The sequence below is a fragment of the Mytilus galloprovincialis genome, chromosome 12, assembly GCF_965363235.1.
Source record: "Mytilus galloprovincialis chromosome 12, xbMytGall1.hap1.1, whole genome shotgun sequence".
NCBI classification, from domain to species: domain Eukaryota; kingdom Metazoa; phylum Mollusca; class Bivalvia; order Mytilida; family Mytilidae; genus Mytilus; species Mytilus galloprovincialis.
The window spans coordinates 73,185,811-73,329,989 of NC_134849.1; the positions used below are offsets into that span (position 1 = coordinate 73,185,811).

The 144,179-nt window shown below is 31.9% G+C and overlaps 4 protein-coding genes across 4 annotated transcripts in view; 1 reads left to right on the forward strand and 3 right to left on the reverse strand.

Moving 5' to 3' along the window:
• Window positions 1–6,921, forward strand: part of LOC143053761 (fibrinogen-like protein A) — an 11,162-nt gene extending 4,241 nt beyond the window's left edge. Inside the window, exons 5-8 of the mRNA XM_076226539.1 lie at window positions 241–400; window positions 3,423–3,547; window positions 4,032–4,128; window positions 6,743–6,921. Coding sequence (XP_076082654.1) covers window positions 241–400; window positions 3,423–3,547; window positions 4,032–4,128; window positions 6,743–6,921 — 561 coding nt within the window. The remainder of the gene's footprint in view (window positions 1–240; window positions 401–3,422; window positions 3,548–4,031; window positions 4,129–6,742) is intronic.
• Window positions 6,922–17,205: 10,284 nt separating this feature from the next.
• LOC143053632 (toll-like receptor 4) lies at window positions 17,206–20,374 on the reverse strand. The gene has a single exon (XM_076226421.1). The coding sequence runs from the start codon at window positions 20,361–20,363 to the stop codon at window positions 17,814–17,816; it is 2,550 nt and encodes an 849-aa protein (XP_076082536.1). The 5' UTR covers window positions 20,364–20,374; the 3' UTR covers window positions 17,206–17,813.
• Window positions 20,375–28,891: 8,517 nt separating this feature from the next.
• On the reverse strand, window positions 28,892–59,426 carry LOC143053633 (angiopoietin-2-like). The gene is made up of 12 exons (XM_076226422.1): window positions 59,360–59,426; window positions 58,283–58,330; window positions 57,845–57,927; window positions 56,328–56,411; window positions 55,648–55,801; window positions 54,971–55,059; window positions 53,192–53,263; window positions 50,309–50,450; window positions 49,820–49,947; window positions 48,233–48,329; window positions 45,174–45,344; window positions 28,892–29,304 (listed from the first exon to the last, which is right to left on the reverse strand). Exons 1-12 carry the CDS (start codon window positions 59,364–59,366, stop codon window positions 29,039–29,041), a joined length of 1,341 nt encoding a protein of 446 aa, XP_076082537.1. The 5' UTR covers window positions 59,367–59,426; the 3' UTR covers window positions 28,892–29,038.
• Window positions 59,427–80,226: 20,800 nt separating this feature from the next.
• Window positions 80,227–86,780, reverse strand: LOC143054782 (uncharacterized). Its single transcript, XM_076227833.1, has 3 exons — window positions 86,665–86,780; window positions 82,913–83,239; window positions 80,227–82,343 (listed from the first exon to the last, which is right to left on the reverse strand). Exons 2-3 carry the CDS (start codon window positions 83,235–83,237, stop codon window positions 80,362–80,364), a joined length of 2,307 nt encoding a protein of 768 aa, XP_076083948.1. The 5' UTR covers window positions 83,238–83,239; window positions 86,665–86,780; the 3' UTR covers window positions 80,227–80,361.
• Window positions 86,781–144,179: the final 57,399 nt, after the last annotated feature.

Consider the following 144,179-nt stretch of genomic DNA (forward strand, 5'->3'; position numbering starts at 1 on the left):
ATCGACCTCTAGTCAAAATATTTGAATAATGAATCGTACAAAGAAATACAAAACAACCGTCATTTCTATTTACATGATTTATAGTAATTACAAATAGTTTTGAAAGCCACATTTATCTAAATAGCAAAGTATAATGGAATTATAGGAATTAATCGGAAACTTTTATCATTATATTAAAAAAACGAACAATACAATATTATCATATGTCATAACGTAATATAGCAGTATAACGTATTGTAGCTTTGCGTTCTTGGTAGTTCCGGGTCCATTTTCGGAAAACGACTATCAGAGGGCCATCACATTGTATGTCAGACGTGCTGTAATGACACAGACATATGTAATATGAAGAGTTCATGCGTAACTAACGTTGCAAATACCTCGTCCACAGGACACAGTACTGGTAATATATATGCATTCCCTTTTCACTTATGCTTTGATCAATCATTCAAAAACTGTACTCATTGTGAATGCCGATTGAACAGAAAACTGGCTGACAAATCTTTTATACCACAACATCTTGAAATGATGTGTTATGAAAAACATTAAGATAGTATCACCATCAACTGTAGCTTATTGCATCAAATATTGAAAATCTCTTCTATGTCTTTCATGTCTTTGTTATAGTGAATAATGGCTGAAAAAAAGTGTTTGACACCTGAAGCGTATAATTAATACGAATATATTTTATCAGCAAAAGGTCAATAATCGGCTTCATCAATGTGCCAAACCAAAAGTGTACAGCGATTGTTAAAGCCATGTATTACAAAAAAAAAGATTTTAAAGAAAAAATAACTAATAACGTGAATTGAATTACACAATAAAACAGACAAAGGCAGATTAACAAATGATTTATTGACTACATGTTTTGGTTTGAAAAAAAACAGTTCGAATAATTATTAAAAGAGGGACGAAAGATACCAAAGGGACAGTCAAACTCATAAATCTAAAACAAACTGACAACGCCATGGCCAAAAATAAAAAAGACAAACAGAAAAACAATAGTACACACGACACAACATAGAAAACTAAAGAATAGACAACACGAACCCCACCAAAAACTAGGGGTGATCTCAGGTGCTCCGGAAGGGTAAGCAGATCCTGCTCCACATGTGGCACCCGTCGTGTTGCTTAAGTGATTACAAATCCGGTAAATAGTCTAATTCGGTAGGTCATATTCATGAAAGGGAAGGGGATTGTAGTTACGACGTAAGGAACATATCCGATATCATTTGTGAAACGGTTATTCCATAACGGTCAACCAACTCGTGATGGCGTCCGTAAAATTTACGAAGGGATGATTTCAACTTTACCATTTGGAACTCTTGGTTTAATAGCTTCCTTGTGAGCAGCAAACCTCTATCAAGAAAATCATGATAGGAAATGCAAGCACGGGAATATCGTATCAATTGGGAGATATATACCCCGTATGCAGGTGCTGCTGGAATGTTGCTACTTAGAAATGGAAAGTTCACAATTGGAAAGCTGAAATCATCTCTTTTGTCGTAAAGTTTTGTTTTCAACCGACCCTCATTGTCAATTTCTAGATGTAAGTCAAGATATGAAGCCGACTTAACTGTATCTGTAGTATCCTTTATCTCTAGTTCGAATGGATAGATGCGTTCCACATAGTCACCAAATTTTGAATTGTTTAGTGAAAGAACATCATCTATATAGCGGAAAGTAGAGTTAAAGGATATTGCTAACTTCTTATCTTTCTTCTTAAGAAGTTCCTGCATGAAGTCAGCCTCATAATAATAAAGAAACAAGTCGGCGAGTAGAGGGGCACAGTTTGTTCCCATTGGAATGCCGACAGTCTGTTGAAAAACACGTCCTCCGAACGTAACAAATATGTTGTCAATCAAGAAATCAAGCATCTTGATAATATCAGTTTCAGAGAATTTTTTGTTTGAATCAGAGTGATTCTTTACAAAGTAGGATTTATCCCTCCCTAAGACAAGATACTTGTATCTACGTTGGCCATTCTTTTTTATGAAGCAAAGTAATATCAACTCTTTCAATTTGTCTTTTAGTTTGGAGTGTGGAATACTTGTGTACAGGGTAGAAAAGTCAAATGTTTTAATACTGTTACAAGATGAAAGAGAGTTAGATTGTATGTACTCTAAAAGATCTTTTGAATTTTTAAGTATCCACATCTGATTCACGCCACCTCTAGAATAGGCAGTTTCACAATAACTTTGAAGCCCGTCTTTGATTGCTGATAAAATAGATGTTAATAATTTAGAAAGAGGTTTCGTGGAGCACTTGGAAGACCCAGCAATATACCGTTGTTTGTAAGGACACTTATGTAGTTTAGGTATCCAATACAGTGATGGAAGATCCAGTTCTTCATCGTTGGTTGAAATTCCAAAGGAACATAGAACAGACCTATGATTATCCAGGATTTCCTCTTTGGTAAGTGTCGTGAGGGTATATGTTGAGTTACCAAGTGAATTGTCAATACCTAATTCGTTTATCAAGCAGTTGATGTAGTGACTTTTACACACAAAAACGATGTTATTTGGGGCTTTATCTGCAGGGACAACAACATATTTGTCATGGAGGTCGGATAGGTGTTTTGCAACATTTGGGTCTTTAAAGATTGACGTAGCATGGGCATTGATGGACCCATTCAGTTTCTTAATTCTGATTTGTATCAACGACCTCACTGCCTTAATCCATTCGGAAAGAGTGTCTACGTCTTCCTTCTCGCGCTTAGCCCATTGCCTGGCATAATCCTCGACTGAATCCATCAAAATTTTAAAGTTGTATTTCCAATTGATGGATTTAGGCTCACGATATTTGGGTATTAATTTGCGTGGAGACTTTTCCTTATCTAAAAATGTGGTGGAATGACTCAGTACTTACTGGGTAAACTATTTGACTAACCGCAACTCGTTTCATTAATAACAAAACGACAAAACCTGCTGATTGTATAGTATTCAAGCTATCTTAAAGCTTATTTAAAACTATAAATATTTCCACAACCCACAATATAAAATGAAGTACAAAAGTAACGACTTGATTCAACGAAACAGAAACATAGAAATATTTCATTCGGCTCTGTTGCAAATCTTATATATATTTTTGATATAGAATACGCATTAGAACGAGAAATATATGATAAACCTTTGAATTAGATTCAAGGAGGTTGACACATATTCCTGCATTAAATGTACGTGTATGTACGTGTATGTTTAATTATAATACTGGAGTGAAGGATCACAGAAGAAAATAAACATAAACATAAGCAAAAGAGAACCATTGATGGACTGTAATGAACAAATGTAAGTTTTATCATTAGGAGCTGTGCTGTCGTTGTCTTTGTTTTTTTAAATGTAATTGTGTATTACAATGCATTATTCTATAGACTGAAACGTCTCTTATCTTAATATACACATATGTATTATTTTAATATTTAAAAGACAGTAAATTACCAAGAGAGTGTGATGACTTGACCAACACAACAACAGGTGTGTATACCATTTACCCAGATGGTATCCGCCCAACTCAAGTATATTGTATAATGGCAAACAACGAGAAGTGGACGGTTTGTAATTTGGTTTAAGACAAAATTTATCTCAAAAATTATATCAATTATAAAGAAAAATACCAGATTTATAAGACTAATTATAAGTACTTACCTACCCGATCTATCAAAATATACGAAATATGGAGAAAGATACTAAAGTCTTAATCCAAGACCTTGCAGGGTAGCAGAAGCGTTCTATTTAAGCTATAAAATTATTTTTTAGTTCATCCAGATTGGCTTTTATTTATCTCGACCGACACTAGCATATTCATCGTGCTGTCACAATTAATAAACCATGAAAATGGAATGATGAATGGATCAAAGAGAAAACATCTCGATCAAAGAGCAGAAAAATCCGAAAACCACCAATGGAATTTCAACACAGCCAGAATATCCCGAACTTGCAATCAGATATCAATAGAAATACATGTATATTTGTATGTCATAGTTAAAGTTCGGGTCAATATTTACAAGTATATTGATATTTCGATTTTGTAAATAGGTAATACAACGCCGGTTTAATTGCTCCGTCGATTTTTACCAAGACTGGATGAACTACAAAAAAGGATTCGGACCAGCAGCTGGGGAATACTGGCTCGGTGAGACATTCATTTAAGACATATTATATACCTATACGGAGTTATTTTCTTTCAGAACAACAGGTCATTCTTTGTCAGAATCAACCCGGACGATACCATGTTTCAATGATATATGCTCCAAGGCATACAATAATGACCTGTGTGAAGTCATTATTTTCCTTGATAAACATGCAATCTAGCTATGATTTACTTCAAAACTTTATTCGTCTAATAGTTTTTTGCTGCCGATTTGGAAATTTATTTTTTAAGGTTCAATCGATGATAGATGTACAGGAAACCGTCATTGTAGTCCCGCATTTTAATTTTAGAAACAAATAACGTGAAGTTTTGTTAATTTATAGCTACAATAAACATACAAAAAACATTATCATATATGTCAGATGAATTTTAATGTAGACTTTCATAAAATAAATCCAGATTTAACATATTCGTGTGTAAGATTTTGAAAATCTTATTGAATCAAAGGTTGATTGATTTTTGGTTGCTTGCTTAACGTCCAGGGGCAAATATTTCATGCATGTTCAGAACGATACACACTGAATAGGAAATCATACTGTGACCTACATGTATTTATATTCGTCTTCGTGTCAATGTTAACTTTTTAAGATTTATGTATACCTTTTACTCTATCAAATGATCAACTAATAAGATAATCTTATATTCTATTGAATAACATTAACGTAACTCACGAAAGGATCGGGTGCGGAGGGTGTATGATTATATCCGGATTATCTTTTAATAAAATGTATTGCTATTCAAAAGACAATCTTTTTGAAATTTTCATTCGATTCAAGTAAAATTGTTAAAAAAATAACCACTTTTCCGCGATTGAAATAACATAACAAATAGAAAAAAACATACCCCTCCCCCTTTTCCATAAGCTAAGTGGTACAATAAATTACTTACAGTGTGTCTTGTATTTGTCATACACCGCTATCGGATGGTAACAATACATTTGTGTCTTACTTCATGCAGTTATAGTAATATTTTTATTGTGTATGGATAAAAAAAAATTAAAAGGTTTATATCTTAATTATTAAGTGAGTTTTATTTCACATTCTAAATGAGCCGAAGGGAGTATTAAAACATGAACGCATTAGAAAGGAATATCCCACTTTAGTGTTGTCGGTAAAATAGGATACTACATTTTACAAATCTTTATAAAATTAATATTTTGTTGACGGTATATAAGTCAGATAATGCATATTTTAAGGTTTTTCTTGTCGTAGAGCACACCTCGGGGTGTTCTACGACAATAAAAACCTTAAAATTTGCATTATCTATAACTCAATCCGATTGATTGTGCATGCTGTCTTTCGATAAGGATTGCAATAAATCAAATAGCAATACACACGCAATTCAATGATACAAATGCTTGCATAATATAAAGTAAGTACGATACTGACAAAAGGTACTATGAAAACGTGTTACGTTTAAGACATACCAATCAAAATCAAGTATAAGCCATGCAAATTACAGCAAATACAAAATTACAAGCTACATGAAAAGTGACAAGCTTAAAATTTTAAACGTGATCTTTTTTTGTCTAAATACACATGATCATGATTATAGACATATACTATTTTATTGCAGTATCTTATGAATTTGAAGATTTAATTAAAATGTCAGACTAGTTAGGTTGTGAATTGCTAAAAAAAAAGTCTTTTTCATAGTTCATAGAACACATGTATGATATACCTTTTTATGCTAAATTCTTTAAAGAGCAAGAACTTTGTATTTTATAATCAGATATAAAAAAAAACTGGTATGAATAGTTTTAGTTGTAAATGTTTTAATAACTCACAACAATAAACTTTTGCTGGTAGTTTCACGAAATAATTCATCTAGTAAACTCTTTAACCGTTTAGTTAGCCCATGCTAGCCATGACAAAGTGATTGTTATGCTTTATGCTTTTTCACTTGTGACAGAAATAAACAATGTGGCGGAGTTATAAAAGTTGATGGGCTCTCGAAATCTTCCCTTGAAATGGGAACGGGATGCCACATAAAAGATAAGAACAATTTGTAAAATTCAAATTCGGAAAAGGCGTGACCTTGTGAAATGACAAAATAAAAGTGAACAGTATTGACAGGCTCAATGTCATCATACTGACTTTGCATGTCAAAATTTTAAGTATAATCCTATTTGAAAATTATTCAGTCAGGACTAGAATTGTTAAAAGATGGTTTTGTTATAGCATTAAATATTTCATTTCAAGTCGTCAGCTAAGACACTCATTGTAACCAATTGCTTTGCCGTTTTTGTTTGTATACTCCATACTTTGTATAATCATTAGTAACAAAGCAATATCAATATGTTAAGTTTTATAAATCGTTTGAAATAATGTACTATGAAATTTTATAAAATTTAAAACTTTTTATTACAATGACATCAAATAGTTCATTTGTACCTTGAGGTTGTGAGTTTTTCTGCTCAAGGTCCGTGGCTACCTCTGAATTATCAGGATTCCGCCATCCCAAAAATATGACCGTTATGATATATTCACCAATTAGTTAATCAATATGTCTTTGAAAACATACAAATGGTTATTTCTGACACCGAATTGCAAAACTTACGGCAATATGTACAAAGATTTTTTTTTCTTCATTTCAGGTAACGACAATATTCACACTATTTCAACTACTACTGGACACAAGTTGTCCATTTACTTGGAAGATTTTAATAAGAATTTCAAGTATGCAAATTATTCATATTTTCACCTTGGTGATGAGCATAGAAAATATCAGTTAACTATTGGATATTTTTCTGCGACAGCTGGTTTAGGTTTGTAATCAATTGTCATTTTAATTTCCATTATTATAATAACTTTAAAGGAAAGGATCAATGAATAACCTCACCTGTCAATTTTAGCATTATTTACATCGACTAAGTGTTTGTATAAAATTATTTAACATACCAGGATTACACTTAAGCACACCAGTGACACCTGAATCACATCAGCTTGTTTGTCAATATAAATTTTAACATTAACAATTTTTGAACATGTCTGATAACATATGCATTAGGGTCGACAAACATTCGTCTATAGAACAATTTATGAATTTGAAGAGTATTGATACAAACGTTCTAAACAATTGGACCAAATTTAACCAAAGCAGATGTATATGAAGTAATTTTAACAATTTGTTGTCATCAGACCCTATTTTTTTATATCTTGAGTGACACAACAGTAATCGTGTTGCCTTTTTAGCTCACCTGGCCCACAGGGCCAAGTGAGCTTTTCTCATCACTTTGCATCCGTCGTCCGTCATCGTCCGTCGTCCGTCGTCCGTAAACTTTTACAAAAATCTTCTCCTCTGAAACTACTTGGCCAAATTTAACCAAACGTGGCCACAATCATCATTGGGGTATCTAGTTTAAAAATTGTGTCCGGTGACCAGCAAAAATAATCAAGATGGCCGCCTAGGCTAAAAATATAACATAGGGGTAAAATGTATATTTTGGCGTATAACTCTGAAACCAAAGCATTTAGAACAAATCTGGTAAAATTGTTTATTAGGTCAAGATCTATCTGCCCTTGAAATTTTCAGATGAATCAGACAATGGGTTGTTGGGTTGCTGCCCCTGGATTGGTAATTTTAAGGAAATTTTGTCCGTTTTCGGTTATTATCTAAAAAATTATTATAGATAGAGATAAACTGTAAACAGCAATTATGTTCAGCAAAGTAAGATCTACAAATAAGTCTACATGATCAAAATGGTCAGTTGATCCCTTAAGAAGTTATTGCCCTTAACAGTCATTTTTTACCAATTTTTCATAAATTTATGTTATCATTTACAAAAATCTTCTCCTCTGAAACTACTGGACCAAATTTAACGAAATTTAGTCAAAATCATAATTAGGGTATCTAGTTTTAAAATTGTGTGCGGTGACCCAGCCAACCAACCAAGATGGCCGCCATGGCTAAAAATAGAACATAGGGGTAAAATGTAAATTTTGGCTTATAACTCTGAAACCAAAGCAATTAAAGCAAATCTTACAAGGGGTTAACTTGTTTATCTAGTAAATATCTATCTGCACTGAAATTTTCAGATGAATTGGACAACTGGTTGTTGGGTTGCTGCCCCCCTCCCAATTGGTAATTTTTAAAGAAATTTAGCCGTTTTTAGTTATTATCATGAATATTATTATACATTTGTAGATAGAGATAAATTGTAAACAGCAATAATGTTCAGAAAATTAAGAGCAATTCTCTGTACCCACCAACCATTTTATATAGAGTTGCCGGCACGCATAGTTACCGATTTTCATGAAACTTAGCCAAAACATGTAATCATGTAAAAAAGTAAGAAAAATGCCCACCCAAATGTTGCTATGTCATGGTTGCCATGGCAACCAAGTGAATGAGATTTCCCGGAAATTTTGCAGTCATTCGTAATGAAAACTAGGTTTTATTTAATGATATTTGTAAATATTTTTTAGAAACATGAAACTTAAACAAAATAGCAATGTCATATATAAAAAATATTTTGGCTGAATATTGTCACAACCGCAGAAGCAGAGGTCATTTTTCAATATAGTTCAGAAGACGAATTTTACATATTTTGTATGAACAAAATAGACATTTTTGCATCCACCTCCATTTAACCTGTGGTTATGAATGAAAAGTATCAATGTTTCTAATAAAAAAAATATAACAAAATGTTTGGGAAATTAGTTTCTAGGATGGTTGCTATGGAAACAAAAATGTGTCATTTTTGCCTTTTTACCTCTAAAATGTAGCCATTTTATTAAAATAATCCACAAAAAGTAATTATTATTGAATGACTATGATGTGCAAACTATTGGCAATTAAATTACCATAAATTTGTCCTAAGGTCAAAGGTCATTGATGAAATTGACCTTTGACCTTGTGTTTATTGATTGCATTTTGAAAGGAAATATAATAGAAAGAGGCTACTATACATGGAGAAATTATATGGCTGTTTAAGCCACTTTTTATCAGTATATGAAAAGTAAAGAGTCAAGGTCATATCAAAAGTACTTAGCAACCACCCTTATTTGATAAAATATGTACCTAGCAACCATACATGATTTCATTCAGGACTATATAAACTACATGTATAACACAGACCTAACTTCAAAGGTCTAGAGGGTGTCATCACATTATTTGTAAACAATCATTCATTTAAAGTGTAAAACTGCCTAGCAACCATTTTTTTATATTAGGAAAATGCCTAGCAACCATCGATTTATATTGAAAAAGTGCATAGCAACCAATTAATTACTTAGAAAAACTGCACAGCAACAGTTTATTTTAGATTTCATTTGAACAAAAAATAATATTAAAAACACATTTCTATCCGGAAAAGTAAATAATATAGCAAATTTAATTTCATGAGACTGATTACACATATATACAAAAATTTAAAAGATGTCGTCTGATGAGACAACTCTCCAGAAGACAACCAAATGTTATTTAAAGACAAATTATTTATATCTACAAGAAGAAGAGAAAAGGAATATAACTGCTAAGAGATCGACCAGTTTATTTTGCTTGGAGTTGGCCTTTCAAGCAAAGAAGTTATGCATAGAAAATATATTCATTTTCACTCGTTATAACTTATAAGGCTTGATTATTTCATATTTTTCATCGAAATTGTTTTTCATTGCGTACACACTGTTTTTGTATTTTAAATAGTTTTAGATGTGCATCTAAATGTACAGAAGTTTGTGTTAGGATGTTTTGGGCAATATTATTTATCTTCAGATCAAGACACTATCACATTCATTTTGTTAAACTTCCATAATCCCCATCACAAAAGATAACATGCTCTTTCCTAACTTATATAACTACCTTGCATCTATCCATTGCTATTTTTGTATATCAACAGAAGAAGATTAAAAAAAAATATTAAAAAATATTTGTGTGTTGAGCAAAAGTTATTTTAACAGAGTCTCAGTGCCAATTGAGATTTAGTAATCGAACAGACTAGGCCAATCAGGACCCCTTTTGACCCCAAAATATAGAATTATTACATTTGCTTAAAAAGTAAACTCTAACGCTATCTATTAGAACGTAGAAAACGTGTGTTAGATAAATATGAATCGTCTTTGACAACACAGTGAAACAAGCGTTAATAAATTGAGCTCTTACTTATACAAATGATGAGACAAGACATGAATTCGACAACTTCCATTTAAGACTAAAAACATTCTAAAAATGAAATGTAATAGCAGATTTGATTTATTTCCATATTTTAACTTGAATTTAAGTATTTGTTATGATCAAATCAGTTCAAATCTTTAACACAAACTGATTGATTCAAGTGAAGTACACACTTTTTTAAAAAGTGTCTAAATGTAACATTTTTGGAAAAAATATCTTTGAACCGGACTTCTCCACAAACCAGATTTGGACACAATCATCATTAGAGTAATTATATACTTTAAAAATGTATCATATGATGACTTACATGGCTTAAATAGAATAAAGGAATAAAATGCAAGTTTAAATTGTCCATCATCATAAAAATTGTTATAAATAGAAAACCCTGAAAGGACCTTTAATATTCCGAGTGAAAGGGTCTACCTACTATCTATTTACAGGGGATTTCTGGCCTGAAAGGATGAATGTTAACCCTGTTATGCCCCGCTAAAGTAGACGTGGCATTAAGTGTTACCCTTTTCTTCTGTTTGTACGTTCGTCCGTCCGTATTTCCCAGAAGTTGGTATCCGTTCTCTTATTTGAGTTTGCCATAGCCAAATATTGTTTTAACCTTACCATGCTTATTGCCACATAAAACATGTCAATTTGAAAATTGGGTGGCGTCACCTTTATCGTTTTGGAGTTATATGCCTTTATAAACATAATAATAATTGCACTTTTACAATTCTTTGGTTATGTCCCTTCATAATTTTATAAATATGATATGCAAGCGAGGGGGAGGGGGCATTATCTGTGTTCCACGGACACATTCCCCATTTATGTTTGTTTTGCCTATTATCTTGAAAACAATAAAAGAGAAAGAGAAACCTTTAATTTAATAGATTATCATCAGCACTAGAGGTTGCACTTTGTAAATACAGCTGTTTCTCAAAACACGCCTCTTTTGGGGAGATTTAGAATATTCATAGAAAATTAATTTTGTTTACATACTGGTTCCCAGTTATGCTCTCTCTGTTCCATCTCACAGAGACATAACTTGGGAATGTTACCAGTACATGTATATGTGCATATTGTTTACATTGAGATCTGTGGTAACCTTTCATTCGAGGTAGGGGTAGTTAAGAAAATTAGTGTTAGTTTAAACTCTGAGAAGTTCCGGGCATATAAACGTTGAAAATATGCCGCACAGTCCTATACTTTGACCTTTGAAAAAATTGTGGTGCAAATGAACTTTCAATTCTAGGATAAGATTGTTTTCAAAACTTCATAGTAAAAGTGGTACAGTTTGAGCCGTAAAAGGAGTTCCTATGGGAAATTGCATTGTCAATATTTAAAGAAATGCAACCTAGATCTTTTTCGTCGAAATCGTCAGCTGATTTTTATTGCAGTTATTGCACTATAAAGACTGTGTGTGCTTTTTTGCCTAATATAAAAAAAGCCATATTATAGCAGAAGGAAACTAGAAATTCAAAAATTATCACGATTACAAATAATTTAACATGGTTAAGTTAGATCATAGAAATAGACTTTGTTGGACAGAATTGTTTTATTATTTGCTAAAATAAAGATTTTACTTTGCTTTTTTAGCTCAACTGGCCCAAAGGGCCAAGAGAGATTTTCTCATCACTTGGCGTCCGTCGTCGTTAACTTTTACAAAAATCTTCTCCTCTGAAACTAATAGGCCAAATTTAACCAAACTTAGCCACAATCATCATTGGGGTATATAGTTTTAAAAATGTGTCCGGTGACCCGGGCAACCAACCAAGATGGCCGCCATAGCTAAAAATGGAACATAGGGGTAAAATGCAGTTTTGGCTTATAACTCAAAAACCAAAGCATTTTCAGATAAATCGGACAACCCGTTATTAGGTTGCTGCCCCTGAATTAGTAATTTTAAGGAAATTTTGCTGTTTTTGGTAATTATTTTGAATATTATTATAGATAGAGATAAACTGTAAACAGCAATAATGTACAGCAAAGTAAGACCTAAAAATAAGTCAACATGACCAAAATGGTCAATTGACCCCCTAAAGAGTTATTGCCCTTTATAGTCAATTTTTAACAATTTTCATAAAATTTGTAAATTTTTACTAACAATTTCCACTGAAACTACTAGGCCAAGTTCATTATAGATAGAGCCAATTGTAAGCAGCAAGAATGTTTAGTAAAGTAAGATCTACAAACACATCACCATCACCAAAACACAATTTTGTCATGAATCCATCTGTGACCTTTGTTTAATATTCACATAGACCAAGGTGAGCGACACAGGCTCTTTAGAGCCTTTTGTTTAAAAATATAATAAAAAGGTTGGGTCACCGTGCTATTTTACAAGCTAAAAGTCATTGAAAATTGCCTAAATTTGCTTAGATTGTTCTTGAAAAAACACACTTGTGTGCATACACTTTTTTTTCTTTGAGATAGAATTTTGAATATTTGTGGGAAGATAGGTTTCATCATGTTTTTAGAAAATAGAAAGAAACAATGGTGTCACTGAAATCGTTTTTTCGCTACAAGTAATAATAAAAAAAATCCCAATTAGTCCAGTATATTTTTTTTACTGAAAGAGTAATCTACCCTTAAATGGCTCATTTGAAAAGAAAATTTTAGTAAAAAAAATAAGGACAATTGTTTTTTATGAAATTTATGTTGCTCGATTCATACTTCAGAGGACACAAATCACCCTATATTAACCGTTGCTCAGGAGTATTTCTGTTGCTAAGCAATTTGTGAACTCAAATTGAAGTGACTATTCATTTGTAACTTCAAGTTTTTCTCAAACCAACCATCTTATCTGGAAAATATGGTTATTTGTACAGACACATCAATTCGTATGTGCTAATTATATTATGTAGTAAAAATGGTTGCTAGACAACCTTCTTTTTACCGGAACAAAAAAAAATCATTTTTTTTAAAGTTTCTATACTGAGGCTAGCAATGGTATGAATTAAGACTTCTTTTGAGAGGAGGCCAAAACTCCCCATTTCGTAGGTACCTTCTCCTTTGCCGATTTAGGCAAATAAGTAGACTAATTTGTACTGTAATTGTGCAATCCAAGATGGTGGTATACCATGAATCTACCTTAAATTTATTTGACAACCCCTAATAAGAGTAAATACCCTTTAAATTCAATTTGGGGTAACTATCGTCATTTAGTATTAACATAAATATATTAATATAGAATAAGCTATGTATAGCTACAAGAGTAACTAAAGAAGAGTAAATAATTGGGATAAGGAAACAAAAGAAAATGCTCTTATTTGAATTTTTCTCCTTTAATACTAGTATTCATTAAAAGGCAAAACACCTATATGGAGTAAAATTAAATTTTCGAATATTTTGATTGACGTTTGTTGGTAATTTTTACTATTAAATTGTTCATTTATCCATATAAGTTTTGATAAATATAATGTTTTGTTACATTACTTTTTTACATGCGTTGAAGATTCAAGATTAAGAACATAAAAGTAAAACACCAATCCCCTAGTTAATGAAATAATGATTCAACTGGTATTTCTTCGTAAAATTGATAAAATACTTTGGAAAAAACAGCATTTGTAATTCAAGTAAGAACAGGAAACAAAGTTGCTTGCGATTAACTGAAATTTACTTGAGTAAACTCATGTATGTGAACTATTTAAGAAACACAATACCTGTTCTTTAAAGAAATTTGAGAGTCTAAATGAAAGAATGAATTACAACTTTAGTAAAGCACCAATACAAGGATGATTGCTATTTATTTTCTGATTATATGAGAATGGCTGGTAAAGTTTATGTTGAAAATATTGACCCCTCAACTTTTAATTAGGATGTATATCATTGTTCTGAACCCAACTATGTATGGTTGCTAGGTACTTGACAAACATCTATAATACTAAAATTACGTAGATTAGAGAGGTAAAAAATGTATGTTAATCAAGCATATCTTGTTGAGTTTGTTTAAAATCCGTGTTGTTTGTTTTGATTTTATTTAACGACATTGAAGTTGTTGTAATCTTCCTAATTGGAGTTACGATAAAGAACAAAAGTCTAAAGTTTAATTGGTTTGTAATCATCATACTCGGAATCTGGATGTAACACAGTTATATAGTCATATTCGTATGTGTGAAAATTTGCCAAATAATTGCCCAATTTAGACTTTGTTATAGTTAATGCCTCGGTCACACCTTAACGAATAGCTCGAACGGATGCCTAACGGATAACTTTTTTTTTCAATCCGTTCATGTCCGTTAGATATCCGTTCTTGTCCGTTAGACGTCCCTCCATATCCGTTGCATGTCCGTTTAGCGTACGTTTGATCCGTCGACGTCCGATCTGTCCGGTGGAAAATTTTTAGCATTTTCGAAACTTTGAACGGACGTCCAACGGATGAAATGTCCGTTGAACGTCCGGTAGGCGTCCGTTTTTTTACGGTACTCGTCCGTTTCGTTTCCGTGTTGAATCCGTTACGTGTCCGTTATACATCCGTTGTAGGTCTGGCAGATAAATTCATCAATGGACTTCTAACGGACGTCTAACGGGTTAAACGGACGCTAAACGAATATGAAACGGACTTCTACCGGACGTATAACGGATAAAACGGATGATGAACGGACCGTCAGAAATGGATTTCTAAAAGTTCATGAATTCTTACCATTCATAATCGATCTTAGAGTAAAGGCACGTCTTCACCTTCAAGCAGCTCGTATTCAGGCCAGACATTGCCCTTTTTTGGCATTTTGAAGAACAAACCAAAAGCAGTTACACAGAAATATTTTGAATATTTATGCGGTTAACATGTATTAATTTTGTCGCATTTAATTTTCCCGTATATCTTTTTCATCCGTTTTATCCGGTTCGCTTCCGTTAGGTGTCCTTTTTATGCGGTACTCGTCCGTTGGATGTTCGTTCGACATCCGTTCTGTCTGGTACGTTTCCGTTTCTCGTACGTTGCATATCCGGTGTGTGTTCGTTATGTATTCGTTATGTGTCCGTTTTATTTAGTCAGTACAATAAAGGACTCCAAACGGATAACAGTTTTGTCAACTGACAACTTTTATTTTCATCCGTTAGTGCTATCCGGTAAGGTGTGACCGAGGCTTTACAATCTAATTTAAAACGACGCAATCGACGTTAATCGACTGATACTATTTGTAACAAGCAATTACCTTCTTGTCTCTGTATTCAATACTGTCTTATCGTCCTAGTCGGTACTCCTTTTTTGTCATTCATTTATTAGTAAAATTGCAAAAAGATGATTTCCGAGGAAAATTCAAAACGGAAAGTTCTTGATCAAATTGCAAAACCAAAAGCTCAAACACATCAAACGAATAGATAACAACTGTCAGATTCCTAAATAGGTACAGAACTTTTATAATGTAGAAAATAATGAATTAAACCTGATGTTGTAGCTATCTAAACTTCTAACTTTTATTATTGTCGCATCACTAAATCTGTTTTCAATGTTACCCGTTTGTTGTTATTAACTGATAGTTATCTAATACATACATTGGCTAATCATAAACAAATACAGATTGTTACCGAAGCCAAAAACAATGAACATATGCAACATGCGGACTTGATAAGATCATTATTATTTTGTATGTTCTTACCTTTAACATACTTTATTATTGATTCACCACAATCAGATAACATAGGAAAAGCCGTCGTGACTAACATTACATTGTTTTATCGTACGAGAAAAAAAAAAAAAAAAAAAACTATGAAAAAACATTAAAAACTTTGATTTATTTCCGCAATCATAACATGCATAAATTATAATTGATTCCGTGTTTTGCATGTTAAATTTATAAACTACACCAATCAGATCATTCAGGTCAGCCTAAGTAAAGAAGAGTGAGAGATTAATAATGTGTATCATGTTTCAAAAATTCAAATAGGGAACATATATTACAATTTATTGTTTTATAACTATGGAAAGAACTACTGTATATAATTGGAATATTGAAATTTTCCAAATGTTCGTTATAACTCTTACCGTGATGGCTATATATCAAACACTAAAGATAAGTTGTCATTTCATATTAAAATATGTTTTTTTTCTTTCCGCTATCATGCTGCTAGAGAGATACAGATACTTGCACGCAATAATTGGGATCGCAATTAAGCAAAAATCACCAGGGCAAAAACATCCATGTATACATAAAAACAATAACTTTTATTTTTTTTTTAAATTAATCTTTGCGTACATTTAAGTTGTAATTTTAAAGAACATTGCTAAATTATATTCTTAATTATATTAATATATTTGCTGGATGACTTTAAACACATTAAATGGCCATACCATGACGGAGAAATTTCAACTATAACTTGTAGCAAAAACAGTTTTCTATTTACATAATTGTTTTAGACCGTCCAGTGACGTGTGATTGCCTGTTTCCATGTAATATAAACTCTGATGGGTAGTTGGCTCATTGGCATTCAAACCGTAACTCATGTTTGCATTGGATACGCATTCACAGCTGATTTGATGCGACGTCATCGACAGCGTCTTGTGAACACCTATTGTTGTATAACGTCAGAGATCGGTTATTTCACATGTGAAATTATCGGTTTTTATTCCACTGCGAAATAACGTTAATTCATTGCCAGCATCTCGTATGGGCTGACTTTGCATTGTATTTATTCATGCAATGTTTTAACTACTTAACGGACATTTCATCTATTACGATTCAGTTACATAAGTATAAAAATAGGTTTAATCCATTATTTATACTCAAGGAAATGCATGTACCAAGTTAGGAATAATTGTAGACAATTACTATTTATATATAGCTCAGTTATTTTTGTGTGGCGAAGATACTGCATATTGCATTTTAATGTCTGTGTTGACGGCAAACGTATGGCGGATTTTATTTACAAATATATTATAAACAATAGAAATTCAGTCAATAATGTAACGTACGAACAATAAGATTACCCATAGTATTCTAGACTATGAAAAAGCGAATTCTAAGCACCAATTTTTAGAGGGATCAAGATATTTCAGATGACTTAAGGTTTTGAAAGCCCCATTAAAAATGAGATTTATTCGGAATTTACCAATATCTAAATTTTCAACAAATTTACAAACGTCCGAGGTGTCAGTATTTTTATTGTACAACGGCCAGAGTACTACGACCAATCCAGTGTCGTAAGATTTCTCAAAGTGTTATACTCTGGGCCAAATTATGTCTTCCCTTTAACTTAATCCATTTTTAAAATTGAAGATTCGAAAGAGATAAAATGAATCCAAATTGGTGAATAGAGTTATTTTTTATATCAAGATACAGCAATGATACTAACGGTTTTATAACTGTATTTGATGTAAACACTGTTGAACTAATATTGCTATTGCTGATAATTAATGCCTCAAGTGTTTGAAGGCTTACAAACTATTCCGATTATTTGCTTCAGATTCTGCTTTCAAAATTACAGTTACTATGCAAATCAGAATGTCTTGTATTAGCTTTTTACAAATATGTATAGAAACCAATGTTAAGAAATAGGCGATATGTTATTAAACTAAAGCGCAAGTCGTGAAACAACCATTTCTTTACCAGTGAATTATCCATCTACATTGATAATGTGTCTTTTACCTTCTCCCAAAATACGACATCACCATATTCGTCGTTCGGGTATTCTATGTATGATTTCGACTGGACAATTTCTAAAATGTTCAAAGAAAGATCTTTAGATGGCAATTGTTCTATGAAGACAATAAAAATAATGTTCTCACTACTTCGGGAATAGATGCTTTCCATTTTTGCCATATTAAATTCAAACAGGCACCAGTCAGACGAGAGAAAGTTTTGCGACATTATCACGACTGTTTTGCGACTATTGTGAATAGCTGAAGTTATATTAGAAGCAATATCGTTTCCTGGTATGAAATCCCGTTTATGAACGCAACAACTAATATTTCCATCCTCTTCGACGCGTTTAAGAAATTTGCTGTGTACAAACGTGTCGTCCTCGTCTGCATAGGAAATAAACACGTCATACATAAAATCATTGTCCACTTGCAGAGGTTTTATATAACCTTGATGTTTACTTTTTACAATATAATATAAATAACGAATTTTCCATCTGTAGCGATAAAGAAGTCCTGCACTTAATATCATTACAAAGATGACCATCCAAGATAGCACTGCGACAACGGTTGTCATATAAGATGAACATTTCTTCCTCAGCATGTCGTAACCTGCCTTTGAGTTATTGAGATACATTTTCATTGAATAACATTCTTGTTGATGCATATTTAGATGAGCGTTTGTAGTTGACAGCCATTCAATAAATGCAATTGAGTCGCAGGTACATGTGATAGGGTTTCCTGACATATCAATTGTCAAATGAGGCATGTTTTTGGTCAAATGATCAATTTGGTTAGTAAATGAAACGTCTAAGTGAGAAATTCTATTGTCAGAAAAATTTATGAAAGAAAGATTTGCCATATGCTTTATTTCAAAGTTAACATTTTCAAGCATGTTCCCACTCAAATTTAACGTTCGTAAATATTTTTGAGATTTAAATAATGAAATCGGCAAATTGCTGATTCTATTATAAGCTAAATCGAGAGTTTGTAAAATTCTTAACGACGAAAAAGTATCTCCTGTGTGGTCATTGGGCAGTACAAATCCTAGCAAGTTATTGCCAACGAATAAAGAAGTCAAATTTGGCGCTCCATTGAAAAATGTTTTAGAAACATTAGAGCAAAAATTATTCGATAAATCTAGATATTTCAAATTATGAAGATTATGAAATGGTCCTTGCCAATCGTAAAGAGCATTAAAAGAGGCATCGATATATTCCAATGAATTATTTGATAAACCTATTTCTGGTAATTTATATCTCATATCGCATCGCCTGTAATGAAATATTCTCAACTTATACGGAATACGTAATGATATCAATACATCATCAGAAGGTGTCTGGAAATAGTCATTTTTGTTAATGTCATTGATATTGTGTCTAAAAAAGAATGAATCTTTGTCGCACAATGAATTATCCAAGGAAATGTTATCACAATCCTCGTCTTTATCCAAATAATTGTGCGAAATTCCCATATAGGATACATTTAGTTCTTGAACATTTGACAATACAGATAATTGTAGGATATATTTACCATATGTGAATTGATTGTCCCCAGCTGATATCTTTTCCAGTGTTTTCGGAAGCATATTTAATGTACCGTTTTCTAATAGTTGCAAGCGATTACTATCTATATATATTTCAGTTATCGTTGTGTTGCGAAGATGTTGCAAATGGCATTTTAATATTTCTGTATTTACGGCAAACGTTTGGCGTATTTTATTTATACGTAAAATCTTTATTGACGTTGAAAATAGGTCATATGTCATATTTACAAAAGATCTTAATCCCAAGCATCGGTTATCAGAGAGATCAAGATATGTAAGATTACTTAATGTTTTGAAAGTCCCATTAAAAATCAGATTTATTTGGCATTTACTTATATCTAAGTGATCAACATTCGGCAAATTTTCAAACGTCCGGGGTGTCAAAATTTTCATTTTACAATGGCCAGAATATCCAGACAAATCTAGTCTCGTTAGATTTCTCAAAGTGTTATACTCTGGGCCAAAATATGTCTCCCCTTCAGCATAATCCATTTTTAGAGTTTGAAGATTAGAAAGAGATAAAATGAATGCAATTTGATGAATAGGGTTATTTTTTATATCAAGATACCGCAATGATACTAACGGTTTAAAAACTGTCTTTGATGTAAACACTGTTGAACTAATATTGTTATTGCTGATTATTAATGCCTCAAGCTTTTGAAGGCCTACAAATGCCTCAGAATCCATTACGTTAATTTTGTTTGCAGACAAGTCTAAATAAAGAAGTATAGAATTGTACTGAAATGCATCTTTTCGAACGTTTTCAATTTCATTATTTGTGAAAGATATATTTTCTATATTATTTGGAATAACAGGAATAGTTGTTATATTTTTCCTAACACAAGTAGCATTCAAGAAATTTGTCTTTGTATTCATACATATGCAACGGCTATCAAATTTACAGGCATCACTACCGGTAGTCCTTTCATCAGCATCTGCTATACCAATTACAACTACCATGAAAAACAGAATGTCCAGTGTAGACATTTCTATTGAAATATATTGACTGTAATAAAAGAAAAAAATAATTTCTATATATTAAGTGAACTCATCATTTCTAAAATTTCAAATGAGTAAAATAACATGTTATAAAATACGTGTGTTCAAATGTAATGTCGCCTAAACAAGAATATTCATAACAACAAAAGTTGACAGAAGGGATAAATTCATTCTTAAATGGTTAAAAAACTTGAGTGGTAATCAAATGAGTAACCTGACCCGTCATACGTCTTTATGTACGAAGTCCAGGATCAGAATTAAAAATGACAACAACTTTGTTAAAAAGTACAAACTTTAAGCCAATGATTGATTCTTTATAAAGTTAATTTTGGGCATTAGTCTAACGATACAATACTATGTTATATATCTAACAAAAAATCTTAAAAAATTCACAAAAATCCCACTGCTACTCACCTTCGTATTTATATTACCTACATAATTTGAGGTGTTATCGATGATAAGTTATTTTGCAATTAGTATACAAGTACAGTTCATATTTGATAAAAAGTAAACAATCAAAATACAGAACACCGATTAATATTCAAAACGATAAGTTCCTAATCAAGTGATATAATCATAGCTCAAACACATCACATGACTATATATACAAACGTGTGTTAATCAAGCATATCGTGATTAGGTTGTTTAAAATCAGCTTGGTTAGTCTGTCTAAGTTTAGTTTCATGACTTCGAAGTTGTTAATTTTCTAATTTGACAATAGTTTATGTTTCATTAGTTTGGAATCAAAACACAAGAGATGGAGATGAAACACAATTCTGTAGTCATGTTGTACGCGCAGAGAATTTTACAAATAATTGCTTTTAGTATTTGTAATAGTTACCAATCTAATCATAAACGTTTCAATATAACCAGAGTTAAACTGTTCGATATGAATTTCCAGTTTTAAATGTAGATTCTATTTCGAAGCATCAATTTACATACTGTGTTCATTTTCTAGTCTACCCTCCCAATTGTCTTATAAAATGATTTAAAAGGTAATGAAACGAAATGCGTTTTTAATGTTACCAGTTAGTCTTTAATAACTTATCGTCTTGATATCATGCATTGGCTAAACATAAAAAGATATAGCCTTCTACTGAAGCATACACTACGGTACAATAAACATATGCAACATGCGGACTAAATATGTTAAAAATAATGTTGTGTATTATTACCTTGTACAATGTTGTAGATACAGCAATCAAATAGTAGATTAAAGGACTTTGTGAGTAAATTAACATTGTTTTATCGTACGGTAAAAGAAACCGAAAACAAATATGACACATTGGAAATTTTGTTTTATTTCCGCAGTTATAACATGTAAAACTATGATTGATGTCTTAATGTGTTTATAAGATAAAAAAAAGATTATACAGGTCAGGTAGTGAATAGTATTTCGATGTTTTAAAAGTGCAGAAAAGAAAACAGTATAATGCTAATATTGATATTTTTCCAATGTATTTATAAAGTTTTATACGTATCAATAACGTGTTCACATTGACATACATTTGATGTTGGTTAGTGTACTTCACACGTGAACTAAACACAATTAGGCCGTGTTCACACTAAACGCCATGTACTGTAAATGTGTTTACAATTAGTTTAATGTAATGTACACTGGTTTCACATTACATTTGTTTACATCTATACACCTGTTTTAACTAACTGTACATGCTATTTGTTTAACCTTGCAAACTGCATGTCATTTCAATGCGCATTACATAAAATCGAATTCAAATTTCTCAGATCATTTTTCTAGCAGTTATGCAAGCCTTACTTATGACTCGCAGTCCTTTAACCCAGATTAAAGTGGAAGTCAAACCATATGTCCCAATTCAAATGCATGGATCGTCCAAGAAATGGAGGGTTCCAACCCCCCTCTCAAGATACCGGATCCACTGATTATGCAATTGGGCGGGGGGTTTTTATAGTGTATTTTTGACAGTTGTAATATCTGTCCTGCCTTTTTATTTTTCACTCTATTCAGTCCTTCCTTTATTTAACTTGTCATCCTGCCTTTTTGTTTTGGCAAAGTGTTTCGTCCTGCCTTTTCTTACTCAAGACCCCTGTCCTGCCTATTTTTTTTAATAATTTAGTCTAACGAGTGAATCGTTAATTGAGTAACGACCATTGGCAAATATTTCGGCGTACGTCCATTCGATTCAAGAAGATTGATTCATATGTTTGGCAATGATGCTTTCAGTCTTAAAAATGGGTGAATAAAGCTACCTTATGTTGTGTTTAACAAATAATTATCAAAAGTACCAGGATTATAACTTAGTACGCCAGACGCGCTTTTCGTCTCATAAGACTCATCAGTGACGCTCATATAAAAATATTTATAAAGCCAAACAAGTACAAAGTTGAAGAGCATTGAGGATCCAAAATTCCAAAAAGTTGTGCGAAATACGGCTAAGGTAATCTATGCCTGGGATAAGAAAATCCTTATTTTTTTCGAAATGTTCAAGGTTTTGTAAACAGGAAATTTATAAAAATGACCACATTATTGATATTCATGTCAACACTTAATCGCTTAAGTGTTGACTACTGGGCAGGTGATACCAACAAAGCAATATATCGATTTTAGACAAATAAATTATATATATGCGGTAAAGAACTTTATGAATAATTGATATAAACCAAGTATTTAAGCAAGGTGAACACATGTGTATAGATGTGAACAAGTTAAATGTGAAACCTGTGTATATTACATTAAACTAACTGTTGAAAAAAAATTGAGAATGGAAATTGGGAAAGTGTCAAAGAGACAACAACCCCCCCCCTTTAAAATCAAATCATATCTCCATAATATACGAAGGAAAGAGATGTTTAGAATATTACAACAACGAAGAATTACTGAATTTCTCTCCTTTTTCGTTTATTTCTATGTGAATTTGACCGAATCTGAGATACTAACCAAACATTAAATTTACCACACACTCTTTTTAATAATGCAGTTTAACGAGTTAATCGTTATTTGAGTAACGACCATTGGCAAATATTTCTGCGTACGTCCATTCGATTCAAGAAGATTGATTCATATGTTTGGCAATGATGCTTTCAGTCTTAAAAATGGGTGAATAAAGCTACCTTATGTTGTGTTTAACAAATAATTATCAAAAGTACCAGGATTATAATTTAGTACGCCAGACGCGCTTTTCGTCTGATAAGACTCATCAGTGACGCTCATATATAAATATTTATAAAGCAAAACAAGTACAAAGTTGAAGAGCATTGAGGATCCAAAATTCCAAAAAGTTGTGCGAAATACGGCTAAGGTAATCTATGCCTGGGATAAAAAAATCCTTATTTCTTTTCGAAATGTTCAAGGTTTTGTAAACAGGAAATTTATAAAAATGACCACATTATTGATATTCATGTCAACATTTAATCGCTTAAGTGTTGACTACTGGGCTGGTGATACCAACAAAGCAATATATCGATTTTAGACAAATAAATTATATATATGCGGTAAAGAACTTTATGAATAATTGATATAAACCAAGTATTTAAGCAAGGTGAATACATGTGTATAGATGTGAACAATTTAAATGTGAAACCTGTGTATAGATGTGAACAATTTAAATGTGAAACCTGTGTATATTACATTAAACTAACTGTTGAAAAAAAAATTGAGAATGGAAATTGGGAATGTGTCAAAGAGACAACAACCCGACCATAGAACAAACACCAGCAGGAGGTCACCAATAGGTCTTCAACTAAGCGAGAAACTTCCGCATCCGAAGGCGTCATACACAAAAATAAACATGTTTACTGTACATGGCGTTTGGTTTGAAAACGACCTCTGACTCTTTTCTACTTTTTTATAGCAAATTGCCTTTATGTCTTTACACGCAATAACCGTGATCTCAAAAATAAGCGAGAGAAAAAAAAACCGACATCAGCGCAATTATCATGTTTACCTTTAAGGACAATAACTTCCTTTTTGATAAATCGATTCGTATTGTTAATATTACACGTAATTTTGAAGAACACTATGGCATTTTGATCTGGTTTCTATTAATTCCTTTAACTAATACAGAGAATTTGAGATGTTTGACGACCATTGACTTAGCTAAGGATGATTTATCTTGTATGGAGATTTTAATTTCGCATTAGTGATTAGTACAAATAATATACAAAATAATATTGAAGCACGTTAAAAGATTTTTTTAAAATATTTTCAACTAGAACCTGAATTCCAAATAGCTTTATATAATTGTTTGAGACGCCCAGTTATATGTATTTGTCTATATCCACGTCATCTCAACTCTGATGGATAGTTGCATCATTGGCAATCAAACCATACCTCCTTTTTACCTTTTTATTAAGAGTTAAAATAGTATTGGAAACCAAAAAATAATTTATCAGCAACTCGTATGAGCTAAGTATACATTTTAATTTTTTGCAATTGCTTTCCTACTAAATAGATCATTGATCTGTGTTAATTCATTTTAACATGAAGGTCTCTTGTATATCTGAGATAATCATGATATGAAAGGGTGGTTCAATATTTTCACGTTTGATAATGAACTCATAGATACCAGGATAAATAAATGTACGCACGACACCAAATCCAAATCAATCCAGGCATATTTAAATAAAAACAATAAACGTTTCATTATGCATGTAATGGGCTTGTCCAAAAGACAATAAATATCGACAAGACAAACAAAAGTACACAAAGTACAACATAGAAACCTTAAATCAGCAACAAAAACCAATTAAAAAATGAAGTGTAATCGTAGTTGATTCGGAAGCATGTTGAATGGATATATCGCATCCAATTTACAAAACAGGATACTACTTAAACATTTGAACGATGTATCAGCTTCATGTCTTGACTTATAACTGCAACAAGACAGTCCTGTGGTAAAGAACCAAAATAGCTGTTTCGAAACATATGAGTATTTAGACCATGGGTTAATTGCTGTGGATTATTAACGTCATCATAAATCATTGTGTCTATTTGCAATATCCATAATCACGAAATGTTTGTTTGTGTTGATTGTGGATTCACCCAGGTATACATACTACTCTTTCTTATAAGGCTGACTTCATGCAAAAACATCTTAGGAAGAAAGAAAAGAAGTTAGCATTATCATTTATCTTTGCATTCACTATATGATATTATCTCACTAAATAAATCAAAATTTGGTGACTATGTCGAACGAAACTATCGAATAGAACTAGAGATAAACGATACAAAAGATACAGCTAAGTCTCCCTCAAATCTTTAATAACATCTTATTATTGACAATCAGGGTCATATGAAACAAAACTTTACGATAAATGAGATGATTTCAGCTTCCTAATTGTGAATTTTCCATTTCTATGTAGCTATAATTCAGCATCACCTGAATACGAAATATTATAACCAAGTTGATACGAAATTCCCGGGCTTGCATTTCTTATAATGATTTTCTTGCTAGAGGGTTGCTGCTCACAAGGAAGCTATTGAACTATTCCTTCGCTAATTTTACGGACACCATTACGAGTTTGTTGACTGTTACGGAGTACCCGTTTCACAGATGATGTCAGATATGTCACGAATATGACCTACCAAATTATATTATTTTCCGGAATTGTTATAAAATTAGCTACACTGCGGACTCAAAATCATGATCTGAGTACCCTTCCGGAGCATCTGAGCCATCCAGTGTTTGGTCGGGCTCGTCTTACTAAGTCTTTACTTTTATATGTTGTGTCTTGTGTACTATTGTTTGTCTGTTTGTCTTTTTCTCGTTTTTAACCATGGCGTTAACAGTTTATTTTCGATGTTTGAGATTGACTGTCCCTGTTACCTTTCGTCTCTTTTTTTTCAAAATGGAATGCTTACCTATCTGATGAAGGTTAATCCAGAAAAGCGCTTTTGACGCATTAAATTTATCAAATGATGTTTTCATTTAACAATGTTCGGGAGTTTGATTTTCTTTTAAAAGAATTCGATGGCGGAAACTATAAAAGTCAAATGAGTCTTTTTTCATTACTGATTATTTTTTTAGTTTAATAACCTCATTGGTTGATACTGACTCATTTAAATTATATAAAATAAGTACTTAAACGATAATCCATCCTCCATGTTACCCGTTTGCATTAAAGAAATCAACCGCATGAGAGACATACATGAGCTAAACATTAAAAGAAATAACATTATAGTGAAAACATTGAAAGAGGGACGAAAGATACCAAAGGGACAGTTATGAAACATGGTATACATACAACATGCGGACTAAACTACGTGTTTCTCGTTTCTCATGTTTTTGTATATAGATTAGACACTTGCTTTTCTCGTTGGAATGGTTTACACTTGTCATTTTGAGGCCTTTTATTGCTTGTTGTTCGATGTGAGCCAAGGCTCCGTGTTGAAGGCCGTACCTTGATCTATAATGGTTTACTTTTATAAATTGTTATTTGGATGGAGAGTTGTCCCAATGGCTCTCTTACATATAACAAGTTCAAAATAATTTTGTATGTTCAATTATACATACCTTATTATTTAAGTACAACAATCAGATCTAGACAATATAGGAAAATACATGGTGTGTAATATTACATTGTTTAATCGTACAGAAATTGAAACCAATAACAACTATGAAACATTGGGTATTTTATTTAAGTTCCCCCACCATAACTTATCATTGATTTATGACGTTGCATGCATACTCTTTGAAGGAGAACGATAATATCATACTTGTCAGCTAATGTAAAGAAGCATGAGCTATTAATATTCTATTGTTTTATTGATAAGACTGTTGATACGGAAAAAGAAACCGTACAATGCAAAACATCGATTTCTTCGCAACCTAGGTAAAAACTTCTTGCTTTTGGGTTATAATTCACACAATTCAACGTATAACAGATATATACCATTGTCAAAAATCTTCCATAAACATAAATTTAATAACGAAACAAAGCAACCACTGCCGCGATTCCTATGAACAGATAAGTGAACATGTGGTAATTAAGTTATAGATATTTCATAAATCTTACCATAGCGTTTTGTTTTATTGAAATCTCCAGCAATTACCTCACGAGACGTAGTCGAGTGAGGTTGCTGAGGGGTTTCAAGAAAATCTATGGTATTATTTACGAAACACCGCAAAATTATTCAAAAAATATGAAATATCTGTTTAAACCTATTGCATCTTTCGCTGTTAAAAATTATGAATTTCAGATATTCTTGTTTGTGTACTTTTTGAAATTATTTTGATAAGAATCTGTAGATTACCCTAATCGGACTTTACACTTAAACCTTCACCTACATTTTACAAGCCTTTAGGGTAAATTTACATCGGACTCTACCATGAAAATTATATATGTGCTCCGGACATTATGAGTATTTTGACCATACACGTATGGTCATGCACATATAGGTATAAACTCATATGATCCGACCGTACCAATATGGTCGGGATAATTAGCACGTTTTCTTTAAATACTGTTAAACTGTTCATAAGGTGCGACCCTTCTAGAAACCATGTTAGTAAAAAAAAAAGCCATTTTATTATGTTTTGAAGTTAAAAAAGATTAACTAAATAAAAATTAAAAGTTTCCTACAGGTAATTTTACTCAATATTTGTAAGTGAGTGCAATAAGAAGATGTCAAAATCAAATGCACATATTGTTAACAAAAATTATGTATCTTTTCCAGTAGTTGACAGGGCGTCTGGTGATTTACCAAGTTTATTGTGTAAAGTAGAGGACATGACCGGCAAAGACCATGATTTATTTAATTTGTTTTGTGAATAAGTTGTACTGCAGTCATGTTACGACACTAGAGAGCTAGAGCTTTCCAAAAACATCGTAGACAACTCGGAATGGCCCGTGATTTCGATATCACTGCACGCAGCTGCATAAAAGGCTAGATAGTTTCCTTGCAAGCAAAAGGTTGCGTGCACAAAACAAGACATGCAATGCAGAAAAACTTTAGTACTGCGTGTTGAATTTCCTACGATCAACTGACTGTGGTATCTATATTTAATGTTTATTTAGAATTTGAATTATAAAATGAATACATTTTTTTTTATGTAATCATCAATGTATTTTAAGTTTACTGTGTTATTGAATCGTTCCAATGCATATTGGAAAATTACCTAATATATGGTCTTAATAATCATATGGTCGGGCCCGTTAAAACCAATCGAGTATATACTCATATGGTCTAACTATGCGCGTATGGTCGGACCTTATGCGTATGTTCTGACCATATGAGTAGTATACGCATATGGTCATGCTTATACGCTTATAGTACAAATACTTATATGGTCCGGAACATATTTAGCTCAAGCTTACATATATAAAATATTTAGAAGAGTATATAACTACCAGACATGATGTCCAGAAATGAACATATTTCAATAATCTAGTGAACAATCGGGGTTTCGATGTAGATAAATATAATTTGACGAAAAGTGAAGTGCCTGTACACAATATGACAGTTTTTTTACCATTTGATTGACTTGTGCAAGCTTTTTTCGTTTAATAAAGGACTTTCATTTTTTTGTTGTTCGATATTTCTTTTTATTTTACTATTCACTAAAAAAAAGAATGCAAAAGAAACACATTTTTTTAAATTCATATATTCTTAAATGTTTGCTTCTTTTCATATTTTGTCTGTGTAATTTAAACTGTTGTGGGATTATGTTTATATTGTCATCATATTAATTTTCATTGGCTCTTTTAATCATCATTGTAGATTTCCTGAGAGAGTAATATTCTTGTGGCCAATCCTTCCAGTACATGGCTGAGCTGTTTTTTACAGTGCCAGCAAGATAGGGTCCATTTAAATTTGCAAATGAACAATATGTATCATGGTAATACCACCATCCTCCATGATCACGCTTGGCACAGCTGACGTTCGCAAAATTCTCATTATCTTGATCTTTTGTACTGAATCTTTCATACATCACATTTCTCATTTGATCAGCTGGAAAAAAAAACATTTTCAATAAATGTTGACTGACAATAGAATCAATTTAAATATACAAATAATAGATAATTATTAAAAAGAAGAAGAACCGAACACAGAATAAGGAAAGAAAAAAAAACCCAGATCATTGAAACACTTCAAGCTATAAAAGGACAACACAAACAAAAAGTAGCAGTGTGTAGTATTCTCAATCCTGCTTTATGGAGTAATCAATACAATTATTGAAATCATGATTCGCACTGTAGTGAAAATGAAATTATAGTTATTTTATTTAGATTAGTGCATTTTAATTTTGAATTGAGACAATTCTATGATGCAAAGTTGTTCAATCAACTTAAAAGAGGGGACATAAATCTATCCATTGTAATATGTTATTGATACCTTAAACATGTTAAGCATAATCTTATAAAACACGAGTTAGATTTAGGAAATAAAGGGTCATACAGTTATTATTACACTGTATATGTTTACATTAACCTTATTTTTTTTCCTATATTTTATTGATATAATGTGTTTCTCTGTAAACTGTATTTTGTTTTAAAGATTAACGTAGCTATCTATCTATGAACACTAGTACTTTTTCAATCATCAGTTGACACAACAAACTACTAGACACCTTTAATGTTTTATTCATTTCAACATGATCAACGTCTTATGTTAATAATGCAAAATTCTACAAAAAAGACGTAAGCCTTTTTCTCTTTTGTTCAAACGTTTGCAAAGACAATAACGGAAAACAACCATAAAGCAAGCAAGCATCTAAATAAATTCCGAAACAAATATTTTTGATATAGTTCCTGATACTTACTAAACAACTTGCAATAATTAGATGCATTTAAAATCAATAAAAGTGATCAACGACTGAACACACATATCATATTGCAATATAACATATCATATATCATATTGAGTTCATAATTACTTTAAATATCAACACAACAATGCTAATATGCGTACATAAAGTTTAGTTCTTCTCTCGTCGGAATTCTAACTCCAGCTATTTGGAAATCCTGCACTGTATCCAGCGCTCTAGACCATTTGGACAACTACATAACTATCGAATACTAAACTCTGTATTTTACAAGTAACATATGTTTAACTCAAACATATTTACAACTGGTATAGACATATACACCCTATTTTCTGAGGAGTTTATTTGCAATACATTCAAACTGTTCCTTTGATAAGGTTGATAATTATGTTGATGTCAGCCCTAACTCTTAATCTTACAAATCATGAGTTCAAATGTTTGGTTAAGAAATCAGAGGTATCTTATTTATGGTATAAGTTATTAAAATCTCTTTCTGTGTGACTTTAAGAGTTTTCTTTTATTGACACAATGATACTGTTGTTCAATTTGGTGAATTTACATTTCTACGCAATACCTTCATTTCAAACTGGTCACTATTGTAATGCATTTACAAATAATTTAATTCCACTGTATGTTAAGTTTACCAGTTTAATCAGTTTTTGATTGGTTGTGACCATTTCATGTGACATCGAACAGAACATCATATTCCCTTCTGAGTATCATATTCCCCTCTAAGTATCATATTCCCCTCTGGAATGTCGGGGCAACATCGTACGACGTTGCGCGCGGTTAATGTACTTAAAGTTCCGAACATCTCTTTTTTAATAGCGATAGCAAAAATCATTATCGTGTTCTAATTCATTTAAGACGACAAAGCAAAAAGACTAAATGTAAATAACTAAGTTTTGATCCGTACTATGTATCTATGTGTTATTCGGGTTTAGTTATAAAAACAACTGGATTAGAATAAAATGTATGCAAACTAATATTTTATGTCCAGATAGTAAGCAGTGGAAAAAAATACATTTCCCTAGACTTGGGGAGATATAAAGATTTGTTTACCCAAGAAAAATCATATTTCCTTCGGGCAAGCCCTCGTGAAATATGACTTTTCTTGGGTGAACAAATCTTCATATCTCCCTCAGGCACTGGAAATAAATGTATAGTATTGATCAGCATCTATATACATTGAGACTGAAATTCCTTAACTTGTATATCATACAATAAATCATAATCATTACAGTTGCTTAGGTCAGTACAATACAATCAAAATTGCAAAATTGCAAAGAGATATTGAAATACTATTGATTTACTAAAAGGTTTGTAAAAAAATATGCCAAAATCAATTTCATATAATGCAAAACTATTTGCAAATGCAAAAAATATGTCTCACTTTTTTGTAGTTTATTTTAGGAACCTAAATGCCTAACTTATTTATGATTATTGAACAGCGGGGTACTATTGTTGTCTTTATCGTACTGCATCAATTGTAACTGTTCAACATTATATAAGGCAGATTTACCTATTTCAAGTCCAGTAAATATCATAAATCTTTAACTTGCCTTATCATGCAATAACGCTGCAAATATTGAGGATTTAATAGTTCGGGAAATCACAATATGTTTGTTACTGAAATATAGTTATGTGTTTTCAATTAATCAAATGTAATATCATCGTTGATATCTAAAGTAGTAGGTCCGGTAAGACCCCTTTTTGGCCCCAAAATATAGCAGTTTTACAAAATTGTTAAAATGTAAACTTTTATTTATTAAATGAACAGTAGAATGCTTCTGTTACATAAATATGGGCTGTTTTTGACAATACAATGCACATATATCGGGTACAAGCACCTTTAAGTCATGCTAAATCACTGAAATCTTCACAATTCTAGCATTTTAGTTAAATTTTAGACGGTTTTCGTGTAAAACGAAAGTGGCCCCATTCGTGTTCATTCTTAATATTAAAATGTAAGTTGTATTTTATGATAATACATAACATATATAAAGGTTGAGGGTGAACACGTATGCGGCCACTTTCATTTTTGACAAAAACCATCTGAAAAGTGGCATTTTTTTGGCATATTTGGTAGATTTTTCATATTTGAGCTTGAATCGGATCGTTTTTAATGACAAAATCAGTTAAAATCTTTCACATAAACTAATTGAATCAAATAATAGACACTTAAGTGTTTAAAAAGTGGTCAAAATCTTTCGTCAGATGAAACTGAAATTTGAAATTTGAGGCCAAAATCGGTCCTTACCGGACCTACTCCTTTTTCGAAAGAGGGCAGTCTGTCATTTTTTTGTAGGTGGTCAATTGATATGATTGGTCAATGTATCACGTATACAATGACAAACTACTTAAACAACAAAAATATACTTCAAAAAGATTAACGTGCATCGACTTTTCACAAACAAAAATAGAAAACGCGACCTTCTTAATTTGACTCGGAGGTAAACGTAAAAGTAAACATCTTGAAATGTTTTAAAGAAAACAAATGTTCCACTCATATGATGCAAATGATGGACGGAATGTTATTTAAACTTGATTCAACAGGTATTTGTGTATACCTACATAATATCTAAACTTGATTCACCAGGTATTTGTTTATACCTACATATCTTATACAGTTTCACGAAGAAAAAAAAGGTTCATATATGAGTTATAATTTAAAAAATCGGCCCAACAAAAAAGCAGTACATCATCATGAAAGATGCTTATGTGTGTCAATTTACATATTTCAATTGTTGAAAAAGTGCTTTGGAATATTGAACTTCACAGATCCCAAAACATGAGTCTATCTTGAAGGACATTCAATAATTGTGTGAATTTTAAATATTAAAGTAAACAGGAAACAAAGTAATAAATTATAATAAGACACTAATACGAAAAATGAAATAAATTTTTAAGTTGTTGTATATAATTTAATTTGATAACACAATCTTGATTGCCAATATTGAAGATTGTTCAATAATCAATGCGAAGTGCCGAATTGTCTGTATTCAATTAATACACTTATACTTTACTAGGAGGAAAAGCAAAATTAATTAATATGAAGCCCTTTGAAAGGCTTGTTTTCCTTACATAATGGTATTCATTTCTATAAATATTAGTTGTTTTTGTTCTGAGAATGTACTTTTCGTAAGTTACCAAGTTTTGTGATTTTCTTGAAAAGTTTTATCCAAATTAAGATGTTCAAGGAATTAAAACAGCCAGTGTTTACTCAAAATACCTTAAAGTAGGATCGGGACAACAGAGAACATTGACCAAAGCCAGATTTGGCAAAGTGATTGTTTTACTTCTTGGTTCCTAATTCACTTCAAATTATTTTGTTTGCCCTCACACTATTTGTATTGCCAATGTCGAGTCCCATATCGACGAAATATGCATATGTTGTATCAATTATAAGCCTGGTACGAATAATGAGTATTGAACCCCCTTTTCAAAATTGCATAATATAATTGCCATCACTCTTCAAATTCGTCACAATATATATCAACTGTATATTTCGAAAGTTTAAATTGCCAACCAAGTTTATATTGAACAAGAAGACATTACAAGATTGATGCAATGATTTTGTCTACACGTAAATTTTTTTTTTCTTGTGCATTTGAATTGTATTCCAAAAATTGATCGCTCTGAAGATCATAAAAAACATTTTCTTAAAATAAAGTATGTCAATAAAGGTTTTGATTTTGTAAATATTGCCGGTATATTTAACGACCATTCTGTTAAAGAACAAATTCCTGGATATATATATATAGTTATTTATAATTTTGCTCTTGCTAGTTATTTAGTTTTATTCGAAACTGCTATAATGTGCTTAATGCTGTGGTTGCTGTATGCTTTACTTTATTTAATCAAATGCAGACTGACACAAATGAGTTGAAGTTAGAATATGTAAAGTACAGACCACTTTTAAAGTGATGTTTATTTCAAATTAAGAATGAGACACTTGTTTAAAGTTATCTTTCCTTGTTTGTGTTGATGGTACATGTACATTATAATGAAATGACCTTACTGTAGTAAGCTTTGCACAATCTTTGCTGAAACTAACTCATTAATATGATAAGCATACACACACTCAGGATGTGCAGTCTGTGCAGTCTGTGTTCGATTGTTAGATAGTTTTGTTAGTTTTTAAGATATATTGATCATACATTATTTTGATTTACACTGTGATACAAAAGTATGGCTACATATATATATAGTGATACTACATTTGAAGTCAGTCAGAGTTCTTATTTTTTTGAAATCGTCTCTCAACTACGCACTGTTCTTTTAAACAAGAACTATTAACATTTAGATAAATCTTATATATTTACAGCTACATCTCATAAAGAATATTGATCTTTAATTGTACAAATGTATCAGAGATATAATGAGTATAAAACATCTCTGCCTTGTAAATAGACATAGGATCATATAAATCTGTATATTCGGCATGGGAGTTTTAATACATAGATACAAAGGAAAAACATAGAAATTCCAATATCTACATGTAGTCAATTGAACAACTCTGACAGTCTTGAAATATTGTACATAATAGACTTATTTCGATTATATATAGTTCATTTAACTAATACTGTTTTCAAAAAGAATGAACGCGTTAGACAGACAACATCTTATGATAAAAATATTGACAAATCTGACTGGATCAGATTTGAAGGCAGAGCAATGGACATTTGTATACTTGTGCTTCTTGTGTGATCTTTTCTTTTTTGCCATAACCACATATAATGGAAAAGTGTCTTTGTGTGTTGGAAAGAATAACAGTAAGGAAATTAAAAGTAATATAAAATTATAGGAATGAAATAATCTTTCAAAATATGTACATAACATGAACTATACAGATATTCACTGTTGGTTTGCTCAAATTAAATTTCCATCTGAATCCAATGTATTTAATAAAATTTCTTCTGAGTTATCTCCCTTAGACCATTTAGAGTGAATATCCTATACAACAACAGTGAATGTCTCAGAGTGCAGATTTAGTATTTGATTTTAATGTTGGACTCTGTCTTGCTATTGTATTTTATGCTGTCATATATATGTATTTATTGTAAATTACAAATATGTCTTAAGGTTTCACAGATCTGGAAAAACTATACAGTTTTAAAGGAAAAGAATTTTAAAAGTCCCTTGATTTCACAAATTTCATGGTATATTCATGTATACTCACTCATCATTAGAGTTATAAATATTGATAAAGATAAATGCATGCATGAAGGGTGATATTCTTAAAATAATTTCTTTTAATTGTCAAGGTCTTTATACAAAGGAGAAACGGAGAGATGTTTTGAACTATTTAAAGTCAAAGAATTTTAATATATACTGTCTTCAGGACACACATTTTACAGAACAAGATGAATTAAACATTAAAAATCAGTGGAAGGGAGAATGCCTTTTCAATTCATTTACATCCAATCAGAGAGGTGTGGCCATCTTTTTTAATGAAAACTTTGATCTTCAAATTCACAAAGTTAAAAAAGATGAGGGGGGAAATCTTCTTGGATTGGACATTACAATTGAAGAACAAAGAATTACCTTCGTAAATATTTATGGGCCAAATGTAGACACTCCTTGCTTTTATCAAAAGGTGGCAGACATTATTGAGGAATTTGATAACCAATCTTGTATTCTTTGTGGTGATTTTAACCTCATTCAAAGTTTTAATCTTGACACCCATAATTATGTTAATATCAACAACCCAAAGTCTAGAGAAAAAGTATTACAGCTAATGGAAGACTTTAATCTAGTTGATCCATTTAGAGAATTATACCCCAATTTGAAAAGATTTACTTGGAGGAAAAAAAAAACCTTTAAACAATCTCGTTTAGATTTTTTTCTGATTTCTGATAATATTTTTCACTTTGTTAGCGATGTTAAAATTGATAATAGTTACAGGTCTGATCATTCACCTGCTGTGGTCTTTTCTTTCAAGATTAATGAATTTATAAAAGGCAGAGGCCTTTGGAAGTTTAATAATTCCCTTCTTCATGATTCTGACTATGTTAAAGAGATAAAAAACCTCATAAGTATAGTAAAAGAACAATATGCTGTCAAGATATATAGAGATGAAAATTTACAAAATATTGACAACTCTGAAATTGAATTTACTGTTGATGACCAGTTATTTTTAGAAACTTTACTCACAGAAATACGTGGTAAAACTATTTCATATGCCTCTTATAAAAAAAAGGCGGGTATAAAAATTGAAAATGAAATTATTTCAAAATTAAAACAATTAGAAGAAAATGCTCTAACAGTAGAAAATCTGGAAGAGATTGATCAGAAAAAAGCAGAACTTAAAATCTATAGACAAAAGAAGGTTCAGGGACAATATGTTAGGTCAAGAAGTCAGTGGATTGAAGAAGGAGAAAAACCTACCAATTTTTTTTTAAATCTAGAGACTAGAAATTATATAAATAAGACTATTCAAAAACTTACTTTAGAAAATGGTGTTATAGTGGAAGAATAAAAAGAAATCTTAAATCAGACAAAGGTGTTTTATGAAAAACTTTATAGAAAACAAGATTGTTTGAAAAAGGTTGATTTAACACGGGACTTTTGTTATGACGAGATACCGAAGCTTAGCGAGGATGAAAAGCAGTTATTGGAGGGAAATATTATTTTTTCTGAATTAACTGCAGCATTAAAGAGGATGACAAATAACAAGAGTCCGGGGTCTGATGGTTTCACTGCAGAATTTTTCAAATTTTTTTGGATTGATATTGGTAAATTTGTCCTTAGATCTATAAATTTTGGATATGGGAAGGGCCAAATGTCTGTCACCCAGAGGCAGGGAGTGATTACATGTATTCCAAAAGATGGTAAACCAAAACAATTTCTTAAAAATTGGAGACCTATTACTCTTCTAAATTCTACATATAAATTGGCATCAAGCTGTATAGCAGAGAGAATAAAATCTGTTTTGTCAAAATTAATAAGTTCGGATCAAACTGGTTTTGTTCCAGGTAGATATATAGGCGAAAATTGTCGTTTAATATATGATATTTTACATTTTACTGAAGAAAATAATATTCCAGGAATTCTCTTGCTGATTGATTTTGAGAAGGCATTCGATTCCATATCGTTGTCATTTCTTTATGATACATTAAGATATTTTAATTTTGGTGAATCCGTTATATCCTGGGTTAAAACCTTCTATAACAATATAACAGCTGCGGTGACACAAAACTGTTGTCTGTCAGAATTCTTCACTATAGAGAGAGGCTGTAGACAGGGAGATCCTTTATCCCCTTATATTTTCTTGCTATGTGCAGAAATATTAGGCATTTTGGTAAGAAATAGTAGGGAGATAAAGGGTATTACTATAGATGATACAGAATTTGTACTTTCTCAATATGCGGATGATACATCATTGATATTAGATGGCTCGCCAGAATCGCTCGATGCATCTCTTCGCGTTCTCCTATTGTATGCTGAAATTTCGGGACTTAAGATTAATATAGAAAAAACAAGTGTTATTTGGATAGGTAGCAAAAAACATAGCCAGGATCAAATTTGTGTAAAGTGGGGGTTGAAATGGGGCTCCAGTACATTTAAGTTGCTTGGAATTACGTTTTCAGTCGACCTAGCTAGAATGATTAATTTAAATTATAGGCCAGTTTTAGATAATATAGACAACACTTTGAAAAAATGGTCAAAACAGTATCTCACCCCCTTTGGAAAGATTACCATTTTAAAAACTTTGGTCATAGCTAAATTAAATCATCTGTTTCTATCTATCCCTAGTCCAGATGAGAATATGTTACGTAATTTAACAAATAAAACGTATGCTTTTATCTGGGATAATAAACCAGATAAGGTCAAGCGAGATCTTTTATGTCAAGATTATTATAAGGGTGGTTTAAAAATGCTTAATTTAAAAGCATTTATACAGGGACTAAAACTTACATGGGTAAGACGTCTCTATAATTCGAACTCAAAGTGGGTGAGATTAGTCTCTATTGTGGAGTAAATAACTTTTATTGAAATAAGTTATATTGGGCCTATTAAAAGGTCAACAAATAAATTTTGGCAAGAGGTTTTTGATGCTTGGAAAACCCTTAATCAAATTAGAAAACCTAGATGTATTGATGAAATGTTATCGTATTCTTTATGGGAGGTAGAAAACTTTAAAATTGGTGGTTCAAGAGTCTACTATAAAAACTGGGCAAATCTGGGAATTTGGACAGTACAAGATTTGTTAGATGACCAGGGCAAAGTTATGTCATTTCAAAATTTCCAACAATTATATCAATTTAGGCCAAATATTTTACATTATTATGGAATAGCGCACTCGCTTAATGAGTGGTTAAACACGATTAATATTGAAATAAAGGAGAAAAAAATTCATGCAATACTACCTTTTAACATAAGTATCTTTTTTGAATCAAAAAAGGTTCAAGGGAAATGTACAAAGTATTGAATGAAAAATATGTTACATTTGCTGCAAAGGAAAAATGGGAGAACCATCTAAATATGACTGGTATTAACTGGAAAAAAATACACACTTCGTGTACAAAATATAGTAAAAGCACTAAGTTTTGCTGGTTCCAATATAGAACTATCCATAGAATTTTGGGAACTAATTCACTACTTTACAAGATGAAAATAAATAACTGCAACATGTGTACATTTTGTAAAGAAGGACCAGAGACCATAGAACATTTATTTTGGAGCTGTCCGATGGTTGCCAGTCTCTGGCATGCACTTAACATCTGGATTTTTGAAATGACAAATATTGAACTGCCTTTGAATATTATGATTATTTTATTTGGTATCTACGAAAATGTTAAATTGAATTTTGTTAAAAATAAGATTATTCTACTTTCAAAATACTACATTTACAGAACAAAACTACAAGAAGTTTTGCCAAATCTAAATGCTTTAAAAAACTATTTAAAGGAACACTTAAACTTAGAAAAGTACATTTCATTTAAAAACCTCTCTGTAGAGGAATATAACAAATACTGGAGTCCCTGGGCCCCTATTATAGAATAAATAATAAATGTTAAAATTTGATTGAAACACCACTTATGTATATTGCAAGAACACATAAGATTTCAATGTTATAAGATATTTATTTATTTTCAACCTATTATTGCAAAATCATATATGTTCAATTGTTGTTTTATTATTTAATACTTCCTTTGTATGAAAATGTCATTCTGTATACCTTTGTTCATACATGTTGTGCTAATCTATTTGTTACAATAAAGAAAATTCATTATAAAAAAAAAATTCCTGGATATTTTGACAATACTGAGCTCCCTCTTATTTGTTATATTTACAAGAAATCTACCAGGAAATTTGTCTTAAATTATAACCAATTGTGTAAAGATGCTAATATCAGTGAAAATACACCTATTTCATGTAATTGTAGTAATTCCGCATACATTTATGGACCCATTTCCCATGTTATAACAGGAGATCTTAACATCGTTCAGGACCGAGAGTTAAAATCATTCCTCAGTAAAGGACCTAAATATCGTCCCCGTCAGTTATTAATTGGAATGAGTGTCGTAATATCATCCACGACTTACTCCGTACTTACTATTTGAAATGGATAAAACGGGAAAAAGCTGACAAAAAATCTTTGGACTCTTTCTTTAATTCAGTAATGAACATAGTTGATATACGTATTCAACATTTTAAAGAACATTTTATTATTAACAATAACCACAATAAACCTATTTCTCGTATCAAACTTTAACTAAAAGAACTAGCCAAGGAATGTGTTTTTGTCCCGGTCGATAAAGCTGCTAATAATATTATTATTGTTTGACGTAAAGTTTACATTGAGGTTCTGAAAAAAGAAATTACCAATTCACCAACATTCCAACTGACTCCATTTTCAGAAATCGACATCGGTAACAAACATAAACTTTTAGCTACCGCTTTACAAGCAGAACCGAATACAATGAAAGTCCCTACTATGTATTGGCTTCCGAAGCTACACAATACACCTTACAAATATAGATTTATTTCGTCTTCAAGCCATTGTTCCACTACTAAATTGTCTATTCATCTTACCAGTACATTTGGTACAATCAAAAACCTGATAATAAATTGTTCAAATAAGGCCTTCGAAAATACTGGCATTAATTACTTTTGGAGTGTCAAGAACTCGTTGGAAGTACTTGATAAATTGTATGCTTATATTGGTGATTTTGAATCTGTTCAAAGTTTTGATTTTTCTACCCTGTATACCACATTGCCTCACATTCTCATTAAGAAAAAATCCACCCACCTAATTAAATGGGCATTTAAAAAGTCAGAATGTGAATATATATGTTCAAACTCTTTTAGGTCATTTTTTAGTAGCAATAAACAAAAAAACTATGTCAATTGGACATGCTTTGATACCATACATGCCCTTGCATTTTTACTAGATAATATTTTTGTTCGCTTTGGAGATTCCGTATATCGTCAGGTTATTGGAATTCCAATGGGGACTAACTGTGCACCACTTATTGCGGACCTGTTTTTGTATTGCTATGAGTTACAATTTATGACAAAAATCAGCAAAGACCCATCGGAACAACATCTCGTAAACAAATTTAATAATACTTTTAGATATTTGGATGACATTTTGGCTCTCAATAATGACGACTTCAGTATGTATACTAAAGAAATTTATCCTGTTGAACTTACTTTAAATAAAGCTAATTCTAACAATGACCCCTGCCCTTTCCTCGATCTTGATATCTATATCACTAACGGAAAGCTTAATACTAAGATTTATGATAAAAGAGATGATTTTTCATTTCCTATCGTTAATTATCCATTTTTAGATGGTGACGTTCCATTGTCACCATCTTACGGTGTTTATATATCTCAACTTGTACGATTCGCTCGTGTATGTAACAATGTTTTAGATTTTAACGAGAGAAATTTATGTATTACTGAAAAATTATTACACCAGGGTTTTCGATATCACAAACTAGTCAAAACATTTACTAAATGTTATCATCGGTATAAGGACATCCATCATTCGTAAATATAGCTCAACATGCAGACGTCTTATACGTTCAGGTATTTCACATCCAATTTTTATGGAAATATTCTTTATAAAGCACAAAAATGTCAGTATTCACCTCAGAAACTAACAAAACCTTTAAATAGACTTATCAAGAAGGGATATAGTTACGATACTGTTGTCAGGTCACTAAAAGATTGCTTATTTTGGCGTTAATATTGATTCACTTATAGGGTCTTTGCATCGGAACTAAACACATTTATTAAAAAACCAGTTGTTGGCATGACACGGGTAATGTTCTTCTCATATATGTTATGATGGTATGATCCTAAACCCCTAACGGGAAGGATTGTGCCTGATATGCATATGATAAAATCATAATCTTTCAATCAGTTTAATTGATGTCTGGAACTGGCATGTCAGTTAACTGCTAGTAGTCTGTTGTTATTTATGTATTATTGTCATTTTGTTTATTTTCTTTGGTTACATCTTCTGACATCAGACTCGGACTTCTCTTGAATTGAATTTTAAATGTGCGTATTGTTATGCATTTACTTTTCTACATTGGCTAGAGGTATAGGGGGAGGGTTGAGATCTCATAAACATGTTTAACCCCGCCGCATTTTTTCGCCTGTCCCAAGTCAGGAGCCTCTGGCCTTTGTTAGTCTTGTATTTTTTTAATTTTAGTTTCTTGTGTACAATTCGGAAATTAGTATGGCGTTCATTATCACTGAACTAGTATATATTTGTTTAGGGGCAAGCTGAAGGACGCCTCCGGGTGCGGGAATGTCTCGCTACATTGAAGACCTGTTAGTGACCTTCTGCTGTTGTTTTTTCTATGGTCGGGTTGCTGTCTCTTTGACACATTCCCCTTTCCATTCTCAATTTTATATGTATTTAAAATAGTATACATACATGCAGCGATTCAGAGATCACACATCCAGGTAATAAACTTAAACCGTTCGACACTCATCAACTATACACATAGAAAAAAGTATTGAAATTGAAATGCAAATGAATATTAAGTAAAAGTTGACTCGATAAGTTATAATCTGAACGTGTAGCTACTGCACACGTGAGCATTAAAACTTGTGCGTTTGTCCTAACTGTTTAACACTTTAAATAACCAAATTTGTAAATTTAACTAATGGAAACTATATAATGGGTACTTCACAATTCTCAACTGCAACACGATGGCAGATAATTGGCATGCGAGAAGCATGTATGTCGCTTCAACTAATTGCATGTACTGTTGATCATCAGCATTTCACTAGTCGTATTGTAAAACAATCAATCAACAAATGATTGTAAAGACCTGCTGAGATTAGGGAGACCCCTATAACATCAGCTAGTGAAAAAACACGCCTTTAGAAGGTTGCTTAGAAAAACACCCTGTGCGAGCAGTACAGTCTTAAAAAAGAGAGTGATTGCCATACATAAGATTTTCAACTGAAAGCTTTTTGTCATTGTGCTAGCAGACAAGTAGGGGGACCTTTGCTTACGGACAGACATAATGTGGCCCGTATGCAACGCTGCAGAGCTCGACAACGTTGGATTTTATCGTCTTAGAGTACGATCCATTGGTCCGACGACATTCGATTGATGATGCACGTGATTGATAGCCGAGTAAGTAAATGGCGTCACAAAATACTGCAGGTACCAGGTTTATAATTTAGTACGTCAGACGCGCGTTTTGCCTACATGAGACTCATCAGTGACGCTCATATCAAAATATTAATAAGGCCAACAAGTACAAAGTTGCAGAGCATTGCGGATCCGAAATTCCAAAAAGTTGTTCCAAATACGACTAAGGTAATCTATGCCTGCGATAATAAAATCCTTAGTTTTTCGATAAATTCAAAGTTTTGTAAACAGAAAATTTATAAAAATGACCACATTATTGTATTAACTACAGGGCCGGTGATTCCCTCGGGAACAAAATGTACACCAGCAGTGGCATCAACTATTGAAACTGTCGCATTTGAAGGTGGATCTATTATGGTATGATTATGTGTTTCAAATGAATGTAAGTGACATATGGAGGAAACATGAATGAACAAATAACAAAAAGACATTATTTGGGAAGTGTGATGCCTCACTTTGATACTCATCCTCTGAATTCAAGACCAGTTTTCATGGATGATAATGCTGGACCAAATCGTTTTCGAGCTGATTAACGGCATGGAGACACAATAAGGTTTCTCCATTGTCCTGCTTGTAGCCCGGATCTGAAACCTATAGAGCATATATGTGATATTTTGGACGAAAACTGGGCAAACGGACACCCTCTGTTCAAACACACTTGATGAATTTAACTATGCCTTTTACCTGGAATGGTTACTGGTACCTCAGCAGCACATTCGCCCATTAGTGGTAGGCATTATAAGACGTTTAGAGGCAGTTATTGCTGTGAAACAAGGTTACACCAAGTATTGATTATTTGACCTATAACGATCAACCTAATGTGAACAGTAAAATTTGTAAAATGCATTTTTATACAAAAAACCTTCATTTTGTTATAAAAAAAGTAAATCACAAAAATACTGAACTCCAAAGAAAATTCAAAAACGTAAAGTGACTAATCTAATGGCAAAATCAAATGAGAAAACACATCAAACAATTTGACAACAACTTTCATAGTTCTGACTAGGTACAGACATTTTCAAATGTACATGTAGGTACAAAAGCATAAAAAGTTTTATAGCGCTAAATCTTTCACTTGTATGACAGTCGTATCAAATTCCGGTATTTTTTTTTAACAAAACAGACATAATCAGTCAAAAAGTCAAGATATGGTTTCAGCAGTCATAACTGTGTTACAATCTCAAAACAAAAAAACATTTACAAAAGCACAAAAAGAATCCTTCAAATTAAAAAAAACACATTCATTGTTTCGCGTTTTTGTCGTCATAAAATGTAACAGTCACATAGGAAGAAATGTTTAATGTTGATGTATATTCAAATTAATTATAATTTCACATGGACAATGCAGGGTTAAAAAATCAAATGTTATATTAGAATTAATTTCAGAAACAGACTGATATTTAAAATTATATCGAAGTTCTTTAAAATTGTTGTTATTAAAAAATGCATTCAATATTTTGACAATTTGTTTCGATGCCCATGTTATCACTAAAATGTATCAATATTATGATACAAATATTTTATCATATTTCTTACCAAAATAGGAGGCACATTTTTCAATGTTTGAAAAAATGCAATGTGTTGCAAAACTTTTGTCATGTGTATATACGAGGATAACAACGAAACAAAATAAACACTTAAGTGGCACAAAATAAAACCATCAACAAACATAGAATAAACTCATCATGGATACCAGGATTAAAATTTAAATTTATGCCAGACGCGCGATTCGTCTACAGTGACGCTCGAATCAACAAAATGTTTAAAAGGCAAAATAGAGTACGAAGTTGAAGAGCATTGATGACCAAAATTCCTAAAAGTTTTGCCAAATACGGCTAAGGTAATCTATTACTGAGGTAGAAAAGAAACTACTATATGATATTTTATTAACTGCAATATTCCTGACATGGTACAGTCATTTTAAGAAAAAAATTGTGGTTTGAACCTGTTGATATGGCTAGAAGAACCTCTTGCTCATATGGTAATGTCAAAAACTATTGCTAAAATGACAACACATTGTGACAGGAAAACACTAACAAAGATGTGCACAAACATGTTTTCGCGGTTGGTTTTGCAGTAGCAAGGTTGGGACAATAAGATCCCAATTTAAGTCAGTTTTAGTGTTAAGAAATGGGTGATAAACTCATTAGAATGTTGACAATATAAAATTCAATGTTTTGATAAGACCTAAACTTTTACAATACAGTGGTTTGGTGTTTGATAACTAGTTATTCTTCATTGTATTTTACATGCCGTTCGATAAGTTTGATTTATTTTTTGTCTGACCTGATCTAACGCGTTAGTTTAAGGTATCAATAAAAACAAACCATACACATGTAAGGTGGGAACAACTCGTAAAAGAAGACTCTGTTTGTCAATCGTTTTCAAATCATAATAATAAGAATTTTCAAGATTATTACTTACATATTCCGCTTGTTCCTTGAAAAAAAGTAACAAATAACTGGTATTTCCTGTGTTCATTCCCTATTTCAAAATAACTGTAGTTTGCGTATTTGAAATCCCGGTTGAAATCTTCAAGATATATGGACATTTTGTGCATTGTAGATGTAGATATTTGATGAATAATATCGTTGCCTAAAACAAACAAACAAAATATTTTTAAAAAAAGATCAGAAAGGTTTTAAATTTTTTATCACAGACTGCGGAATATTTTGGTACGTCGCTCGGTGTCTCATTTGAGAATTTGCATTGTTTACGTGTACAGATCGACGTATAAGTTTCGCACAGATTTGTATATGATAATGATAAGGCCCGACCTCAATTTAAACTAAACTGAACATTTAATGCATTATAAAATATTTTAATCGGAATCAAATTGACTTAATTTGAAACTTTCTCATATACGTGTCCATACGAATACCCCAGAAAATACGTGAATAATGAGAACACTCTAGTAGCGACAATTTATGTCTGTCTTAGATAAAATATATATCAGTACAAGCGTCTGAACTGTCAATTATCCGACAAAAAGAATTTCTAATGTACTAAATGCATGTATAAGCAGTTTTTTTAATACCAATCATGATGGTATACAAGTCCCTTGTGGTATCCAGTGGTAACTCATTATGATACACTTTTCTCAAAAACTCATTTTCTCATTTAACTCAAAAAGTAGCACATGAAGGTATATTTTTTATTACTAATTTGATTTAATCAGGCAAACAATAGCCTATAAGGAAGTTTTTTTAATACCAATCATGATGGTATATAAGTCCCTTGTGGTATCCAGTGGTAACTCATTAAAATACGGCCACAAATCCGAATTTTGAGCATGTTGAGCAAATATACAAACTTTCGACCTCATTTAACTCAAAAAGTAGCACATGAAGGTATATTTTTTATTACTAATTTGATTTAATCAGGCAATAATAGCCTATAAGGAAGTTTTTTTAATACCAATCATGATGGTATATAAGTCCCTTGTGGTATCCAGTGGTAACTAATTATGATTCACTTTTCTCATTTGAAGTTACACGATACATTTGTGGGCATACGAATCAGTTACAGGGGAGGTAATGACGTTGCTAACGTTAAATGTTATTTTCGCGACGTCAAACTATGACATTTCGGGAAAGATGCATTTTTTGACTGATTTTTATCATTCAAACTGATTTAATTTGAAAACGAGTGCATAGACCCCTATTTTTAAAACGACATTTTGTTTCATTTTGCAGGGAAATTATGTGGACCAAATTTTATAAAACTGTAAATAGTGCAATCTTGTTAATTTTGATAAATATACAGCAAAAAAGTACATTTTTTCTCAATACATGACCATTTGATAAATATGATAATTATTTCTGAATAAAAACTGCATACATAAAATAAAGAAATTACTCATTATTTTTAACCCAAAAAAAATTGTGTTTATCTTTTAAAACCAAAAAGTTATGGTTTCCTTTCTTTCAAAAAAGAAAATACGGCCACAAATCCGAATTTTGAGCATGTTGAGCAAATATACAAACTTTCGACCTCATTTAACTCAAAAAGTAGCACATGAAGGTATATTTTTATTACTAATTTGATTTAATCAGCCAAACAATAGCCTATAAGGAAATTTTCATCAAACTGTAAATACGGGATGCCCTTAACGACATAACGATGTCAAGTGTTGTAGAACACTGTTAACCAATCTTATTTACGTATGGAAATTAAAAGCGATAGTTTAAAAGTGATGCTTGTAAATTGAGCTTATCTTTTGCCTGGACAGTTACACGGCTGTCATCGTTTTAAAAAAAACATATGCATATATAAAGGTTGTATAACAAGCAATTGTACTGTTTCTTAAAATCTCATTTGTTCTCTATCTTTTTTTGTAATTTATTTTTATTTCATCTGAAAATACACCAAGTATATATTGTGATACATAATTATATAGTTAATTCATAATACATATATTGATATTAAATTTTTCAATAACAGTCTAAAATTAAAAAGTTAGTTATGCTAATTGTTCTAAATTTTCTACTCGATCATACACATCCTTTATCACTCTGGATAAGAATACCTGAATATGCTGATAAGGTTAATGATTGCATCAGCCTTCTCCTCTAGCCACATGCATCACTGCCTATACAGTGATGTAAAACATGAGAGGTACCAGGAGAGGCCACCAGAGATCATTAACAGATAACAGTCCAACATGTTGGACGACAGAGCCACATAATAAATGTCAACCTAGGTCAAGGGGGGATAGTTCAAATACAATCAAACAAAAACTAGTATATCAATATATATATAACAATAGCAATAAACATAGATAGTACTTTTAAGATGCACACAAATCACTGTCCAGTTGTGATGTGCATCAACATATTATTAATTCTACATGAACTATTATAAAGCCTTAAGTAAGTACATAAATAGAAAGATCTCTCCTCACATGTGAACTAAGTTTTTAATTAATTCCCATTTACTATCAAATTTCTCTCTTGCTCTAGGGGATCTGTAAAAGGAGGTAGATATTTTTTTTCTATTTGGTAGGAATTTTTAATCATAGCTATGACACCTGTATGAGTCGGTAATGAAGTATTAAAGCGACATGTATAAATGTAATATTTAAGCAGAATAGTGAATAAGTCTAGGGAAGTATCCCAAGACTCTGACCCAAGAACAATATTTTCCACATTAAGAATTAAAGTTAAATTATTTTCAACTAGAAAAAGTGCTGCAATTTCTAACCACAAATTTCTAACTAGGATACATTCCCAGAAAAGGGGACTTATTGTTTCTTTAGTTTCATTACAGAAACTACATAAGTTAGTTTCTTTTAACCGGTATTTCTGCAAAAATACATTTGTAGCGAGAGTTCTATGTAAAATCTTAAACTGGAACATACTAAATTTGCTGTTTTTAGTGCAACAAAAGGGTAAACTATAAATGAGATCCCAATTTTCTATATGAGTGCCTAGTTCCTTAAACATTTTGTCTTCTTGTTTTGTAGGACTTGTTCTCTATCTTACCTAGCCAGTGATCACCGTGTGGAGATCCAAATCCTTGTTTGTATTCATCCCAATCACGATCAAAATCGACATTTCCTGTTGATCTGTGTTGTATTACCTGGAAGAATGTATAATCACGTAATATGACTTTTCAATCTTAGCATTTGCGAGAATTCCATGCATGTATTAAATAAAAACGAAATGAAACTCAGCATGCAATAACATTCAAATTGAAATAGACCAGTATCATGTATGTCCCACAACTAGAGATTACGATAATGGCAATTTTGTTTTTCTAACTCAGGTACCCCGAGGTGCAACAAAAAAAAAACAATTTACCGCATGTACAACATTTAGCAGACCAATCAAAAGATATGGTGAATACACAACATATGCATAATTTAAAAGGGCTTTAATATATATTCTTACATTGATACGAGTGGGTTATCGGATTTATCTAATCGAGATAGTTAAATAATCAATTTTTAAAGTCCGAGCCTAACTATTGAGATTGGATAAATCCGATAATCCGCGAGTAACAATGTAAGAATCTGTTTCTCTAATGATTAAAAATACATTTTCTCATTTTGTTAACCGAAAAACCGCCTGCGAGTGCCTTTCACATTGCACGAAGTTGTCAATATCCTTAACACCTGTTATAGCGTATTTTAATTCACCAGTCAGCTTAAAAGGTCATGACCCTTAAAATCATCCAATCATCTTCTGAGATCACCGGCAACCACACGTGAATTAAATTTCTTTATACAATGGGTTCGGAAAGGAATAAATTTCAATAGAATTAGAGAAAAAAAGCATACATGTTTATTTTCAATACATCAATATAACATCTAATTTATTTATAAAATGTATCAAAAATTACTTTTATAATCCCCTAAAACTTTTAATTGAAAACAAATCATACAAGATTACCCTTTATAAGTTACTATGATACTTATGCTCCGCGTTTTTAGATAAGACAAATCAGGAAAAGCGTTCAGACGCACGATATTAAAGTGAATTTTCATTGTATGTCTTTTATCCACATTTCCTTGTTATTGAACGTTATTGTCGTTCTTATAGGACTTTCGCATTGGAAATAAACACATTTATTCTCAAAACAGCTGTTTGCGGGATATGTTCCTCTCCTATATTTCATGATGGTATGATACTTTAACTCTTACGAGAGGAATTATGCTTGATTTTCAAATGATGAAAACATATTTTTCAATCCGTTTAATTGTGGAATTGATCTGACATGTAAGTATTAAACTGATAGTAGTCCTTTCTTAATTGATGTATCATTGTCATCGGACTCGGGCTTCTTTTGAACTGAATTTTACTGTGCGTATTGCTGTGTTTTTGTTTAACCTACATTGAGGTAGAGGTATAGGGGGAGAGTTTAAATCTCCTAAAACGTGTTAAAACTCATCGCATATTGTGCATGTCTCAAGTCGACACCTCTAGTCTTTGTGCGTCTTTATTATTTTTTAATTGTATAACTAAAAAAAATACACTTTATAATATCTTTTTAGATAGCTCATACATCATTCAAAACAAGCTATTACTATTAAGTGTTTACAAATTCATATTATCATTTTGTGAACTTACTGTCCATTTTTCTTTTCGGTAGTCAACAATACAGAAAGCTCGTACTGGATGAAAACCATCCGGATAGATTGTATAAACGCCAGAGGTTATATTATTCAAATCATCACATTCCCTTGGAAAGCTACTATCTGCATGTGAGAAAAGAAAACTATTTCAAATCAAATAACACACAATTATCATGATTATGTATTATTATTATACCTTTTTGATGCACATTTCATTTGTTTCTAACTTAAAGCAAAGTGTTCAACATTGAGTGATATAGTTATAAATAATTTACAACAAAACCCAAATGTATAACAGGAATCTGACTATTTTATAAGAATTTGCCATGAAGTCAATCATATCGTCAACACAAGTTTAATCCAAGCAAGTTTAATTAACTGTAACAACATGTCGATTATGAGTTAAGACGTTGACATTATAATGTCGGATCAGTATTTTTGTGTAAGAAGCACGTAAGAACTTCTAAAAGTAAAAACATAATACCTAGCTGTCCACATGACACATTTTGAACAGGGTTTATCAGACAAGAACTTTTCATGTTGCATATATCTGTATTATTACAGCATGTTTCACACACTATATGACGTCCTGATCGTTTACCAAATGAAACTTCAGGATGACAAACCTATTGAAAACAGGCAAACATAATTAGTAAGATGCAAATATAGTTTTTAGTTTAGAGTTTAGAGTGACCACATTTTTCTTTTTAGTTTAAAACAATAGAACCAGTCGTGGCAATGCATGTATCAACAGATAGTTATTGCCACATGGTTTGCCTATATCAAATAACAATATCCCAATATCTTGCAGAGTGACATATTTTGTGTTGGTGCAAAAAACGTATCCTTCATTAAATAAGTAGCTTTGATATCTCAGGATGGATGGTATAACAAAATGTTATACCCGAATCAACCCCACAAATACAATAGTTTATGTTAAAACTTGTATATATTCAGCATTGTAACTCAGGATATATCTCATGCTTGTGAATATAAACAGACAATTTGATTTGTCTGCATTAACAAATATTGATTATTTGTGAGCTTTATTATGTAGCAGTACATAACAAATGTATATGAAAATACATCTTTTAATTAAAAATGGCTCGAATGAAACACCTGTAAGCTATATTTGTGCCGAAGTAGGAGGCAAATTTTGTCTGCATATATTTAAATTGATAGCATTCCTCTGTGTATCTTAAATACTGAATCGTCACTAAAATCAAACCTCGGGGTGTTTTTCAAAAGCAAAATAATTGTGTGCAGTAAAATTACCTGACCATATTTTTTAATTTGTAATGCAACTTATAAGTTGCTATGATCATACATCACTTAATGTATTTATTCATTTTGAATTGTTTAATACAAACGGCAGCAATGTTAACCCAAGATGACGGAAAGTAGTAAGTATTGTTTGCATTATAAATTTAGAGAGCCAGCATTTCAATTTTTATTCGAAACACTGAAACGACATTCACATCAGTAGTAATCATGATGAATTGTAAAACAAATATGAGTGCCTACTTCAACCAGAGCTTCAATGATCAGAATCGTGCGATATTTTGAAATAAAGACAGTGCAGATCATGCGATACCGACAGTTTAAGTTGTTTTTTTCAACTTGATTTGTATTTTCTACTAGAATTGAATAATATGAAAATCGTTTAAAAAGTATACTAAAATACCAAATTCCAAGGTCAGTGTTGATGTAGTCGATAGTTAGTTTGCCAAAGACACAACATACAAACAAGATTCATACAACCAAGCGTAACATAATAGTAGAAACACAAACACAGAAACAAACAAAAATCTAGAGTAGATGCTATAATACACAAATATACAACATGCCATCTATATTTCAAAAGACTATATTTTATTATTTGTTGGGTAGACACTGAACAATTATATATTCGGTCTTTTTGACGATCATTTTAAAAAAAGAACAAAACGATTTTAGACGACACACTGGCTCCTTATTTTTTTTTTATCAAACATGAATATTTTAATGTAATTTGCTATCGACTCAAGATCCTTAAAAACTACGTTGGCCTAGACATAACTCATAAAAACAAGAGGCAAAAGAAAAGAAATAAACACTGAGACGCACATGTTAAACAAAAACTACATGACAACGCCGTGGATAAAGAAAAAATCAACAGACACACAATGGTATAAACAAACAACAAGGAAAACTACAGACTTAACAGCACTAATTCCATCACAAACAAGGGTTGATATCGTGTGTTTTAGACGGATAAGAATATCCTACTACACTTGTGACATCCGTCGTGATAATCTGGTAAGTCAATTTTGGTTATAAAATTAAAACAAGCACATCCACAATCGGGAGGGGGGATGCGGGATCGTTGTTACGATAATTGGAACCTATCCGTAACCATCAGTGAACACGTGTTCAATAACGGTTAACCAGCTCCTGATGACGTCCTACACTAAACTTTCAGTAAAGGGGGATTTAACTTTACCACTTGGAACATCTGGTGTAATTGTTTTGTGGTGAGCAGCATCCACCAATAAAAAACATCACGAAGGAAATACAACCCCTTGAATATCGCATTTAATAGGATTTATACTCCGAGCTTAGGCGACGCTGAAATTTTGAACATAGAAAGTTTACAATTGGAAGCTAAAATGATCTGGTTTATCAAAAAGTTTCGTTTTAACCGACTTTCATTTTCAATTTCTAGATTGAAGTCAAGATATGAGGCATAATTAACCATGCTAACTGTAACTACTGTGTCGTTGCTTATCTCATTTTTGATAGGATAGCTGCGTTGAATATTGTAACCAAATTTAAATTATTGAATGAGGGAACACAAAAAAGTGAAGTAAAATGATTATTTAAACTTCTTTTTTTCTTCTTGCTCAGGAGATTGAGATACAAATAACTAGAAGGTTCGTTTGTTCACTATATATATATATATATATATATGTGTGTGTGTGTGTGTGTGTGTGTGTGTGTGTGTGTGTGTGTGTGTGTGTGTGTGTGTGTGTGTGTGTGTGTGTGTGTGTGTGTGTGTGTGTGTGTGTGTGTGTGTGTGTGTGTTGTAGAGTTTGACAGGGGAAAAGGGATAATGAACAGAAGGATACAAACTTGACAAAAAATATCATAGACAGACTATTCAAAATACAAGTAATAAATAAAAGATTGAGATAATTGCTACTCATGTTATCATCATAAAATCTTATATTAAATGAGTATATAAAGAAATTGAATGATGTATATGTTTTGAAATCAGTAACAGTTTAATGTGTCAATTGAAATCCTAAGAAAGTTCATAAATTCATAGATAAAATATTTTACTTTCATTACAAATTTAACTTTGTTTTAACTTATTAAAATAAGTTACCTCTTGGTGAGTACATCCAAAATCATACAACTCAGCGTTTGACTCTGTGAGGTATTTATGTGTGTAGCAAACCTATAATTTTTTTATTTGAAAATTACCGACTGTTTAGTAAAAAAACTGAAATATAGATTATACACATTATTCAAAGGATGGCAATTCATTTTGTATCTTAACCAGTTAGTATCCACAGCTACTGTATCGTCTTATTTTGACTCATGATCAAAACTTTTATGTACCACACAGGCGACTTGCATATTATACACTTCATATCATATAGACTTATAGACTTTATACATTATTCCGTATGCATAAAACTACTTAAGTTAAGAAATCCAATTGAGTTCTGATTTTTTATTCATTTATTTAAATGGTATATTTTTCATTTAAATGCAATATTTTTTATTTAAATGCAATATATTTTACATGTTTTTTCAAATGGTATAATTTGTCATTCAATTGAAATATTTGTAATTCAATTGGTATAGTAGTTTTTTTTATTTAAATGCAATAATTGCATTATGGGAAATACTTTGACGTCATAGGGTCAAATTTGCAACACAGTTTGTGATTGTTCGGTAATTATTTGGATTTCACCACTTTCTTTCTAAACATGATTGACCAAGAATTAAAAGACGCGTCAGAATAACGCCCCTCTAACTACATCTGGCTTTCGTGCGAGTTCTGCTCTGCCTGTTAAATATTCTGGTCCTAACTATTATTTCTATTGCAAATTGTCGATGGTCAAAACGATCGGACCACCACTTTTCAAAAACTTTCATTATTTATGGATCTACTTAGTATATGCAACGGTTTTTTTAAATAGATTCAACACCGTTGGTTTTTCCTTTTGAATAGTATTACACTTCTTATCAATTTTTGTCGGGCCCTATATATCTTGTTGTTCGGTGTCAGCAATGACTCGGTGTTGAAGACCGTACTTTGACCTATAATGGTTTACATTTACAAACTATGACTTGGATGGAGAGATGTCTAATTGACACTAATACCACATCTTCTTATATCTATACACAACGTCAACCAGACGTTTCTCAGGCTGTTTTCTTTTTTTGATCAATCCTTTGCCGCGCGTTGTGTACTGATTGATACTTCAGTCTGGGAGAACAATATTTAATTCAGTACTAGTTGTAATTAGCTATGAGCAAACTTCCAGTAATTTCAAATACTCTTGTGTCGGTGCTTTGTGTCTATTGTCTAAATTTAAGTTTTTTAAGGTGTCGGGTACCGAATATTTTGAATTAATCTAATTGCAACTGATTAGCGCAGGTTTTTTTATTGGACTGTTACACCACTGTCCCAGCATCGGGATGGGTTGAGTGCTCACATACATGTTGTTGTCTGTTACAATACTGCCCTAGGTTAGGGGAGGATTGGGATCCCGCTAACATGTTAAACCCCGCCACATTCTGTGAGAATGTGCTTATCCCAAGTCGGTAGCCTTTAATTCAGTGGTTGCGGTTTGTTGGTGTGTTATAAAAAATAGTGGATTTTAAATTTCAATTCACAAGGGTCAATAAACAGGTTAATTGAGAAAAGTAAAATTAGATTGTATATTTGCTTGCTATCAACTAGTTTTGCTCTTTGTACAATACCGGGAGTCACACTCAAAATAGACGTTTTACAAAACAGAAGAACATCATAGATGATTGTAGTATTTCTTATCGATTTTATAGCTAAAATTATACATTGACTAAAAATTGATTTGTAACGCCAATGGAAATGGATTTTAGATTTACCATTTCGTAACTGTGTTAAACGTACCTCGTCCGATTTACATGTTTCTACTTCTGTACAATCGAAGAAGCTCTTCACCCCATTACATGCTAAGCATTTCCGATTACCTTCTTTATCTATAAATTAAAAAATGCTGTTTCGTTAACTTTAAAATTAATTATCAGTGAAATCAGTTGAACGTTTCAGGCAGTGTCACACAAATAGCACAAGTGATACAATCAATGTTTATTCAACTATTTTGAAGATTCAAAATGTGACCTTCCCCCACGAATGCAGCAAAGTATATCCACTATAAACTTTTTAATTTAAGTCAGTGTTTTAAATTTTAGAAATAAATTACAGCTATAAGCTAAATATAAATAGTTATTATTTAAATATAGTTTCAGTCATTTTGAAAGTTCTTTTGTTTTGCTATTAATTGATGTTTTTCATTAGATTAGAATCAAATTAGTGACTCTATTAAGCTACTGTTCACTTTGTATGTGGTAGAAAAAGGTTTGTGGGTTACGTTTGAATATTCCCTATTGTGTTTGTCTTCTGAACAAGTTAGTTAGATAACTTCATTGATGTAGGCAAAAAATCGACAATAATAAGGCTTCTTCTTTCTTCAACAGTATCATAAATGTTTACACTATAACAAAGTTTTTGTTTGTCTAATAATGTAACCCATGAAGTAAATCCGTACATAAATGTAAAATACACACTTGTCAATTCACAGGACTCCTTATGATCAGAGGGTTTTGCACATGCACTCTTCATGTTGCATATATCAGTGTTATTACAGCATGTTTCACACACATAATGGCGCCCTGTACCACGTTTTCCAAATACAGAGCCCGGCTTACCAGGAATACATAACTGAAATAAAATTAAAAAAATGTGATACTTTTTTTTAGCTTAAGCATGTAATTCTTGAGGGGGTTCTAAACTAAGTCTTATTGAATCAAAGAATGGGATGCAATTTTCAAATATGTTTGAAAAATCAACAATTTATAGTTTGTTAAGAAAATCTTTGAAGTAGATATTAGAGACTTTAGTTTTTAGACAAATTTAAGACGTTTGCCCGCCGATTTTGTGTGCTTTCGTTACAAATTTTCAACCATTTTTAAAGAACTTTATCAGAAATATTCCAAATGATAAATGAGATAAATGCATTATTTCGATTTTGAGTTGTAGTTAGTGACGCCAGAGTTGTATGCAAAATGTTATTGAAATCTGTGACATAGCCCGCTTACTGTAACTTACCTTAATGTGATTTACTTTTAAATTTCGACATTTCAAATGACAGCAAAGTGACACCAAACGCTATTTCCATTACATAAGTGTAACACCTGTGTTAATCTTATCATGTATTGAAAAAAATTAAAACATTTGAAATGTTTACCTTCTGGTTTGTACATCCAATATCAAAGAGCTCTGGTGTGTTTATATAGTTTGGTCCATAAGTGTACTTATGTGTAAAACATACCTGTATAAATAAATAAAAAAAAAATAATCATTCATGTATACATTACAAATGGTAGCAATACAATAAGTTTACTACAGCTAACTGTATCGTTTACCTATGAAGCTTTACATGATATCATAATTATTTTGATTAAAATGTCTTGGAATTTTTTCCCCTTTAACTGCAGTAACGGTATCTAATGTACTGCACAATATATTGATTTCAACAATTAGGGTCTCGACATACATATTCGGAGCTAACTATCTTAGCATAAACAAAACATGCAAAAATTTTGCAGAGCTGATTAAACCAAAATTTACACATGGTATAGCCAAATTATGAAAGCTACAATATAAAAGAAAGTAGTCTTAATATAACTGTAAACGATTGGATGATCACAACGAAACATATATAATTGATACATACATGTAACGTACAGTTTTATTACGATGAAGCCGTTACTGTGAATCTGAGATATCGGACTTCAATTATAACGCTGCTTTTTTTATAAAGATCAATTCAATGTTTCTTAATGAATTAATACACATATCATAACATTTCCATTTGCAAGATTTATCAAGTTTAAGTTTTCATAGTAGAACAGAACTGCTCCAGTGAGGATTGGGTGAAAAGGCTTCTGAATAGCAGTGAGTGGATTGCAAACTGAATGTTTAGATACATCTAAATTTACAATTGAGCAAAATGGTTGTTTAGTCTAAATTTTATTTACTATTAATGATAATGAATTAGATGATGTGTTGTAGAAAATCACTTGAGCTATTTATTTTGATGGTATTAATAGACACACGTGCGTTAGTTGAAATTTGTATGTTTCTGTAACAAGGAGAAAAAAATCTAGATATAGCTGTTTGTTTGAATTCTTATTTTTTTCCTTTAATATGTAACTAGTCTGACTTTTTATGGTATTTCTATCAAACATGTAACAATTGGAACAATACATTTTTTAATTGTTTTCTCATTCAAAAAAATAATATTAATCATTTAGTACCTTTCATAACTTATGTTACGTTTTGAGGTTCATAGTTGTTAAAGTCTAACGATGATGAAGAATGATTGGTTTCATTGTTGGATAGTTGTCTCATTGGAACAAAACATCTTTTTGTCGTTATACATATTATGATTTTTCTCAATTTTAGTTGTGTATAATAATCTGTTAAGAAAATTAAATATGTCTATCTTATTGTTAAACCCGACTTTCTTAAATTATATTATTCATAAAATGTTGTTATTTGGAATAGTATATGCAGTATACTGAATTAGAACAAAGATTTTTGTCAAGGGCACACATAAATAATTATATAAGGAACAGGTCATAATATGATTAAATTGGTGTGAATTTCCCGTTCGAAGGGAAAGAAGAAAATTCTGCGTCATTTATGAATTGGACAACAAGCATGACAAGCTTAAAAGGAAATTCTGGATAACACACAAACCTCGTCATCTTTACACGCTTCTATTACTGTACAATCAGTCAAGTTTTCTATCCCGCTACAAGATAAACACGTCCTTCCACTATCTTTTGAAAAAATATTTGAAAACAAAGTGTTATACATTTTTAGTTATAGTCAATGAACAACATAATTACATTGCTTGTAATAAAAAAAACCGTCAGAAATGACCTTATGCATCCACGGTTTATGCACATCTACATATGTGTGGATAAATATCGATCATATACAAGAAAGCATAAAAAATTACAAAACAAATATACAGAAAAACACAGAATAAAGAAAACATATTTTTTTTAAGTGTATCAGTTGCATCTTCTAAATACCAATGCAATAGCTTTCTACTAATACGTTAAGATAAAATATATAATATATTGCATTGATTTTGCTGTATATTTGTGCATAACAAATTATGTGACTTACAAGATATTCCGATCCAACATGCAAACATAAACACATACTTCAATAATCCTGAAACAAAAAAACAAAAACAAAATATTTTGCACTGTTTGTATTTCGTTTGTGGTGTCCTGATATGCTGCTGTAACTTCATGTCATGGGAAGTTCCGGTTGTTATTCTACGATTTACATACTATATTATTATTGATTATTTGTTTTTGTTTTCCTCTGTCCTGAGGGTCATTCCGTTTGTATTTTCTGTATTTGTGACACATGGGATCGCTTATCAACTGAAGGTTTTGTTTGGCATAAAATCAGCTTTTTTCAGAATATGTTTTATACCAAGAGAGGAATAAGGAAGTTGTTTTCTACAGTCAGTTTTATTAATATGTAAGTGTTTGCGTTTGCACTTGTTTACTGTGTCTATTGTTCCGTTGTTTTATTCTTTTAGTTGATGTGTTTTTCTCAGTTAAGTGTGTTGGCTGGATTTATTTTGCTATAATCGAATTATGTCTATTGAACAGCGGAAAAGTACCAAATTGAATGCCCTTATCTATATACTTAAATGCTTTTTTGATCACGTCACCGTAAAAAACAATGAAAACGGAAGAACATTTCAACATATGTAATATAACAATGAAAACGGAAGAACATTTCAACATATGTAATATAATAAAAATATTGAGGACACTTCAATAATGATTGACACCAATATAACAAAATGAGGCATATTCTTAGAAATACACCATGCGATGAAGTAATTTTTCCTACAAGGGAGTAGGTGGTGTGTGTGTATTTGTCTTTTGTTTTACTCATATATGGGATACACTATCAAAATCATTAACATAATTATTGATGGTAAATAGAAATTTATATGTCTTATTATTTCATATTTTCTTATCATACTCGTAATTTACAAATACGTAATATATACTATCTATTCCCGATAAAAAAAAATACTTAAGTTAACCTTTAGCTATTATGAAAATTATTACAAGAGAAATGAAATAATTTTAGCCTTCATTTGATGTTTACTAACCTTGGGACCCATTTATAAGTTATTTAAAGATCAATGATAGCAGTATAATGAAATTGACCTACCATTCATGTTGTGTAGGCAGTCATAAATTTACAAATAATGGAAACACTAATCTTTGTCTATTTAAGGTTACATAAAATGAGATAAGTCGCGTAGTCACGCAAGCCTTGCAGGAAAGAGTACATGTCCTATCTATGTAACAACATTAAGTTGTTGACAATGATCATTGTAGTGCTGCCTAATCTCTTGTATATAAAATGTATATCCTTATGTCAGCACATTTCAAAATATGAGCATAAATCAGCAAAACAGCGAGCTGATATTTTTTATTATATACAATGAAGTGTACCATAACAGATAATGTGCAGAAAACTATATGAAGATGTATATATGATAAAAAAAAATATTTAATTGTTTTCATCTGACAGTCATTACAAGTATTATCTAAAAGAAAACCAATATGTCGAGACTACAATTAGCTATTGGAGAAGTCCAAACTTGACATCTCAGTTCATGTATAACGTATGTGACGTTATTTTGTATAGAAAGTTTTAACGTCTTGTAAAAAATTTTTATCTAATTTATTCACTGAAACAAAAATCATTCTAATATCATATAAATATTGGTATCTCTGTATATTTGAAGCGTTTTCTTTACTTCTTAAATTATTATTTAATTTCCTTAGACGAAAAGAAGTCTTGAAAATTATTGCTCCTTTTTTGTGGTGCTTATAAAACTAAATTAAGAAATGTCCAGCAAGATTGAATGAATTATCAATATGCATGATGAACAACATAAATAAAGGCAACAGTAGTATACCGATGTTCAAAACTCATAAATCGATAGAAAAAAAAACAAATCCGGTTCACAAACCAAAACCGAGGGAAACGCATAAAATATAAGAGAATGACGACACAACATTAGAATGTAACACACACAGAAACGAACTAGGCATTAGACAAAATCCAATGAGAATAACAAATATAACATCAAAACTAAATACATAAATGTTGGATAGAAAAGTACCGTGACACGTCTTATAATAATGTGAATTCAAACTCAAATATAAGAGGAAACAAACGACACAAAAGAAACACAACGTTAAAATGTAACACAAACACAAACGAGGACATCATTCAAAGAAAAAAATTGGTGGGTTGAACCTGATTTTGTGGCATGCTCAACCTCCATCTTTTATGGCCATGTTGAATATATCATTAACATGATATAGTTTGCGATAGATGCATGCAGTTTTATATAAAAGAGAGACGAAAGATACCAAAGGGACAGCCAAAGTCTTAAGTTGTTTTTGCGGCCAGTGGCTGTGAGTACAAAGTGTTTGTTGTTGTTGGGATGTGCCAATACACAGTCATGTCGACACATTTTTATCATATTCCAGTATATTTGTATTCATTTGATGAGTCATTATAAAGCCTTTTTCAGCTGATTTGTATATTTCGTTCTTAGTTTGAACTGTTACATCACTGTCCCAGGTTTATGTAACACTTGTAACATCTATTAAACAAATTGTTTTAAATCGAACTGATAGAACGCCTGGCCAAGAGTATAATATAAATAGCAGTAAAAATCAGCTATGTAACTTTATGTTGTTTTAAAAGAAAATGAGAAATCACCTAGCGGAGATCACTACTTGGTTGGATATTATTTGTCACTTTAAAGTAAAACGTAAGTATTGTAGATCTGTAAGCAAGTGAAGTATTCCTTTTCGAAATGGTATTTCTGCTGTTTATAAATGTATTAAACGATGGCGAACATTTTATGTAGTTAGAAGAAAAAAAAATTACCTGTTTTTTGACAAAAAACTGGTTGAGGAACAGCATAGCGTTCTACCCTCCTACTTTATTTCATGGTTTTGATTCGATCATTTCTAGTTTGTTTATACGAAGTGCGCATCTGGAGCACACATTGTAATTTTGCGTTTATCGTGTTCATATTAATGTGATAACATACAATTAAATTAATTGTTGATTAAAAAATAATTCACAATAACAAATAGATAGAGAAAGTAATCTGCTAAGCTGTTTACGATGGTACTTTATAAGGACAATTGCATCAAAATTATTAAAAGCTAGCTCGACTGATGAAAAATCTGATTTCATCGGAAAGCGTCTTTACTAGTCTGTATCAAACCTAGCTCCTTGTTCATTATTATTAATTTTTCTGGGTGGATCTCTAATGTATACAAACACTATCGATCTGAATTTCCACTGAAAACTGAACGCATAACGTTTTTATTTTTTTTTATCTTTCGGCTATTTTATTAATTGGTTCAGTCGACTAAGACTAGATCAGATTAAAATGATCATTTAAACTAAAATATTTATACAAATTCTAATGACTTTTTCGTCCCGAGTATATTATTATAGATAATAGATAGATATTTAAAGATGATTCAACGAATGTTGTTTTTATAGGGCATACTATTAAAGTTTGTTTTCCCTTAAAATATTATTAAAAAAAGTCCCTATAGATAACAGAAATCATTGATGTAAGTTTATGTAATTTGAATTTGACTTTTAGCATATTCATATAGTATTGACATTATACACATGAGATAATGCTATGTCGAAGTGTGAAGATATACAAATGCTGGGTATATGATTATCATTATTGATATATTATATTGTTGAAATATATATATATTGTGAAATGGAAAAGTTTGACAACAAAACTGTTATGTTAAAACTGTTCTACACATCATTCATAGTATGTTACCTGGTAACGTGTAAGTATATGAATGTAGTGAATAGGTTCACTTTTCATTTGTCTTATCTCTGAGGTATTGTTACAAATCAAATTAATAATATGTTGTTCAATCTGATATGAATTGTATGCGACTGTCATACAAGTGAGAGGTTTAGCTAGCTATAAAACCAGATTTAATCCATAATTTCCTACATAAAAAATACATGTTCAGGTCAGGAATATGACAGTTCTTGTTCATTTGTTTTTGAGCTTTTGATTTTCCCAAATGGCTACGGACTTTCCGTTTTGGATTTTCGTAGGAGTTCGGTATTTTTGTTTGTATTTTACTTTGTTATATATTAAAACATTTGTTTTATGTCAGAACATATTATGAGTATATCAAAGTAGACAAAAGGGTACAATTTTTAAACAGATTTGAAATGAGCATTCCCCGGGAAAAGTTGTTAACAGAATGTAAACAAAATTGATTATGAAAATTTCCTATTACTTCATTTAGAGTCTTTATAAAATGAAACTGTTCAGCGTTTAACGATATGATTTTCATGTCATATATGTACTTTTTAATGATTCTCCTTTCGTAATCAATATATATCAAACAAAATGTCAATTCTACGAGATGGTGCTAGTATCATCGTCTGGCGTCTGTTTTAGATTTTCTCCGGGTTAATACTAACATAATCAACACGACGGGTGCAATATCTAGAGCAATATCTTCATACCCTTTAAGATTTTCTGAAATATCCTCTTTTTCGTATGGGTTAGTATTGCTTATTGCTGTGTTTTGTGTATTGTTGTTTGTTGATCTTTTCTCCTCATATTGACCCATGACGATGTCAGTTTATTTTCAACTCATGAGTTTAAATGTCCCTTTGGTATCTATCCATCGCTTCTCGTATATAGTGTTTTAGTGAATTATGTGTGATTCTTAATGATTGTTTTAATGTACATTTTTAAATTGTCATACATGTAAAATGATAAATGTGTTTAAACGAATTATTTCAATAAACTCATCATAGATACCAGGATAGAAATTTTATATTTACGCCAGACGTGCCAGAAGCCTGACGCACCAGGCGTCTACAAAAAACTCATCAGTGACGCTCGGATAAAAAAATGTTCAAAAGGCCAAAAAAAGTACGCACTTGAAGAGCATTGAATGTTTCGTATCCGTGAAACGTGTCTTACCATATCGAAATCGACCTATTCAAGTTGTTATTGGTTAGGTAGTTATTAAGTGTGAACATCAAATAAGATAACAAGTGGGTTCTAGTCAGTATTCAATCTAAAAAAATGCAATTCGAATAATCTAGCTACTTGTTGTTACTTTTTTTTCCCATCACCTTCTTTACATGCAGTATGCACAAAATGTTGCAAGTGTTGACTAATCAAGCAATCAATTTTAATCATTACATTAGTTTCAATGAACTGCATAGATTTCCCAACCGATAAATTAACATATGAAACATATCATACATCAACAGGCGTTATCTAGACGTTGAAACGATATAGTTCCTAACATTTTCTACTCTAATGTCATTAAAAAAAACAATTTTCATTGTACATGTTGTAATTAAAAAAATAACATTTATTAGTAATCAAAGACTTAAAATATCGAAGAATATTGTTTACATGACCAAACAACACTGATAATTACCTCATGCTCTACGCGCGTTTTTTCATGCGATACGATTAGTTATTCTATAAATATTTGTTATATATCCTTTTAGTGTGCAGCATTAGGACATGGTCAATCATTTGAAGTTATTGTTATAAACAGTCTAATCTAATTAAATTATACTGAGAACGATGTGTGATCAAAGCAAGACACACTATGTATGATACCTGATTTTTATATTAGCTAGCAAAATAGATATAGGAAGATGTGGTGTGAGTGCCAATGAGACAACTCTCCATCCAAAGAACAATTTTTAAAAGTTAACAACTATAGGTCAATGTACGGCCTTCAACACGGTGCCTTGGCTCACACCGAACAACAAGCTATAAAAGGCCATACAATTACTTATGTAAAACCATTCAAACTGGAAAACCAACGGTCTAATATATATAAGTTATTAAAAAAAAACGTCATTCAGCAATTAGTCAAAGAACAATCGGACATGTTATGCAAACTTTGTTATGTCTTCTCATTTCAAACATTGCACTCATAAAGGAAACAAATTAGTTGTCAATGTTTATCCAATGTTTATACATAAATCTCATATTCTTCCAATCAACAATGTCACAGTTTAATCTGAGACGTTCAAAGCGCCAATTCAGATCGGTACAAATTAGTTGATATATTAAGTTTAAATGCATGCATCTACCGAACGGTTTCTGATATAAACTGGCTTCTAGATATAAAATGGCTTCTAGATATGAAATGGCTTCTATAAATAAAATGGCTTCTAGATATAAAATGGCTTGTGTAGATATCTTCTCTTTTCAAATGTTAAGTTCCCAAAGTTCACCCTTAATATCAAATTATCAAATTTTGTTGACTTAATTTCCTTGGTTAATGATTAAACTTTTATATACAATTAAAAAAAAAACACATCACAGGAAACTGTTCTAAAATTAACAGAAATGTCCAATACCTCGAGGAAGTGTTATATAATATGCAAATCTGTTTTCACACAAAGAAGATATTAAGTTGTGTATTTTAAGATAATGATTGTAACAATTGACCATTTGTGTATCAGAATATTCTAAATTGTGCTTTATGCATGTTCAATATATGCCGAATGCATTGTTTTTCTTTTTTACTTATTGATATTATAGTATTATTTCTTTTGTAATTTTGCCATGTTAGCGTGTGACATAATTCAAAATGAGTATGAGTGTAGCAATGGGAATTGCATACCTGGGTACTATTCATGTGACGGAAATAAAGACTGTCAAGATGGCGGAGACGAACTTGAAGCTTTTTGCAGAGGTATGATTATTATTTTATCTTCTAAATGTCAAGGGTGACTTGAGAAACGAAATATGGTCACTTGGTCTTCTTCCGACCGGCAGTAAAACGCTTGCCGACAAGGGGCGTCTGTTTGACTGTGCGAGATTTTCATTTTGCAGCCACGTCCGTTCAGAATTGGGACGCGAAATCTGATGCCTCGTGTAAGGAGAGTGCCACGCTCTTTGCACGTAAAGAACCCATTGCAACAACTCTTTGGGGGGTCCATGGATGGCATGTTGCAAGGCAAATGTTCTGTCTCTGTCCACTTCACCCTAATTTCCGAGTGACAGTCCAAATTTCTCCCACCATCATCTCAGATGGTCTCTTTTATTACAATTAACCTATTGCATTTATTGTTAACTTGAATGAAATATTAGACACTGGACGTTAAGCAACCAACAAACAATCAATTAATCAATCAATATATATTTTTTTTAACATGTGCTGGTTGTTGCATTTAAAGGACATATTAAGGCAACAGTAGTAAACCGCTGTTCGAAATTCATAATTTGATTGAGAAAAAAACAAATCCGGGTACAAACTAAAACTGAGGGACACGCATCAATTAAAAGAGGAGAACTGCGACACAGCATAAACACAACATTAAAATGTAACACAGAAACGAACTATAATATGACAATGGCAATTGTTCTGACTCATATAACATTGCTTTTATAAAGGGCGATGCATAATTATCAATTTCTTTCAAACAGAAGAAGCATTCCCTAACATTACATATTCTTCTAATTAACAATATCACAGCTTACATGTTATACCTGATATGTCTGAGGTTCTAATCGGCAACAAAATGACAAAATTTATGTAAATTAAGCGTCTTAAGCCGGTTTTCTTTAATATAAAGCACTTGTGTTTATATCAAAATGTATAATTCCCAAAATTATGCTCAAACAAATGTAAATTAATTGTCTAAAACTGTTTTTTTTTAATATAAAGCACTTGTGTTTGTATCAAAATGTATAATTCCCAAAGTCTACTTTTGAAATGTAATTATTAAAGTCTTTGTGAGTGAAGTTGTTAGTAAATGATAAATCGTATTGGTTGAATGAATAAAACATCTACGGAAACGGTTATGAATTCAAAGTGATGTCCGATACTTATCGGGGAGGCGAAAGTTAGCAGATGAACATTCAAACTCATAAGTCGAAATTGAACTGACAAAGGCTATGGATATAGAGAAAATATAAACAGACAAAAAAAAAATACGGAAAATACGGCAAACACGACACAGACTAAGCAACACTATTCAAACTAACAACTTGGGGTTATCTCCTGTGCTCAGAATGGGTAAGCAGATACTGCGAGACATATGGTACCGGTTAGAGGAATTTTGTTTACTGATTATTATTTAAGTAAAAGTATTATTAGCATGTGGCGTATATCAGAATGAGTTTGAGTGTAGCGATGGTACTTGCGTACCTGAATTCGTAGTTTGTGATACGAATGATGACTGCCCCGATGGCGGCGAAGAACTGGAGGTTGCGTGTCAAAGTATGACAATTATATATTTTAGTAATGAGAACTTCGATAAATATAACAAATTGGTAATTTGTTATGATTGCTAACGCGACACAATTCAAATTAAATTGATGAAAGCAACAAAACTCATCATAAAAAAAAATCATGTAGAAGCTATGATTAAAACTGTAAATGACAGACACTCGTTTCGTCTTCAAAAGAAAGAAACAATCGAAACGAAAAAAAAGAAAATAAAGTATATTGTTCAAGTAGATGGAGGACACACATATTCAAAATACAACGAAGAAATCTTATTCCTGGCATCAAGAATCTCTATATTTGCTTAAAAATCAAAGTTATAGAAACAGTCAATTCATAATTATGACAAAGACTAAGAGAGAGGGAGACAACACAATGTTAAGGGCATATCCAACAGTTTATTTTTGACGGTGAGAATTTTTTCACGTAAAGATATTTCATTCTTCAATAGACAGAGAATAGAATTTTGCCAAAAAAAATATTTGTTGTCGATTTCGTTTTTGCTAAAAATACTGCTGAAAATTGAACATTTTTGCAATTTTGAAGAAACAAACGTTTTTTATTTAAAAAAAATAAATATGATTTTTTAATCAACATATACTTATATAATGGGGCTCAAATTGAAGCAAAATAGTTCAAGATGCAGGGTTGGCAAAGTATTACCCGCCCGGGAATTCCCAGGTGGGAAAACCCGGGTTTTCCCGGGCTGGGCAATACTCCCAGAAATGGGTAATACTGGGCATTACTGGGCAATATGATTTGTTAAGCTCATTTTAACACAAAATAGTTAAGACTTGGTGTAGTTTCATAGTATTACAGCTAAATATATACTTTTTATACAGATAACCATTGAGTCCTTTCTAGAAGAATGAAAAATTCAATTTCATTTAGTTCTTCATTAATTCTATATGTAAGCAGAATGCAAGATTTGCACATTTAAGGATACCGTGTTAATTACCAAGCATTGTTTTGATAATCAAATCTTTGTTAAAAATGCATTTTTTTAAGTGAATTGTTATTTTAATTGTTATACATTCATATTGCTAAATAAACAACCTAAGGGGTCATGCCATTAAAATTTATAAAATTGAAAGGGCTGATTATTGTTACATAAACAAATCTGTGTTGTAATCTGAATAATTACTTATTAATTAGTGACAGTACATACATAAATTTAAATGCATTTTTTTCTTACTTCTTAATTTATAAGAGTTGTACTTATTTGAAAAAAAATGAGTTTTTTGCTTTATATTTACAGTCTGACCAATCTAGACAACTAAAACAAGTTATATATACATCTTAAATGTATTACATTTGTGTTTGATCACTGAATCCTCTATGAAATTTAGACCAGTATTTTATATTACCCAGTATTGCCCAGTATTACCCACTAAAACCCAGTAAAACCCGGGTTTTCCCAGTATTTCCCACTGGGCTAGGCAATACTCATAAAACCCGGGTTTTTGCCAACCCTGTCAAGATGGTTAGAAAAATCTAACTTTACCATGTAAAGAATTAATTCTTACTCAAATAAAGCCAAAAACGTTATGGTTACCCCCAAAAACGGCAAGAAATGAACATTTGAAATGCACATTTTTGATTTTTTAAAATATTTCTAACGGTGTCGATTTGACCAAAGTAAGATATGTTATTCTTTGAAAAATATCGAACGTCATAACGTTTTGAAAAATATTTGTCACCATACTCGTTTTTGAGAAAAATCGAGTAATATAATATTGTTTACTCAATCCCTTCCGTAAGCCTCACAAATTGCGCCAAAAATTAAGACGTTTCGGGACGTAACGTTATATTTCCCCGCTAATTTTTCAAAGGCAGTGCGACGGTGTTGCAGACAAATGTATTTTTACACTGTGAGTTTGTTGGATAGTTGTCTCGATAGCACTCATATCGCATCTTCTTATTTATAATGGACCAGTATCTGTACGAGATAATAATTCAGTTAGCTTTACTATTGTGTTCTTCAAAATTGTGAAACCCGGGTGTGAAACATGCAAACCATTAACCCGAATAATTCAGTCGTTATATTCCGCTGATCTCCGATTACTACCTCGCAAGTAGGAGAGGTCGATTACGGGGAGGAACTGAATTATTCGGGTTAGCAAACCATGGAATTACAAACTATTAAAATAGTCCCCGGCTCTGGTATACGGTATTTCTGTGTGTTGGTCTAAAGTACAAAGCAGGGTTAATTTTCATATTATATTTACATTTGATGTTTTTGATCTGATTATTCATTTAATATGCCACTTGACGTCCGTCATTCATAATCATTATTTATTTTACCGTTACTTTACCAAGAAGTGGTTTTCTTACACTGATTTATATTACACTGTCTATATAATTTTACATAACGAAATCAATAAAGAGCACGAGACATTTTGCAACCAAACACTTGTCTAAAATTTCACCGACTCCGTATTATATATTCATGTTGCAGTTTGTTTTTTTCTTTCTTTACAGGCTTCTAGCTATAACAAAAATCTGTATGTTGACTCTTAGTGTTTTGAATCATATGTGTCGTTGGGTTGCTGTCGTATTAATGTATACCTTTAAAATCTTTTTCATAAAAAAAGTATTGATTGGGTATAGAAATATTCACATTCTGGACTGCTCCAGTCCGACAGTTACGTGTATATATTTGCTAAAATTGGGTGCGGCCGTTTAGCTGCTCGGATGTATAAATTTGCAGCCTTGTTTAGTCGAAATAAAAAAGTTTCGCGCTATCTATACGTTAAAATACCATCTAAATAAATGGTTGAAGGGATATACGAACTTCGAATAAAATCTATAAACAACAACAAAGGTCACATTAATCTTCAAATAAGTTGCATCTGTTGCGCCTTTTGCAGTTGTAGATGAACAATAATAATTTGATTAACATAACAGATCAGTAAGACATTAACTTGAGAATAAACGAAACAGCCGAAAAATGTTGAATGTTATTATACATTGTGGCCATTTTTTTCGTGTGTTTTTGCTTTTATGACATATTTACAATATAAAATATATAAGTATATGAAATTGACACAGTAATTTTTCCACCTAAACGAGCCTGACTGCCGTGGTTTTACGCTTCAATATATGAGTTATTGCATATATACACAATGGAGATGGTTTTCTGTTCTACTGCCCTCTACATAGTTTGGCTGCATACAAAGTAACCATTGATGTAGACTACTATATTATTATTAATTATTCAAACAAATAAATTCAAAGAGAAAGATGCGGAAAGAAATTCTAAAATTTTCGTTTAGAAATAAGATATAAAATAAAAATAAAATACCAAAACTGGAATACTGTTTGAGACAATTATCAGTTGAGAACTAATGATTATGCATCACTATATGAAACTGATGAATTGATTGCTCCCGTTCTCCAGTGGCAAATATATCACGCATATTTACGACGAGGTGAGAGTGGATCTGAAGTAAATGATTGATACATTATCAAGATATAAAGAGTGTACTAGTTGTAAAACGTATGACGTACTAAATAAAGTTGAATAATGATCAAATTCTTGAGTTAAGCTATTAGCAACCCCCCCCCCCCCTCCAATTTTGAATTATGGTATTTCGATGGCTGGTTTTTTTTTTCCTATCCTGTTATGGACCCGCTGACTTAAGAGGGCGTGTCTAATTAGTCAAGACCTACACTGGTTTTTTTTGTTAAATTATATTTGTTTCCTCATACATAAGTAAATACTAACATCGTCAGATATTTTTACTTGTATGTCAGTGTATATATTACAATGTTTTCCTATTTCAATACTTTTTTATTACTGTGTCATCTTTTGTTTTACATTGTTTACCGGTTAAAGGTCGTATTCATTTAAAGAGCCACTGTATACATATAAGCACTTCAACGCAAAGCTAGATGCATGATAAATGTTAGTTTACGCCGTATTTTATTTTTCTCAAGAAACCATTTTTTTTCATCTTTCTCAAGAAAAACCAAACTTTAAGTTTTCTATCCTGAATGACAATGATCTCGGAAAAGTTTCGTAAAGAACTATACTGACAATTTGTGTTGCATTCTACTGCAATAATAAATCATTACGCATTTGCTGTCGTTGTTTTCTACTGTGTTGAAGATAATTTTAAGAAAACGGAAACTTAAGTGAGTATGGTCTAGTAATTATGATTAAGATAATTGCAGGTCTTTTATATAAACAGACCAAAAGGACAAAGATATCTTTTAAGTTTTGAGTTCTAGTTCTGGTAATATTCTGTATGAGTTTTTTGCCGATTCCAGCCGTGCCCTTTCCTTTGAGGAAAGAAACCGCCCTTTCCAGACGGCCATTATGCCGTCGTTGAAACACCGTGAAATTACGGGAAACTATAGACGACGGTTACGTTTGTTATTACCTCCCCTGAAACTGTTGGATATGCCCTTAAGACAAACAATGGTCTACAAAAAGATATACAGATTACCACACAATAACTTGAACCACATTTAAAAACATTTAAAAAACATAATTTGCAGAATGGAAACGGTAAAAGCAAAGATTTATTCTTATTTCATGGAATATTTAAAGATTAAAAAAAAGAAGAAATTACCTTTTCTGGAACATTCTATGTGGTCACTCAAAGTTATTGTCTGTGTGCCTGAATCGATAGTATGCTGTTGGTAAATACGTACCCGTTCGCATATACAGTTTTTATGAGTTTTCCTAAATAATAAATACCGGCATCCATTGCGTTGGATACAAACTACACGTATGTTAAGTAAAAACACAGTGATATTTCCATTAAGACGCACAGCAAGTATCTGATGAATATGATAACAAGGAAAAAAGGAGTATTAGCTCAATTTTCGTTGTAAATATAATGAAATTTGATGCTACTGTCCTACAAGTGAGGTTTATCTACAAAAACTATAGCTATAAAACAAGGCTCAATCCACCGTTTTCTACATTTGAACATTTTAGTTCATTGAATTGTATGTATACGACCGGAACTAGGGATCGAAACATCTTTTGTCAATTTACACATTAATTTCATTCTAAAAAACTACTTGTGTCTGAATGAAACTACTCGTCTATGAAATTTTTTGACTTATGTTAAAAATATACTCTGAAAGTAGATTGATACAGCCTTCTATAAATGTAGTATAGAGTCATATCGCATCTTTGTTTCACATCTATAGTAAACACGACAGATTTGTTTAAGACTTTTTCAAATTCAGTTTAAGAACATACAAAAGTATAGATTAGAAAAGAAAAGTGTGAGTAAATAAAAAACTAAATTACAGAAATGTAAGATTTAATATTTGAAATTGGTCTCATAATGGGACTTCGAAAATCTAAGGAACATTGGAATTAAGGGACTTATGTCTTGCTTCAAAACTTAGAAACTTCAAAAAAAGAGTAAAATTTAGTATACGCTTCAAGGTTCGGAACAACGTAGTTATTTCCCCTAAACTGAGTTAGTAGAAGGTTGCTGCTCACAAGGAAGCTATTAAACCAAGAGTTCCAAAAGGTGAAGTTGAATCATCCATTCGTAAATTTCACGGACGCCATCACAAGTTGGTTGACCGTTATAGAATAACCGTTTCACAGATGATATAGGATATTTTCCTTATGTCGTAACTACAATTCCTTTCCCTTTTCATGAATGTGACCTACCGAATTACACTATTTATCGGTTTGTAATAAAATTAGCAATACGACGGGTGCCACATGTAGGACAGGATCTTCTGACCCTTCCGGAGCACTTGATAGGGTTCGTGGTGCTTTGTCTTCAGTTTTCTATTTTGTGCCATGTGTTCTATTAGTTGTCTGTTTGTCTGTTTCATTTGAAGCCATGGCATTGTCTGTTTATTTTCAATCTTTTAGTTTGACTGTCCCTCTGGTATCTTTCGCCCCTCTTTGAGAAAAGGTAAATAAAAATATATATGTTATTTAAAAAAATTGTCCTTACATGTTTATCCCCGCCACATTATTTATGTGTGTGCCTGTCCCAAGTCAAGAGCCTGTAATTCAGTGGTTGTCGTTTGTTTATGTGTTACATATTTGTTTTTCGTTCATTTATTTTTATACAAATAAAGCCGTTAGTTTTCTCGTTTGAATTGTTTTACATTCTCATATTGGGGCCTTTTATAGCTGACTATGTGGTATGGGCATTGCTCATTGTTGAAGGTCGTACGGTGACCTATAGTTGTTAATGTCTGCGTCATTTTGGTCTCTTGTGGATAGTTGTCTGATTGGCAATCATACCACATCTTCTTTTTTTATACTTCATAATAAGATAATGCGTGATTGTTTGTGTGTAGAAGTGTATAGGAAAACAGTTTAAAACAATTATTGAATTTCTAGCTCTAAATATATACATCAATATATGAATAAACCCCAGACCTATATTAATATACTTTTAAATAGTGATAGGACGATATGGTACATGACATACATATAATAGACTGTGTTTTTCTAGCTGACTATTATTGAAAGGTATCGTTGATGCATCATATATTTTAAAAGAAATTTAACATTTCTAGAAGCAGGAAAACCATCTATTCCAAAGGAAAAAGAAACAACAAAGCATACCACAACAAACATGTTTAATATTCCCACTGTCGAAATCAGCACGGCGTCTAATTCTAGGACGATTGATAGGACAACAGAACAATCCAATTCATTGACCTCAACTAATGAGGCTTACGTCAGTGAAAGTGGCCAGATGACTTCAATTGACGTTTGTATAAATCAGGAAAACATACAAGAACAGCTAGGTTAGTCCATATCTTAAGTTTTAAAAATTTATTTCATCAATTTCATTGTACTGCCCTTATACAAATAAGGAAAATAACGGAATGCACTAATTTCGATTTATCTTTTTATAATACTTTGCCAATTCTTTATCGACTAATATACGATACATTTGAAAAGTATGCGATATCTCACGATGCATTTAAAAGAGGGACGAAAGATACCAAAGGGACAGTTAAACTCATAAATCTAAAATAAACTGACAACAACCTGGCCAAAAATGAAAAAGACAAACAGACAAAGAATAGCACACATGACACAACACAGCAAACCAAAGAATAAACAACACGAACCCCACCAAAAACTAGGGGCGATCTTAGGTGCTCCGGAAGGGTAAGCAGATCCTGCTCCACATGTGGCACCCGTCGTGTTGCTTATGTGATAACAAATCCGGTAAATAGTCTAATTCGGTAAGTCACATTCATGAAAGGGAAGGAGATTGTAGTTACGACGTAAGGAACATATCCGATATCATTTGTGAAACGGTTATTCCATAACGGTCAACCCACTCGTGATGGCGTCCGTAAAATTTACAAAGGGTTGATTTCAACTTCACCATTTGGAACTCTTGGTTTAATAGCTTCAATAAGTATACAAAAGTACTCATTGACCAGAAATTATATAAAATAAAAATTCTGAGAGTATTTGTTTCGTTAAAATCAATACGATGAAAACATGTGGTGATAAAATAGGAACGAAATATACCAGAGGGACAGTCAAACTCATAAATCGAAAATAAACTTACAACGCCTGGCTAAAAATGAAAAAGACAAACAGACAAACAATAGAACACATGACACAACATAGAAAACTAAGGAATAAGTAACGTGAACCCCACCAAATACTAGGGGTGATATCATGTGCTCCGAAAGGGTAAGCAGATCATTCTCCTCATGTGGCACCCGTCGTGTTGCTTATGTTATAAAACATCAGCTAAAGGTGATAATGATGTAAACTGTATCCAAATTAAATAAGATGTCAATTCAATGCGTCTGGTAATTCAGTTTGTTATGCAACCAAAACGATGTAGTTGTTCTCATAACACTAGTTTCCTAGGTAAGGGGAGGGTTTGACTGAAGAGGGCATGTTTCATCCCACCATATTATGAATTCGCCTGTCTAAATTCAGGAGCATGTTATTCAGCACTTTTTGTTTGCTGTATAACGCACTTGTTTTGATTTTATTGTTTTATACATAAACTGTCATGTTTGTTTTCTCTTTTGTTGCTGTATATCTTAATTTTTGGGTTTTTCATTTTGTACACAAATCATGTCCATCGGAATGTATTCCGTCCCTTTACTTATCACCAGTATTTGATTAAATACAATAATTTTGTTTGCTAGGATTCGTGGTTTTTAGACACATTTCATTCAGTACGCAATTATTTCGGTTATTCTAGAATTTCTAGGTAAGATATCAAATAAAAAGATTTTCATCAGTAGATTTAAAGTCAACAGAAATTGATTTAAAACGGGTTTAGCACCATGTATTATAATCAATATTATGTATATCAGTTAGATTTAAAATCAATTTTAAATTTACTAATTCCTTCAATTTAATAATTGCTAGACCGTAATTTAATTTTAGATTTTAAATTTGTGCAGATGGAAAATGAAAAGTATAGCTTATATGGAATCATCGCTGGATCAACAACTTCTGCAATGATTGGTATTTGGTTAATGGTAGGTGCCGGCATTTTCCTCAAATATCGCCATCACAAACAAAGACTGTGAGTTTAAATTTGATGTAATTGTTCCTTTTAAGTTAATATATATAGATTACGTTTATTTCGATATATCGTGTTGAAACCATTGTTCTACAACACGTTATGTAAAGAATACTCAATATTTCCAAAATGACACTTGGTCCATAATTATTATTATCATATACTTAGACTAAATAACATATGATTTTTACCGTATGATAATAGCATTAAATTAAAGTATTTTCCATATTTTTCGAATTGGTGCTTAGCGGGCTGATATGAAAAGTTTATCACATGCTTCGATTGTTATCACATGCCTTTCCGTAACGTTATCACATGGCATTCCGGTGATACTCGGCAAATTCCGGAAAATACACCTCAATGCTACGTTTTCAATGAAAAACATTACAAAGTAGTGTACAAAACAATTATTTGAATACTGGAAAGTATATTGTGTAAAATAATTAAATTTTATTTAAAAAAAAAATATTAAATAAATGCATTTTTTAAGTTTTTCTGAAACATAATTTAGAAAGTTACTTTAAAAAATTTGACTTTTCCAAACAATGTTCATTATGTATATTGTTAAACTATTTTTTTGTCGATTCGTTTATATTAAAATCTGGTTTTTTTTTTCTCTGTTGAGGCATATGATGGAAAGATTTCATATTGAATGTATCAAATTTTGGGTCCGACGTCCGTGAACTTTTTACTCTTTCAACTTCTTTTCGGGAACCACGTAGAAGGATCAATATATGAATCTGTTATTTTTCTCTACTGTTGAAGCATATGATAAAAAGATCATAACATGTCATTTTTCATATCGCATGTATTATCAGCCCTCGGTCAATATCAGCCCTCGAGCCATGCGGCTCTTGGGCTGATATTGAACCTAGGGCTGATAATACATGCGATATGAAAAATGCCATGTAATAATCTGATAACTGTATGTATTTTCGATGGAAAGAAGTAAGATTTAGAAAACTGTTAAGAATATCAAACCTTCAACGTAATCAGTGAATAGCTTTCAAAATATTAATAATCGTTTGTTTTCTCGCTTAAAAAGCTTTTTTTTCGTCAATTTTGTCATGTCGGACCTTGATATGTTAACCATGCACTAACTTCGGTGTTTTTCTCGGTGTTGAATTCCGTAAGGTAATCTTATAACTACTAAAATCCACATTATATGGTGTCTTGAGTGAAATTAATCTTATTGGGATCAAGTTATATTATATATCCTTATAGTATTCCTTAATTACTGTATTAGTGAATGTTGTTAATCAACATGTTAAAAATATAGATGTCAGACTTAAGTTTGTATCGCTATATACAGATTAAAACGGATTAAAACAGACAAACTGGTATTTTCCTTAACTTTCATGTTTTTCTTTGTATATTTCAGGAGAAGAATAAAAGTGTTACCACTCAAACATATATATAGAACTAGGTAACGATACCTGCACATACAATGAATGTCAAGAATCCTATTAATAAAGTTATCTTAAAGTTTGTCATTGTATTAATGCATTTGTTTCATTCAAATGTACATACACGTGTCATTATTATCCTTGTTCTGGAATTCATTTTTTTTTTATTCCCGGAAGCTTTAATGCATACCAAAAGCGAGATATGATGTTGTTTTTGACTAGTTATTCATTACTTGCTGTACTGTATTCTTATGCTGTATATTTGAATCTTTGTTCACGAGAAAACATTTTCGCTGAAATTTTGAATTTTAGATTTTCATTTGAATAAAAAATATTTCGATCTAATACAATTTGGCATACATTAGTTATACTACCGTCACTGACTTTCCTCCATTATTAATTGGCTGTAAATATCATTACTTCTATGACTACAACTCGGTTGAAAAATATTTTACTAATATTTCAAACTTCGGTCATGTAACACTACACATTGAAAAAGAAATAACAACACCCAATCAATAATCTTGTAACAAAAGCAATATGTGATGGACGTGAAACTGCTACAAATAACAAATTCATAGAAATATTGAAAATACTTTGAAAATGAGACAAGATTTTAAGAAAATGAAGCAACAGTTTGAAAATGAATCGTATTTCTTGGGAATTTGCAAAAAAACAATAACATATATCTAATGAACCCTAGGGTGATAATGATTGAAAACTGTAACAATGAACGACTAAGAATTATAGATGTTCACCTTCAATCACGTCAATTTACTTATCCCAGGCATAGATTACCTTAGCCGTATTTGGCACAACTTTTTGGAATTTTGGATCCTCAATGCTCTTCAACTTTGTACTTGTTTGGCTTTATAACTATTTTGATATGAGCGTCACTGATGAGTCTTATGTAGACGAAACTCTCTTCTGGCGTACTGAATTATAATCCTGGTACTTTTGATAACTATTTAAGAGCATAACATGAACAGTTTTGTGTAATAATGTACTACTCGTGTGAAAGTCTGGGGTTTGGTAACAGTTTTCTACCATACTCTAAAGATATTAATAGTCCCTTGCCAAAATTAATGCATTCCTCTACACCTATAGATAATGACAGTTCCAAAATTGTGTATCATGATCAGCCAACAGCAAACAATTGTCCATACACTGTTAAAAAAATTATCATTATTAGAAATTGTCATAATGATAAAAATCCTGACAAATGACTTACAATAAATAACCTCTGTCTAACCAATCATATTGATAAAAAAAATGATATTGCTGTTGAGGAAAATGCAAAAGCATGTGCTGATGCTACATATCACATGTATCAACAAAAACACACACATGTACTCCCATCAACTAGTCGAAATATACAGTTTATTGACAGTTAATCTTGTTGTTTGTGTCTATATTGAAATCAAATGATGAAAAAATGTTCAAAGCAATAACATAAATAAAATAAAGAAATGAAAACAAATAATCTTCGTTGATCCTAGGCAAAATGAGTCCGCGTACATCCAACTAAATTAAACCCTAACAAGAACATATTACCTCTTTACATATTCTGCATGACACAATAATGACACATTGAGAATGTAAAACACTTTGACATCCGTTCAAGTATTTGTTAGTACTGCAAGTACAAACAGTTTGCACAGTATAGATTTATGATTTATTATCTATGTACAACAGCACTATACATTAGTTTTGTAATATCCTTGTGCCTTTTATCACGGCATATCAAAACGAGGGCACATCATCTGCACACAGATAACTTCTGTGGATTTTTTTTAAATTTTTAATTGAAAGTTGACGTTAATACTTTATTCAACGCAGTCCCATTTTGCACATACATATCTAACAAGGACCCTAATTTGATAAAATATATAAATAAATATCTACTATTAAATCTATTTGTATGGGATTAAAAAATAGGATGAAAAGCGAGGCTGGTCGACTGTTTCGCAGTAATGACCATTAAATTATATATTTTCCAACAAAATACATGTACAGTAAAACCTGTATAAACCGGCCGGCTACGGGACTATAAAAAAGGTCCGGTTTGGACAGTGAGCCGGTTTATTCAGGTTTCCGTTTTGACCGGAAGTTAATGACTTGTGACGTCCGACATTTTGCATGTAAAAGTTCTCTCTGTTTGTAAATTATATCTGATTTAAATTAAAGTACTTTCACTTCGTTTTTCATTGTTTGCATTTGCATCATAATGCTCGAGTTGTTTGGATTGTAGGACGAAAGTTTCGATTTACTCCCATGATCAATAATTTGAAATGTTGGAATGGCCGATTAAAAAGCCAGAATATTTTCAAACGTAATTTCATCACTTTTGAAACGTTGTCGTACACTGTACAATATCCATTGATTGTTCTCATCCGGGTGTTTGTCATTATCAAGGTCATTTGTTTAGGGGTTCACAACAGGGAACCCAGGATTTCGAAATTACGATGTGAATTTCTTACTCCGCGATTTTAATTTGTTTATCCAAGTTAAAACGTAAGTTCAATCCAAGATATATTCGGTGTGTCTTTTCGTTTAATTGACACGTTTATAATATTTTAATAAATAACACAGCTCACTACTGTACGATTGTAGGTTCACAGTTTGACACCTGATTAATTGATTATCACGAAAAGCCATATTGTATAAACAAATATGTTTTGATTGCATATCGATCATTGAAATTAATTAGACAAACCGGTTTTGACAGGTAATAATTAATGTAATTAAGAGTATTGGGACTTCATAATTAGACCGGAATTCGGAATACACAGGGTCCGGTTTACAAAGGATATTTTAACAAAGATTTTGAATGGAAAAATATGGGACTTTCATTTTCGGCCGGAATGGACAGGAAACCGGTTTATTCAGGGTCCTGTTTAATCAGGTTTGACTGTATTGTTTTTATCCTAAAATTTACACCCAGCACTTAAAAATTTAGTTGCTTATTTCTAAATCATTGACCCTTATTATTCAAAGAAATCGACATAGTTTAAACACAGAGAGGACCGAACAAACGAAGTAGTACGCAAAAAGAAATATCAACACTTCCGTTTTCTCAACATGGAAGAGGGGTAACAGACTTTTTTGTACAAGTTCAAATATAGCAAAACATTATTTGTGCACCTGTTATCTGTACAATAGCTGACTGATTGCAGGATAATCAGATATATGTCAACCTATATCACCTGTGTGTATTTTAAACTGAAATGTTATTAATAGTAAAATACGAAGAAGTGATCATATTAATCCATCAACTTTGAAGCATGTATGAATCGAAATTTCACTTCATATCTTCAAAAACATCCGGCCAGATGAACTAATTCCAGCTAGTTTCGTTGGTTCATGTCTTTATATTTGATTTTGGTAAAGTGAATGTTACAATGTATGGCTGTCTCGTTTAAATGTTATTCATTCGTTTCAGGTTTTTATCCTCATTTTTGCCATTTGATTACGAACACTCCGTTTTAAATTTGCCTCTAAGTTTTAAATTTTATTCGGAGTTGAGAATTTTGTAATGTTACTTTTGAAGTGTTTAAACATTTATATGTAGGTTATTTTATAGCAGACTATACTGTTTTGGATTTTTACGTTGTTGAAGGTCGAACGTTTGATTTCTATTGCTTAGTTCCAATTCACTTCAACCTTGTTTGACAATTGTCTCATTGACAAGCATACTTCATCTCTTTTTATAAACATTTAAACTATCATTCCTATCACCAGATGAAAGTAAAATAAAAATTAAGTAATTTTAAACACCAGTCACTTAAACTTTAGTAAAATTATGTACACACACCAGTTCATACAGTATACTTGTTTTCCTTTCATGACTTTCCTTCGTTTTATATGGAAGTAAATATTTGTTTAACGTTGTTCACGTTGTTATTTCTAAAATGAATATACATTTGTAGGTTAAAAAAAATTATTTACAAAACTTAAAAAATTTGCAATTTCCTTTTTCTTGTTGACGTGCAAAGCCTTCCCTCACAACGAAACGCTTGATCATAGCACTGAATAGCTGCCTCTGTATTACCATTAAGTTTGTAACATACACCAAGTATTGTTAACGAGTCGGATAGCTGATTAATCGGCAACACGTTTCTTGTTAGTATAGTGATACGTAAATCTTCCAATGCTTGTTGTTTTTTGTGGTCGTCCCCAAGATGATGATAACACAAAAATCGTAGACAATTACACATGACCAGAGGAGGAACATATATATCTGCCATGTCTACTTCCAATTTTAGTTCGTCAGGCATTAACGGAGAATAACGTAAGAATCTTACACTGTAAATGGTAAATAATCTCATCCTATCTGATATTAATATTTCACTTTCATGGCTTAATTCTTGTGAATATTTCATAATTTCATTAATTGGATAAGCAACACGGTGTAACCGAAGCAACCCAGGAATACAGCGGGATAATATGTAATCTGCAATTTTAAGCGATTCGTTGTATTGCTTTTCATTATAATAGAACGAAGCATATAAGATCCAACCAGACACTGCATCGCACATCAATCCGTTTTTCAAATATTTGTGGCGTGATTTGTTTAACTGATACATTTCTTTTTGTGATGACATGAACGGTATAGGTGAAGGAAGCCACTGTATCACATATTGATTTACTGTGGCCTTGAAATTTTCACATATTCCAATTATGTATGCAGATGTTTCAAATTTCAAAAAAGACTCTATTAGGTTCAATGTTAGATAACAATTATATTCGTGTTCCGGAGCCGTTATCTTTGCTAGTTTATAAAACAAAAGATCTAGTTTAAAATGATATGTGTCCGATAGTGTAGGATACATACTAGTAAATCTATCTTCCTGTAGAAATATTTCTTTTACATTTTCGATTCCAATATTCTTGATAGCTTGAAGCACTTGCAGTAGAGGTTTATTGTTTGTATAATTCACTTTCCCTAGAAACATATTATGTTCAGGTATAAAGTAGCTAGGACAGTAGCATTCCCTAACCCACATCATGAGTTTGTCGAGACAAAGATTATAACAAATGAGTAAGTTTGAAATTCGAAATGTTTCAATACACACTTCCTCGGACAACCAGAATAAAGAGGTTTTGATAAAGTAAGAGCACAATAAATCTTTAGCTTTATGGATTTTGTTGATAAAGCGTTTGAGTGTTAATTTAAGTAATCCATAGCATAATAGCTGAGTGTAGTTGAAAGAGTGTAGAAGTTTCTTTTCAGATATTGAAAAAGACAATCGCCAGAGAGAATCATTTTCTTCTACATTTTTTGGACCTACCGCAACCACTAAACATCCACTTTGAATTATTTCATTGATTACCGCAGAACATGGCCACTGTTGTCTGTGTCTATAAATCCAACGTCTTGCAACGTCAGGCCAATATCTTATTCGCAAGCAGTATGCAAAATCAACCGCTTCACAGCTCTGAGATATACATGGGCCATGAAGTGTTACCTGGTGTGTAGAAAAGTTAACCCCAGTAATATTGCTGATAAACAATTTAGTTGACAAGTATAACCTTCCATCCGTGGATTTAATGCAATCTAAAATATTGAAAATGCTTTGCGATTCTACATCACTCACATGTACTAACCTCAATTTTACAAACCCTGGAAGTCGAGAATTGATCTCCATTACCAATGTTGTACAAAAACATTGAAAATCTGCAATGTTTTCATCAACAATTTCTACACCGTTTATAAGAAACATTTGATCTAGATCGCTTCCTGGTAAGTCCAAACCTTCAGCGATACTGCCACTTGTTATAAATGTTATTTTTGTATTCATTTCGCAGTCGACTTTGTCCCTCAGTACAAACAAACGCTGTCTTTTTCGTATCTCTATTTCGGTACCAACTGCGTTCACTAGATTATCAAATAATCCCTTTTCTGTCAAATTAGACGATTGGCAGGTAATATAACCTGTATAAAATTCAAAGGAAACAAACATTAATTGCATGCATATCATGTAATGGGAACGATTTATTTAAATAGGCCCTCTTAAACAACTTTTAAATGTTACACTGAAAACAAACACTTACCAGAGACAACGCCATGGCTAAAAATAAAAAGACAAACAGGCAAATAATATTACACAAGACACAACATAGAAAACTATAGACTAAGCAACACGAACCCCACCAAAAACTGGGGATGATATCAGGTGCTCCGGAAGGATACGCAGATCGGTCTTTACATTTGGCACCTGTTGTGTTGCTTATGTTTATTAAAAAATTATGCTGTATAGATAATTGCTAGATTCAGGGACGTTACATATAGTTTACCTAAAATAACTTGTATTAAGGACGATCAGAAGAAAATCATGATACAATATGACTTAAACATTTCAATTCTTAATTCGTTGGTGAGTAAATATTACCCATTTATTAATTTGATAATACGATACAAAATACAAATTTGATAAAACACTATCAAAAAGAAGACACGAACTGATAAACTATTATACACGTCTAACAATTATTGTTGCGTACCTTCGTTATGGCAAGTGCACTTCTCCAGATACTCTAAATATTGCCGTGAAGATTTAATAGGATACTGCAAATTTAAAATCCACTGTTCCTTGGCAAATCGTCTTTTTAAACATTGTTTGTATTCTCGCTCGAACTGATGAATCGTCATTCCAAATATATCATTAGTTATTATAATCTGTCCACTAAAAGACCGACTAAAAATTGGGAAGTGTTTACGGTTACCTCGATATGGAAACTGTTTGACACCATATATCTTCCAATATGATATCTTTTTCATGCCGAAAATGTTTTCATTCACTTCTAAAGAATTCATATCACTGCACATTTCTACAAATTCAAAATGTATTTTCTAAAAATAACAATTAAATATCAGGTAATAAACCAGACAGACCCAGGATATATGATTTAAACGTTTTCATGTTGATATGAGAAACTTAAAATTATATGACAGTAGATTATGATGTAAGAAAGCCTACGCTTTTTTTTATTTTCATATTATTATATGATATAGTTGGTGTATGAAAATAACCTGAAATTCGATGGTCGTACCACGTTCATTAATTTAAATTTTTCTAATAATAGCCTTCATTGATTCATTTTATTCGTATTTCACTACGTATATTTTACTGCGAAACTAGGTCATATTAATTTTCACTTTTGCACAGTTGTATGTTATGGATATAGCATAGTAACAACATTATTACCTTGTTCAGATATTATAATTGCATCTTATTCACTCAATACTTATCAATGTATAACATAGGAATTATCAAACGTCTTATTTGCAACTAGAAAGTCACTTGTGTTTACTTTCACCTGTGTGTTTACACGTACATGTACTATATGTAGAGTGTATTGATTGACCTGACCTATATAACGTTTTCCGAAAATATAGTTAGTTTGAAATTCAAGCCTCGCATAATTAACTGATTCAATATTTTTTATTCTATATTTTGTACAACCACTTTATTTAACATACATTGCAAATTATATGTATAAGCTTATTTTAACTGAACAGAACTTCTATTTTCGATCTTCCATTTGTATGTAGTTTGGACTTTTAAAGAAATTATATATTGTGATAAATAGAGTTGTTTTTTGCATAATATATGCCAACCAATAATTGATCGGGTGACACTTCATCAATGGCAATAAAAACCAACACTATATGATATAATCAAGAAGTCAGCTTATAGTTGTTTACAATATACCGTAATGAGGACTTGCTTTGGGCAATACTGACACGCCAGGTGTGTAATAAAAATAAAATAATGTTGACAGTTTTTGCATTGCCTTTCATAGCACATCTTCTTATTTTCTGTTCATGTATTTAAATAAATGAGACTGCTATCGAAATTGTACAATAATTGCTTTTTTCAAAACGATATACTTCTATTATGTGAATAAGTGCAAAACGTTCATTATGCTTATCAAAATTAACATTCATTTGAAAGAGTTTTTTTATACAGGTAGCTTCTTGTTATGTCGATTCATTGATCGTTACATCCCAACTCCTTTGTTCTAAGAGGGGTGATCTCAGCCGGATCACCCCTTCCAGATCACCCCAGCTTGATTTTTTTTTTGTTTTGCATGCTTTCCTTTGTTCTGTGAAATTTGTCGGGAATGTCAATTCCACTATAAAACGTTTAATTGATTATACGGAAACGACTAACTATCAAAATTTACGTAGAAAAATCCATTGTCTATGCTGGTATTCGAACTCAAAACCTTTAGCATATCAACTCACGACACATACCACTACACCAGGACGACAGGATACCAACTACAAGTTATTCAACATACTTAAAGGAAGCACGATCTTTTCAAAAGTGTGGCGACTTGTCAGATCTTTATTCAGTGGGGTTCAAACCCTTTTCGTCAATAAGTGAGTTGTCAGACTGATTGTTAAATTTGATTTATTACTTTTTCAAAAGAGGGGCGAGTCGGTAAAGAAGTACTTGGTGTGTCAGTGTCAGGTCACCATCTGGCCTCCGGCCATCGGGGTCATCTGACACTGACACACCGCGTCCTCGTGGGATAACTATTACAAAAACTTTTTGATTTATAAGTTGTTGTCTATGCCGTTTTTCAGGGAGTACAGCATATATACAAAATGTGTAGTGATACAATGTATATATTGTAACGAAAACCGAGCGGTCAGGCTTTGGTGTTAAACTATGAATGTGTAACCCTTAATGTGTTGCTATAAAACGTGTTTTATAAAAATGTATAGGTATATATATGAACTAAAGTTGTAACTGGCGACCCATCTTTGGTAGCGTGGTACTCTGGTATCGTGGTACATTGTGGTATTCCGGTAGATCTAAGGTTGGTTCTGTATAGGATTTTGTGGCTTTTTGGTATTTTGGTAGATCTCAGTTTGGTTCTGTTTATGTTTTTTTGTAAGAATAACAGACTCGTTAAATAAAAATCAACTTGTGTTTACTTTTAGATGCATTTAATATCAACAATTCACACAAATATGATATCTCTCAGAAGTTTTCTAGTCTAACAATTAAATACTTTATTAACCTTAGAATATCGTGAATTAAAGAAAATGGATAGCGGGAGTATATAACCCAAAAGTTTACGAACTATAGTCTGGTAATCATCAAATTCAATGTCAAAAGATAACGTTTCTTTCGAAAAGTTATTCTCTAAATGCAACTTGTTAAGGAACTAACAAGCCCACATTATACGGAAATAGTCTGGTTACTACTTAGTCTGGTAAATGGTTTCAATACATGTATATTTAAATCGCTTGGAATTAGCTTGTGATACTTGTCCAGTGTAAAGTCGTATTGAAGTCTTATCCTGTTTTTTTCCGCCGTATTTATACTTAGGTAAACCAATCTACCGATTTGGTTCACCATTTACCATTTCAGCTTACCATTTACCATTTTGGCTTACCATTCACCGAAATTATCAAATCCAAAGCCGAAGTCATAACAAAAATAGGTTATGACGTCATTGTGTTGTACGCCATTTGAAGTAAACAATTCACAGGTGTTCCGATTGTAAAAACATAGGCAAGAATAATAAAAAGTTAACAAACATAGTTACACAAGAAATAGATAATAGGAACAGTCAATTAACGGTAAGCTTTTAACAACATCATCACATAATTTTAGGGAAAACAAGTTCCATTTCAAGGGACCCCCATTTCGTGACAATATTATTATGTATAAAAAAGAACATGTGGTATGATCGCCAATGAGAACAATGACCACAACAGACTAACATGACACACAAATTAACAATTAGATGTCACCGTATGACTTTCAACAATGAGCAAAGCCCATACCGCATAGTCAGCTATAAAAGGTTGCGAAATGACAAAGTAAAACAATTCAAACGAGAAAACTAACGGCCGTATTCATATAAAAAATAGAACGAAAAACAAATATGTAACACATACACAAACGACAACCACTGAATATCAGGCTTCTGACTTGGGACAGGCACATACATACATAATGTGGCGGGGTTAAACATTTAGCGGGATCCAAACTCTCCCCCTAACCTGGACAGTGGTATAACAGTACAACATACATACGTTAACAAACTATCTTTTAATCTCTACATTGAATACTTTTTGTTTCTAATATGAAAAAAACACATAAATGATTACGGTTGTTTTTATTTACATTTCAATCTAATGAAAATCGAAAGTTTAAAGTTATTTTTTTTTAAATAAAATTATCTATGCGAGTACTGGTTTGTTTTCGTAAAAGGTAAATAAAACGTCTTACCTAAAGTTGAATATTTTAAGTCTTACAGATATTCTAGTGTGCATTCGTATGCATAGCTCAAATCTCCATCAGTCCTATATGCGCACTTTCATTTTATACAAATACATTATAATACATGACGTCAGAAGTTTAACCTTGATTTGTACAGGATAATTTACAACTAAATTGTTTACTGTATCGAACGTACGTAGAGTTTAAAAAAGATAACATTGACTTGTCTGTGAAATAAATGGCAACCATTTGCTGAACTCTATAATTGCCCGTAAATTCGAATCAATGGTATTTATCTAGGATGTGTGTCGTTATTAAACATGTTAAACATGTTAAACGAAGAAACAATGTATATATACTTTGTTCTTAAATAAGCAATATCTAAAAATAGAAAAGATTGATCAATGTTTATTTTCTTTTATAAAGTTTCAAATGATACACTTTATGGTTTACTGATTCAACTTGTTTTTCTTTTTCATTAAAAAGCCCCGAAATTATACAAATAAGTTTTTTCTTTCTATATAAAATGGACATAAAACCTACAGTCTTAGAACAATTACTTCGCTGGTCTTCCAAAATGTCGTATATGACTTTTTGTTGTTGCAAAAATTACTTTTTTCACACAAACCGGCTTGGCGGGAGGAAGTCTCTGAAATCCAAAATATCACACATTCACACAAATCAAAACAATTGAAATAAGGCATGTGACAAAATTGCCCATCTCAAATGTTTTGTGACGTTTGGTTCCAAAATGTTGTATGTAAATTTAGAATAGTTGTAAAATCAATTTTGAGAATTAAAGCTTGTAATTTTTTTAGTTATGTGAAAATAACATGAATAAGGGTAGATTTTATAAGATAGAAAAATTTCAAGTTTTTTTCACAGCCAAATACAATAAAGTGCAAGTTATCATAGAACATTTTGTAAGAAAATTTTTTTTTTGTCATAAACATGATACAACACATTTTTGAAGCCCAGCGACGATAAATTATCATATATATATGTAACACTCAGGAACGTGTCCTTCCCCCCCTCCAGTCGTGTCGTTCCCATCAAAAGTGTCCGAGTCCCCAAAACGTGTCCACATCGACGTCAATAAACTGTAAATCATGTCTAGTTGTAAAAGGTTGCCAAAGCGTGTCATTTGTATAAACGCCCAAACATGTCAATTCTCCCAAATCTGTCCATTTCAAGTTTGTTTTCTTTTACTGGAATTTTCATTCGTGTCCATATTATAAATATGTAGGTTATTTACTATTTCATTAAAATATTAGAATAAATTACTTTTGGTCTTTTTTCTTTGCGCATTAAAATCGTTGTAGCATTTCACTTTTTATAATGTGCCATCAGTTATATTTTGAAAGGCATTATTATTTTTAAATTTCAAATTATTTCAAAGAGCCTCTATTACAAAACAGAAATTGAAGTAGCTTCCTACTTCAGTCATTAACATATCTATCTTTACTTGCAATTATGTTTTAAGATTAAAATCCCAACTAGTGTTAGGGCCAGTTGAAGGACGCCTCCGGGTGCGGGAATTTCTCGCTACATTGAAGACCTGTTGGTGACCTACTGCTGTTGTTTTTTTCTATGGTCGGGTTGTTGTCTCTTTGGCATATTCCCCATTTCCATTCTCTATTTTATTAGTTACAAATAACCGTAAAAAAATAAATCCCACTCTTAAATTCACGTTATGATAATAGAATCTAATGAGTATATCGTTTTACATTATGTCGTTTAAATTACGAATAAACATTTGGCACTGGACGTTATGTCTCTTCTTCTTGTGTCTTTAGTGATGCTCGTTACCTAAAATTAATTTAAAAATACCAGAACTGTTAAAAAAAAGAAGGTCAATTCGACTGAAAGACCGCCGTTCAATATTCTCGAAGTGCATTAGTAAACAATAATTTGGGTTATACAATAATTTTCATAGTAAACGATTGATTAAACTGTACTTAAAACATGTGTATGTTCGCTCTAAATGGGCATGATATACTTGTAACTGGACAATAAGCAATTTCAGTCAAAAGTTTATATGTTACAGGTTAAATGTTTAGTTAGGATAATCATTAACAACTGGCATTGGACAAACTAATGCTAATAAAGTACCACTTCATGAACTGTGTCCCCCATAATTTAACTGTCGTGAACGATATTGATGTCATTATGGACATACGTGTATAAGTACTAAAATCCGTGAGACGTTCTGGCGTTTAAAAGTGGACATATTTAGGCGAAAAACAATTATCGGACACGTTTTGGAGTTATGAAATCGGACACGTTTGGGCAATATTGAACATTATTGGCACTTCTGGGGAAAATAGACACGCTTGGGGGAATCGGAAACGATGGGGGATGCACACGTTATGGAGTGTTACATATATATATATATATAAATAAGTATATGTGGTATGAGTGTCAATGTGACAAATCTCCATCCAAATAACGATTTGTGAGCCTTGACTCACACCGAACAGTAAGCTACAAAGGACACGAAACAATGATCAGACTGAGTGTAAAACCATTCAAAAGGGAAAACTAACGGTCTAGTATACAAAAATGATTAACGAGAAACACTTATAAATCACATCAAAAAATATTACTACTGAACATCAAGTTACTGACGTATGATAGGTGCAAACAAATGCAGCGGGTTTAAACGTTTTAATAGGTACCAACCGTCACCCTTACCTGAAACACAAGCGTAAAATCAATTATTTAATTTACAAAAACACTAACAAAAAAATTATTTAAGAATGCTTCGCTTGATAAATTGTTAGCCATGTTTTAGCTTAAAATAGTAATATAGAATACTGATCGATATAGCTGTTTTTATATTTTATTTAATTACACTCTCGTTTCTGGTTAAACAACTCTTTTCTCTCTTTCGTAGGCAGATTTGAGAAATTAGACTATAAAAAGAACATGTTTAAAAGCTGGCAAAATTCATTGGAGATTGTACAATTGATTCAAAACAAAGCAAGTCTTCATATATCTATTTCAATAGACAAAAAAGTTTTAGAGCATACATGTTGAGTTTGCATATCATGTCAACTTTAGAAATAATAAACATATTCGGGACCTTTTTTTTCTTTTTGACTTTTGTTTGTTTGTGAGAGGAACCCAGGCTTGTATAGATGGAGCGCACGTGTGTCGTGCAGAATTTAAATTATGTCCCCATCTGGTAGTATAATCTAAACAGAGAAAGAGCATATGTGAAGCTGTCTCCATTATATTTTATCTTGATATTGCAGCCAAATTGTTAACGTTATTTCGACTGAATAAATCTCATTTTGTCTGATTGTGTCTGTAAGCTTCTTAATGTTGTCGAACGCTGTTGTTTATTTCGTCATGTTTGGATGGATCTGAAATGCCTGTAAGCACTATCGATCTGCATTACTACTGAAAACTTAAAGCATAACCGCTTTTTTTCTGGCTTTTTTTCCTATGGAGATTTCAAATCAGTCAACTAAGACTATATAAGTTTAAAATGACAATTTAGGTTAAAATATTTGTACAATTATTATTGTTTATCATGGAAGTTGTTTTTATGATGCATATTGTTCAATACATTGAAATCTTGTTTTCCCGTTTAGAATAATTAAAAAAGGTCCGGATTGATAAACAAAATCATTGATGTCATTTGTTTCGCCTTTAAGGTAACATCTACATTATACACATGAGATAATGCTTTGTCGAAGTGTGAAGATACACAAATGTTAGGTATTTGATATCATAAGTGAAATATTATATATTGTTGAAATTGATATATTGTGAAATGGAAAAATTTGACATCAAAACTGTTGTTTTAAAACCAGTTTATATATCTTTCATAGTATGTCACCTGGTATCATGTAAGTATATATATGTAATAGATATTTCAATTTTAATTTTCCTTAGCTCTAAGGTATAATATGTATTGATACTAATCAAATAAATTATATGAGTGTTCAATCTGAATAGATTTGTATGCGACTGTCATACAAGGGAGAGGCTTAGCCAGCTATATAGCCAAGTTTAATCCACCATTTTCTACATCAGACAATGACGGTACAAAGTCAGAAGTATGAATTGTTATTCATTTGTTAGATGTGTTTCAATTTTTGATTTTGACATATGAATACAGACTTTCCGTATTGGATTTTCATAGTAGTTCGGTAGTCTTACTTCGTTTTATATTTTGTAATCTATTAATGCATTTGTTTTGTGTGACACATTATCAGTATATCAAAGTGTACAGAAAGGTAGAATTTTTATTAAGTGGATTTGAAATAAGAATTTACAGGGAAAAGTTGTTTACAGAAGGTATAAAAAAATAAATAATGAATAACGCAAAAATTCATATTATTTCATAAAGAGTCTTTATGAAAGCATTATAAAAGCACTATGAAACAGTTCAGCGTGTATGTTTTTAATGAATCTCCTTTCATAAGCAATCAATATTTAACAATAATGCCAATCCTTTTTCTACGAGATGGTGCTAGTCTCATCGTATGACATCACCAGGTTTGTCCTGACACGAGAAACACGACGGATGCCACATGTGGATTAAGATCCGCCTTCCCTTCCGGATCTCATGTGATCAACCCAGATTTTTTTTTGGGGTGGTGAGGGTTGTTCGCCATAGAAGCACGAGATTGTTTTTAACTTTTATATTTATAATATGTCGTAGATCGTTCGTGTATGTTTACTTGTTTTAGTTAATATCTTTTTATTGATTTAAGCCACCTCAAGTGATATTTATAGCGTGTATTCCTATGTTGTAATTTTATACCATTAATTTAGGTTAGAGTGAGTGTTGAAGCCTGTTAAAACGATTGAACTCGCTGCATTTGTATGTACAAGTCCTTATACATGATTACCCATGGCGTCGTATTTAAGGCCGTCTTTAACCTATAGTGGTTTACTTTTTACAAATGAAGACTAGAGGTGACTTTAGCGGACAGTTGTTTTATTGGCACTCATACCAAATCTTCTTACATCTTTAAAGACGTTATAAACAGTATGACAAATATAAGTAACAATAACAACAGAATGTAGGATAATAACTTAACATACATAGCCATTTATATTAAAATCATTTGGTCAGATTAATCAATTATTTAACTTGTGTGATAAATTCATCATCGTTTTGGCTATACATTAGGACTAATAACAATTAAGAAAAACGTCTACTACTAAAGAAGCACAATTAGTATTCATAGGAATAACTTAAAACTGTCGATAAATTTCATAATTATATATTTTATTTTTTAACAACATAATTAAATATTTATTTCAATTGTTGGCTTATTACAATATATTTCTGGATTCCAAGCTTCTCCTGATATTCCCTGTTACATTTTACTAATCGATCGGGGAAGAAATTAGTTATAAAATTCATATGACATCAATTATATATATTAAAAGGTACCACTCAAATTGATTATAATAAAATTAACTTTAAACAAAACTTATTTGAGTTTTTAAAATGCAAAGGCTTTTTAACTTCGGAATAGATTACCTTAGCTGTATTTGACAAAACTTTTAGGAACTTTTAGTCCTAAATGCTCTTCAACTTCGTACTTTATTTGGCCGTTTTTACAATTTTCGTTTCGAGTGTTACTGATGAGTCTTTTGTAGACGAAACGCGCGTCTGGCGTTAATATAACATTTTAATCATTGTATCTATGATGGTTTTATTAATTAGATATGTAATACGCTTTGTACAGAACGTCGTAACTACAATCACCTTCCCTTTCATGAATGTGACCTACCGAAAAAGACTTTTTTACCGGATTTGTTATAACATAAGCAACACGAAGGTGCCACATGTGGAGCAGGATCTGCTTACCCTTCCGGAGCACCTAATAATAAACCCCTAGTTTATAAAGTCATAACCCCTAACTAAATTGAACGGAACATCAACGGCACAGTAAATTCCATGAAGTTCTAATGCTTATTAAAAAAAGGTGGAAACAAGGTATTTTCATAAAAGTAAGTGGTCTAGATGCCAGTACATGAGATTAGTCGTTGCGATAATACTTACCAGATTCTTAGATGAAACACGATTTTTTCTTAAGAAATGCTTCATGACATATTCCATACGGCACACCATAGGATTTATTTTGAACTTAATCTTAAATTGAGCACCGGTTTAAAAGTTAATTCAATAAAATACCGAACTCCAAAGAAAATTAAAAAAGTATCCATTTTTAAAAATGGCAAAATCATACACTTAAACACATCAAACAAATGGAAAGCAACTGTCATATATATTCTTGACTTGTTACTGGCATTCCCTTATGTAAAAAATGCATGATTACACCTGGTTTTATGCATGTTACAGGTAACTAAATATGTTATGTCCGAAAAACGTAATGTAGCTATAAGGCAAAGAACACTCGGACATGAAATGCAAACTGTGTTATGGCTATTTCTTTCAAACAAGTGTGGGTTGTGGCATTTTAATGTTCTGACATTGCTTTTTTAATTTGTAAAGATTTGCAATTTCTTTCAAAAAGAATGAGCATTTCCAAAAAGTCCATATTCATCCAATTAACAATATCACAAGCTTAATATGTGAGTTTCTGATCGCCAAATTTGAACAGTACATCAACTAAGTTGATAAATTAAATATAATGTAAGCGTGTACAAAACAGGTTCTTGATTCTAGTATATTGAGCTTGTGTATAACTCGCAAAGTCTAGTTTTCGAGGAAGTTATACATGATATTGCAAATATTTTGCTGCACAAAGTAAATGTTAGCTAGTGTATTTTCCAAGCAGGATTTGGAATCATAATGATTGTTACAATGGAACTGTTTGTATCTGAATATTTAATATTGTGCATTTCAGCATGATCAATATATTGCCAATGTATGGTTTTCTGTTGTTCTGATTAATATTATATTTAGTTATTATTTCATTTTGTACTTCAGCGTGTGACATATCTCAGAATGAGTTTGAGTGTAGCGATGGTAGTTGCATAACTGCAAACTGGTTTTGTGACGGTTATAAAGACTGTGAAGATGGTGGTGACGAGGTAGAAGCTATTTGCAAAGGTAGGATCATTATATTTTATTTAGTTTTTATGAGTTATGTAGTATTTATGATAATGTTAACATATATAAAACCTAACTTTGAATAGGCTGGAAGCTATTTGCCAAGGTAGGATCATTGTATATATATATTTATTTACAAACTTATCCACGCCTAGAAAGATTGAATGTTGATTGTTGCTATTTTAGACTCTATATATATAAATATTTATATATAGAATTGAGAATTGAAATGGGAATGGTGCCAAAGAGACAACAACCCGCCCAAAGACCATACAACAGCCGAAGACACAAATTGGTCTTCAATGAAGCGGGGAACTCCCACACCCGGAGGCGTGCTTCAGCTTGCTCCTAAACAAAAATGTATACTAGTTCATTGATAATGGACGTCATACAAAATTCCGAAATATACACTAAAAACTAAAATTTAAAAGCATACAAGACTAACAAAGGGTAGAGGCACCTAACTTGGGACAGGCGCACAAATGTAAAGCATGTTATTTTAAGATCTCAACCCTCCCCTATACCTCTAGCTAATGTAGAAGAGAAATCACACAACAGTTATACATGATATTGCAAATATTTTGCTGCACAAAGTAAGTATTAGCTACTGTATTTTCCAAACAGGATTTGGGATAATGATTGTTACAATGGAACTATTTTTATCTGAATATTTGATTTGTGCATTTTAGCATCATAAAAATATGGACGATGCATTTTTTTGCTGTTTTACTGATACTATTATACTAATATTCTATTGTGTACTTCAGCGTGTGACATATCAAAGAATGAGTTTGAGTGTAGCGATGGTACTTGCATAACTGCAAAATGGTTTTGTGACGGTTATAAAGACTGTCAAGATGGTGGTGACGAACCAGAGGCTATTTGCAAAGGTATGATCATTAGATTTTATTTTTTAAGTTAGGCAGAAGTTATGAAAATTTTGACTAATATAAAAAATAAAGATCCGATATGATTGTTAATGCGACAATATCAGCCAAGCTTCAAATAATGTGAAGATAAGCAACAAAGATACCAGGATTTGAATTTGGTTCGCCAGGCGCGCTTATTTTTCTACAAAAGACTCATCAGTGATACTCGTATCAAATTGCCGAAAAAGCCAAATTAATACAAAGTTTCAGAACATTGAGGGAACAAAAAATTCAGAAAGAGTTGGCCAAATACAGTTGAGATAGTATATTTCGGTGTTAGAAACATTAAGATTATCGACAAATTGTACGTTTTGTATGAGTTAGGGAATATAATTTTCTTAATAAATGCACAGCAGTAATATCGAGATGCAGAAAATCATAGGAATTATCTTGAGTTTGATATTAAACTGCGGCGGTTTTATAATTAAGTATCAGAAAATACCGAAAACAAAGGTTAATTCAAAATGAAAATCCCCTTAAGAAATCATGGTAAAACCAAAAGCTCAAACACATCAAACGAATTGAAAACTACAGGCATATACCTGAAGCAGAACAGGCATTTCCTTATGAAAGGAATGTTGGATTCAACCCTTTTATAGAAAACTATACACATGTATACTATTCCCAAAAAAACGGAATGCAGCTATTAGGCAAAGAACACTCGGAATTATATGCCAATTTTGTTCTGTCTATTCCATTCAAACAGGTATGGGTTGTGGTGTTTGAATGTTCTGACATTGCTTTTATAAAGGTTAAAGATACATTTTCTATTTTTTTATAAAGAAAGAGCATTGCCTAAAATTTCATACTCTATCAATAAGAAAACAGCTTAATATGTGAGTTTCCGATCGGCAAATTCATGAATTTTGAGCAGTTCAAATAAGTTGATCAATTAAATACAAATGATAGCGTCAAAAAACAGGCTTTTTTGACAAAATGGGTTTGTAAATATATCAAAATGAATAATTTGCAAAGTCTACTTTCGAAATCAAATTACAAGAGTTTGTTAAAATAATTTTGCTGGTTAATATTCAAGCGCTAATAGACGATTGAATGAAACAACTTTAAAGGAAACGGTTTTAAATACGACAATGATATCCTAGGGACATTAAAAATGTAATGTCGAAAATTAATTTACAATGCCATTGCTTAAAAAAAGACAAATTGACAAGCAAAATTGCACAAAACACAACACAGAAAACTGAGTACTGATCAACACTATACAACAACAAGGAAGTTTTACATACTATTGCAAATATTTGGCTTTTATTGGTCGTCCCACTGTCTATATCACTTTGTTCAGCTCTTAATATTATTCCGTATCATGTCTTTGTGACGTCAAATACGTTGACCCAGCCTTAATAACTTTGACCCGGACATATCAGCGACGTCATAATGTTTGACCCGACGTTAATAACTTTGACCTGAACTTATCAAGTCATCTTTTGTGTCCTGGTGAAACAAAGAAAACACTTCTGAATCACGCAAATATAGCCCGATAAATCGATTATCAGATTATCTGCATATTGATATTGTAAAATATCAGCTGCTTGACATTATATGAAGGCTTTTTGATCGAGTTCGCTACGCTCACTCGACAAAAAGCTTCATATTATGTCTCGCAGCTGATATTTTACGATATCAACATGCAGATAACCTGATAATCGGTACGTGTATTGTCCTTGCAAGATTTTGTATCAATGGATCAATTTAATTTGAACATTTCATATTGTGCATGTCAGCATGATGAATATATTCACGATGTAATGATTTTTAATGGGTTTTTTTACTAATTAATATCGAAGTTGTGTATTATTTTATGTTATAGCTATATCTTGTAACAAATCTGAGAATACGCATGAGTGTAGCGATGGTACTTGCATTCCCGAAAACTGGATTTGTAATGGTAACGCTGACTGTGAAGATGGCGGTGACGAGCTCGAAGCTATTTGCCAAGGTAGTATCATAATAATCTATATTTTCATCCAACGCAATCATAGGTTTGAACGTTGTTTTCAATTCAGACTTGTGTGTATCTATATCTATATATATATGTGTGTAGGCAAAATTACAAAAACAAGCAGCAAAAGAAATTCACCAGAGATCATCTAAAATATTTTGATATAAATTATATTTCTAGAGCGAGAGAATATTTTAGTGGTTAATCTGTCGTCAACAGAATTAACCAACTCATAAGATAAATTATTAAGTAGAGGTATAAATGTCTGTCCTATACCAGCTGATATTAACATTCTGTAATTGGAGACAGATGTATATCAATTTACAAAGACGTGATCGCCTGAAAGAGCATTTTAAAAGCCAAAAAAAAACTTAACAGAAGCCCGAATGAACGAGTCTAGATATGAGAGTGATAAAGAAGACATGGACATCAACAGATTTAAGAATTATCGAATGGAATCCACCAAGAAGTAACAACGATAATTTAGAATCTGTTGTATCATCTATCAGAATTGAAGTAAAATCAATAGTCAGTGGTAAACGTATACAAAATCTCTCGGAACAAGAAAGTCAAGCCGTGAACAACCTAAAAAGCCGAAATGATATTGTTATTAAACAAGCATAAACAGATGGTGTAGGTGTTGTGATTAACAAAACCACCACATTTAAGAAGGGTATCTTCAGCTTTCAAACACCAAATTTGACAAACAATAAGAATGTGATCCTACACAAGAAAGTATCCTTTCAGATATGAATAACAAACAAACACATAGATGACGACACGAACGACTACCAAAGACCTGTTGAAACCTGCACATACAGTCAATTTTACTTGCTCCCAAAAACTTCACAAAGAAGTGTTGCCGGGAAGACCGATAGTATCTGCCAATGCCATCCAACCGAAAACATACCTGAATTCGTTGATTATAATCTTAGACCACGTTAGGGCAATGCCATCCTACATTCAAGATACAACAGATTATTGGAAGAAAATGGATTCATTAAATCCCTTATCAAACACCACAATTTTAGGATCGATGGGTGTGTGTACTTTACTCATCAATATTCCAAAAATGAAAGATAAGTCGCTTGTGAACAAGCATGGATCAATTGTAGTGATAAAATTCCTCAACCGACCGTCTGGTTCAGTTGCTGAAACTAGTTCTCAAAAACAATTTTGTATTAAACAAACAGCACTTTTTGCGGATTGACGGTACCAGTATGGGAACCAACATATCATCATCTTTTGCCAACATTTTGTGGGGAGTTTCGAACAACGCATCTGTTCAAGTGCACCATACACACCCTTGACTTGGCTTTGTAACATTGATGACACCGACATCTAATAGAACGAAAAGGCAGAATATCTACAAGATTTTGTGTAATAACTTTCATCAATCTATAAAGTTCATGCACATAATAAGTTTTTTTAAAGATAATTGCGTGCCTCGACACCACCATAACTTTAATCAAATGGCAAACTAAAACGATCAAACAGATCAAACGAATGGACAATTGTAACAACATGAGCAACAAAATTAAACGTATGTTCATCGCATAATTATGTTTTGTACAAAGCAAAGAACAGATGAAATCACAAGTAAGACAACAACTGAACAAAGTTAAATTAAATTTGCAAAATAAACAATGTTAACTTCTTTGTCTTTCATTTTCAGGATGTTTCATAGGAGACAAAGACGCATTCAGGTGTAATAACGGAATATGTATTTTTAAAGTATGGGTCTGTGATAACGATCCTGATTGTATGGATAAAGAAGATGAGATCAATTGTCAAGGTGATATTTGAGTAAATGGTTTCATATATGACAATTGAAGTTATCATTTACTAAATAAATACATTGTAATTGGCCGTTTCAGGATTTGAAGAACCATGGGTAATTTCATTGTTCGTATCCCCAAAAATGAAAATAACGTCACGTCATTGGATGCATTTTCATTGTTAACAACATTTTTAACCAATCACGACTTTTTGGTGTACACTTTTGGAAATATTACCCAGAATGCATTAGATTCTGAAATTGCGAATTGATACTCATATTTATAAAAATGCACTATATCCGATTTGTTGATAGATTTAATTAGAATTTTTAAAACTACACAATTTAAAAGTCCTACGAAATGAATTTTTCGAAGTTATAATTTTAGGAGAATTATTCAATGCATATATACTTAACTATGACCTCTAAAATCACATTTACATTTATTACACACTCATAATAAATATTCGACAAAATATGTATCGTTCAGCGAGTGTTAACAAGCCTCTAATAAATCTTCCAGTTTCATTTCAAAGCTAAACTGGATTGTGACATTTTTTATATCAAACCAGTCAAACTAAGATTTAACCTCAAACTAATTGCAACAGAAAATGTTTTAGTTCTTATCTGTAGCAATAGGCCCTTAAGAGGAGATTAACATTGGAAGGGGAGATAACTCTTGCAAAAAATTGTCTTTTTTTGTCATTTTTTGGTTGTTTTTTCTTGAAATTTATGTAAAGTATGATACTTTGATGGGGTTAGAAGTTTGTATTTGACTAAATTATATAATATTCTGCTCATGAAATGTACAAAACCGAAGTGTTATGGGTAGTTTTTCGTGCATTTTTCATTAAAGAAATTGCACATTTGAAGCTTTATGACCATTTTGAAAAAATATGTGAAAATTTTGTATTGTTTATATCTGTATATTATATTTTTCAGCAACTTACTTATCTAAAGAAACTTTAAACCACAAAAAGAAGATTTCATGCTTAATTATTGTTATTAAATTTGAGATTCTTTACCTTGACATGTTAAAAATTCAATAAATGGTCAACTAATGAATTACAAAATCTAGATTATAGCTTGATTAAAGATGAGAAAACATCTTTAGAGTTGTTTGTTATACTCTAAAGACCGCTAAAAAATCAAAAATCAAAACTTTCTGATGAATAGAAGCGGTAAAGTTATAATTTTGTATCAATTTTATTGATACTTCTGCCTTTTTTGCAAGAGATATCTCCCTGTTCAATGCAAATCTCCATAGGGATTTTTAATGGTGATTTTTTTAGTCTTCCTCCAGTTAGATTTTATGGGACTTTTTTCTGTGTTTATTTGGGGTATAATGCTTAAGATTAAAAATTAAAAATCTTCTGTTGCAATTACTTTCGGGTTATTGTCAAATTTATGTTAGATTGACTGGACTATATACAATCAACACGTTCATTTCGTACAATGCAGCATGTGAAAAATATGTGTGATGTTAATGTGATTTTGAAATTTTTAAAGCGCTTCAACTTCTCAAGTAATCTTTTCCAAACCAGTTGTTTGATGATTTTTAAAAGTTATATAATCATAGCTTTTAATAGAACTGGTGGTGTCGATTGTCGAAGTTCGAACAATTGGTATTGTGTTTAATGTTACGGCATACTGATATTTATCGGCGAATAACAGTATGGGAAGACAATAGTTCAATAATAGTAATTTACTGAAACTTTTGAAAGAATGAAACATTTATTATAAAGAAAAAGTCCATTTACTTTATCATGTTTATAGATATAGGAAGATGTGGTGTGAGTGCCAATGAGACAACTCTCCATACAAATAACAATTTAAAAAGTAAATCATTATAGGTTAAAGTACGGCCTTCAACACGGAGCCTTATATTCATATTCCAACGTAGCCATTCAAATATAGAAAAACATATTCTACTTTTTTTTTTATCAAAAAAGAGGTCTCATATGACTTTCATAAATGTTGAGCGAATGCATTAGTTAGATTTGTTTGTATCTTTAGATCAGGATCACCTTTAAAAAAGACTAGTCATATAACTTTTATCAACATAAAGTTTTAAATTGCATTATTTCACGTAATAGAGAATTAACATGTACGATTAGTCATGTAGCGAGGCAATATTTTTACAATTAACACATTATAAGTTATATCGTAGCATTTCTTGAGTCGACTAATTTAACTCAGGTACGTTTGAAAACGTTATGGTATTTTACGGGAACTTTTTTACACAGTTCACACCTCAATGAAATTGTCAAATGAATATAAAAACACTTTAATTTAAACAAAACTTCCCATAATATTTCAACGGATACGACATTTGATTATGTGCAATAGTTAGTATTGTATTTAATCAGTTTTTCATTAAATTGGAAAATCAATTCAACAATTTGTAAACTATACATCAATTAAGAATAAGCAAGATATATCAAAACGTTTCATTAAATAATACTTGGAACTATACAATGTATCTTTTGTCAGTAAGGTGCCCGTAACAAAATATTTAATATCAATCTCAAACAATAAAAGGTTGCTTCTCTTTACATATACACATGTTTTACGTAGATTTGCGTTTTTATTTCTAGCATAAGCCATACCAAGTATATGTATATCTTTACGTATTTCAAGTACTAGTATCTTTTAGTGATTTTGTACTGATTAAGTTATTGTTTTAAAAAAAAATTGTAATAAAAAGCTTTAAAATACATAGCAAATATCCTCATAGTTACATGTATGGTAATATTGTTATATTTGTAAAAAGTATCTTACATCTCCAGGAACTGAAACAACACAGAATGAACTAACAACAATCGGTTATAATTACACTTATCTCGGCAAAACGACAAAGCCTGTCATAAAAACAACAGATGAGATGACAGTAATGACAAAATCAATGAGAACAACGAATAATCGTTCGATTATTGAAGATTTCCAGACTACAACAAGTCTTCCATTGATCATAACAGACCATACAACCACCTTCATTGATATAGTACAACTAACAACAGACCACTCAACTACCATCATTGATATAGTACAACAAATAACAGACCACACAACCAACATCATTGATATAGTACAACAAATAACAGACCACACAACTAACATCATTGATATAGTACAACAAATAACAGACCACACCACCGCAAGCATTAGTGTCGAACAACCAAAAACACACCATACAACCACCAACATTGATATGGTACAACCGACAACATACCATACTACCAACAGTATTGGTGTCGAACAACAACCAACAGAAAACACAAATATCATCACTGATATTAAACAAACAACAGCAGACATTACAATAGCTAGCATTGATATTGCAAAGCAAACTACAGACAACACAAAAACCATATTAGATATGAAACAACAAACAACATCCCATACAATTGCTAGCATTGGTGTCATAAATCAGACAACATACAATACAAACACGATAACTGATACAATAGAACAAACAACAGATCAGACAACTACTATCATTGATAAAGTACAACCAACAACAGACCAAGCAACTACAAGCATTGATTATGTAAAACAAACAAAATACCAAGCAACTACAAGCATTGATTATGTACAACCAACAACAGACCAAGCAACTTCAAGCATTGATTATGTACAACCAACAAAAGACCAAGCAACTTCAAGCATTGATTATGTACAACAAACAAAATACCAAGCAACTACAAGCATTGATTATGTACAACCAACAACAGACCAAGCAACTTCAAGCATTGATTATGTACAACCAACAACAGACCAAGCAACTACAAGCATTGATTATGTACAACCAACAACAGACCAAGCAACTACAATCATTGATTATGTACAACAAACAACAGACCAAGCAACTACAAGCAATGATTATGTACAACCATCATCAGACCAAGCAACTACAAGCATTGATTATGTACAACCATCATCAGACCAAGCAACTACAAGCATTGATTATGTACAACCATCATCAGACCAAGCAACTACAAGCATTGATTATGTACAACCATCATCAGACCAAGCAACTACAAGCAATGATTATGTACAACCATCATCAGACCAAGCAACTACAAGCAATGATTATGTACAACCATCATCAGACCAAGCAACTACAAGCATTGATTATGTACAACCATCATCAGACCAAGCAACTACAAGCATTGATTATGAACAACCATCATCAGACCAAGCAACTACAAGCATTGATTATGTACAACCATCATCAGACCAAGCAACTACAAGCATTGATTATGTACAACCATCATCAGACCAAGCAACTACAAGCAATGATTATGTACAACCATCATCAGACCAAGCAACTACAAGCAATGATTATGTACAACCATCATCAGACCAAGCAACTACAAGCATTGATTATGTACAACCATCATCAGACCAAGCAACTACAAGCATTGATTATGAACAACCATCATCAGACCAAGCAACTACAAGCATTGATTATGTACAACAAACAGTATATCACACAACCAACAAACGTTTTGGCGTATTACAATCAACATATCACACAACAACCAACATTGATGTCGGACAACAAATAACAACAATTACTGATGTCTCATCTTTTCAAGGAATCAAAGAAGCACAGCATGGTAATTGCTTTGTATTATTTGTGTCGTTTCTCGTTCTTGTATTAACTCCAATTAAAAAAAGAATCAATAACATAAAGCTTTCACTCTGATTGGTCCATGAATATGTCCTTATTTAATATATTGTTTACACGGCGATTACACGTGTGCGTGACAGATTATAAAAACCATGAGCCACTTGAATTCTATATATTTTTTTAAACAACTATGACGCTAACATCTGTATGTATATGTATCACTCGATATACAGTTATACACAAAACAGATGACTTATTGGAGTATACGTTTCTGTGTCATTTTGGTCGCTTGTTGAGAGTTGGCTCATTAGCAGTCATACCGCATCTTCTTTTTTTTATATTTTAGCCAATTACATAAACTTGAATTATGTATTTTTATCAAACATCATGTACATTTACCCTGCTATCAGTTTTGATACTTTATCCAGTGTACATACTCTATGTGGAGATAACGGGAACAATCGAACAGTTCTAAGGTATTTTTGTACGCTTCGTCCTATTAAAAGGTAATATCACAAAAATTCTGAATTCAAAGGAAAATGCAAAACGGAAAGTCCCTAATCAAATAGCAAAATCAAATGATATAACACATTAGACGAATGAACAATAACTGTCATATTCCTGACTTTATACAGGCATTTTCAAATGTAGAAAAAATACTGAAATGCTGTGTTTGACTCTTTAGAATCGAAATAATTCCTTCGTGTCAGGCATTATCTTTGAACAACTTTTTGTTTAGGGCAAGTAGAAGATTCTAAAAGAAATATCTCCGGCATAGTTGGTGGATCAACCATTGTTGTAATCATAAGTCTTGGTGTGTTGATGGTCATAGTGATTTATGTGAAATATCAACACCACAAGCAACGAACGTGAGTAATCAAAACAGATAACTTTAATATGTATATTTATAAATATCTCTGGCGTCCTATATATTGAAATATGCGGATAATAAGCATTTACTCTTGATCAGGTCTTATCAAGAAAAAGGTTTTTTAACAATTCATGACAAAGGTTTTAATAAAGGAAGCGCAGCACATACGTTTTTTTAACAATTCATGACAAAGGTTTTAATAAAGGAAGCGCAGCACATACGTTTTTTTAACAATTCATGACAAAGGTTTTAATAAAGGAAGCGCAGCACATACGTTTTTTTAACAATTCATGACAAAGGTTTTAATAAAGGAAGCGCAGCACATACGTTTTTTTAACAATTCATGACAAAGGTTTTAATAAAGGAAGCGCAGCACATACGTTTTTTTAACAATTCATGACAAAGGTTTTAATAAAGGAAGCGCAGCACATACGTTTTTTTAACAATTCATGACAAAGGTTTTAATAAAGGAAGCGCAGCACATACGTTTTTTTAACAATTCATGACAAAGGTTTTAATAAAGGAAGCGCAGCACATACGTTTCTTTAACAATTCATGACAAAGGTTTTAATAAAGGTGACGCAGCACTTACGTTTTTTAATGAAGATATCATTCATCTTAAGACTCGTGGTAACTTTTTATCAACCAATTAATTATGCATTTTATAAGTATGTTTCGTTATAGTAATGGTCGTTTTATTACAAAAAAAAATCAACTGACAATATAAAGAAGACTAAACGCTCTTGCTTTTAATCGGGGTTGAATGTAAAAAAGATGCTATTTTGAAATTTAAAAAAATGAGTTATTGTATTCAAGAACGCTTTGAATTAAAAGGTTTGCGCCTAAAGTTAGACAAAAACAGTTAAAAGATGTACATTTACCATTAGAATAGACATCCAACAAACGGGTTTGGTATACTCATACAAAGAAAAATCTGTTTTATTCTTATTACAGGAGAACAATTCTGCCAATTCAGCAAATGAATTAAAGATTTGACTCAGTGGAGATATCTAAGACACGTTCATTTTTTTTATTCGAGGATATTGGATTTCGTGGTTTTGACAATCTCTGTATACAAAGCCAATTGAAAATATGCTATTTGCTGAACATTTGAATTCGTGGTTCATTTGTCCCCACGAACCCCACGAAAAAATTATATCCAACGAATAACAATGAATCCACAGTACCTTTTTAGATAGCAAACGAGTTAAGCAGGTATTGTTGATTCATTGTTGAAGGCCGTACGGTGACTAATAGTTATTATTTCTAGGTCAATTAGTCTATTGTTTTGAAATGTCTTATTGACAATCATACCACATCTTTTTCAAATGTTTTTTTTTTGGTAATATAGAAAAATATTAAAACTATCCACAGTGGATTTTTGTTTTATTACTTGTCTAAAACAGAAGTTAAAATGTTGATATGGTATCTTACTCGTCCCATTGAGTTTAAAGATCATCTATTGGTAAGAATATTCATCATTAAAGTATTCACATGCTTACAATTATTTCGTAAGATATCAGGATGTATACAACTTTTTAATGTTTGAGTTAGGACTCGGAAAATTTGTTATTATAATTACTATACAGATTCATTTAAAGTTTTTCATTCGTTATTAGATGTGATCATGACAACAGCAAATTCCAAAAAAAATGTTTTGCAACGTTTTGTTCACATATTTTGGATGTAGCTAAAGTATCCTTTTTGTAAGACCTAAGTTATGTCTGAATATATTTTTTATATACATGTATGATCCTGAAGACATGATTGTCATAAGAATGACGGCATCGATTGTCGCGTGATTCCGTTCTACTATGGGTGCGGGAGTTCGTGAATTTGTTTCCCAGCCGTGTTAACCCCAAAATATTCGAGTTAGCATTTGCTGCTTCTCTGCTAATGACGCCGACTGTATGAGTGAGAACAAAAACTTAAATTTAATGTGACTGTGATACAAGTGAGAGGTTTAACTAGCTATAAAACCAGGTTAAATTCACCAATTTCTACATAAGAAAATGTCTGTACTAATTCAGGAAAATGATAGTTGTTGTCCAATCATTTGATGTGTTTGATCTTTTGATTTTGCCATTTGATTAGGGACTTTTCGGTTTGAATTTTCCTCGGAGTATTTTTGTCATTTTTCTTTTTTCTAGTAATGGAATTGTATTTCCATGTTCAAATTAACAATAAATCGATATTTCAACTTAGATTTCCTTGACAGAGGATGTTTTTTTTTCTCCACAAGATAGTTATTAACCGAGAGTTGTTCACTAACGCAATTGTAATTATCAGTTTTACTGTAACAAATGTGAAGTAATATATGTTACATACAACCACTAGTATATATCATGTGTCACAGCACAAATCTTGTCATTATAATGGAGTTAGGAATGGCAAAATATCTGCTCAGAAATATATCTCCTGTGTATTGAATAACAATATGAGAAGTTTTGATGGCTATAAAACCAAGTTAAAATATTGCTTGAAGTTCGGTATTGTTGTTCTTTTCGGGGATTTTTTTTTCTGTTCGCGCCTAGCAGTAATTTATTACTTCTGCAGTACATAAGAATACCCAGCGTTATTCCTCCATACGGAGAAAACTCAGCGAATAAAATATCTGCATTTCAGATATAGAATATGTCTTTGTTCTAAGCATAACAAAATTAGTAATATCAATACAAATGTACTTGAGCAGGTTTCTTTGCAATTAAAAATTCAGCGATACCAATATCAATAATTCGATGCACCAGAGATTCATTTCAAAATTGTACATTTATCAATTTATAATGAAATCTTTGCTATCTTGAAATACAATTATTACGTTAATGTCCAGACGATATTCTAAGTTTTTCTGTAATACTGAAACATGATGCGTTTTGTACTTTATTTCAATTCATTTCTACGCTTTAATGTACGTGGCTCCAATGGAACGTTAAGGATAGGCAAATCTAACAATGTAGGTTGTTGCAAATAAAATTGAAAAAGGAAATGGGGAATGAGTCTAAGCGACAACAACCCGACCATAGAGCAGACAACAGCCGAAGGCCACCAACAGGTCTTCAATGTAGCGAGAATTCCTGCACCCGTAGGTGTCCTTCAGCTGGCCCCTAAAAATATGTATACTAGTAGAGTGATAATGGACGTCATTCTAAACTCCGAATTATACACAAGAAACTAAAATTAAAAATCATACAAGACTTACAAAGGCCATAGGCTCCTTACTTGGGACAGGCGCAAAATTGCGTCGGGATTAAACATGTTTAGGAGATCTCAACCCTCCCCCTATACCTCTAAAGCCTATTTATTGTTTTTTTTCTTTGTTTTGTGTTTTTCGGTTTTTTTTTTTTTGCTGAATATTTCATTTGAAATACCACTATTGAATGAAAATATGATTTTCCACAAAAGTACTTTTGAAGCAGTATTATAATAAACAAACAAATGACGCAATTGCATTTCTTGGCAAAAATTATTTAGAATTGTTCCTTTGATACGTTTAATTTGATTTTTTTTCATAAATAAACACAACTAAGCTAAGTAGATGTTTAGATCATACTTACATGCAATGATTAATGAAGTTGAAACAATAGTCGCATTCCGTCATATTGTGATTATAATAGTTACAAATTATGATACTAGTATTCAAAGTAAAAGTCATCCAAGATAACTGGATTATTGAAGATATATTAAAATAAACTGCATTAGAAAGATATACATGTGTATACCGTAACGTGTTGGATTAACTTAGTTATCAAAATGTTTATGTTATCTATTACCAGAACTGAAAATAACAATTCTCTTTATGTCTCCTTCTGTTGTCCAAATAAATACATATTATGGCGTCTGCGTATTTCATGCGCTTGCGATTGTTTGGCAAATAAATACAGTATGTGTTAAAGTAAAAACATGATATTGTCTGTATTTGGTTGAATGGGGACGTTGAATATGATGTCTCGTGTTAGGAGAGTGCCACGCACTTTGCACACAAAGAACCCATTGCAGCAACTCTTTGAGGGGTCCGTAGATGGCCTGTTGCAAGGCACATTTTCTGTCCCCTGTCAACTTAAGGTAGATACATGGTATATCGCCATCTTGGATTGTACAATCACAGTAAAAAAATCGGTCTAGTTATTTGTCTAAATCTGTAAATTTGGAGACAGATTTGCAATTTAAAGGTAGACTGTTAAATAATATAAAGAAAACTTGGTAATTTTTTGTATAATTCAAAATATTTAAACAAATATAATTTTTTGTATAATTCAAAATATTTAATTTTTTGTTGTTTTTAGAATCAATTTTTTCAAAGTGGCTATTTAAGGGAAGATAACTCTTTTAGTAAAAAATTTATACTGGATTGATAGGGAAGTTTTTTTCTTTTTACTTGTAGCAAGAAAACAAGTTCGGTGACACCATTTTTTCTTTTTATTTTCTTAAAAAATATTACAAAAACTATCTTTTCACAATTTATTTCAAAATTCTATCTCATAGATTTTTTTTATGCACACAAATGTGTTTTTCCATGAACAATCTAACCAAATTTAGGCAATTTTCAACGACATATAGCTTGAACAATAGCACGTGACCCATACTTTTTATTATATTTTTGAAAAGAGCATAGGAATATCTTCATTTTGACTAAGTATAAGACAATTCTGTCTCAAAAAATCTTTACTTATGATCTACCTTAACTATTATTTCCTACGGACAGTTCAAATTTATCCGACCATCATGTCAGATGGTCTCTTTTATTACAATCAACCTATTGTATTTATTGTTAACTTGCATGAAATATTTGACATTGGACGTTAAGCAACCAACAATCAATTAATCAATCAATATATATTTTTTCTAACATGTTGCATTTAAAAGACAAATACAAGCAACAGTAGTAAACCGCTGTTCGAGATTCATAAATCGATTGAGATAAAAAAACAAAAACAAATCCGGGTTACAAACTTAAACTTAGGGCACCGGATCAATTATAAGAGGAAATCTGCAACACAACAGACACACAACATTAAAATGTAACACACACAGAAACGAACTATATAACGAAACGCACGTCTGGCATACTAAATTATAGTTCTGGTACCTTTGATAACTATTTACACCACTGGGTCGATGCCACTGCTGGTGGACGTGTCCAGGAGGGTATCACCAGCCCAGTAGTCAACATTTCGGTGTTGACATGAATATCAATAATGTGGTCATTTTTATAAATTTTCTGTTTCCAAAACTTTAAATTTTTCGAAAAAAATAAGGATTTTCTTATCCCAGGCATAGATTACCTAAGCCGTATTTGGTACAACTTTTTGGAATTTTGGATCCTCAATGCTCTTTAACTTTGTACTTGTTTGGCTTTATAAATATTTTGATATGGGCGTCACTGATGAGTCTTATGTAGACGAAACGCGCGTCTGGCGTACTAAATTATAATCCTGGTACCTTTGATAACTATTTACACCACGGACGCCATCATGAGTTGATTGACCGTTATAGAAAAACCGTTTCACAGATGATATAGGATATTTTCCTTTCCATGAATGTGACCTACCAAATAACACTATTTACCGGGTTTGAAATAAAAAAAAAATAGCAACACGACGGGTGCCACATGTAGGGTAGGATCTGCTGACCCTTCCGGAGCACTTGATGGGGTTCGCGTTGCTTTGTTTTCAGTTTTCTACTTTGTGCCATGTGTTCTATTAGTTGTCTGTTTGTCTGATTCATTTGAAGCCATGGCATTGTCAATTTAAATCTTTTAGTTTGACTGTCCTTCTGGTATCTTTCGCCCCTCTTTGAAAAAAGGTAAATAAAAAGATATATGTTATTTTGAAAAAAAAAATGTCCTTACATGTTTAACCCCGCAACATTATTTATGCGTGTGACTTTCCCAAATCAGGAGCCTGTAATTCAGTGGTTGTCGTTTGCTTATGTGTGACATATTTGTTTTTCGTTCATATTTTTATACAAATAAGGCCGTTAGTTTTCTCGTTTGAATTGCCATATCGTTTTTTTTTATAGCTGACTATGCGGTATGGGCTTTGCTCAATGTTGAATGCCGTATGGTGACATACATATAATAGACTGTGTTTTTTTTTAGCTGACTATTATTGAAAGGTATCATTGATGCATCATATATTTTAAAAGAAATTTAACATTTCCTGAAGCAGGAAAACCATATATCCCAAAGGAAAAATAAGCAACAAAGCATACCACAACACACATGTATAATGTTCCCACTTTCAAAATCAGTACGGCGTCTGATTCTATGACGATTGATAGGACAAAAACAAAACAATCCAATTCATTGACCTCGCGAGGGAAAAAAAGGAATATCCAAAATGGCAAATACCATTGTATTTTAGGCAAACTCACCAGCAGTGGTAACAAAAATGCAACTTCTTTTTAAATAAAACAAATTTCGCTTGAAATGGCTTTTTTTTCGTCATTTTGTCATGTCAAACCTTGATATATTTTCAATGCGCTATGGGTTTTTTCTCAGTGTTGAAGGTCGTAAGGTAACATATAACTACTAAAATTCACATTATTTGGTTTCTTGAGTAAAATATATCTTATTAAGAGTTATATCATATTTCCTGATATGATGATGAATTCCTTTATTACTGTAATAGTGAATTCGAATGTTGTTAATCAAAATGTTAGAAATAAAGATGTAAGACTGAAGTTTGTATCGGTATACATGTAACGGATTAAAACAGACAAACATGTATTTTCCATTACTTTCATGTTTTCTTTGTATATTTCAGGAGAAGAACAAAAGTATTACCACTCCAACAAACATATTGAACTTAGTAACGATTCCAGAACATACATTGGATTTCAAAAAAAAATATTTACAAAGTTATCTTTTGCTGTACCCATATTTTGACTGTTTTGCTCACGCATAATTGAAAATTTAACGGAATTTGATGAGACTGTCAACAAAGTGAGAGGTTTAGCGCTATAAAACCAGGTTTAATCCACCATTTTCTACATTTGAAAATGCCTGTATCAATTCAGGAATATTACAGTTCTTGTGTATTCGTTATTGATGCGTTTTGTCATTTGATATTTCCATGTGATTATAGACTTTCCATTTAGATGTTCCTCTAAGTTTAGTGTTTTTGTGATTTTACTTTTTGCCATTGTATAAATGCATTTGTTTAATTCAAATGTACATGCACATAGCATTGTTGTCCTTGTTCTTGGAACATATGTCATTGTTGTCCATGTTCTGGGAACATATGTCATTGTTGTCCTTGTTCTGGGAACAAATATTTCGATTCCCGGCAGCTTAATGCATACCAACAGCGATATATGATTTTGTTTTGACTAGTTACTGATTATTTGATTGTAGAGAATCTTTATGAAACGAACCTGAACCATTGATTACATGAACACCTTAACGCTGAAATTTCGTATTAAAGATTTTCAGGAAATATTCAATTTAATACAATTTGACTTACCTTATTTATACTACTATCAGGGATTTTCCTACATTATTTATTAGCTGTTGTTATGGCACCCTCACTGGAGTTCAGTGACATATTGTTATTCTACGTTTCTTTTTTTTTTATTTTTATTTTTCTTCCACTTTTTTTCTCAAGTTTATATCTTGGAATTGTATGAACTTATTGTTATGGAACTATACTATAATGTTAACCAACATGTTCAGATTTGCAATGGGGGTATGGCATTTTCAAGATTACCATCGTTTCAATGGAAACAGAGCATATTTGAAAAATGAAATTTTAGTTTTTGGTGCATAATTCAAGTTTGCCTGAACTTAAAATCATCAATTTTTTAAACATTGTTTGTGTCCACTATATACAGGTTTTATGTGATTTTATGAATCTTCGGAAGTACTGTATTGCCAAAGAAATTGAATTTGTTAAGCATTAAAGCATATGGGAAAATCTTTAAGTAAAATTTACTCGCTTAACATGGTATGTTAAACGCAATGAGACTTTAATTATGATGTTCCTGTCCTATGATAATGATGCAGGTGTCATTGGAATTTTTGACATGGTCACTGTTACCATGGACAAAGCAGAAGTATTAAAACAATTCAAAATATTCCGAAACTTCACAGAAATGTTACTTGGCATATGCAGAATTGTTATTATACATTGGAATTTTCAAAATGGCCGCCGTTACGATGGAAACAGCAAACCTTTTAAAAATTTAGAAATACTCCAAACTTTATGAAACTTTATTGAACTGCCAATATAGATATGTAAATGCGCTCTTTGATTTTGGAAATTTTAAAATGACTGCTATTCGCCTGGCAATGGGGGCCGACGATGCAATCCGTTATTGCTAGCAATTACAAATCTAGTTAAATTACTTTGAAACAAGACTTCGCTTTAAATGTATTTTACTAATATTTACAATTTCAGTCATGTAACACTACACATTGAAAAAGAAATAACCATACCCTTTCAATCATCTAGTAGTCCGGCCCATCGGTTAAAAAATGCTCAAATAATAAGGAAAGCACCAATTTTTTATGATGGTACATTTTTGTGTACTGAGCAATATTAGCTATGGACCCAGCCTCAAATTTCAATATGGCGGCTAATTTCAAGATGGCTGCCGTACGTTCTAAAATATTTTCAAGTATTGCACAAACCACAGAGGATTTGATGCTGGATGCACAAAAATCAACATATTTGAATGACTTTGTGTACTTAGCAAGATTTTATTTTTATCTATCTTTGAAATACAAACCGGCGGCTATTTTCAAAATGGCCGCCTTGAAAAATAAGCAAATATGCATTATTGAGAATTGACCTGAATATAAGCATTTTATTGATATATAGTGTCATTTAGCAATGTTTACTATCTGTCCTAGTTCTGTCCTTTTTGATTTTGCCTTGCTTGTCATTTCATACACAAAGTAGTAGCTTTCATAAAAAGCTGCAATAGTAGCTTTTATTAAAAGCTGCACTATTTGTTGTCTGTGGTCACACATAAAAGCTGTGATTTGAGATTTAATTACCTTGAGATATTATTCAGTGCCTATCTTATTTCTTGTGTCGCAATATTTTGCAATTTGAGATATTATACTGTGAACTGAAAATCATTTAAACACATATCAGTGAAAAGGCAGGAGTTGAGGACAACAAGGACAAGAACATTGAATTGACAGAAACTGCATTACTTGGAGATATGGAGAAACCCACAACTCAAGACGCTTTAACAGAGGACAGCTCAGCAATGACTTTCAAACAATTGTACCAATAATGTTTAGCAGATAGAAAATATAATGCTCAAAGAACAGCTGAGATTAACCGCAATAGAAAACCTTTTTAGCAGATAGAAAATCTAATGCTCAAAGAAAATCTAAGATTGATTTAAAACAGAGCAAAGTGCGAATTGATAAAATATGTGTTGGTCTCATTACGATTCAAGCTGAACAGAAAGAGGCAATGAATGTTAATAACGAACAGATGGGAGCAATATCTCAGCAACTTCAGCAGTCTGAAAATAGGATAGACCACAAGGCTAAACGAACCATTTTAAATACCTTAGCAGAAATAGGTACTATACATGACCATAATGTGAGCATGCTTGTGGACAATGCTGCAATGATAACATTAGTGATTGAGAATTTAATTCCGGCAGAATATGGAGATTTGGAGAACGTAACGCTACGTTGTTTAGGTTAACAGCTTGTTATTGGGAAGATTATAAAAAACGACGATCGACATTAACAGAGTAAACATACAATGGGATGTGTGCAAAGAGCCATTAACAGACGATGTTATACTTAGGCTAGAAATTTTTGACACACTGAGCGCAGTGATAAACATGAGTACTAGCAGAATTACCATCAACACTAAAGTGATAAATGCGGCATTTGTTAACAGCGAAAACGAGATTTCAATTCAGCAAGTTTGCATAAAACGAACCATCAGTTCAGACAAACTAAAGAATGACTGTTACCATTAAAACTAACAAAAGTGCTGACCAGGAGTTCATTTTAGAACCATGCTCGCTAAAAGTTGGAATTGGTTCCGCACGTAGTTGCAAAAGGAAATAGTTTCCCCTTAACAATTTCAAATGATGGTAAGCGTCTATTCCGCCTGCAGAAAGGTACACCTATTGATTATATAGAATAAGTTATCGATGTAGTGGGGACGGCAGATTAAAACGTGACGTAAGACGTGGCATTGATGAGACACGAGACAAGGTGCCCTCGACACTGCCTCAAAGTTCAGACGAGTAACCTACTATTCCACCACATATATCTGACATGTATTAACGTTCAATCGACTCGTTTTAACCTATTCTATTCCAACCATTAAAACTGAAAGCGTTTAAAGAACAATTACAATATAACATGTAACATTGTGATTTACATTTAGAATTTCACTATTTGTTTTTGTATATGCAATAAAATTGAGGAAGGAAATAGGGAATGTGTCAAAGCGATAACAACCCGACAATACAGCAGACAACAGCCGAAGGCCGCAATGGGTTTTCAATTTAGCGAGATTCCCGCACCCGTAGGTGTCCTTCAGCTGGCCCCTAAAAATATATATATACTAGTACAGTGATAATGGACGTCATACTAAACTCCGAATTGTACACAAGAAACTAAATTAAAAATAATACATGACTAACAATAGCCAGAGGCTCCTGACTTGGGACAGACGCAAAATTGCGGCGGGGTTAAACATGTTTATGAGATCTCAAACACTCTAGCCAATTTAGAGAAGGAAACGCATAAACATACGCACATTAAAATTCAGTTCAAGAGAAGTCCGAGTCCGATGTCAAAAGATGTAACAAAAGAAAATAAACAAAATGACAATAATACATAAATAACACCAGACTACTAGTAGTTAACTGACATGCCAGCTCCAGACATATTTGAAAATGTATGTGTTATAGAAATAACCAAATTATTTCTTTTATATTTAAAAATTAATTAATAACAAATTCAAGAACATGAATTCCATTTTAAAGGAATCATTACCTTTAATTTCAGAAAGTATATAGAACAGCAATAAGGACAACAATGATATTCATACCATTTTTCCGCCATCTTGGAAATGACAGCCATATCTGAAATCAAAGGGTATATAACCAAGAACTACTGTGCAAAGTTTCATGCTTTCCTCATCAAGTGAGCAATTCTGCTCTATATCTGCACCAATTGGCCAGACTATAGTGACAAAAGCAATCTGTGATGGACATATGGAACTGCTTAAAAACACACATTCATAGAAAAATTGAGCATACTTCGAAAATGAGACCATATTTCAAAAAGACTCAGCAACCGTAGTAACATTTTATGCGGAAAATGAATCTTATATCATAGCAATTGAAATGTCTATGCAAAAATCATTAGTGTATACTTAATGAACCCTATGGTGGCAATACATGCAAATTGTATCTTCTCTTACTTCACGGATATGATAAAATTAAACTAAAGCAACGTGTAAATTTTAAAACGCGAAATATAGTCTTTTTTTAAATTTAAATTTGATTGACAGATTGCTCACGACGCTTTGTAAGCGAAAACACTTTGCTTTTTATATTGTTGCATCGTATATTCTGTTATTTTGCTAGTGCTGACATTTGTAAACTTGCAAAACATTATCTAGTGTGTTGTGATCCGTTTGGCATAAGTAATGAAAATGACACCGGCAGAGTAAAATGCGTCAATCATTAATAAGATATACAAAAGGTACGCAACGGTAAATCGTAAAATTATCTAGTCACTGAATTGAATCCAATGAATTGTGATATATTGTATCTAATGAAATTTGATTTTAGTTGACAAATGTACACACATCTTATATATTGCATCATATTTAAATTTTATTTGATTTCCAAAACTCTACAAATAAATACAGTTCTGAAGTGTAAGTTTAAATACTTGCAAATATAAGAAAACTAAAAAACTTAAATCATGATATTGACAAAATTATCTCAATGACGTTTGGTTTATTTAAGATAAACACAAAATACATTTGGAAATTAATGATTAACATTTTAACGTAATTCATGGTATGTTGACTGTTTGCAATGCATTTAGGGTATTGTTACCATCTGGGAGAGTATTATGAATTTGAATAATCAATTTTCTTTTTAACATGGTTTTACAAAAATGCAATTGTCAGAAATGGAAGTACTTTGACTTTCTCTGCTTATTATAGATTATTTTATAAGGAAAAAGGCTGATTGCATATAATTAGTTCTGTTCCTAAATAAAGTATTGTGGATTCATTTATTTTCGTGGGTATCAATTTGCATTGAATGAGAGAAACTTGCATTTTCGGGGATATTTAATTTCGTGGTTTTGCCAAATCTGCATACAAAGCCTATAGAAAATTTGAAATTCGTTGAACCTTTGAACTCGAGGTTCACCTGCATCAACAAAACCCACAAAAAATAGTATCCAACAAATAATAATGAATCCACAGTAACCATAATATTATAATTTCTGCAATTTCAATTGGATATTTATTCTCTTTACATATATACGTGTAATAACAGAAAAATCCGTGTATTTGTGTTCATATTTGTGAAAATATGTAAAAGAAAATCTTTATCAAGGGTAAACATTGTTCTGTTCATAAAGTGTTTTACAATCAATTTGCATAATGTTCATGCAACAAACACACTTGTGCTGAAACAATATTTTAAACGTGTTTGAGAAGTCACATATCATTTACATCATCATGCATTTCATTTGTAATCTGGGTAACGCGTTCATAATAGAGTGACCCATCAAGAGTGAAAGTTCTCTGTTCAGGTGGACATTCATATGTAAATATATGAGGTTTGTCATACCATTGTTGGTTATATCTATCCCACCTTTTTACGTCACACCATGTAGCAATACATCTCATAACTTTGAAATGAACTTGAACATTCTCTGCAACAATCGGTATTTCAATAGCACTCCCACTTCCAGATGTTTCTTCCGTCTTAAAATCTCCATTGACTTTATATTCTACGATCATCTTTGATTTCCAATGTCCGTTTGATATGTATTTAAAACGAGCACTTGTTATTGGGATTTCGCATGAAATATCAATCCAATCAACTATCTCTTCATCTGAACTACCATTTACTCTATTTTCATCGGCACTACTATGGTCATCACTGTCTAAATACGTGTTGTATCTAACACAGTTGTCAGACGGTGGGCTGTATTTTGCTTTAACATTTGTTTCACCTATTGTCAAGATTGACTTCTGATCTAAATCATATCTGATTCTTCGGCGTTCTAATGTCTGTGAGACACTGTTTGAATCTAAACTATCGAAACTGGAACTTTCAACTATATCTAAATTGACAGATTGATTAGTTGTAATTGTTGTATCTACATCGGTTCCATAATCAACAAAGCTTCCATTGATCGTTTTGTTTTTTGACAAATTTTTATTTACTTTGTTTTCATTACTAACATGTTCTGCTGTAGTTGAAACAACACCGGTAGCTACATCAGTGAATACGCTTGCAACAAGATTTGTTCCACTCTCTTTAATATGTTCACTTATTGGTCGATTATCCTGATCGTCGTCTAATCGTTCTTCAATGAAACCTGTTACTGACCCAAGGACAGACTCTGTACTTTTATTAGTGACACCTTTCGCCAAATTTCTTGCCAACGACACGCCATATCTCCGCAGTCCTGGAACTAACTTGCCTTCTATGTTGGTAGCAGACACTTCTGCAGAAAGACCAGCTACAGCGCCAGAAACTGCACCAACGGCTGTGCCTGTAGCAGCCCCTATTACTGCACCAACAACTGCATGGCCAACCACTTGTTTCAATGTTACATCGACACCATCAACGAACTTCTTTTCAGCATCGGCAGCGAGAGAAAATGCAACTCCTCCGACTGAGGCTGAACCTGCACCAATTCCTATCAATTGACCAACTGTTGCAGCAGAAGCTTGAGTTGCAGCACTGCCTATGCCTGCAATACCAGCAGTTATTCCGACACCAGCTCCACCTGTAATTGCTCCACCAACAAATCCAATCCCGAAACTTTTAGCATAGTCCTTCAAGTCACATCCCTTTTCGATACTTTTTTGGTTAATAGTTCTTAAAAAACTTTGAAGACCTCCTCCAAGACAGCCTGCCCCTAAAGTCCCACAAATCCCTTCTACAGCAGGTGCTGCCGCCCCAGCAGTCAGTACACTTAGTACCAATCCACCTATACCTATACCAAGTGATAACGCCATCATGGCCAATCGCTTTCTGTATTTGAATTTTTGTTCTTTTGTCTCACATTCAGTACGAAAAATTGATTTCCATCTAGCTTTTGAAAACCAACCTTTGCTGTAATTAGCTAAGTTATGATATTCAGCTCTCTTTTCGTGATCTCTAAGGAGGTCGTAAGCAACTAACACTTCGTGTGCCATGCCATGATCACCTAGTTCTCCTGCGGAGTCAGAATGCCAACGTCGAATTTCTCTGTGGAACGCATGCTTTATTTTTTCATCTTGTTCTTTTCTGCCTAATTTTTGTATTTCGTCAAAGTTAAGCTTGAGTATTTCATAAAGATTCCTTCCCCCGTCTATTGATGTTTCTTTTTCAACGTTTATTTTCCGGATACAAATTGTTTTTTCGAATGCATGGTCTTCTAAATCACTTTCTCTCACATCACTAATATTAAAAACAGTAAAATGTAGATCCTTTTTCCATTTCCTGACATCGACCACTGTTTTCTTACTCTGTTGGTAAATTAATTTAATCTCAAATTTGAATCCGTCTTCGGAACGATACAGATATGGCTGTCCAGGTTTTAAGATCTTAGATGAAGACGACATCCAACATATTGGGTCAAATCGTGAATATATGTATAATATAGTGTCACAGTCTGCTGTGTTATTTTTAACTAAAACAGATTTATAATCGCTCATTTTGTTTTTATCGATACAAACCGACTTAAAAAAAAGTATGCAAATTTCTTTAGCTAGCATAAGTCATGACTCACATTGTCTTGCTCATCATATGTTAGTGAGAACAATAATACTCGTAATAGTTTGGTCCTTATAAAGTCAGAATAAACAAAACATAGATATATGTGGTGTGAGTATTTACTATTTATTCTGCAAATAAATAGAACACGGTATTATTGCTATTTGGAAAAATAGTTCGTTTTTCCGAAATATATGAAGGTTAGATGGTTGCTAGCTTCTATAATGATCAACTGTATTTTGAGTTGATAACTCAGGATACTGTTACTAAAATGTTGTCTGTTTTCTGAAACAAAGAAACAAGAAACGATATAAATCATAGTCACTGTGATAATACTAGAAAATAAAAAGAAAATCATAGTTTTGCTTGTCGGGTTTTTATTCGTTTATTTCTTACATATCTTACAAATCAGAGCCATGATAGCAAAAATAAGTGCTTAATTAATCAATTGCATTGGCATATTTTAGAGGTACATGTACTACTGCATTAGTTCATTCAAAGATATCAAATAAAGTTTGAGTCGTGTCTAAAAGTTCATCTGATATAGTAAAGCATGGACGGGTCTGCCAGGGCGGTTTTTAAAATTGTATCACGCACCAGGTCTACTGTTACACGACCATACTTTGCATAATCATTTAATTTATGTCTAACACTTTTCTTTGTCAAAACTACTGAGATGGCAAAATACATTACGTAAAGGATATAAGCCTCTAACAGTTCATTCTGAAAAAATATTGGACAGGTCTGAGGCCGGAAGACGGCATATTGTCATAATAAAAACAACACAAACAACATTTTCCAAAAGACCAAAAAAGTGAAAAAGTATATTTAAACAAAACGCATTTGACTAACAGGTCGAACAACTGATATTCTTTAACCCTGCTGACTGCCATTGGCGATTGCCAAATAAAATTGATCACAAGATGTAACAAAATGGATCTTAATATAAATTTATTACTAAACAGATAAAAATTAACTTGTGGCCACGATGTTATGCCACAAACATACGGTGTCAATATGATTTTAGTACACCAGATCCGTATTTCGACGATAAATGTCTCTTCAGTGATGTTAGGGATCGAAACGGTATTTGGAAGGCCATATAAAAAGTACCCTCATTTTTAGATAAACTCTTGAATTTTAAGAGTCAATATAGGATGAACGGATCATATAAACAGGAGGGAAAATATGATACAAGCCCAAACGAAAAAATATAAACGAGACTAAATTGAAAACTATGTTCAAACCTTTGATTGCGTTGGATAAAAACCGCAATTTTTATACGTGTGCATGTAAAACAAATTTCGTTTTAGAAGGGTCTAAAAACAGCACAAAAGTGAGAAAAAAAATAACTTTTATTGATTGGTATTGCATATAAAGGTTTAATCTTCAAATACATATTTGTGAAACAGGTGCAATCAATATTGACCTTTAATGTAAAAAAATGATTTTCACCTCGAAGGCAACCCGATTTTTATTTAAGTCAAAGACATCATAGCAAACAAAGACAACTTAAATCACAAACAAATGAATCACAAAAAAAAAGATATACAAAACATCAACTTAATGGCACCATATCATATTAAGTTAACATTTTGTTATATAACAATTACGCAAACATTCCTCGAAATGAAAAAAATATACAAATTATCGAATAAAATAAAAAATAAAGTTTGATCATATATTATGTCAACAATTAAATATATATACATCTATACACATACATAATCCTTGAAGCATTAGTATCTTTATATTATGACCTAGACAATTTAATAAATATCGCAGCATTTTCAAAGTATTCAATGCAAAGCTATCTTTATATAACAAAAGAAGATAAATAAAAACTCTCAACAACAGACAACTGGAGGCTCTAAAGGGCCTGTGTCGCCCACTTTGGTATATGTGCATATTAAGCAAAGGATACAGATGGCTTCATGACAAAATTGCGTTTGGTGACGATGATGTGTTTGTAAATCTTATTTTACTAAAAATTCTTGCTGCTTACAAATATCTCTATCCATAATGTACTTGGCCCATTAGTTACAGAGGAAAGTATTTTGTAAAAATTAACTAACATGTATGAAAATTGTAAACAAAAATAATACTATAAAGGGCAATAACTCCTTAATGGGTTAATTGACCATTTTGATAATGTTGACTTATTTGTAGGTCTTATATAGCCGTATTCGGCACAACTTTTTGCAATTTTGGATCTCATTGCTCTTCAATGTCGTACCTGTTTGGCTTTATATATATTTTGATATGAGCGTCACTGATGTGTCTTGTGTACACGAAACACGCGTCTGGCGTACTGAATCATTATCCTGGTAGCTTGATAACTATTTACACCACTGGGTCGATGCCACTGCTGGTGGACGTTTCGTCCCCGAATGTATCACCAGCCTAGTAGTCAACACTTCGGTGTTGACATGAATATCAATAATGTGGTCATTTTTATAAATTTCCTGTTAACAAACCTTTGATTTATTTTAACAAAAATAAGGATTTTTTTATCCCAGGAATAGATTACCTTAGTCGTATTTGGCACAACGTTTTGGAATTCGGGATACTCCTTGCTCTTCAACTTCGTACTTGTTTGGCTTTATATATATTTTGATATGAGCGTCACTGATGAGTCTTGTGTAGACAAAATGCGCGTCTGGCGTACTTAACTATGATCGTGGTATTTTTGATAACTATTTACACCACTGGGTCGATACCACTGCTGGTGAACTTTTCGTCCCCGCGGATATCACCAACCTAGTAGTGAACACTTCGGTGTTGTCATGAATATCAATGGTGTGGTCATTTTTATAAATTTCCTGTTTACAAAACTCGATTTATTTTGTTTAAAACTAAGGATTTTCTTATCCCAGGAATATATCATTTGAGCCAGTCCATGCGAAAAGGTACAAAAAGTCCTTTTGGTAAACTTTACAGGACACGTTATCAAAGTTTTTTATAGTATTTTTGAAAAACGATTTTATCCGAAAAAAAATTACATTAATGTAAACATTCATAAGATTGTCAATTCTATCCCGAATTTGTCAACTAAAACCGAAAAAGACGTAGAAATATCTGAATTTTTGGTATTTGAGCAAGTGTAAAATCATTTGTTCCCCGGACTAATGCTATACCGACCAGAAACTACAAAAAATTATGACACTACAGAGACAAAAGTCAATAATTTCCGACAGTTTTCCAGATTTAAAGAAAGAAAGACAACATTAAAAGATGAGGGAAAATGCAAAAACTATGACATCTTGTGTTTTAGAAATTGAAATTTAAGTTAAGTAAAGTTATTTAATATTATATAAATCAACCTTAGTTGCACGGAATTCGAACCGTTGCCCGGTTAGATTGCATTGATATCCGCATCGTAAGCGAGAGCCTTATCCCCACTGCTACCAGGTTTAACCTTATCAATTAGCAAATCAAGCCATTTAAACTGTACTTTGAAAATGATTGAAATATATGAAATAATTCACTAAAAATCTTGATAAAACTAGGGGGGGTATCAACACTCCCAGGTGCGTGTAACTCACAGCTTGATGATATGAGGGAAAGTAAATGTGTTTTATAAATCACAAGTCTACTACCAATAATTATGCACACTTTTTAGAATTTCGTAAATTTTTCGTTTTTGTACCTTTTCGCATGGACTGGCTCATATAGGTGATATCGGCGAAAGTACCAAGCAAAGCCTATGTATAGTAAAAGAGTGATTTCGCCCTAACTTTTTAAAAAATCAACATATTTTAGATGTGTTTTTTGCAAACTAGATGTTTTGAGAGATACCGAATCCATTTGAAACTTCAAATCGTTGCTAAAATATTTGGAATATGGACTTTTTGTTGATTGGTGTACGGTTGCTAAGGGGAGAATTTTAGTTGCTAGGGATAATTATATGTCAATATTTGCATTAAATTATAACGTTAGATATGAAGTATTATAAGTATTTCGATATTTCATTGCTTTTTGGCTATTTCGATTTTTTTGTTTTTTTGTGATTTTGAAAATGATAATTGAGCCAGTCCATGCGAAAAGGTACAAAAAGTCCTTTTAATAAACTTTACAGGACACGTTATCAAAGTTTTTTTATAGTATTTTTGAAAAACGATTTTATCCGAAAAAAAATTACATTAATGTAAACATTCATAAGATTGTCAATTCTATCCCGAATTTGTCAACTAAAACCGAAAAAGACGTAGAAATATCTGAATTTTTGGTATTTGAGCAAGTGTAAAATCATTTGTTCCCCGGACTAATGCTATACCGACCAGAAACTACAAAAAATTATGATACTACAGAGACAAAAGTCAATAATTTCCGTCAGTTTTCCAGGTTTAAAGAAAGAAAGACAACATTAAAAGATGAGGGAAAATGCAAAAACTATGACATCTTGTGTTTTAGAAATTGAAATTTAAGTTAAGTAAAGTTATTTAATATTATATAAATCAACCTTAGTTGCACGGGATTCGAACCGTTGCCCGGTTAGATTGCATTGATATCCGCATCGTAAGCGAGAGCCTTATCCCCACTGCTACCAGGTTTAACCTTATCAATTAGCAAATCAAGCCATTTGAACTGTACTTTGAAAATGATTGAAATATATGAAATAATTCACTAAAAATCTTGATAAAACTAGGGGGGGGGGTATCAACACTCGCAGGTGTGTGTAACTCACAGCTTGATGATATGAGGGAAAGTAAATGTGTTTTATAAATCACAAGTCTACTACCAATAATTATGCACACTTTTTAGAATTTCGTAAATTTTTCGTTTTTGTACCTTTTCGCATGGACTGGCTCTGAGCCAGTCCATGCGAAAAGGTACAAAAAGTCCTTTTGGTAAACTTTACAGGACACGTTATCAAAGTTTTTTATAGTATTTTTGAAAAACGATTTTATCCGAAAAAAAATTACATTAATGTAAACATTCATAAGATTGTCAATTCTATCCCGAATTTGTCAACTAAAACCGAAAAAGACGTAGAAATATCTGAATTTTTGGTATTTGAGCAAGTGTAAAATCATTTGTTCCCCGGACTAATGCTATACCGACCAGAAACTACAAAAAAATTATGACACTACACAGACAAAAGTCAATAATTTCCGTCAGTTTTCCAGGTTTAAAGAAAGAAAGACAACATTAAAAGATGAGGGAAAATGCAAAAACTATGACATCTTGTGTTTTAGAAATTGAAATTTAAGTTAAGTAAAGTTATTTAATATTATATAAATCAACCTTAGTTGCACGGGATTCGAGCCGTTGCCCGGTTAGATTGCATTGATATCCGCATCGTAAGCGAGAGCCTTATCCCCACTGCTACGAGGTTTAACCTTATCAATTAGCAAATCAAGCCATTTAAACTGTACTTTGAAAATGATTGAAATATATGAAATAATTCACTAAAAATCTTGATAAAACTAGGGGGGGTATCAACACTCGCAGGTGCGTGTAACTCACAGCTTGATGATATGAGGGAAAGTAAATGTGTTTTATAAATCACAAGTCTACTACCAATAATTATGCACACTTTTTAGAATTTCGTAATTTTTTCGTTTTTGTACCTTTTCGCATGGACTGGCTCATTTAGATTACTTTGGCCGTACTTGGCACAACTTTTTAGAATTTCGGATCCTCATTGCTCTTCAACTTCGTACTTGTTTGGCTTGATACATATTTGGATATTAGCGTCACTAATGAGTCTTGTGTAGACAAAACACGCGGCTGGCGTACTAAATTATAATCCTGGTATTTTTGATAGATATTTATTTTGCTGTTTATAGTCTATAATAATATTGAAGATTATAACCAAAATCTGCAAAATTTTCTTTACCAATTCAAGGGTAGTAACCCAACAACGGGTTGTTTAGTTGGTCTGACAATTTCAAGGCAGATAAATCTTGACCTAATGAACAATTTTATCCTAGTCAGATTTGCTCTTAATGCTTTGGATTTAGAGGAATGAGCCAAAAAACTGCATTTTACCTTATGTTCTATTTTTAGCCATGTCGGACATCTTGGTTTGCAAGCGAGTCATCGGACACATTTTATTAAAAAAGATACTATGATAATGATTGTGGACATGTTAAACTTGTCTTAGTAGATTCAGAGGAGATGATTTTTTATAAAAATTACTAAAAGTTACAAAAATTGTTAAAAATTTACTATACAGGGCAATAACTTCATATATGTAAGGATCAACTAACAATTTTCGTCATATTGACTTATTTGTATATCTAACTTTGCTAGTAGAAAGTGTACGATAGGTTACCTTTTAGAAATAAGTTTATTTAAAGAATCGATACATTTAATTGGATCCCTTTTCTAAATGTCTAGGGCACAGTAAACAACATCTCCGTAAAAATGAGGATGTGCTTACTCGTTTGAAATAAGTTTGTTTATTTACAACCGAACTCGAAACCAAATTTGAATCTAAATGATGTGGGAGATTTTAGTAAAAGTAATTTGTGGTTACGAAATTACTGACTTTATAATCTACCAGTAGCACATAGATTACGTTCCTTCAAATCTTAAACGTGACATAGCGAACGAGTTATGAAATATAAACACATAAGATGGTCCCAAAGGAACGTCACGATCCATAAAAGAAAACAATAACAATGAGGAACATAACAAAATGTGGAGGTTCCAGCTTAAAACTGAAATATTGCAATTTCGACAAAGACAGTTATGTAAGCTTATTTTCGAATTAAAAGTTTGACTGCCCCTCTGGTATCTTTCGTCCCTCTTTTATATAAAGAAGCGTAAACTTTTGAGTTAGTCCAATCATTTTAACGGATCGTAACCAAGTACAAAAAACTACATTGAATAAACGCAACAAGAAAATTAAATGGAATTGGATTATGCTTCCGATCATTTATCCAGGCGTTTCAAACTTTTAGCTATTTATCTTAATACTGGTAAGTAATAACATAGTTGCTTACTTGGAAGTAAAATCAGTAATTGTGTTGCCAACTAAATCCTGGTTACAGTTTGCATTAAATAAGATAATAAGTACAGCCATTTTCACAATGCAGCATGCAATGTACTGATTAAGGGAAATATATTGTAGCTGTATGACCCTTGTCACATGAGTACCTGAAACACAAAGTTTGAAATGTTAAATTCTTACTATCATGAAATGCTCTCACTTTTATGATAAAAATTCTCTACCTATCACACTCGTATCTATAAAATGTGTGTTTGAACATTGTCTAAGACAATTCTGCCAATGCAAAATTATTTGCAAGACAGTAAACCAAGGAACTCTCTCTCTTTGAAAATAGGTCTTAAACTACCAAAATTATACATGAAAATCAATCTTGAAACGTATTCATAAAACTATTTTCTTGCCACCAATGAAGAATAAATACTATACTTTTTTTTAAGTCTTCCTTAATATGACTATCAAAAGTATTTAACAAATTTGATCAAAGAATTCTGAAAATAATCAAAACTGGTTCAGTCGCACTTAAATATACACAGAATAGTCATTCAGTATGTGTGTAGAGTTTTGTCTAAGTTTTCATGCTGTTACAAACAAAATGTATGTATAATTGATCATTACTTATTGAGTTTAACAGAAAGTATTGAAATTTCAGATATAAGATCAGTAACTCGTTATACATACTTGTGAGATCGTTGCATATAGCTCAATCACTTACATTACATTAAATATATATTGTTACACATATCGTATTGCAAATTGTAATTTTCCGTCTAATTCGCATTATGTATCAATTTGATACCAAGGGGCGTGTCTATTAATTCCCGTTTTGTATGACTAAGAACACAGCTGGACTGAAAGCAAGATAAAAATTGATTACTCTGCACTATTTAAAATCGACTAAAATCTTTCACGATATTGATGTTTGTATGCATATGTGAGTTTAAATTATGTAATGACTGTTAAAAATGTGTATACAGATATTTTCCCAAGGACGAAAGGTATGATGATTTTCAGCCTAACACACTAAAAACAAATATTTAGAAATAGATTAATGAGTTCGCATGTAGCATTTTATAAACTCCTCATAGATTCCAGGAATAATCTTGTGTACGAAAAAATGCATTTTGTTTTGTAAAAATTACTCATCATTGACGCTCGATTTGAAAAATGTTAAACCCCAGCAAAGTACGAAGATCAACCAATCATTGCTATGCAAACATAAAAGCTTTACGGTCTATATATGAACAAGTTTTATCTGTACATCTAGGCTTCAAAGAAATTGGAACATACTGTTAGGGTGTAAAATAGCTACTAAACATTCACCTATAAAAGAAAAGGGAAACCCATAATAAATACGGCTAATGTTACATATTGTACCTGCATAATCCTAGATCACTAACTTTCTTTGTCTAAAATTATGCTTGTTATAACATTCTTGTCTTGCAAATCATACTATACAATACAAGTTGCATAGTTTCGACAAAATATCTGAAAAAGATTTCTTAAGACTATAAGATAGTTTTTTTTTCCTTTTCCGACAAAGTTCAATGCGTACAATTTTATATAAATATGGCATTTATTCATGTATTTGTCTGCACCATTGACATGTTAACAGATCATTTAGTTATTTCATGATATAGTTAATAATCAGTCTTCAAAATGCCAGACTTATAACTTGCATTACACTGCTAAATATATAAGAGAGTATGTTCGGTTAACTGGGGTCAACATTTCTTTTGAAATTATCGCCATCATAAGACAAGTGTCTTTCATATGTGAAGTTTGATCACGTTCAACCTCTTGCATATTAATATAAGAGGATATAAAATATCATCTATAGATACAACTATATAACTAAATATATTTAACAAATTAAGAATAAAGGACAGTTAAACATGCCGATGATATAACAACCGGGTTATATGCAAATAAACTCATCATAGATACCAGGACTAAATTTAGTATACGCCAGACGCGCGTTTCGTCTACAAAAGATTCATCAGTGACGCTCGAATCCAAAAAAAGTTAAAAAGGCCAAATAAAGTACGAAGTTAAAGAGCATTGAGGACCAAAATTCCTAAAAGTTTTGCCAAATACAGCTAAGGTAAACTATGCCTGAGGTAGAAAAGCCTAAGAATTTCCAAAAATTCAAAAATGTGTAAACAGTAAATTTATAAATATAACCATATCAATGACAATTCATGTCAGCACAAAAAATGCTGACTACTGGGCTTGTGATACCCTCGGGGAAATAAATCTCCACCAGCAGTGGCATCGACCCGGTGGTTGTAAATAAACTCATCATAGATACCAGGACTAAATTTAGTATACGCCAGATGATCGTTTCGTCTACAAAAGACTCAATGGAGATGTCGATAAACGATCATTAAAGATTGAAAATTGTCCCCAGTGCAGAACAACTGTGATTATGTTTAATATTTAGAGACTATCATGGATTTGTACTTAATAATAAAAAAATCGTAAGAAACTTGACGAAATGCAATGAGCCCTGTTATGATAGCCTATTTATCTTGTTATCAATACTACGCACTATCTATTAAAACAGACCTACCCCAAGAATGTATGTATTTAATCGTATGGTGTAATCTGTGTTCAAATTAATCTATATTTATAATCTATATAATAACTATTTATTTACTGTAAATCTTTGTTCAGTTGACATCATTGAATTTTGTATACGGTTATTGCGTTTGTATCGGTTAACATTCATGTTTGTGTTAAAAAAAAGTTGTTACATGTATGTGCTTTTGAAAATCTTTCAACTCTTGAGTATTAAGAAAAATATTGATATATATTTCTTTTGTTTCTTTTTGAATAGAAGAAAGGTCGTGTATTTATGAATCCTCTTTTCTCATGCAGCAACACTCAAGACGCGCATGTCGAGACAGTATATTGCACCAGTTTGGATCCTCAATGCTCTTCAACTTTGTACTAGTTTGGCTTTATAAATATTTTGATATGAGAGTCCCTGATGAGTCTTATGATGACGAAACGCGCGTCTGACGTACTAAATTATAGTCCTGGTACATTTGATAACTATTGATACGATTTTCTCAAGCTTACATCTTTTATCAAGTTTTCTGTTAACAAGGAAATCTTTATCAAAATTTTCAAGAAGTGAATCGGTAGTAAACTTTCGAAAAATGTTACAGACCCGAGTTGGCTAGGTTTTTATTGTCGTTACCACAACCCCTCGTCCTTTCCTTGAATGTAACATCATGAATTATTCTGTTTCGGATATCAGCGATGCATATAAGGTAGCACAACACAAATGTGTTATACCTTCAATTCCCTAGTTTTAATTTGCTGTAACTTTCTTTATAAAACTTGAAAATTTATAAAAGTGATTTTTATGGATAACTTACAGATTACTTTTTCAAATTAATGCAATGTTAGTATTATACAACAATTATATATTCAATTATAGTTTTAACTGTGTCTACAAACTTTTACCAGTAATTTCCACTTTCAATTGGAATTAGCTTCTTCATTGATACCCCGAGAAGGTTGATTTTATAATAAGTTGTTCCTAGAGCCATTTTCTACAAAAGAGTGTCTCAGATGTTTGATAAAATCTGTAAAGCAAATTTTACACCTGATCAAACATTGTCTACTTCTATGTGGTGAGAATGTTTACACTAATTACAGCTTTATAAGGGAATGGAATACGACAGCGATAATTTGAGACAATTTTATGTTACTCATGCTGTGTTGATTAAGATTATGTTGAAATTGTAGTTATAGAGATGTCCGAGCTAAATTTATTCAAGTGAACTGACCAAAATGTTGTCATTAATTGCATAATAATTGATTTCGTAATGATTGCATAACAAAAATATTGCAATGATTTACAAGATTAAATTTTGATCTATCTAAAGTGCATGTACCTCTTTTATTAGTTTATATGCAGTCATAAGAATATAACAGCATTATAAAGGTTGGTGATTGAAAGTAAAAAAATCTTTGTTTTGTGCTTCCTTAAAATCAAAATATGGAAAATAAGTAAAAGAAATGAAATTATTGCATTTTTGTGAATGAAAAATGCTTGTAAATGGGTTAAATGGATTAAAATATATCAAAGCATATATTTTGAAAAAATTATATCAATGAAAAGTCATGCCAGTGAACTTTCGTGGAATCCCTTAAAAACAAAATAATGTGACTTTGGTGATGAGAAGAGGTGGATCTGAATTGAAAAAAAATATATGTTTGTTTTCGGCTACCAAAAGATGAATGCTTTGTGCAAACATTGGGGCTTACATGACTTGAGAAGAATAAACTTCATTATCGACATTTTAACATTTCAAACTAGATTGCTTAGTGGACAAATGCAAAAGAGTACTCTAGTGGAAGATATTAACAAACAAAATCGAGGGAATTGTGAAAATGATGACACAAGCATGAACATTAGTACAAAGCATCATTATTATATACTTTTTAAGAAAAAACTGCTGGTTATTTAAAAAAATCATTTTTCAAGATGGCCACGGCCTATTTCTAAAATGGTTGTTTTTTCAGTTTAAAATACTGTTTTTTTTTTGGAAAACTTTTCTTTGACCTTCTTTAATTTAAATAAACAAACAATTATCAAGTTTGGTGGCTACCTTCCTGACATGTGACAGATTTACTTGAAATAAATATTATACATATCTAGGGTTTGCGCGTGCACGAAAATGTAACAAAACTCATTCAATAACATTTAAACTAATTACTATATATTTAACAACTTTGCACATGCGCAAACTATTTATAGACATAAAGAGCGATTTGCATGCACTACCAGGGCACACTTGTATAAATCGTAGTTCATTTCATTACTCTAAAAATCGAGGCTCTTCTAGAGCTGTTCAAGTAAGTGTAACTGCTATGGTGTGACTGTTTGAAAACACACCCATTTAGTTGCAATGATCAGGTATTCAATGGATCAGGTAAAACATGTGGTTAATCCCGGAAAAACATCAATTATAACTGCAGATCAGCCACTTTTGGTAATGACTAGGCAAATTTAATGGGAATGGCCTGATTTGTACGGAGAAGATTAGGTTATCGTCATGTTTGCTGGATTGCAAACTGTTATAAAATTCTTGGTGATACATTGCGTCATAGTGGATGGACATATGCCCTCACTGAATCCGATATTGCAACACTTAGAACGGCAAATGTTCAAATGTACCTATATGCTAAAACTAGACACAGATAACTGCATGTTTTTTGCTTGAATTGTTAATGTCGGCTTACGACAGCTAAATGCAAAAAATCTAATTATGTCATGACTCGATATCTTTTCTAGACTTTTTATTTCATGTAACATTAGACAGCTTGACTTGGAATATTACTTTATCTATAAAAACCAAACTGCTCCTCCGTCTTTGTACCAGTGTGTCATTTTAAACAGTGTTCACTTTAAATTGCTGTCAATGGGTATATTTGAAACTTTCTGCGATTTGCTGATTAAAATTATGACGCATTTATCGTTGATGGGGCAGCAATGGTTAATTTGACGCCACCAAGCTGGGCAAACATATTTGATGATTATGCAAATGATGTCATACTGCCTTACATAAAATCTAACATCGATAAGAATAAAAGAATAGACATTGTATTTGCAGCTTACTAAATGAATAATTTAAAGGCTGTGTCGTCAACTTTGTACGTTTTTGGTTTTATAAATATTTTGATATGAGCATCACTGATGAGACTTATGGAGACGAAACGCGCATCTGGCGTTCTAAATTATAATCCTATTAAACTATTTACACCACTGGGTCGATGCCAATGCTGGTGGACGTTTCGTCCCCGAAGGGTATCACCAGCCCAGTAGTCAACACTTCGGTGTTGACATGAATATCAATAGTGTGGTCATTTTTATAAATATCCTGTTAATAAAACTTTTTCGAAAAACTAAGAATTTTCTTATCCCAGGCATGGATTACCTTAGTCCTAATTGGCACTACTTTTTGGAATTTCGGATCCTCAATGCTCTTAAATTTTGTACTTGTTTGGCTTTATAAATATTTTGATATGAGCGTCACTGATGAGTCTTATGGAGACAAAACGCGCGTCTTACGTACTAAAGTATAATCCTGGTATCTTTGATAACAGGGTTCTTGTGCTATACGGAAAGGTGTTGGTTCTGGTAGGACACCAAGGGTTTGGAGTAGTTTTCTCCATAAAGATGACAACGAAACAAAAATTTTCAAGTTTCTTCCCGACAGAATTGCTCCATTAGAGACTAATATAAATGTGTATGTTACTCATGGTGAAAAAAATATTTGTAATTTCAATAAGGATACTTCCCAGCTATTCCTTTGTATTTATAAAGAAGCAGATACATAAATGTATGTCCATGTTCGGCATGATTATGAAAATCGTTGTTTAAGTAATTTAAGATAGTACTGACGCAGATATAGTAGTGTTAAGAATTGCAGTACTCCCAAATTAGGTTGAACAAATTGTGGATCGGTTTTGGAAGGATTTAAAACTTTTAATGGCTTCCTGTACGTGACATATCAAATGCGTGTGCATGGTCCTCGTGTAGCTGCTCTTCCTTTCTTCCATGCATTGATTGGATGTGATTCTTTGTCGTATTTTTGTGGGAAAGGGAAGAGTTCAGCTTAGGGAAGTATTTCCAGATGTAACGGACGTTTTTTTGTTCACTTAAGTATGAAGACACAGACATGAACATCAAAGAAACATTTGTTTTCATCATGTATGAAAAACATCTTCATTTGGTGTTAACGAGGCATGATGTGATTATTTACCAGGAAGCAGCGGTATTGTGATGCAATTCCGACAGTTTCTTTTCCGGAGCACATCGAAGGAGAAGCATATCGAGGAGGACATGTTTGGGCTCAGTCTGATTAATGTATTTGATAGGTACATATATCAAGTCATGAAAACTGGGGGTTGATTGACAGAAAAGTCAATGGCAGTTGGAAACCGCATTGGGCTTCTTTGAATGCCGTGACATCCTCGTGTCAGAAGCTTTAGAAATTGTATCACGATTTGCACAATTATTTCCATAAAATCTCCTACTACATGTATAGTATTGTACAAAATACAACATGACTGAACTGTATCAACTATTTATATCACGAAATAGATGTTTTTGTCAGAATATAGTTGAATTTTTTCCCTATTATATCATTGATATCATTGGTGAAGATGTAGGCTGTAAAAAATGGGGTAAACTTTTGTAAGGACAAGAAAAAAAGAACCATAAAAACATAAAAAGAGTTATAGTCAAGTAGTAAGTCCGTGATAATTACACTTTTCATTTTTGTTAGGGGCGGAGAGTCAAAACGTCAGAGTTTTAATTTGTACCAAGCTCTTGGTCCGAGTTTATAATATTTTTTTTATATTTAAAACCATAAGCATACGACGTGATAGTACATACAGCAGAACATGAACATGACATTAAACTTGATTCTTACATCTACATCACCAGTGATGGACATTTTATTGTAATTAATAGTATTTAAAATACAGTTAAATGTTGATGATATAACAACCCAAGGACATATGCAATGAGGATGTCAATAAATGATCTTGATAGATTGAACTACGTCCCCCTTGCAGATCAAATGTGACTACATTATATAGTTAGAGACTATCATTGATTTGTACTTAACAATCAAAACGAGAACATATAATAAAACTTAAGTAAATTGACGATAATCAATGACGTTTCTTATACATGTAATAGACTATTTATTTTGTTATCAATACTACGCATTAACTATTAAAACCGGGATCAACCCCAATAATTTATGTAATTCATCGTATGATGTAATCTTTGTTCAAATTAATCTATAACTATTTATTTACTGTAAATCTTTGTTGAGTTGACATCAATGAATTGTGTATAAGGCAACGGCGTTTGAATCGGTTAACATTTATGTTTGTGTTACAACAACAATTAAGTTAAGTGAGATATGTACTTTTGAAAACCCTTTTCTTTTTGTTATGAGAACAATACTCTATTTATAGCAAAGAAGAATTAAAATAAGCCAATGTTATCCAATATTTTCACTTTCGATTTTACGACAGCAGCCGATCCAGATGTCTTCTTATTAAATAATTCAAAGTTGTATGTATATTATGAACTCATTTATTATATCAAACTTGAAAAAAAGATAAAAAGTATACCATATGGCAACTTTCTAGATATAAGAAGATGTTTCATTAGTGCCAATGAAAAAACTCGCTATCCAAGTCTTAATTATACACATGCAGTTACGTTTTCTTTTTTTTCTTAAATCTTAACTTACAATCACAAATTCATCGTATGATGTACATAATGATGGTCTGTTGAAAATTGAAAATTGACAAACAGTATAGTCGTATACAAAAGAGATGATATACGCTCATCCATTATTAATCTTCTCTTGTCACGCAACTACACTCCAGACGTGCATGTATACACAGTCGATACGATTTACCCAAGATTGCATTTTCTATCAATGTTTCTGCTAACAAGGAAGAGCTTTATCAAAATTTCGAGAAGCCAATCGGCAGTAAACAGTTACCACAACCCTTCTTCTTTCCCTTAAATGTAACATCGTGAATTATCCTATTCCTGATATCAGAGATGCATTTAAAATCAAGATATGGAAAATAAGTAAAAACAAATGAATCATTGTGTTTTGTAAATAAAAAAATGCTTGTTAATGGTTTAAATGGATTAAAATATATCAAAGCATAATTTTTAACAATGAATATCAATAAAAGGTAATTGAAGTGAACTGTTGTCAAATCTCTTCAAAATAAAAATAACTGTGGATCTTCCTTATTCTTTGAGCACTTAAACTTTATTGCAATTATCATGTTAAATTTAAAAAACATATAGGTTGGTTTTCGGTTTCTAATAGATGTTTGCTCTGTGCAAAAATTGATCTTACATGCCAATAAAATTGAGAATGGAAATGGGGAATGTGTCAAAGAGACAACAACCCGACCAAATAAAAAAACAACAGCAGAGGGTCACCAACAGGTCTTCAATGTAGCGAGAAATTCCCGCACCAAGAGGCGTCCTTCAACTGGCCCCTAAACAAATATATACTAGTCCAGTGATAATGAACGCCATACTAATTTCCAAATTGTACACAAGAAACTAAAATTAAAATAATACAAGACTAACAAAGGCCAGAGGCTCCTGACTTGGGACAGGCGCAAACATGCGGCGGGTTAAACATGTTTGTGAGATCTCAACCCTCCCCCTATACCTCTAACCAATGTAGAAAAGTAAACGCATAACAATACGCACATTAAAATTCAGTTCAAGAGAAGTCCGAGTCTGATGTCAGAAGATGTAACCAAAGAAAATAAACAAAATGACAATAATACATAAATAACAACAGACTACTAGCAGTTAACTGACATGCCAGCTCCAGACTTCAATTAAACTGACTGAAAGATTATGATTTCATCATATGAACATCAGGCACAATCCTTCCCGTTAGGGGTTTAGTATCATACCATCATAACATATATGAGAAGAACATAACCCGTGTCATGCCAACAACTGTTTTTAGAATAAATGTGTTTAGTTCCGATGCAAAGACCTTAATAGTGACTCAATATTAACACCAATATATGCAATCTTTAATGACTTGACAACAGAATCGTAATTATATCCCTTCTTAATAAGTCTATTCAAAGGTTTTGTAAGTTTCTGAGGTGAATACTGACACCTTTGTGCTTTATAAAGAATATTTCCATAAAAAAATAGATGTGAAATACCTGAACGTATTAGAAGTCTGCATGTTGAGCTATATTTACGAATGATGTCTTTATACCGATGATAAAATTTAGTAAATGTTTTGACTAGTTTGTGATATCGAAAACCCTGGTGTAATAATTTTTCAGTAATACATAAATTTCTCTCGTTAAAATCTAAAACATTGTTACATACACGAGCGAATCGTACAAGTTGAGATATATAAACACCGTAAGATGGTGATAAGGGAACGTCACCATCTAAAAACGGATAATCAACGATAGGAAATGAAAAATCATCCCTTTTATCATAAATTTTAGTATTCAGCTTTCCATTAGTGATATAGATATCAAGATCGAGAATAGGGCAGTGGTCATTGTTAGTATTAGCTTTATTTAAAGTAAGTTCAACAGGATAAAGGACAAGGTATGATAAGGGCCGTTTCTGGCCCCCCTTTCTCGAGAATTTTTAAACTTTGAAATTGAAATCTATCACGCCGGTGTAATGAACTGCAGTATCCGATCGTCCATGTAAAACCTTATTTTTAGATGTTATATACTCAATCAAGTTCAAACTGAGACCTTGAAAAGCGGCCTAAACGACGAAAAGTGAAAAAAATCTACAATTTCGTCATGTTCGGAGACAAAATTTAACATCAGCGCCAACGTAGACCATCTTGAAATTTTCAACCATCAACTGTACTCTTATGTATCGTTTACATAATAAAATATCATGGTGGTCTACGTTGGGGCTCATGTCTAAAAATTTGAAAAATAATTCGATTGTTTACATATTTTGACAAGTCATTATAATACGTCAAAGTGAACGGCACGGGTACGAAATTATTCCGGGGTCCATAATTGATCAGAATATTACGTACGGATTGTTTTATGTCGTATCCAGTCATCAAGACATGTCACTCTCTTAAAGAAATATGTTGTACGTGAAATTAGACCCATAATGATCAAAATATTCTAACACTAAGCAGCCAAATACAAAGTTGTGTCCCTTGAAATATGGTGAATTAATTTTTATTCATTACAATTTTCAAATATTCAACGAAATCTTACAAATGAATTTTATAATAAATTCTCAATATATTCAAACTCTTTTTGTAGTTCTGAAGAAAATTATTTCATTAAAACGTATATGTTTTGCTTTTTGAAGTTTTCTATTTAACCATCTACAGAAAAATAGATTTATGTATCATATCCATTTCGTGCACATTAACGTTACCAACCGACCGTGCAAGGGCTGTATAGCCAGTCAAGGTCGTTAAAATCTTCCATATATATAACGTTACCATAAATCTTAGGTCTTCACATGTGCTTTGGCCATCATATACATTGTAGTAGCTATATGAACAGAGAACTAAGAATACTAAAATCACTTGTTGATAGACAAAAATCTGCGTACAGTACAGTACTAAGCTAATACGTTGTACATGTTCAGTCAGTATTAAATCCAAAGTATGGAATGTAATTATAAAAATAATTCCAGGTAAAGAGCAGTTGATACTGAAATTAAGTTAACTACACTTATACTACACTGTAAATTATGTATTTCCAGCCTATTCATATATCGGTACACTAAAGATTTTTCTTATATACATGTGTCAGAGCACTCTTTTGACAAGAACTAATCATAAAATATAAGTACACATGTAGCATTAAATTGACTCAGATCCTATATGGATTATCAAATAAAACATGCTATAGCGAAATAACGTTTAACATATTTTATTTGCATAAATACAAATTGGATAAGACCCATGGCAAACAAACTTATGAAGTATGCGCGAAAAAAAACATGTGTATTTGTTCGAATGTGTATTTTGTTTTGTCTGGAGTTCTATGTAAGTGACAAAATTTCATGCCAAACCTATACCGATTCCTGGAGTGCATTGGTACTTCTTACCTAGCTGTTTAATGTACATGTAAACTATGTCCTCTGTATTCTATTTCACATCACTCCTTTCCTCACGGGACAAAATATCGAGCACTTTTGTTAATTTATATCTGTCCGTTCATCCATCCGTCCGTTCGTCTGTCCTGCTTCATTTTAAAGTTTTTGGTCGAGGTAGTTTTTGATGAAGTTGAAGTTCAATCAACTTGAAATTTAGTACACATGTTCCCTATGATATGAAATTCTAATTTTAATGCCAGATTAGAGATGTTGCCCCGTTTCAACGGTATACTATACTGGGGACACATTCTTGTTTATTTTACCTACTAACATGTTAATGTTTATACTTACTTATTATCATGTGACACTATGATTTGTATTTTTTTTTTTTATAAACCGTCAATTTCCTTGATAGCTATCTTTTATTTAATACTAAAATTGAGAATGAAATGGGGAATGTGTCAAAGAGACAACAACCCGACCATAGAGCAGACAACAACTGAAGGCCACCAATGGGTCTTCAATGCTGCAAGAAACTTCCGCACCCTGATGCATCTTTCAGAGGCATCTCTCAGCTGGCCCCCAAACAAATATGTATACTAGTTCAGTAATAATTGACGTCATACACAAGAAACTAAAATTAAAAAGCATACAACACTAACAAAGGTCAGAGACTCCTGACTTGGGACATGCGCAAAAAACGGCGGGGTTAAACATTTTTTTTTTTAGATCTCAACCCTGCTTTTGGTAACAGCATATGATTTGATATTTACATCATCAAGATATAATAATAATGCCAAAAACCTACATGTACTTCGGTTTACAAAAAAAAAAAAACATTATTTAACTGTTGCTAAGCACTATTTTGGTTGCTTATCTTTGTATTAGCATGATATACAATTGACTTGCTTTCATTTCTTACTGCTAGTTATTCTTGCATGTATTAACCAATCTAATCTGATTTTATTCTAATTTGTACAATTAGTTTTTTTTTGTAGTTCAATTTAGTTTCTATCTTTTTAGGCTGTTGCTAAGCAACTTTTAGGTTGCTATGGTCAATTTCATTTTCTTGAAAAAAAATAATGATGATTCAGACATCATATATATGAAAGAAAATCATTTACAGTAGCTAAATCTTTAAATATTGCTATACTTATACCTCATATGGCCGAAATTACAAATTTTTTAACCGTTGCAAGGCAACATTTTTGTTGCTAGGTTGTTGCTAAGCATTTTTTATAACTGAAATTGAAGTGACTTTTCATTTGCAAACTCAAGTTAGTGTTAAACAAACAATATTATTTTGAATTATGCAAATGTGTAATGAGAAAGCAATGCATATGTGATAATTTGGCTATTTATTTAAACCGTTTCTAGGCAACCTTCCTTTCACCGGAACATAAAAAAATCATAGTTTTGAATAGTTCCTATACTAAGGCTATCAATGATGTGTATATAAACTTATTTGGGAAGGGGGCCAAAAACGCCTCTTATCATACCTTGTCCTTTCATTAATATACATACTGAAGTCGTCATTATTGAGAGCCAAAATATCATCCAAATATCTAAAAGTATTATTAAATTTGTTTATCAGATGTTGTTTCGATGGATCTGTAATGGAATTCTTGTTTTTCCAATTATTGCAGAAAACTGGACTTGATTACTAACTTTAAACATTTCAAATTGTGTTATTGTATATAATGGACAAATGCGAACAGAGTACTAGTGAGTCAGTGATAATTACACTTTTCATTTTTGTGAGGGGAGGGGAGTCACAACGGCAGATTTCTAATGTGTACCAAGCTCTTGGTCCTAGTTTATAATAATTTTTATTATTTAAAACTATAAGAATACGATGTGATAGCACATATAGCAGAACATAAACATGGCATGAAACTTGATTCTTACATGGTGGTTTCACGCGATTCCACCAATAAAGGAAATTTAAATGCAATTAATAGTATTTAAAATTGAAATAAATTATTGTTTATGATTTTACTGTACTCGACCTATTTTGCCAGTCTAAACCATACTCAACCATAGGTGTGCCCAATATTTGACCAGTCTGAAACATACTGGACCACATAACCTGTACTTTTTTTTTTACTTTTCAAGTAATAAATTTCTTTTTAACTGACATATATAACAACAGCCAACAAAATCAATGAATTGTTTAACCTTATATTAGAAATATATCTATTATTATATTTTGGGATAATTTTTTTGATATTATATATAATTTATATCAAAAAGGAATAACATCAAAGAAATTAATACAATTGTTCTTCTAATCGGTGCTGAAATATAAAGTATTACATCTGCTTGATGCAAACTCTTTAATAAGATCACACCTGGTCATAGGTATCAAATTTTAGATAACATTTGTTCAAAATTGCAACGTCCTATTTAACTTACATAACAAAGCCTTTTGATTATACTAGATAAGTAATACAAGAGTTTAAAAAAATAAGGTTACCTTTCAACCTGTAAAACACACATGTACTGAGGTATTTAAACCATTTTTTTTTTAAACATTTCCTAAATTGATAAAAACAAATCAGTTGATAGATACAACGAATAGGTTTAGGTTGGTAAAGACATGGTCAAGTATGTTTCAGACTAGCTCGAGAATGGTGCAAAATAGGGCGAGGATGATTCAGAATAGGGCGAGGATGATTCAGAAAAGGGCAAGGATGATTCAGATTAGGGCGAAGATGATTCAGACTAGGTCGACATGGTTCAGTCTTTTATAAAATATTTAAGTACCGGTCGAGTACAAGTTCAGACTGTTACGTACGGTTCAGACTACAGTCGAGTATTATCAGGTAAATTTCAGACTAATTCAGACTGGTCGAGTAAAAATCAGTACAATCGATTACAAATATAGGCCATTTCTGACTGTTACTGGCTTGTAGTGATATATCATGTATATCGACGATTTAAGTGTTCAGCATTTTGATCAAATCATCCTCAGTTTATTTTCTGATAGAATAAGTGTGTATATTTACCAAAAAAGATATATAATTACCAAGTATAAGAAATGTTAACTACGGTTATCATTTTTATAGAAATAGCTTTATTGAGATGATGAAGTCCAATTAGGCAAATAGATTACCAATGTAAAGTGGAGGAAAGTGAAAGATATATTTGCGTTTAAAATTGCAAAGATTGTTGCCGAATGAAACTAAATGTATTCTTCTTTATTCAAACTACATGGTATATGTGTTTTATCAGTAGACTAATGGACATGACTTTAGAGTAGAATATTTAGTTAAGATATCAGGTAAGTCGAATATATTACATTCAAAATTTTAGAACTACAGGGGGAAAGCCATCTTTCTTGACATTGGCGATGCTAAAACTTAATTTGAAACAAGTAAATGCAGTAAAAAACATAAAATTATAATAAACAAATAGGACAGTGACAACTTATATCCAAGGATCACAAATACATTATTGATATCAAAATAGCCAGTTTAAAATTGTGAAATGATTATGTTATTTAAATAGGTTTACCTCACAATAGACAAGGAAAACTGTCAAACTGCCAAAAGGGACACAACCCAACTAGTTTATAAGAGGAAAACTTACTCTTGTGCAAAAGATTCCGTATAAAAAACAGTTCTCATTCTACAAATGATACATCCTGTTATATTGCAAAAAAGGATACTGCATCTAAAGTTAGAAAAAAAACAAAGAACATAAGATTCAGGCAAGAAAATGTAATTTAATGAACACAAATCTTTAAAAATTCCACTCTAGCAGAAAGGTACAAATTCATTATATTTCAAATTACGTTTTGAATAATGACTTTCAGTTGATTCAATCACATATTGTCCTTGAAATAATCTTTTTATTTCTAATTGATGCAAATATACCCCAAATTGAGATTTAATTTGGATACTTTTAACTACTTTGCTACTAAATACTCAGAATTTAATATTGTATGTGTGGCAATTTTTATTTTTTTTTTTTATCTAAGGCAGGTAATTCACAAATGTTTTGATGTTTTCAAGAAATATAGTCAGTTTGAAATTAAAGCCTCTGGTAAGCAGGTGATCTGACATTTGGTATTTAAGGAAAGACCATAATATTTCTGTCTGTCTTTGCAGAAATAACATCAACTGCTAAGCGGGTTATTTTAAAGTGTGCATCACATTTTTACGTTATTTCGAATAGACAGAAAAAATATTACGGTCATTTCTTAAATCTTTTTCTTAATACATCAACCATTAAATGACAATGAAAACCAACACAGAAGGATATAATCAAGAATGCAACGAATAGTTGTTTGCAAATGACCCTAGGGAGGTGCTTTTTTCAATCCTTACACATCCAGGTATGTTATAAAATTAAAATTTGTTGAGAATTTTCTCATAACCGTTCACACTACATCTTCTTTTTTTCTATTCATGTATTTTTTTAATATCTGTTATTTAGATTGTACGATAATTGCTTCTTTTCATAGCTATATACTTTTATTATGTGGACAAGTGAAACACCTTTATTATGCTTAACAAAATTAACTTTTATTTGTGACACAGTGATGGCTGTTGTACCCCTATTTTGACAATTTTATCTTATGTCTGTTTTGTTTATTGATGCGACTGTCGTACAAGTGAGAGGTTCAGCGCTATAACACCAGTTCAATCCACCATTTTCTACATTTGAAAATGGCTGTTCCAAGTCAGGAATATGATAGTTGTTGTCCATTCGTTTGACATGTTTAATCATTTGAATTTACCATTTGATTTGAATTTTCCGTTTTGAATTTTCCTCGAAGTTCAGTATTTTTGTGATTTTACTTTTAGATGGAGTTTTGTATACAAGGAACTTCCATGTGATGTCGATTCATCGATTGAAAAACCTGTTAAAATGTATGTTATGTAGATTTATTCTACTGTCAGAACGTGAAGTTGTTGCTTTTGCAAATTAACAGTAAGTACAGCATAAATACAAAATGTGTAGTGATACAATGTTTTGTATATAAATCGTGTGACGTTCATATTCGTTATATCAATCTTTCTACGATAATGATGATCAACACCCACATTGAATACTTTTAGTGTCTCGATAGACCAAAACACATAAATTATTGATTTTTATTCTAATCTAATGATCACCGAAATCTCAAATTGAAAGTTAAAATAGTCCATGCGAGTGCTGTTTTGTTTATTGTAGACGATAAATGAATCGTCTTACCTAAAATGAATATGCCGTTATTTGAATGTGCATTCATAAGTGTAGCTCAGATATTCATCAGTGATATATGCGTCTGTCATTTAAACACAAATGAATTATAAAAAATGAAGTCAGATGTTTCACATTGATTTCTACAGGGTAATTTACAACTTTATTGTTTGCTGTATCGAACGTTTGTAAAGTTTAACAGATATAACATTGACGTGTCTATGAAATGAATTGCAACATGTGGTGGAAAATTAAAATAGCCCGTTAATTCGAATCAATGTTATTTATTTAGAATTTGTCGTTATGAAACAAAGAAACAGGGTATGTATTTTGTTCTAAAAATACACAAAAAAAGCAATATCTAAACATAGATTGAAATGATTGATCAATGTTTATTTTCTTTTTAAAATTTGAAACGATCTACTTTATGGTTCGCACAACAGATTCAACTTGTTTTCTTTTTTTTCTAAAACGTCCCGAATGTATACAAATAAGTTTTTTCTTCATGTAAAATTGACACATAAAACCTGTACTCTTAGAGGAATATTGTCGCTGTGCGTCCAAAATTTCGTATGTGACTTTTTTTTGCCAAACAATGCTTTATTACACAAACCGCTTTGGCGGGATGAAATCTCTGCTATTCCAAATGTCACACATTCAGACCAATCAAAACAAATGAAATAAGACATGTGACAAAATTGTCAATCTCAAATATTTGTGAAGTTTGGATCCCAAATGTTGTATGTAAACTTGAAAATAGTGGTAAAATGACTTAGGCCGTGTTAACATTGACCTAAACATGATGTTGTGTTATTCTATCTCACACGTAAACTAAACAAAATTACGTTCCCATTGATAAAACTCAATGTTTACATGTAGTTTAAATCATGTTTTGTCTACATGCAGTCGATAGTCGATGTAGGCCTTGTGTAGGTTAAGTGTATACAAAACTGGGCATTTTTACTTTTTACTTTTAATTATCAAGTATATTTAACATGTTTAAGGAAGGAACAGTTGTTGAATAAAATTGATATTAATAACACATGTAAAAGTTATTAATAAAGTTCAAAACAGAAATATTTGTCTAAACTCGATATATTTATTTGTTATAAAAAAGCTTAAGGTTGCTTTTTTTCCCCCTTATCAAGACTCAAAGCATCATCATTGCCGAATACATAATTCATTTGAAAAGGTCTTCCCGAATCGACTGGATGTACACGGAAATATTTGTCACTGGTCATTACTCAAACAACGATTCACTCTATAATGCATTACTAAAAAAGTGTGAGGTAAATGTATTGTTTGTTTAGTATCTCATATCCGTTAAATTACACTTAAAATAAAATAAAAATATAAACATCTCCCTTTGAGAAGAAATACCATTTGAACATGTTGAAAGAAATAGAAAAGATAAAAATATAGTGATCCTTATTATCTCAATCCTTTTTCTTTTTCTGTAAGCACGCTGCTGCAGCCTATGACTTAATGCGAAATCGAGACATCTTTAGTATCGTTTAACTACTCAAAATCGTCAAAATGGGTTACATAAAGGAGCAACCACTTAACTT

Bases quoted from the DNA above. Each gene is read 5' to 3' on its own strand.
- LOC143053633 (XM_076226422.1), bottom strand. The intron at 57,928-58,282 runs GTAAGTCACATA...TTTTTTCAAAAG, and splicing joins ATGTTGGATCGGAATATCTT to ATAGTGGAAGGACGTGTTTA. The intron at 55,802-56,327 runs GTAAACATTTCA...ATTTTATTTCAG, and splicing joins TTGGATGTACAAACCAGAAG to TTATGTATTCCTGGTAAGCC.
- LOC143053632 (XM_076226421.1), bottom strand. From the start codon at position 20,363: ATGTCTACACTGGACATTCTGTTTTTCATGGTAGTTGTAATTGGTATA.
- LOC143054782 (XM_076227833.1), bottom strand. From the start codon at position 83,237: ATGTGCAGTGATATGAATTCTTTAGAAGTGAATGAAAACATTTTCGGC. The intron at 82,344-82,912 runs GTACGCAACAAT...AATTTTATACAG, and splicing joins GTGCACTTGCCATAACGAAG to GTTATATTACCTGCCAATCG.